Raw genomic sequence first — 144,179 nt, forward strand, 5'->3', positions numbered from 1 at the left:
TCACCGTAACCTAGCTCTCGATGCTGCGCATAGGAGGAACGAGAACGACAAGAGAAGGGCATATGGGGAGAGAATTCAAAATGTTGATCAAGGCAGCTTCACTCCTCTAGTGTTCACAACCTCTGGTGGGATGGGCCCAAGTGCAAGATGTTTCTACGCCAGACTCGCGGAGCTGATCTCCGAACAGAAGCAGCAGCCCAGAAGTTATGTCACAGCCTGGATGAGATGTCGACTGTCCTTCTCTCTCCTTCGGTCGGCTTTGCTCTGCCTCAGGGGAACGAGAGCTTCTGCCCCTAATGCTGCAGATATCGACTATGAGGCTACAGTCATGCCTAGGGCTTATGTATTAGGATATTTAATATTAAGGTAAATAAATGGTGGCGAAGGTGTGGCTATTGGGGGAGGCTGGAGGCCACGTTTAAAAAAAAAAAAAAAAAAAGTAGTAGTAGTAGTAGTAGTAGTAGTAGTAGTAGTAGTATTAGTGTGTGGGTGTGTGTGTGTGTGTGTGTGTGTGTGTGTGTGTGTGTGTGTGTGTGTGTGTGTGTGTGTGTGTGTGTGTGTGTTTTCTGTGTATCGTACTTCATTGTCATTCCTACTCCCTAGACCCTGACCGGGATTTCGCTCTTTTCTACAGGGATGATGACGCTGGAGCAGGAGCGAGACCAACCCAAAGGGGCCACCGGCGGTGAGGCAGCCTTCCCCGCCCACCCAACCTTGCACGCCACCCTCCACCCTGGCCCTGACCACCCTCGTCTCGCCCACCCGCACCTCTCCCCGAAGGTTATGAAGTCCAGTACTCACTTTGCACGACGTTCTAGGACTCCCGTGAGGCAACTGCAGATAGATGCAGACAACATCCTAGGACCCCACACTGCCACTGTCGATGCTCCTATTCTCTTGGGGGTTCGCCAAAGGCCAGGTAAATCTCCAAGGGCGTCTCCAATACAAGGTCACAGGTCACCCCTGGGGAAGAGGTCGACGCACGGACACGGACATAAACACGGGTTTGTTTCTGGGATGAAAAGTCCTTCAGAAAGCACCAGCAGACGGGGAAGTGAGACGGGTGTGGCTCAGAAACAGAAGAAGCTGGCATGTGAGGTTGTGGTGCCCCCGCTGCCACCTCCCCCAGATCCCAGGAGCCAGTGCCGCGTCCACCCGCAACCGAGTAGTGTGGACAGTGCCGAGAGTGTTAACCTGATGGATCTCTCAAGTGATAATGAACAGAGTTTTGGCAGTGTAGACTTAGTGAGAACGTCCCCGATGGAGGGGCAGAGTATGGAAGTAGACTACAGCGGTGCCGCGCCCCCGTCTCGGGTGGTGGTCACCCCCCTCGCCTCCCCCGTGTGGGCAGCAAACACAGTAAGCTCAACATATCATACAACATCACCTACCGCCGTCGTCTCCCCGTCAAAGGCGACCACCGTCACTGACGGCCCCTCGCCTAGGAGAACCTCGCCCACTGTTTTGTCTCCTGTAGTAGTGAGTATGTCCATCGTTGGGGGTATTAACCCAGTGGACACCCTACCTCTGCTGGAACCTTTAGACATGTCTTGTGATGGAGCTATGAACACAGGGGACACCGTGCCGCTACTGGGTTCTTCTGTCGACGAGGACACTAGTACCCTTACTCCAAAATCGAAGGATTTTAGAAATATAGTATCCTTAGGACCATTGCACCTCGCCAGTAAGCCCGCTCTCACGTCGGAGCCTACAAGAGTCTGCGCCTTCGTCAGTCCCGCTGCGTCTGTCACGGGGTTACAAATGAACGAGAAATCTGCCTTGGGTAGCACAATCGTTCCCCTGAGCGGGAAATCACTTCCTTTACTGGGGTTATCCCCTGCATCTCTCGGCTCCCCGGGGACTGGTACGGGGGAGGTTGTCTCAGAAAGACCCAACGCGTCCTCTCCTACCCAGAAGCCCAACATTACCTCTCCGGCGCCACTCTCCACGCCCGATCTAAGAGTGGACATGTTCGAGGCGGACTATCCTGGAGAGGGGTGGTTGGCAGGCGGCACACATAATAACATGGAGGTGGGGTCGCCGCCTGTCCTGCCTACAGGATTCCCGGCCATCACCCCAGAGGACCTCACCCCTGCAGAGCTACATGAGTTCGACATGAAGTACGGGTCGCCCCATCACGCCCGCTCGCGGTCCATCAAGTCCCTGGCACGTCCAACTCTCCTCGCCCTTCCTCTAGAACGTCCTCGCCTTACTTCACTCCCTGTCAACGGTGGCGAGGACGAAGACGAGGACGATTACTACCGCCTCAGACACTTCTCCATCACGGGTCGTCGCATCGTCAACCGTGGCGACTCCTTCAAGTCACGACGGACCCGCTCCAACACCAGCGTGGCCTCCGACGCGTCCAGGTGAGTCTCCCACTGCCTGCTGAAGATGTTGGCGCTGCCAGGTCAAATCTGACCCCCTCCTCTCCCATTCTTCACCCTCACACTCCACACCCTCACAGACAACAACCTTAACCTTCACATCCTCACACTCCACAATTCACACTCGCACAGCATACTCCCTCACACTTCACACTCCTAATCTTCTCCTTTGGCACTCCCACATTTTTATAGTTGTTTTCATTTATTTATTTATTTACTTTTTTCGTTATTGTGTGCATACCTGTTGTCTACTAACTGTGAGTTGGTTTTTCCTGCATCCATGACTCGTGTTAGCAAATCTTTATATGTAGTCTATTGTCTGTGTATCTTTTGATGTTTTCACTACAGCAGGTTTTACATTTTCATGGTTGCCTTGTTTGACTATCACTTGCTGTGTTCTATTTTTGTATTCTTCGCCCGAGAGTCTTGAGTGAACAGGAATATCAATGGTTTGACTTCATGATACTGAATTCATCCATATTGACTTGAATATTATTGTCTACTACATTTGGTAGTACATTATTGTCTGTTATTGAATTCCACGCACTTTATTCTCTGTCAATGTTGTTCTCTCTGTTTGATGTAGATGGTGTTACTCTCTCTCTCTCTCTCTCTCTCTCTTTCTCTCTTTCTCTCTTTCGTTCTTTGGACGGTGTTAAATTGTCGCAATTGATTTGCCCAGTTCTGGATTTAATCCTTTAAGCCTGCCAAAGAATTTGACTTCCTATGTTGCATGTACTACTAGGAGAGAAAAACAAAATTATGTATTTTGATTATGCAAAGGCGGCGTGCATGTTTGTTTCTTTACACACACACGAAAATATATATATATATATATATATATATATATATATATATATATCTCTCATGTAGATCCACAATGAAAACGTGGATAAGATAAATCTTGATAAAATCACACGGGAAAAGGGAAACAACGAGCACCTTAACTCGTCTTTATTCAAGACATCTTCAGAAGCCTATGAAGATGTGTGAATATATATATATATATATATATATATATATATATATATATATATATATATATATATATATATATATATATATATATATATATATCTTGATAAAATCACACAGGGAAAAGGGAAACAGTGGAGCACCTTATCTTTCTAGTGGGGGAACTAAATGCAATTTTTCAAGAGAATCATGCAAATGGTGATACAAGCACCAAATATGGCATGGTTATTCTCTAATGGTTACTAGTCAATTCTGCCTGATTGGCCATTTGAAAAGCCAAGATGGCGGCCATTTTTCAAGATGGCCGCCATATTGACTTTCAAAAGTTGATTTTTCTTATAGAAATTGATGTAGTTGGTCAATCTGAGTGATCTTGGTGTCGATATGTATGTTTTCAAGCATGCTCAGCTAATTTTTTATAGTTTTAAGTCCATTATAACATTTTTATCCACATAAAATAACAATTTTAGTAAAAAAAATAACAAAAAAGAACTTACAAAAAAAAAAGTACTCACTATTAGCACTGGTTCCTGTGACTTTTCCTGACAGTACATCTTTGTGCATTTACTGCTGTTCACATATTCAGCTGCAAAGTGCTGTGCAGGAAAGTCCAGAGCGAAAGCATTTGCATCTCTGGTTGCAGTCTTTCTTACACGAACATTTGGTCAGCTCCTGACAGCATGTCGCAATCGGGGGAAGAGTCGTCCAACGTATCTGCCATGCCTCTCCCTTCTGCATCCATCCCCAGTTGACAGGACTGCTGGTTTCTGGATTGGAGATTGTTGCCTGGCCCCAGATGATACCAGCCTGGTAGGCAGCCCGCTTTGCATGTTCCTTGAGGGCTGCCTGGGTTGGTGGAATGGAGTCATGGAGTCATGCATAGAGTCATGCAGCATGTCGATGAGCTGCCTCTTTCTTGTCTTAGCTAACACAAACATGCCGACGTAGATAGCAAAAGGTGTCTCATGGTCCTTGGAGTGTCTGTGGAATTGTGTTTCTATCTTGTAGTTGGCAAAGCAGTTGTACTGTAAGAGCTGTGACATAACAAGGTCAGACTTCGATGCGCCATGCTGGAGATGGGATTTGATATCTGCACCATGTTCGATCATGCATACAAATTGAAGCAGTGATGGTGGAACAGCCTGTTCAATGCATCCTTCATGAAATGTACTGCTGAAGTGTGACTTGTGCTGAAGCATGTCACGTCGTATCATCCCAGCAGCCTTGGCCAGATGGATCGCGTTGCCGTATATGCTTGCTTGTGCCAGGATTTGAACCAAAATCCTTCTCAAAGGCCAGTAGGATAGATATCTCTTCCTTGGTGATGAGCTTGCAGCTGGGGGATGTGAAAAAGCAGCTGGTCCTTCAGTCGAGTAGCATGAACATCGGGCGATCCAACACCCAGCTCTGTCTTAGAGTGTGACAAGGTCAGCAAGTCTGAAAATGGGTGGTTCAGTACCTTCACTAGAAGCTTTCATCTGAGTGATGTAAGTGACCAGTTCAGAGAAAGTAGTTGGGTATGCGTCCTTGTTCGGATGAAGCTCTTGTGCTTCTTCTTGTTCATGAGCATTTCGGTGTGTTCTTTCTCGGTTGTGCAGGTCTGCCAGGCAGCGAGGGTGATACTTCAGTTCATGTGCCACAACACCTCCTGCACTTAGTTTGGAAAGGAGTTTTCCATCGCTAAGTGTCTTCGCACAATCATTGCATGTCTTATGTCATCTCCCGAAGCTTCTTCCTCACATAGACAGCATTCTGTTGCTTTGGGGTCTCTGACCATTCGTGGTATCTTGCTACTGCTGCTCTCCTCTGTAGCAACTGCAGAGGTTCGATGTTTCTGAGTTCTATTTAACTTTGTGCTGTTGAACAGAAGTCTGCAACTCTCATGATACTGTGCCTTGTTTCTCCTCAAGGTCTCCTCTATCCCATTATCTTCAACAAGTCTTGCAGGGTCGAGCTTGATTGTCAGTACATCGATTGAATGAAATAGAGGAATATTCCTTGCCAAGCTCTTGTAACCGTCATCTCCTTTTTTGGCAGGATTTGCATGTGGAGACTTAAGATCTTCCTTCCTATCCTGTTGACAAAGACTACACTTTGTCCAGTCAGTGAGGAATGATCTGTTGGTAGATTTTGTTTCCATAACTATTTTTGATCTTCAGGGCCGAGGGTTTATCCTTTTACCACCCTGATGCGCACTTTCTTGTATGGGATACAACTAGGTTCAAGCCTTTTGCCCTACACCTAGTCCGATCGTTCATCCAGTGCCATTAGTCCCGTGTGATCTGTACACCATCCAGATAACTAAAACCTCGTTATCCTTGGCTCGGCTCTCCCGCGCTGGCACATCCTGTCAATTCAGGTGCGGCTGCTTAACTGATTTGGGGTTGGTTAAGCAGCATTTGGGACACTAAGCTGTTGCAGTATGACATGCTTTTTCTTAGCTGACACTGAACCCCATGCTGGGTTGCACAGCAGTGATGTCACCAGTGTGCCCTGGTAGTGCCCGACAATCACTCCCTCACATGCAGAGACTCTCTGCTTGCTACCCTCACCTAGCTGGAAAAAACATAAAACCAGAACATAAACCAGTCATAAATAAGACAAATATATATCTGAGAGTATCAGAAATAGAAAAAATCATCTGAGCATGCTTGAAAACATACATATCAACACTAAGATCATTTAGATTGACCAACTACATCAATTTAAAAAAAAAAATCTTTCGAAGGTCAATTTGGCAGCCATCCTGAAAAATGGCCGCCATCTTGGATTTGCAAATGGTCAATCAGGCAAACTTGACAAGTAGTCCATAGGGTATGATCATGCCAAATTTCATGCTTCTATCACCATTTGCACGATTTTTCCATTATCCGCTCTACTATTCATCTTTATTCAAGACATCTTCCCTGTGTGATTTTATAAAATATATATATATATATATATATATATATATATATATATATATATATATATATATATATATATATATATATATATATATATATATATATATATATATATATCATATAGATCCACAATGAAAACGTGGATAAGATAAATCTTGATAAAATCACACGGAAAAGGGGAAACAACGGAGCACCTTAGCTTTCGTCTTTATTCAAGACATCTTCAGAGGCAACTGGATTACATGGACAGAGAGAGGCATAAATATACAGGGTGACCTTATAAAACATGAGGTCAGGTCATAATGATGTCATCCACTAATCCCCACACCAACACACACGTAGAGGAGCTTAAGAGAAGGGGGTGACGTGACTAGTCAGGTCAGGTCAAAAATAAGGGACCCATTAAATAACTATCATACATCTAGATCAAAGGTTTTCAATGCATTTTTAACCTTGGGCCACTGACAAATAAATTTATATAACATATTATCAGTTTTGAACTGACCATCACTAAGGTGTATTGATTTTAATTCCTTAATCAAACTAGCTTCAACCAGAAGTCTTTCTGTGACACAAGATGATTTAAATACTTCTAAGCTTTTTTCCCAAGCAATGGGATGATTATTATTCCTAACATGAACGAGCAAGGCACTGCTTTCAGATGCTCTGATATTGTACTTATGTTGTTTGATTCTGAGCTGCCGTGTTTTTCCTGTTTGTCCTACATAATTACAATTACATTTGCTACATATATCTCGACTTTAGCAAAGCCTTCGACAGAGTCCCCCACGAAAGACTAATTAGAAAGGTAGAAGCTCATGGCATCAAAGGTGACATCCTTAAATGGATTAGGGCGTGGTTACAGGACAGGAAACAGCGAGTGAGCATTAACGGCACTAAGTCCCATTGGAGCAACGTCACAAGTGGAGTTCCCCAAGGCTCAGTACTTGGACCATTATTATTTATTATATACATAAACGACATAGATATCGGCATTGACAGCAACATAAGTAAATTTGCTGATGACACTAAAATAGGACGTGTTATCAAATCTGACGAGGACTCGGCAAAACTACAGGAAGATCTAAAAAAAAATTTCGAATGGTCTGAAAAATTGCAGATGAAATTCAACTTCGACAAATGTAAAGTACTCAGTATCGGAGATGTAAACAGGGAAACCAGATACCAGATGAACAACGATGCCATAGAGAAATCCGACTGCGAGAGAGATTTAGGAGTAATGATAAGTAGGGACCTTAAGCCAAGTAAACAATGTGTTTTTGCTCGTAACAAGGCTAATAAAGTACTTGGGTTCATACAAAGGAGTGTTAGTTACAAGACTAGCGAGGTCATCCTAAAACTGTATCTTGCTCTTGTGAGACCACACCTAGATTACGCAGTTCAGTTCTGGTCACCGTATTACAGAATGGATATAGAATCCTTGGAAAGAATTCAGAGGAGAATGACAAGACTAATCCCGGGCATTAGGAACCTTGAGTATAGAGACAGGTTAAAGCATCTTAATTTGCACTCCCTTGAGAGACGTAGAGCGAGGGGCGACCTGATAGAGGTGTATAAGTGGAAGGCAGGGCTAAACAAAGGGGACATTACAAAGGTACTCAAACTATCCAACCAGGAGCGAACTCGTAACAATGGTTTTAAATTAGACAAATTTAGATTTAGGCGTGAAATAGGTAAACACTGGTTTGGAAGCAGAGTAGTGGATGAATGGAACAAGTTACCAAATATCATCATTAACTCGAATACGCTGAATTGCTTCAAACATAGGTTGGATGCTCATATGAGCAATAGGGGTTGGGTGTAAACGGGACTGCCCAGTATGGGCCAATAGGCCCGCTGCAGTTTCCTCCATTCTTATGTTCTTATGTTCTTATGTACATGGAATACAATAAACACTTCCATTTACATTCAAACTTGGGCTATTTCTTATTAACATATTGGTAATGGTTGAGTCATACTTGAAAACAACATTAATATTTAGTAGCTTGAGGGACCGAACTAACGGGACAAATTCATTACGATAGGCAGAGTCAAAATATTCTTAAGTGTAGGAATTTGCCTGGTTTGAGAGGAATGAAAGGATTTTTTAGCCCTTTTAAAACAACGATCAACAAACACAGAAGGGTACCCGAGTTTTTGTGCAATGGAACGAATGTGTTTCAATTCATCGTCAATAAATTCAGAGTCACAAATACGCAGACATCTTAAGAACATAGCAGAAAAAAACTGACATTTTGGTAGACTCAAGGTGATTCGATAAAAAGTGTATGAAACTGTCTACCTGTGTGGGCTTTCTGTATACCTTAAATTTGTAGTTTTGGCCATTTCTCATGATAAGCATATCAAGGAATGGAGGGATCCATTTATTTCTCTTTCAATTTTGAATGTGATACTTGGGACAATATCATTAACCCATTAATGCCCAAATATTTTTTCTTTAATTTATTACCAAAAATCTTTTTTTTATACAACTTTATTTGATACTAAATATATAAAAAAAAATTATTACAATATTCTAAGAAAAAAATACATTTTTAGTTTGGTCCTTTTTTTAGGACCATGGGCACATGGGGGCTACTTTTGTTCAAAAAACAGGTTTTTTAAAGTAGAATACTTGATTTCAAAAAGGAAAATACAAATAAAAAAAGCACTCTTTTATTTATTTATTAATCCAAATGAAATGCATATTACTTGAAAAAAAGAATAAAAAGTATTTTTTTTTCTGAACAATCTAAATACAGATTACTTCGAACGCCATTTGTTGAAACATTCACCCATATGAAGACCAACATCACATTTTACACATTGTTTTGAAACTTTTTTTTGCAAAAGGCACATTTTCTTTGTTTCCCTCCCTCTGTTCTATCAAGAATATGTCCAGTAGTAGAAAATCTAATTTCTGGTATTACTTTTCAAGAAAATACCTTTGGCCGTCCAGAATTTTTGGGATCAGAATCTGAGGATAACTGCAAATAAGCTTTTGTAACTGACCTCTTGAAATCTAGTAATGTCAAAGTATTTCCATTTGCAAAACAATATACAATCCAGGAATTAACCATTACAGTATCAAGGAAATTTGTGAATAGACTAAAGTACCACTTCTTAGATCTAACAGAGATGCGATACCTTTGGATAAGCCAGTCTAAGTGGTCCACTCCTCCCATATATTTGTTATATTGGGATATGAGAAATGGCTGAGGAACAAATATTTCCTTTCCATGGCTGGTTGACCATCTTTTAGCATTTCCAACAGGGGTGGCAGACTGATGATTGCTTGCAATTGTGAAAACGCTGTTGTCATGCCATTTCAAAAAAAAAGTTCTTCCTTTTCTTCAAATTTGTAGTCATAGGATCCACGATTTTCCTTTTTACAGGGATTTGTCATCCTTCAGGGGACATCTGGATGTTCTGTTTGAACGTACTGTACCCGTGATTCTGATTCCTAAGGATTTCATTTGTACAAATACTGTAGGTTATAACTTGAGAAAAAGTTATCAACATAAATTTCATGATCATTGGGGTTCTCTATGTGATTGGTCATTGATAAAACCGCTCTTGAACCTAGACTGTCAGCGTTCTTGGTATTGGAAGTAGGATTTTTTTGCTTTCCTTGATATAAATCCATTCCAAAACAATAGGCACTAGTGGCACAACATGGCACCCACTGCTTGAAACCAAATCTTATTGGCTTACCTCTTATAAATTGTTTTAAAGAGCTTCTTCCATAGTATCTTACTATCTGTCCATCTACTGTCTATACATAGAAAATGTTTTCAGCATAAAAAAGTTTGCCTTGCAAACCGTTTTCTCTTTTATGCAACATCCATAGAAAATGGAAAAATGGAGTCCTAGTGACCATGGTCCTTATTTTAGGACCAAACTTTTAGAGCATGCTATATTTGAGCAAAATTACTTTCAAAGATTTTCTTGACTTTATAGGACAGTTAGAACATTCATTTATACTATATACAAATATGGGTTGGATATAAGTACTACTTACCAAAAAAGTTTTTGATTGAATAATAGATGAAACTGAGTGTATCGTTTCCCTCAAGATTTTCACACTGTACTGAAAACTGAGACATCAGTGTTGCCAATATACATCAGACAATAGGTGTAATATTTGAAAGACACTCCAGTCTTGATGACTAACTAAAGATATCTCAGAAAAATACAGGTGTTGCAGAAATATGATGAATTATCCTTCTGGTCCTAAAAAAAGGACCATGGGCGCTAATGGGTTAAGCTTGTCTAAAAATTCCAATGGGTCACCGTTTCTAGGCCAAAGACAAAGAACATAATCTACATATCTATACCATGGAGGAATAAAGTCCACTATATTAGGTAGTAATCTAGACTCAAAAAACTCCATATAAATACAGGCTAGAGGAGCAGAAAGACAATTACCCATGCTCATGCCAAATATTTGCTTGTAGAACTTCCCATTTGCTCTAAACACATTGTCAGTTACGCATAACTCTATCAATTTGATGAAAGTATCATGTTCAATAGTTAAATCTAACAGTTGTAATTTATCTTTAAGAAATGAAAGTAGGTCTTTCACATGTACTCTAGTGAACAGTGAATTTACATCAAAACTTATTCATTCGCAAGGTTCATTGTGTTTCTTGACTTTATCAATTAAATCACTGTTATTGTGTTTATGTGAATTAGATATTTGGCCTGTAAGAGGGGATAGCATCTTTACCAGCCACTTGGATAATTTGTAAGTAACAGAACCCATAGAACTCACGATAGGACGTAATGGATTGTTAAGCTTGTGTGTTTTGATCAATCCATACATATAAGGTTTGAGAGAGCTGTTTGATGAGATCGGGGTTCTTTTTCAATAACATCTTCATTTTGGAATTAGATAACTTATTAATATTTTCCAGGGGATCTTTCGTAAGCTCACAATACGTGCTTTCATCACTTAGTAATGAATTCATCTTATCATTGTAGTCACTTTTATCCAAAATTACAATAGCATTAGACTTATCAATCTTGGTAATGTGGATATTCTTATTTCTTTTCAAGTTTATCAAGGCTGTTTCAAATCTTTTTGGAATGTTTGAAACAAATTTCTCATGTAAAACATTATGTATACAACCTTTAGCTATGGAAATATCTTCATTTGTAACATCTGACGACTTATTCTTTTCCAGGTTGATTATACCTTTAGCAATAGTAAGCGGATTAACGCACCGTTGAGTGATAGAAAACTTCCTACCAAAACCAAGAACAAGTTTCTCATTTGTCTGTAGATCATAAGATGATAAGTTTATGAACAAATTTGGATCACTAAATATGGTCCAGTAACTCTCGTCAAACAGAGCATTTAATTTGGCATTTAACCTTCTTTTTTGGGCTTTGTCAGTTTCACTAAGAAGTTGATATACAAAATCTCGAATGGTGTGCCACTTATCAACAAAAACACTGTTTTGCATAAGTATTTTACACTGAGCACTGTGTTTGAAGGCTAATTTCACACTATCACTTGAACTCTTGATAAGGGAATCCAGCAACACTTTATCCAACTCAGAGAATGCTTCATTGTCCAGATTTCTTAGTCTACTTGGAAGACAGGACTTGGGAACAAGTTTATCATCTCTGCAATCTTTCAAAAACTTCAACTTGTTTTTGAGACTATGAGCCTTCAGCAAACTCTTCTTGTAGTTACGGTAGATGGGGCGAAGATGAGGATGTTGTTCGTTCATGTTAGGAATAATAATCATCCCATTGCTTGGGAAAAAAGCTTAGAAGTATTTAAATCATCGTGTGTCACAGAAAGACTTCTGGTTGAAGCTAGTTTGATTAAGGAATTAAAATCAATAAACCTCAGTGATGGTCAGTTCAAAACTGAAAATATGTTATATAAATTTATTTGTCAGTGGCCCAAGGTTAAAAATGCATTGAAAACCTATGATCTAGATGTATGATAGTTATTTAGTGGGTCCCTTATTTTTGACCTGACCTGACTAGTCACGTCACCCCCTTCTCTTAAGCTCCTCTACGTGTGTGTTGGTGTGGGGATTAGTGGATGACATCATTATGACCTGACCTCATGTTTTATAAGGTCACCCTGTATATTTATACCTCTCTCTGACCATGTAATCCAGTTGCCTCTGAAGATGTCTGAAAAATGGCAGATGAAATTCAACGTGGACAAATGTAAAGTACTCAGTATAGGAGATGTAAACAGGGAAACCAGATACCAGATGAACAACGATGACATAGAGAAATTCGACTGCAACAGAGATTTAGGAGTAATGATAAGTATGAACCTTAAGCCAAGTAAACAATGTGTTTTTGCTCATAACAAGGCTAATAAAGTACTTGGGTTCATACAAAGGAGTGTTAGTTACAAGACTAGCGAGGTCATCCTAAAACTGTATCTTGCGCTTGTGAGACCACACCTGGATTACGCAGTTCAGTTCTGGTCACCGTATTACAGGATGGATATAGAATCATTGGAAAGACTTCAGAGGAGAATGACAAGACTAATCCCGGGCATTAGGAACCTTGAGTATAGAGACAGGTTAAAGCATCTTAATTTGTACTCCCTCGAGAGACGTAGAGCGAGGGGCGACCTGATCGAGGTGTATAAGTGGAAGTCAGGGCTAAACAAAGGGAACATTACAAAGGTACTCAAACTATCCAACCAGGAGCGAACTCGCAACAATGGTTTAAAATTAGACAAATTTAGATTTAGGCGTGAAATAGGTAAACACTGGTTTGGAAACAGAGTCGTGGATGAATGGAACAAGTTACCAAATATCATCATTAACTCGAATACACTGAATAGCTTCAAACATGGGTTAGATGCTTATATGAGCAATAGGGGTTAAGTGTAAACGGGACTGCCCAGTATGGGCCAATAGGCCCGCTGCAGTTTCCTCCATTCTTATGTTCTTATAACAAAGAAGTATGTCTGTGTGCGTGTTTGTTTGTGCGTCCGCACGAGAATCTCGGAAATACTTTACCGATCTGTAGTGATGATGGATGGTGTTATATGTATTGATGATGGATGGTGTTATATGTAGTGATGATGGATGGTGTTATATGTATTGATGATGGATGGTGTTATATGTAGTGATGATGGATGGTGTTATATGTAGTGATGATGGATGGTGTTATATGTAGTGATGATGGATGGTGTTATATGTAGTGATGATGGGTGGTGTTATATAGAGTGATGATGGGTGGTGTTATATGTAGTGATGATGGGTGGTGTTATATGTAGTGATGATGGATGGTGTTATATGTAGTGATGATGGGTGGTGTTATATGTAGTAATGCTGGAGGGCTCCAAAGAATTAAGGAATTCTGCAGGGTACTGGACTGCTTGGTCCTGGTCGATTACTGTATCAACAGATTTGAATGAGGTCTCACTGCCTGAAAGCTGTCTGAGTAGAGTCATGTGGATTTCAGCCACTGTTTCATTCTTTGGTGCCAGATTTGCGCGTTCACGCAGCCGCTTGTGATCCTTGTAGTAGTGGATAATGTTTTGGTAGACCATATTAGTGAGCTCAGTTGAGGAGTTTACAACATTTCCCCATCCCTGAGGAATGATTATTTGTCTTTCTAAATCAACAGGGAAAGTTCCATTCCCAATCTGTATTAGTAGTAGGTTTGCAAACCGTCCATCATCCTTGTCTCCTTGTAGATGTACTATCATGTTTGGGGATAGGGTGAGTGTCTGAACACTTCTCCAAAGGTATGATGCCTTGAGGCACGCATTCAGTTCATCAGCTGGAGTGCTTCGAGGAATGACAGGTAGGGCCTGGCGAAAGTCTCCAGGAATGACCATTGTAATGCCACCCATGAGATGGTCATTTTCTCGTATGTCTCACAAGGTCCTGTCCAATGCTTTAAACGCTAACTTGTGAGACATAGTGCATTCATCCCAGACTATGAGGCTGCATTTTTCTAAGAGTTTGCCTTTCCCGATCCTTTTTTGATGTTGCACATTGGATTCTCATTGTGAGCGAGGTAGAGAGGCAGTTTAAAAGTTGAGTGTGCAGTACGTCCTCCTTCTAGTAGTGTTGCAGCAATGCCTGAAGATGCCACAGCAAGAGCAATTTTCCCCTGATGACGTACTTTGGAATGTTTTTCCTGTCCCGCCAGGTGCTCCGCTTGTATCGCTTGCAAGATCTGTTCATAAGCATTCACTTGATCAGGCACCAGGTGAAGCTCATTTTCTTCAAGAAAATTCACCAGAACATCAACTGAGTAGTCTGACTCTCTGAGCAACTCCCTGTTTGCAACTACTGTTCAGTCCCCAAAACTTCTTCTTCCATCGTTAGTTCATTAACGGTGTATGTAAGTTCCACTACAACGGTACAACAAAGTATATTTGTTTAGAATTAAACTGTTATTATTTTATTGTCTAATCATCACTACATATAACACCACCCATCATCACTACATATAACATCATCCATCATCACTACACAGAACACCACCCAGCATCACTACATATAACATCATCCATCATCACTACATATAACACCATCTATCATCACTACATATAACACCATCCATCATCACTACATATAACACCACACATAATCACTACATATAACAACATCCATTATCACTACATATAACACCATCCATCCATCACTACTGATCGTTAAAGAAGTTTCCGCGATTCTCGTGCGGACACACACACAAACAAACAAACACACAGACATACTTCTTTGTTATATATATATATATATATATATATATATATATATATATATATATATATATATATATATATATATATATATATATATATATATATATATATATATATATATATATATATATATATATATATATATATATATATATATATTTCATTAGCCCACCTACGTGATACGGGTAGTCCCCATTAGAGGTTCACGGCGCCATAAGCTCGTTGAACAGGCTTTGTGTGAAATATAACAGAGTCTAGGACTGCTTTTAGTATCCTGGTGGTCCAGCGGTTAGCGTTCCCCGGTCACAGTCATGGGCTTGTGGGCCGTGGGTTCGAATCCTGGCGGGTTGAGGTGTTGATTGTATATATATATATATATATATATATATATATATGCTGATAACCACAAGGAAAAAGAAAAACACGAAGTTCCCAAGGGCTTTCGTGCAGTTACATCTTCAGGGGTGAGTACATACTAAGTAGAAGTTCAGAACAAGTTATATATATATATATATATATATATATATATATATATATATATATATATATATATATACAGAGGGGGGTGCGGTCAAGTATAGGTAATGACCCTACTAATCTTTACAAAAGAAAGGCAGCGGTCGATAGTCAGGTCAGAGGGAGAAACTGACCCAACCTGGTTACAAATCTTCTTAATTACAAAATTTTCCAATTTGTACATACCATTACTCAAATTCATGTTAACAGATTCGGTATGTTTAATGAGACTAGATTCTATAATGTTCCTATTGTCAATTGAATTACAAGGTAATATTGAGGAGGCATTATCCCAGTCAATGCAATGTTTATTATCCCTCGGATGAACAAACAGAGCATTGGATACCTGGCCTGTCCTAACACTATATTTGTGTTGTTTAAGTCTAGTTACAAGACCTTTACCTGCCTGACCTAAGTAAAACATATCACATTCCTTGCAGGGGACTTTATAAATGCAGCCATTTGTATTGTTAGGGGAGTTCTTGATTAACATTTGTTTAACAGTGTTTGAGTTTTTAAATGCCACATTGACGTTCCAGGTTTTAATTTAAAGGAACTTGAGAGAAATTTTTGTGAAATGGTAATACTAAGAGATTCTTTTGGTCATGGGTGGGCTTGGGATCAGTTCTATAAAATGATTTCTTAGTAATGTTCAGGCATTTGTCTAAGAAAGATCTAGGGTATTTAGGGTTTGAGCCAATATTATAGATATATTTATATTCCTCATCAATGAATTCCGGGCTGCAAATTCTCAAAGCACGTAAAAACATTGTTGAAAATACTGACTGTTTCACTCTATTATGGTGGGCAGAATAATAATGAATGTATGAACACACATTACTGTAGTAGGTTTTCTATAGATACTGAACTTAAAGGTGTTACCTATTCTGTGGATCAGACAGTCTAGGAAAGAACATAAGAACATAAAAACATAAGAATGGAGGAAACTGCAGCGGGCCTATTGGCCCATACTGGGCAGTCCCGTTAACACCCAACCCCTATTGCTCATATGAGCATCCACCCTATGTTTGAAGCAGTTCAGCGTATTCGAGTTAATGATGATATTTGGTAACTTGTTCCATTCATCCACTACTCTGTTTCCAAACCAGTGTTTACCTATATCACGCCTAAATCTAAATTTGTCTAATTTAAAACCATTGTTACGAGTTCGCTCCTGGTTGGATAGTTTGAGTACCTTTGTAATGTCCCCTTTGTTTAGCCCTGCCTTCCACTTATACACCTCGATCAGGTCGCCCCTCGCTCTACGTCTCTCAAGGGAGTGCAAATTAAGATGCTTTAACCTTGTCTCTATACTCAAGGTTCCTAATGCCCGGGATTAGTCTTGTCATTCTCCTCTGAATTCTTTCCAAGGATTCTATATCCATTCTGTAATACGGTGACCAGAACTGAACTGCGTAATCCAGGTGTGGTCTCACAAGAGCAAGATACAGTTTTAGGATGACCTCGCTAGTCTTGTAACTAACACTCCTTTGTATGAACCCAAGTACTTTATTAGCCTTGTTATGAGCAAAAACACGTTGTTTACTTAAGTATTAAGGTTCCATCATTACTCCTAAATCTCTTCTCGCAGTCGGATTTCTATACATCGTTGTTCATCTGGTATCTGGTTTCCTGTTTACATCTCCTATACTGAGTACTTACATTTGTCGACGTTGAATTTCATCTGCCATTTTTTCAGACCATTCGAAAAATTTGTTTAGATCTTCCTGTAGTTTTGCCGAGTCCTCGCCAGATTTGATAACACGTCCTATTTTAGTGTCATCAGCAAATTTACTTATGTTGCTGTCAATGCTTTGAAATTCAGCTGTTTATGTATATAATAAATAATAATGGTCCAAGTATTGAGCCTTGGGGAACCCGCCTCAGACGCTGTCTAATGGACTTAGTGCTTTAATGCTCATCAGCTGTTTCCTGTCCTGTAACCACGCCTAATCCATTTAAGGGATGTCACCTTGATGCCATGAGCTTCTACCTTTCCGAATTTATTTCGGGGACTTGTCGAAGGCTTACAAAGTCGAGATATACCACATCATAATTGTGCCCTCGTCCACCGATTCGAAAACTGATGAAAAGAATGTTAATAGATTAGTTAGGTAAGAACGTCCGCTTGTGAAGCCATGCTGGGAATCATTGATCAATCGGTGCTTCTCCAGGTGATTTCGAATAGAGTTTGAAATGATTGCTTCCAGTAATTTGCCTACTATTGATGTTAGACTGATTGGGCGCTAGTTAGAGGATAGTGATCTATCCCCCTTCTTGAAAATCGGTATTACATTCGCTATCCTCTAGGATTCTGGTACTACACCTGTTTTTAATGACATGTTAAACAACTTTGCTAAGGGCATACTAAGCTCTTCCTTACATTCCTTTAATACTCTGGCAAATATCTCATCCGGACCAGGTGACTTATTAGGCTTTAGTTTGTCTATTTGCTTACTAACATCGTTACTAGTCACTACTATCTTGCTTAATTTGTTTTCTTCACTATCTCTGAATAGAGTCCGTGCCTCGGGTATCATGTTTAAATTTTCGGTGGTGAAAACTGTTGAAAAATATTTATTCAAATTATTGCTCATTTCTCCGTCGTTATCAGTGAGCTTGCCGAAGTCTGACCGTATTGGTCCAATCTTTTCTCGTGTTTTAGTTTGATACATTTGGTAGAATCCTTTGGGGTTTGTCTTCGCCTCCCTTGCTATCCTTACCTCATTATTCCTCTTTGCTTTCCTTATCTCGGTTTTAACCCTACTCGCCAATACCCTATAATAGTCCGGGAGGTGAATTTCGCCACGATTTATCCTTCTACCTATAGCCTTCCTTTGGCCAATGATGTTCTTTAAATTATTATTTATCCATTAAGGGTCATTGTTGTCTGATCTGAGTTTTTTATATGGTATGTTCTGCCTTTGTGCATTAAGTAACTCACTATTTAAATTGTCGTGGAACTCGGCAATCTCAGATCTCGTTATCAGGTCGGTGTCATCTGTCAGGTTCACAGCCAAGCGCGACACCCCCTCTCTCAGCTGCCTCTTTAAACTGTCAAAGTTTGCCCTTCTGAAATCTGGTACTTTAGTGGAATTTTCCTTACGTCTGCCCTGAAAATCTAACTGGAATCGAATTTCTGTGTGATCGCTGTTTGCAAGTTCGTTCCCTACCTCGACATTGCTAATTAGATTTTCTCTGCTCGACAGAACTAAGTCCAGTATATTATTACCCCGTGTGGGTTCGGTTATATGTTAGACTTAGGAAACAGTCCTGGATCGTCTCAAGAAAATCCTCTGATTCTGAGTTACCCGTAAGGTCAGTCCAATCTATTTAGCCAAGGTTAAAGTCGCCTACTATACAGACTTTGTTGTGTATGGAAGCCCTGCGCATTTCAACCCAGATAAGTCGCTCATTGACGCTATCAAGATTGGGGGGTCTATATATTACTCCTGTGATTAATTTTTCCCGACCGTCGCTTAATTCTATCCAAATTGTTTCTGTATTCCTCTCAGTACTTATTTCCTTATTTATTTCACACTTCAGATTATCCTTAACATAGATTGCTACTGCGCCTCCTTTCCTGGTCTGCCTATCGGTATGGAACAGTTTGTAACCCGCAATTTGGTATTCGACTGGTAACTCACGTGTGTCTAGGTTGATCCATGTTTCAGTGAATGCAATTATATCGATTTTTTCGGTACATACCAAGGCCCTAATATCATCCATTTTGTTTCTCATACTTCTACTGTTCGTGTAGTATACATTTAAGTTAGTCGTGTTCTGAGTCCTCCCCTTACCGCGTTTAGTTTTAAACTCCCTGTCTAATTTAGTTTTGTCATCATTCCTAACACTATTTCCCTGTAGTCTTTCACTTTGTTTACCCGCTCCCACTGCAGTCTCCTCCACCCCCGTGCCCATATGTTCCCTTAGCAGTTTAAAGACTTCGATATCTTTTGAACTGCCCATACTGTTTGTATAATATACATTTAAACCTACTCTTCCCTGGTCCTGTTTTACCCCTTGTCCTGAGCAACTAATTTTACTTCCCAGGCATGACTGTAAATTGCCTTTCCTAGCCTGCCTGATCCACAGAATAGGTAACACCTTTAAGTTCAGTATTTATAGAAAACCTACTAATGTGTGTTCATACATTCATTATTATTCTGCCCACCATAATAGAGTCAAACAGTCAGTATTAATCTTGATAAAATCACACAGGAAAAGGGGCACACTGGACCACCATAGCTTTCGTCTTTATTTAAAACATCTTCAGAGGCTACTGAAGATGTCTTGAATAAAGACGAAAGCTAAGGTGCTCCATTGTTTCCCTTTTCCCTGTGTGATTTTATCAAGATTTATCTTATCCACGTTTCCATTGTGGATTTACATGAAATATATATATATATATATATATATATATATATATATATATATATATATATATATATATATATATATATATATATATATATATATATATATATATATATATATATATATATATATATGTAACCGGTCGGAATTTGCTGGACTTTAATTTCTCACTTGACTTGGGGTTTATTAAAATTTAATAGATGGTAAAGGCAGTGGAAGCGCCCCTTTGAGAAAAATCCCGAACCAGCACAAGAACACTTAAATCTACTACACAAAATGAACTGTCCGTGACCCGTGGAAGGATAGCGTCTGTGACTGGGATGAATGAGACACACTGTAAAATTTAGACACTTATATTCCCTCCAACACTACAAACACAATCAAATAATGGTACACCAATATGCGCACCTCTTAACTTAAACTTAAACACTACTCTGGGGAATAAAAGTTATACATGACATAGAAATTATTAGAAACACAGGCAACAATAAATTTGAAGTATTAAGAAATGTTGCTTGCACACATGAACAGGCCTTAAGGCTTCCACAAAATAATATCAGTCACTTAGGAAATGGTACTAAAAAATAAGAAATTAAATACTCCACAATGAATAGGCCTTAAGGGTTTTCAACAAAATAATATCAGTCACTGAGGAATGGTAATAAAAAATAAGAAATTAAATACTCTACAATGAATAGGCCTTAAGGGCTTTCAGCAAAATAATATCAGTCACTGAGGAAATGGTAATAGAATTTAAGAAATTAAATACTCTACAATGAATAGGCCTTAAGGGCACTCAACAAAATTATAGCACCCCAACAGATGTACACTTCCTAACCTAACCTAACCACTACTCTGGGGAACAAGGTTATACCTGAGATCAGAATTATGAAGAACAATAGAGGCATTAAAAGAATCAAATCACAGTATCACTCTGGTTCCACTTAATGGCACAAACATTCAAAAAAACACTACTATCAAAATTATTTAAGAAATATTAAACTACACACGTCAAGATAATATCAGTCTGAGGAATGGTGTTAACTACACCCGTAATAAGGAAGATAAAATGTTCCTCTAGGTATCTCCTAGAGTCCTAGACTCACGGTCTCAGTGTGTGACCATTAATATACTCAGATAGCCTCAGTGTACTCCCAGTGCGTCCATGGGCAGGAAGCGAGTGAGCCAATCAGACCTTGTGCAGTTGAGAGAAACTTTAGCTTCCCGTTAGCAAGAGGGTTTCACTAGCTGACCGAGGACACGTGGTGTTGTGCACCGGAGTGGTAAGAACTGATCACCCACTGCCGATGCTGGTCCCGTGTCGTTTTAGTTGTCGGGAGCACTCGTTCACTCAAGAGATCCTTTGCTACCCCGCTAAACAGTGACAGGCCTACACTGATCGGTCCAATGGCGACAATCGCCACCCTCAATCATCAACGGCAGTCAATCTCTCGCAGTCAACTCCGGTCAACTCCAATCAAGTGGGTTCTGACGGAAACCCTGAAATGAACTCACTGTTAGCTCTAGTTTACTTTATCACTGCCCTATCTAACCCTGTCTGAGATCGAATGAGACTTACTTGTTATACTGCAATAGCGCAGCACAGGTGACTAGGCCACGTGACTATTTCTGATGGACGCGCGGAACGTCTTGTCTGTGTGAATGCTCTCCGGGACTGGGCCTAGCCAGCGTCGCGTCTCCCCAAGGCGCTAGCTTGGGCCTACGTGATATATTTTCCGCCTAACTAATAACTCCTTGGGACACCCGTAACATTATTCAGACTGCTAAACGATCTATAATAATTTCAAATTCAATAATAGTCCCTTAACTTCATGAATCGCATCATTATTAATTCGGTAAATTACATTTAATATCATATAGGCCTAGTTCCGCAGTCTCTCGCTACGAGCAGGCAGCGCTCCCTCCCCTCAGATGACCTTGAACGCTCAGTATCACTCATGGCGGGGCATTTGAAATTACTCTGATAAGATAAATTTTGATAAAATCACACCGGTTATTTAGTTATACATGAATTATATAAAATCTAGTCTTTGGTGTTGCAATCAATACATTTCATCGAAATGACTGAGGTTTCGAGAATCTGAATTAAATCTACAGATACTTTACTGCAAATATGAAAAGTATCATGGTTGAGATCATCTGCTGGGATATTACTGATACTGTCACGGCACTACATAGATTTGCTTACATGAATGTCTGTATCCTCGTATTGTGAGATAGATTTACTGTATAGAAAGGTCTCCCACCAATCACATTTCAGGATGCAATCTTTCTGCAAAATTCTAAAATGAATATGCTAGGCGTCGCCATTTCCTCTAAAATGTCATGGAAGCCACATATCCACAACATCGTTAAAGCTGCCTCCCGAAAGCTGGGATGCTGTACAGATGCCGTAGCTACTGCGCTCCTGAGCAGTTGCTTCAAGTTTATAAGGGATTCATTCGTTCTAATTTGAAGTACTGTTCATATCTGGGGTGGCTCTTCTTCTGTCCACTGTTAGATAGGGTGGAATCAAAGGCATTTCGCTTTATTAACTCTCCTCCTTTAGTTGATAATCTCTCTTCCCTTGCTCTTCGCTGCAATGTTGCTTCACTCTCTTTTTCTCTTACAGGTACTTTAACGAGCAATGTTCGGTGGATTTGGCATCCTGTGTACCGCTGGCAAGTCCGTGCGCTCGTAACACTCGTCTTGCCTGCAGTGCCCACCGTTTCTCTGTGGATGTCGGTCACACTAGAATAACCCGTTATCGTACATCCTTCTTTCCTCACACAGCCAAACTGTGGAATGCTCTGCCTTCTTCTGTGTTACCCATACTCTTATAATCTGTCTCACTTCAAATAGCTGGTTTTCCGGCATCTTCGTGGATTAGATGAATATAGTCTTTTTCTCTTCTATTTTTAATTTCTTTGTACTCTTATTTTTTCGCCCCCCAGACCCCGCAGTGGATTGATGACCTGAGGCCGGGTGGGCTATTTTCCCCGTAAAAAAAATGATAGATGGGAGGCATATAGAAAGTGATAGAGATATATGAAAATAGAATGAAACACATACATACATACATACATACATACATACATACATACATACATACATGCATACATACAATAAAAATAATGGTTACACCTCGTGTAACGAGGATGGTAGCCCCTAGGGCCATCTAGGCGTGAATTTGTTTAAGGTATAGAAGCTGTCGCCAAAACGACAACCACACCCTGAGTTAACGAGCTGCATGCCCCAGTGTCAAGGAATAGTCCGAGAAGACTGGACAACTCGCCAACTGCACTGGCTAACCATTACCCCGTAATACGATCCGCAAATCGATTAACATCCAGGTTCCCAATTACTGCTGGGTAGACATACATACCTGTACATAATAATAATAATAATAATAATAATAATAATAATAATAATAATAATAATAATAATAATAATAATAATAATAATGGAAGCCTCTCGAAATCGAGGATGGCCAGCCCAAAGGCCTCCTGGGCGTGAATTTGTTTTAAGGTGTAGAAGCTGTCGCCAACACAACAACCACATCCTAAGTTAACGAGCTGCATGACCCAGTGTCAAGGAATAGTCCGAGAAGACTGGACAGCTCGCCAACTGCACTGGCTAACCATTACCCAGGAGTACGATCCGCAAATTGATTAACTTCCAGGTCCCCAATTACTGCAGGGTAGAGAGAGGCAAATAGCCTAAAGAAACTTGCCCATAGTTTCACCCTGCCCGAGGATCAAACTCGGGTCCGCTGGCCATTACACAACAGGTCGCCGTAACATACATACATACATACATACATACATACATAAAACTGAGAGGCGAAAGCATTCTTAATCTTTATAAAAATGAAAAAGACGATGAAACTTCAGAAAAGAAAGATGGAAGAAAACTTCTGAAATAACATTAAGGAAGAAAACATCTCCCGCTACACTCCAGGCTTAAAAAAACCTCCACCATTTTTTTTTAAGAAATCCAGAACAAACTTTGGCTTACCTTTTACCAGCCAAGAAACCACTATTAATTCTTTATGCCACAACTGTTATATACTTTGTGGATAAAGTATTAAGAAAAATTTTATTTTTTAGAACCTACTTGTGCGTTAATGGAACAAAGCATCTTTCCTTATATGCGCACTCCTCGTTAACGTAAAAAAATAAAAGATATATCCTTAAAGAAATACAGGATTATCTAGCAGTTTAAAGTGCATACATAAATGTTTCTATGGCCACTCAGTAAAAAGTCAAACTTACTTCTTGTGTCTATAAGTAATAATGTTACTCTTTAGCGCGTCATGGGAGAAAGAAAATAAGAGCGATTTTTTTCTCACCTCGGGTTAGACTTTAGAGCGACGAGGTAGTTCACCACAATACCAGTTGCTCGCAGGTAATATGTACACGGCAAACACCTACACAGGATCACCTTCTTGGGTAAGTTTGCCTCCCCTCGTGAATACTTCAAAGGGAACGCTGCGCAGTGTCGCGTGACTTGTAAGCGTGGGGGAAAATTTCTCTTCACTTGATAATTAATTAATCACACGTCTCACAAATTCATGTTACTCCTTCTATCTCTCTCTTTTTGGCTTTACTTTTCTGTTTTGGATTTTGCTTTATATATATTTCTTACAATTTTTTAATTTCTTCATTTGTTACTTCCTCTATTCCTATTTTTTCATCTTTTTCTTGTTTTGTCTCTAATTGCTTTGCTTCCCCTTTCTCCCAGTTCCTTTTATATTGTTTCTTTCATCTTCCCATTTGTCTTATAAGTGTATCCCATCTCTGGTCAAGATGTCCCTCATCTTCCTTCTCACTTTATTTCCGTCTCTATTATCGTTTCTCCCGTTTTCTTCGGCAATATCTCTTCCAAAGGATCTTCCTTCTCTTTCTCTCTTATTACAATTATAATTTTTACATCTCCCTTCCCTCTTTCCTTCCATATTTGCCAGTACTCCCTCGAAAATCTCCTTTTCTTCTTTCCTTTATTCTCTTTCTCAACGATTATTTTATATTCCTAACCATATCGTCTAAATTATTGGGCTCTTTTACTTTTTTTATTTATCTCTATCTATCGCTGTATTCCTTTTCACAATTCTTCCTTTACTCCTCTCTTTCTTTCTTTCTTCTTATCCTGATTTTTGCCTTATTTTCCTTTCTCCTCCTAACCTCTCTTTTATCTCCTTATATTTCCCTCATCCTTATGTCACTTCTTACCCTCCCTTCCCTTCTCCCCTGTCCCAGATTTCACCTCTCTCTGCTTCCTTCTGCTCTCTATCTCTCTCGCCTTTCTTCCTTCCTTCTCTTCTTTTTCCTTATCTCACTCTCTCTCTCTCTCACTCCCTCCCCCCTTTTACTTCCTTCTTCTCTCTTACGTCCATAACTTTTTACACCCCATTTCTTCCCTACCTCCCTAACTCCATTTCTGCATACCATCCATCTCTCCCTCTATCCGTCAACCTCTTCTTCACCTCCCTTCACATCCCCCTCTTCCTGTTTACCGCATTTATCTCTTTACAGCTCCCTCCTGTCCCTCCCTACCTTCCCATTACCCCCTCCTCTCTCCAAACTTCTGTTCTTCCCTCACTCTGTCCCTCCTTCCATCTTCTTCCCTCACCATCACTTGTTCTTTATCTACTTCCCTCCCATCTCTTTCTCTCCCTTCCTACATCTCACCTTCTTCCCTTTAACCATCTCTCTCACTTCACTCATCCTCTCCTTTTCACGTTCCCTTCACTTCTCCCTCTTTCCCTCCCCCTTCTTTCCTCCCCTCTCTCTCTCTCTCTTCCTCCCTTCCTGGGGATGGGGAGGTGGTGTAGCTCAACGTTAAAAGCGAGGGGCCAACAAGATTGGACAGCTCATTTTTTTTTTAATCTTCGACGCAGTGCGGAGGCAGCAGCCTGTCTGTTCCGAGGGTGTGTGTGTGTGTGTGTTTGTGTTAGTGTGGGTGTGTGGGTGTGTGTGTGTTTGTGTTAGTGTGGGGGTGTGTGTGTGTACTCACACACACACACACACACACACGCGCGTAACTAAAACTCATTCGACACAAACACCAGGAAAAAGTTGACCTGGAATTTCCACATCTCGTAAACATTAAATTGATTCATCATCGCATCCCAAAGACGAACTTTAAGACATCATGGTCAAAACCTTTTAGGAACGTAGACCGCCGCGTCCTGTGTGTTTGTCTATCTGAAGCATTGTATTGCTCATCGTGTTTCAGGGAAGGACTTTCTTGTCTTTCTTTGCACACAAGTTTGGCTTTTCCCAGTATCTCTCTCTCTCTCTCTGGACGGAGTGGAATGAACAGAAAACACCTTATATTACCACCCTCATTTTCTGTGGGGAAGAAGCATTAAATAATTTCCCCAGGTCGACGAAATCCACTTTTGGTCACAGGGAGACGGAATGGGAAGAGGGGAATCGTGGGGGGTGGGAGGGGGGGTTGGGAATATGACTTAATTAGGCTAGTTTATTGTGCACCCCACACTCATCCTGTGAGCGGTAGCGCAAAAGGATTACAGAGTAGAGTTTACAAAGGGTCATAACAATTAACCTCCGTGGTCAGGATATTATGGTACTGAATGTTACACAGTATTTCAATTACTTTATTTGTTTAGTTCTATACATAAATGTTACTCATTCACAACTGCGTGAGTACGGGCGTGTGAGGCAGTATGTCTGGCCGCACACTTTGTTATTCACATTTGCGTAAGAAGTATTCAAGCACACTGTGTATTTGGTTCTGTACATGAGAACTGAAATAGTTACTTAGTGCAAAAAAGTGGATACAATCTTAATATGTCGGCTATCTTGCCATTAGAGATAAAGTGTTCTGCCATTTCACACACAGTGTGCTTGGACCTGTTCCTAAAAGGTTCTATCTTCACACAGTCGAGGACGTAGTGTTCAAGTGTGTGGCTATATGTCTGGCCACACACTTTACATTTAGTCTTGTTTACATCTGCTTCAGAAGCATACTGCCAGAGGTACTTATATCCTAACCTTAATCTAGCGGTTACAACATCTTGTAATCTAGTGATCTTGTTACTTTCTCCATATACATGTTTTACTTGATACATCTCATCCTGGTAAACTATGGATCGACTAGTGCCTGTTTGCACTTGTCTACTTACGTCAAATTCATCAATAAATTTTTTTCCTAATTACAGTTTTAAGGGATCTTTTTGACAGACCCAAATTGTATTCAACGGTGTCTTTGTTAGACGCGAGTTTGGCGAGGGCATCAACTCTCTCATATTTTATGAGACCTATGTGAGGGGATCCACAACAGTTTGACCTTGACACCCGGTCAACATGGATAAACTCAAACAGCAAGCATTTTTTAGTAGAATTTCATATTCCAGGATATAACCTATTTAAATTTGACAGAGTAGGAAGGAGGGGTGGCGGTGTAGCAGTGTATATCAGGGTGTCATTAAAAAGCTGCAATAAATCAAACATTAAAACAAATAGCGACAATGAAAGTATTTGGGTAGAGATTGGTGAGGGCAGTGAATCCGTAGTCATTGGTGTTATATATAGACCACCTAATTTGAGTAGGAACGATGGTAAATTGCTATGGGAGGAAATAAAGAAGGCATCTGATAGAAACAATGTGTGTATTCTAGGCGATTTCAACTTTTCAGGCATAGATTGGAAAAATCAACTTAGCGATAATGAATCTGAAGATATTCTAGAAGTAGTACAAGATAGTTTTTTATATCAATTCATAAACTCGCCCACTAGAGGAAATAATATCCTCGATTTAGTTCTCAGTAATAATGAAAATCTAGTAAAAGATGTTGGGATTGGAGACGAACTAGGAAACAGTGATCATAAAGCCATATATTTTAACATAATATGGGATGGCAGGAAGAAGGAAAATTCGGCCTTGATCCCGGATTTTAGGAAGGCTAATTACGGTAGCTTAAGGAGAGACCTAAGGGATGACCCTATGGTCAAAAGATTAATCCCCCCCACACCTCCAGAAACTGTCAACTTAGGACGGGATAACCCCGAATTTAATTTAGCAGCTACTTATGAACAATTTATTGCGACAATCAATAATGCCCAAAATAAACACATCCCTAAAAGAAAATTCAGATCGATACGGAACCAACCAAAATGGATGAATAATAGACTCTTAGATCTTCTAGGGAAAAAGAAAGGAGTATATAGAAAAGTTAAGAAAGGCGAAAATCACTTACTTGGTTACTATCAGAACCTAACAAGACAGGTAAAAACAGAAATTAGGAAAGCAAAGAGAAATTATGAAATCAAGGAAGCAAACGAATCGAAAAATAACCCCAAAGCTTTTTATCAACTGTATAAATCAAAGGTTAGAGATACAATAGGTCCCCTTAAAACTACGACAGGAGAAATGACTGATGATGAGTTAGAAATGTGTAGTACGTTAAATAGTCATTTTCGCTCCGTATTCACAAATGAAAACCTAGCACAGTTTCCAGAAGTTCATAAGGTATATAACGACAGTATAGAAAATATGTTGATGAATATCAATATTACTAGTAACGATGTGCTTAAAGTAATTAACAAACTGAAGCCTCATAAATCGCCTGGTCCAGACGAGGTATATGCTAGAATATTAAAAGAATGTAGAGATGAGTTGAGTAATCCATTAGCAGTTTTATTTAATAAGTCATTAGAATCGGGCCTAGTGCCAGAAGCTTGGAAACTTGCAAATGTAGTTCCGATTTTCAAAAAAGGTGATAAATCAATAGCATCAAATTACCGTCCCATTAGTCTCACGTCAATCATAGGCAAGTTGCTAGAGTCAATTATTGCTACAAAAATCAGAAGCCACCTTGAAACATTCAACTTAATTCATTCTTCTCAGCACGGGTTCACCCAGGGACGTTCTTGTCTCCTACAAATTTGCTTAGCTTTTTCTCAGAAGTATATGAAGCGGTAGATAATGATAAGTCATATGATATAATTTATTTAGATTTCAGTAAAGCATTCGATAGAGTCCCTCATGAGATATTGATAAGGAAGGTAGAAGCACATGGAATAGGTGGATCAGTATTAAAATGGATTAGGTCATGGTTAACTGGTAGGAAAAAAAGAGTCAGCATAAATGGATTAAAGTCAGACTGGGGTGCGGTCAAAAGCGGAGTTCCCCAGGGATCTGTATTAGGCCCTCTGCTGTTTGTTATATTCATTAATGATCTTGATTTAGGCATAACTAGTAGGATTAGTAAATTTGCAGATGATACCAAAATGGGGAGAGTGATAAATTCAGACAGTGACTTTGAACACCTTCAAAGAGATCTAGATACCTTACATGAGTGGTCAGTAGACTGGCAAATGATTTTAATACTGATAAATGCAAGGTACTACAGATAGGGAAGACGAATACAAACGTTAAGTATAAACTAGGTAACACGGAAATAGAAAACTCAGTTTGTGAAAAAAGATCTAGGTGTATTGTTTAGCAACGACTTGAAACCTAGAAAACAATGTATTAGCGTTCGCAACAAGGCAAACAGGATTCTTGGGGTTCATATCTAGGTCTGTGAGTAACAGAACTGCTGACGTTATCTTGAAACTTTACCTAGCATTAGTGAGGCCACACATGGATTATGCGGTTCAGTTCTGGTGGCCTTATTATAGAATGGACATAGATTCTTTGGAGAGAGTACAAAGAAGAATGCAATGAAAGAGAGGCGTAGAGTTAGGGGAGATATGATAGAGGTGTACAAGTGGGTAAGTGGGATTAACAAGGGTAAAATGGAAGATGTTCTGAAGCTCAGTAATAACGAAATAACTGGAACAAATGGCTAGGGAGCTTCAAGACGAAGTTGGATAGGCACATGGAAGTGCTGGGATGGGTGTGAAAGGGATCTGCCCTGTATGGGCCAGTCGGCCTCCTGCAGTATCCCACTTTCTTATGTTCTTATGTTCTTATATGTGTAGCTGTAGTTTGGATCCATTTTAGACTCACCAGTCCCATGGTTCATACATTCTATCAATTTTAAGGAAACATTGTTATCAGGATCACCACGCAGAAGCCTCAGGGCTATCATGAGGTTGACTTCAATTATTCTATCTTTGACACTGGATATACCTAGTTCTTTCCTCATATTAAGTACTTTAGTGCTCATGGGACAACCTAGGATAATTCTGAGGGCTTTATTTTGCATTTTCTCGAGCTTGTCAACGCCTTTCATATCACGAAGGACCAGGGCTGGTGCGTAGTAATCTATCAGAGATCTTATTTAGCCTAGGTACATTGTTTTAACAATTCTAATATTAGCACCATAATGTGGGCTGTATCCCGCTACACTTCTAAGAGGTTTCAGTCAGTCAGTACATTGGCGGGTTAGCTGTTGTATGGCAGGTAAGGTACAAAGGACGGAGACACCAAGATATTTAAAAGAAGAAACATAGCCAATAATGTTGTTACCTATCTTAAACTTGGCGGGGCCGCGTTTGCGGTTACAGCATTCTTGTTGAACACCTTAGTTTTCTCAGTGGAGATAATAAGACCGAGGTTCTCACAGGCTGCGTATACATGGTTCAGGGTGGTTCGCATTTCACGATGAGTTTTAGTATGTATAAGAATATCATCAGCATAGCTGATTGTGATATTGCTGGGGTTGTCTGATATTAAATTTAATAATGCATTCATAAGAACATTGAACAAAGTGGGGCTAAGTACTCCACCTTGAGGGGTACCAAGTTGCATATCTTTAACTTCACTTTCGTAACCCTGAAACAGTGCAGCCGCCCTTCTGTTGGTTAGGTAGCCACTTATCCAGTGTAACAGCCTACCTCCTATATCCATTTTGGCTAGTTCGTACAATATCAGTTGTCTATTGGCAATATCAAATGCAGCTTTTAGGTCAAGAAATGTGGTGTGTCAGTGCCTTTCATCACCATGCACAGTTAGGAATGTGGTGATGCAATTATGTACGCTTTTACCATGGGTGAAGCCATTTATGTTAGGAGACATGTGTTCTCTGATTCTATATAAGAGTCTGCCAAGAACCATCCTCTCAAAGGTTTTACACAGGCAACTGATTAGTGGTATGGGACGAAAAACATGAGGCTGTCCTGGTTTCGGTATTGGTACAACAATACTGCTGGTCCATGATGTGGGTAGTTGGCCCTCGGCAGATGCCTTAGTAGTCTAACGATTTTGTAGGCGAGTCCGTCAAGCTCCCACTCAGTATATGGAACATCACACTCATCGTGCTGTTTGCCCAGCATAAAGTTAATAAGATTACTTCTCTCTACAGACTTTCTCATCAAGGAGTCCACTTTGTTATTAGCTCATTCGACTTTTGCAGAGGGTTTGGATGGGAGACGTGTCCACTGTTTTTACCTCTGATTGTGTTTGTCTTCCCAGGCTTTGCTGAGGGATGTGTGTTGGTTCAGGTTGTTGACATATGTCTCCTATGCATTTTGTCTGAGTACGTTTACACGTTCCTTGACAGCAGCAAAGGAGGTTTGATACCATTGTAACAGTTGAGGTGTTCTAATTTGTTTGCAACCCTTACCCACCCTCCTGACTCTAGCCCTGAGTTTTTTTTCAGCTTAGGGTCATCATAGCACTGCTGTTACCTGTTCCCATTATGCTGACCACGTTTTCTCCATTTTTTGGTGGAGGCATTGTTGGTGAAGTATGTATAAGTCCTATCTATCAGATCATCATGTAAACTTTGGTAGTTGTCAGGCTTGTAGTCCTTGTACCAGTCATGGATGAAGTCTATGAACTGACTTTCAAGTTCTTGCTTGATTGTGATTCTATGTCTGTTGAGTTTACCACCAGTGGGGGTGTCATTGGATATATATATATATATATATATATATATATATATATATATATATATATATATATATATATATATATATATATATATATATATATATATATATATATATACAGTGGCGGCTCGTGAAAAATAAAATGGAGGGACTGCAAGCCTCACACAACAGTAGGATACACAAATTTGACCTACCTCAGGTATGAGTTGTAGTTGATGTCCACGAATTCCCAGGGCCGAGTCCCCACCAAACAATAAGCATGGAAAGCAGAATAAAGTATTTGCCTCGTCACAACCACAGAGCCATTCACATTTCTGATAAACACTGATGTTAAACTGGCGTGTATATTCTTTGTTCCTGCTTGTACTGTTCTGTTGAATGGATAAAACTGGTGTAGGTCTTCCTCTTGCTTTGATTTCAGTCTTTTCATTTAATGTCAGATGGGAAAAGTTGATGTTTTGCAAATACTTCACTCGATTTTCCATCGTCAAAGGGTAATTAAAGAAAGCACGATTTAACCACACCGTCCACACGCAATGTAAACACGTTGTACGAGACTGAGCTGCTTCAAGTGCAGCTCATTGTCTCCAGAAGTGGTGCGGCGGCGGCGCCAATTAATAACAGACATGAATCGTACAGCATTGACAGCAACTATGAAAGTAACTTAAATTTTGGTCTGATTTTAATGAAAATTCACTTAGCAACGTATTGAAAATAATTAAATAACATATAAAATGATATATTTGTTGGTAGTGTATTATTCAGCTGTCTCTCTAAAGGAATCATACGCCTGGCAGTGAGTGTCTGGGGGGACTGCAGCTCTGCAGCCCTATGCACGAGCCGCCACTGTATATACAGTATATATATATATATATATATATATATATATATATATATATATATATATATATATATATATATATATATATATATATATATATATATATATATATATATATATATATATATATATATATATATATATATATATATATATATATATATATATATATATACTAGCTTGGATTGGGCCGAGGTCAGACATAAGATCAGTGATAACATGAGAGTTATAAGTTGTGTATGAGAGATTAAAACCAATACACGTGTCTAGAGCCCCGCCATAGACGTGTGTTGGTTCATTATTACCTATAATTTGAACATCTTCATATGCGCTGAGAAGTGAGATAAGTCTCCTACCATTGGTGTTGGTGGTGGGGTCACCTAATTTCTTGTGTCTAGTATTCAGGTCACCCATAAGGACAGTGAGCTCAGTGTATAAAAAGTCTGGGAGATCTGTGTACTGAAGCATAAGCGCTTAGCACGTTGAGTGTGGGTGTTACCCAGGTGGATAGTGATCCCATGGTACTGAAGGTTGGTAGTCTTTTTGGATACAAGAGATACATGCGGGAGTGACTTGTTAACATACATAAAATATGTGTGAGTAGAACTAGGATCATAATACACATAATTGGGCAGACTGGGTGGGGGCTTACCATTAGGTGTGAGACACTCCTGCAGACACACAATATCGATGTCTTCAGTCACAACTTTGTGGTGTAGGTCAGGGTATCGTTTTCTAAGGGATGAAATGTTCCAACTCATCACCTTCACCGCTCTGTAACTTTGTCTGGTATTAACACTGGCCATTATGAAATATATTTGGAAAGAAGCAAAATGCACTATATGATACTGTTTTATTCCACGCTGCCTGTCCCTTTGGCAGGCAGTAGGCCATTTAACCTTTTTGAAACATTTCTGGAGCATGTACTGCTCAACAATTGTTGTAATTCAGTGGTAGACAACAACACACTTTGGTTACACTGGACATCACCACCATTTTCTGTTTGTGTTTGTTCATCTTCACTGACCATGTCCACAGAGGCATCAGTAGAACTGTTACCAGTATCACTATTTTCCTCTGCGTGGACACTAGTTCCTGGTGGAACTTGGGTTTCCACATATGGTACTGACATCTGAATGTCTTCAGTTTGACTGTAATCTTTCCATAGCTGCTGCACTGTGTTGGTGGTGTTCTTTTTCCGTAGTGCATAACAGAGGCTCTTTAACATATCAGTTTGAGTTGCAAATTAAGCTTTGAGTTCTTTAATTTAATTTTTCAAATCATTGATCTCTTCACTTTGCGCGTGTTCACGGGGTGTGTTGGCAGCTACCTGCTGTGTCGGTACGTCTGTGCTGCCCCATGCTGATCTTTTGTTGACTGCTGGTGATGATCCTGGAGCTTTGGTGGGGAGGATGGGCCAGGGGTTGGCCGTAGGGAGTACCCGAGCAGCAGTAGTGCTTCTTGAGACCTGCCTGGGTGGCGGGTCTGAGCGCTGAAGGGGTATAGGAGCTCTAGGAAAGCCAGGGTGTCGTACAGGAACTCCAACTGTTTTGCAGTTAATACACTTCTGTTGAATGACACCCCCTTGAGTAACTGTATCTCTGCAAGCCTGTGTTGCATGTTGTCTTGAGCAGAGACCACACCACGGCTTAGTAGAGGGGCATAATCGGGCCACAAGGCCCCAGTGTTGACAATTGTAACACCTCCGAGTAGGGGGGCTGATAGAGTCCGATAGGCACCACTGACTCGAATGGTCTTGGATGGGTTCCCCGAGCCAACCCAGTCTGCAATGACTGCGTTCTTGCCCCTGAGTCGCTTCGTCCTTCTGATGTCGGGATGAGCTTCTAGTAGTGTAGGGGTCTGGTACTGGTCGAGTCCTATGATTAAGATGGTTATCTTGCTCGATGGTTGGGATGATTGTTCCATGGTTATTCCCCCTATGCTATTGGTGAGGAGATCCTGTATGACTGCTGGGTCGCTTTTAATAAGAACACGATCTTGTGTACTGACTCTGAACTGAAACTCACCGTCTGGGTGTTTATCTTCCGCATCGCCCAGCCATCGATACTTGACTTCAGGTGGTGTACCTACAGGGAAGTTTAATCTTACCCTCATGGGGAGTTGAGGTTGTAGTTGATGGTCTCTGAGTTTTTCTGCCTTTACGGCCTTCCCCTTGTTCCTGGACTGAACTAGCCATCCTCTCCATTGGTGTCAAGGTCAACACCATAGTCACCTGGCTCACTCAGTGCATCAGGAGAGTTAAAGCGAGTAGCTAGGTCTCCAGTCAACTCAGACATGGTGGAGTTACAGGACTCGACCTATATGCTTACGTCAGAGGGCCGAGGACTGCTTGGCACTCCTAGGAAGTCAGCGGTGTTTGGGAGGCGTAACCCTCTTACAGGACAAGGGAAACTGGCATCTACAGCGTATCAGCGGTGTGAGGGAAGGCCGTGAAGGACCTCCCGGGAGCGGAGGGAGTGTGGTGTCAGAGGGACCAAGGTAACAGGAGTATTCTCAGTTTATTAACACTTTTATTACACTACACTTGTTCTTACTCAGTGGTATCTTTGTTTTTCTGGTTAGATACAGTATCAAAGTCAATTTCAGTTTCAAAAGAACTATCCAGCCTGGCACCATATGAGGATGGGGTTTGTTTACATAAACCCTCTCCACATGGCCGAGTGTCACCACAAGGAGAGTAGGCCTGCCTCCGGGCACCTTCACACACACACCATAGTGCTCAACCCACACGTTAGTTCACTTGTTATACAGGCAACAGATTTGCAGTTGTTGACCTATCAGTTAAGGTAATCCTCCAAGTCATAGTGTTAGGAAGAACACCTAATATTCAGTAACACCCTGTGAGAATCCTGCTCCTCTAATCTCAGTGTGTACCACCGTAATCTTAAAAAGATCACAGGTGGTCAAAGCACATAGCCCTGCCCACACACACGTTGAGGTGAAACTATGTTGGGAAGAGAAGGAGGGGACTGGGGATGGAAGGAGGAGACAGGGCGAGAAAGGGGCGATTTATACATCAACCAATCAGCGTCATCTTCTTATATTTGGACTGGCTAATATACTTTCAGCATTCTCGTAGGTTTGATTGGTATTATTCGGCTTTGAGAAAAAATGTTTGAATCTCTAGTTCATGATAACTTGTAAAAGACTGTGGGGGATGTCCACATCTTACTAACCTAACTTAACCTAACTTAACCTGGGCTAACCTAACCTTTCCCAAACTAACCTAACCTAACCTAACCTAACATAGCCAAATCAATCCAAAGTTATCGTAATTTAATCTACCCTTGCCTAACCTAACTTAATTTAACCAAATCTAGACTAACCTAAGCTAATCCACCCTAACCTAATCTAACAAAATAATGGTTGCCCCTCATGTAACGAGGATGGTAGGCCCAAGGGCCACATAGGCGTGAATTTGTTTAAGGTGTAGAAGCTGTCGCCAACACAACAACCACACCCTAAGTTAACGAGCTGCATGACCTAGTGTCAAGGAATAGTCCGAGAAGACCGGACAACTCGCCAACTGCACTGGCTAACCATTACCCAGGAATACGATCCGCAAATCGATTAACATCCAGGTTCTCAATTACTGCTGGGTAGACAGAGGCAAATGACATAAAGAAACTTGCCCACAATTTTACCCGGGTCCGCTCGCTTGCGAGGCGAGCATGCTGACCATTACACCACAGGTCGCCAATTTAACATAACCTAAGCAAACCCAACCAAATTTAACTTAATCTAACCTAACTTAACACGATCCAGCCTAACGTAACCTATACTAAGCTAAACTAACTGAGACTAATTTCCCGGGTCCTTTCTCTACTGACTAACAGACTGGTGGGATAATTCTTTTAAATCCCAAACCAATTCACCACAAGGGCTCCTTCGGCTTATATCTGTCACTAAATATTTTTGTCACCTTTGTTAATGAACTTATCATCATTATCATCTTCAATCGTGTTTTCTTTATCATCTTAACCATCATCATCATCATCACCATTCTCTTTATTTGCCATCAGTGACCTTTTTTATGTCTTTCCACCTTTTTGTTTTCTCTCTTTTGTTTGACTTATCATCATTATCGTCATAAATTGTCAGCATTTTAATCCTCTTCTTCTTGTCTTCGTTATTTATAATTTCCATATTCTTCTTCACCCTATTCATATATTTTTCCTTTTTGGGAAATTACCTCTTCTTCTACAGACAAACACGCACAAACTGACAGGCGCATAATGCAAAATACAGTAGCTAATAGATAAACACACTGACAAACAAAGGTGACAAGAACAAATAACGAGAAGACAAAGAAGAATGAAGAGATTATCCATTTAGAAACATAAAGTATAAACAACGCTAATTCCACAAACAATATATTTCACTGAAACTAAGTAGACGGATTCAGGTTACGAGCTGAATGGAGGTAACCCTTTGGTGTGTTTCACCTGATATAAATATGAATAAAAGAGACGTACGGGTCCTAAAACTCCGCTATAAAAATAAAATATCTGAAAGTTGGTAGAAGGAAAATGGCCATTGAAAAAATGCTTTAAAAACCTTTATGTAAAAGTTGGATTCAAAATAATACCGCACTCTCTCTCGTTACTATGAAGCCTTTTCCCACGGCTAGAATGTAAAATACATTTTATAATTGTTGTCTGAAATTTTATTTTAAATTTATTGGTCCCAAAACGCAAATGTTATATATATATATATATATATATATATATATATATATATATATATATATATATATATATATATATATATATATATATATATATATATATATATATATATATATATATATATATATATATACATATATATATACATATATATATGAATGGAGGAAACTTCAGCGGGCCTATTGGCCCATACTGTTTGAAGCTATCGAACGTATTCGAGTTAATGGTGATGTTTGGTAACTTGTTCCATTCATCCACTACTCTATTTCCAAACCAATGTTTACCTATTTCGCGCTTAAATCTAAATTTGTCTAATTTAAAACCACTGTTACGAGTTCCTTCCTGGTTGGATAGTTTGAGTACGTTTGTAATGTCCCGTTTGTTTAGCCCTGACTTCCATTTATACACCTCTATCATATCGCCCCTCACTCTATGTCTCTCGAGGGAGTGCAAAATTAGATTCTTTAACCTGTCTCTGTACTCAAGGTTCCAAATGCCCGGGATTAGTCTTGTCATTCTCCTCTGAATTATTTCCAGGCATTCTATATCCATTCTGTAATACGGTGACCAGAATTGAACTGCGTAATCCAAGTGAGGTCTCACAAGCGCAAGATATAGTTTTAGGATGACCTCGTTAGTCTTGTAACTAACACTCTTTTGTATGAACCCGTGTACTTTATTAGGCTTGTTTAGAGCAAATACACATAGTTTACTTGGCTTAAGATTCCTACTTATGATTACTCCCAAATCTTTCTCACATTCGGATTTCTCTATAACATCGTTGTTCTCTGATATCTGCTTTTTCTGTTTACATCTCCTAGACAAAGTGCTTTACATTTGTCCTCATTGAATTTCATCAGCCATTTTCTGATAATTCGAAAAATGTACATAATATATAATAATAGTCCAGGTACTGAGCCTTGGGGTACTCCACCAGTGACGTTACTCCAATCGGATTTAGTGCCGTTAATGCTCACTAACTGTTTCCTGTCCTGTAACCACGCACTAATCCATTTTAGAATATCTTTTCCAATGCCATGAGCCTCCACTTTCCTTAATAGTCTTTCGTGGGGACTCTGTCGAAGGCTTTGTTAAAGTCAAGATATACCACATCATAGTTATGCCCCTCGTCCACTGATTCGAAAACAGCTGAAAAGAATGTTAATAAATTAGTTAGACATGAACGCCCGCTTGTGAAGCTATGTTGAGAATCGTTGATCAATTTGTGCTTCTCCAGGTGATTCCGAATAGAGTTTGAAATGATTGCTTCCAGTAATTTGCCTGCAGTTGATGTGAAGCTGATTGGACGGTAGTTAGAGGATAGTGATCTATCTCCCTTCTTGAAAATCGGTATTACATTCGCTATCCTCCAGGATTCTGGTACTACACCTGTTCTTAAGGACATGTTAAACAAATTTGCTAAGAGCATACTAAGCTCTTCCTCACATTCCTTTAATACTTTGGTAAATATCTCATCGGGACCTGGTGACTTAATAGGCCTTAGCTTGTCTATTGCTTACTAACATCGTTACTAGTCACTACTATCTCGCTTAATCTATTTTCTTCACAGAATGGATATAGAATCCTTGGAAAGAATTCAGAGGAGAATGACAAGACTAATCCCGGGCATTAGGAACCTTGAGTATAGAGACAGGTTAAAGCATCTTAATTTGCACTCCCTCGAGAGACGTAGAGCGAGGGGCGACCTGATAGAGGTGTATAAGTGGAAGACAGGGCTAAACAAAGGGGACATTACAAAGGTACTCAAATTATCCAACCAGGAGCGAACTCGTAACAATGGTTTTAAATTAGACAAATTTAGATTTAGGCGTGAAATAGGTAAACACTGGTTTGGAAACAGAGTAGTGGATGAATGGAACAAGTTACCAAATATCATCATTAACTCGAATACGCTGAATTGCTTCAAACACAGGTTGGATGCTCATATGAGCAATAGGGGTTGGGTGTAAACGGGACTGCCCAGTATGGGCCAATAGGCCCGCTGCAGTTTCCTCCATTCTTATGTTCTTATGTTCTTATATAGTCGGTGCCTCGGGTATCCTGTTAAAATTTTCGGAGGTGAAAACTTTTGAAAAATATTTAATCAGATTATTGCTCATTTCTCCATCGTTATCAGTTAGCTCTCCGGTATCTGACTGTATCGGTCCAATCTCTTCTCGTGTTTTAGTTTGATGTATATACGAATGATGAATAACAGTACCAACGTATGGATACGCAGCAACATTTATTTGGTAACGTTTCCACAAGTCTTGTTATCACCGCACCTTAAACATAAAATTAAATATAATAGCATCGAAAAAAAATCAGTATTACAAAAGAATGAGATAAATAGATCACTAAGTACATTGACAGAGCAAAAAATTTAACCAAAAAAACCTTGAGTTTTAATTATGAACATTTGCTTCAATCTAACCATACATCAAAGACAGGTCAGACAGGAAAAACACTGCAGCTCAGAATCAAACAACATAAGTATAATATCAGAACTGCATGTGAAAGCAGTGCCTTGTTCGTTCATGTTAGGAATAATAATCACCCCATTGCTTGGGAAAAAAGCTTAGAAGTATTCAAATCATCTTGTGTCACAGAAAGACTTCTGGTTGAAGCTAGTTTGATTAAGGAATTAAAATCAATAAACCTTAGTGATGGTCAGTTCAAAACTGATAATATGTTACATAAATTTATTTGTCAGTGGCCCAAGGTTAAAAATGCTTTGAAAACCTTTGATCTAGATGTATGATAGTTATTTTGTGGGTCCCTTTTTCTGACCTGACCTGGCTAGTCACGTCACCACCCTTCTCTTAAGCTCCTCTACGTGTGTGTTGGTGTGGGGATATGTGGATGTCATCATTATGACCTGACCTCATGTTCTTAGGTCACCCTGTATATTTAAGCCTCTCTCTGTCCATGTAATCCAGTTGCCTCTGAAGATGTCTTGAATAAAGACGAAAGCTAAGGTACTCCGTTGTTTTCCATTTTCCCGTGTGATTTTATCAAGATTTATCTTATCCACGTTTTCATTGTGGATTTACATGAAATATATATATATATATATATATATATATATATATATATATATATATATATATATATATATATATATATATATATATATATATATATATATATATATATATATATAGTAGAGGTTTACACACATTTGATGATATTATAATGAAAATGTTTCATGGTGACCTTTGTAAGAAAATTAAAGACCTCACCTGAATGATGTGACCTGACGGGTCAAGTGATTAGATGAAGAAGGTTGTCGTGACCATACCTAGCTACCTGCCCACAACCCCCTGTTTTTGGACCCTGGGTGGGTCAGTTGACCCCAGGGTGTGACAGAGACGATATGCAGCTCTTTCTGTGGGCAGGTAGCTAGGTATGGTCACGACAACTATAAATTATATTTCTACTTTCTGTTAACTGAATTAATGATGATTCAAAATCATTTCTGTTTTAAGATTATTACATTTAATGACTCAACAAGCTTTTGGCCAATTAATGGGATGGCAGTTTTCACTCATGAGGACAATTGAAGCATTAGATATTAGACCCGTTCACACAGAATATTTATGTTGACATACCGTTGATTTCAAGTCTTTTCCTGTCTGTCCAATTTAAAAAAAAGTTACATTCTTTACAGGGAATTGTGTAAATGACACTGTTATCATTGCAGAGACTATTCATAATCAACAGTTTTTTCAGTGTTTCCGTAGGGAAGAGCTGCTTTCACATCCAACAATTTTAACAAAGATACAATATTTCTGGGAAGTATTTTATCATATAGTACATGTTCATTGTTATCCTAGTAAATCTTTCTTGCTTTTATGTTACATTTGTTTAGAACACGAGAACGATAACATGGTTTCTTACCTTTTGCATCAATTCCTTCATATTCATCTTCGATAAATTCAGGGCCCTAAGATACATAGAGGAAAATATTAACTATTTGTTATGGAAACTGTGATCTCAGTAAAAATGCGCATAAGAGAAATTAATAGTTGACTTTCTGAAAATAATATATTTGAAATGATAGTCCGTTCTGTGAATCATTACATCCAAAATGGTGTTTCCCATCTTCAATCATTGAAGTAAATTTGATAGATGGCACCTGCTCATTCAGTTTACCTAAAAATTTATTTACTTCTACATTACTAGGTCAAATACATAAAATATCATCAACATACCTATACCAGGGTATCACAGTACGATACTTGTTATGCTAGACATAAATTTCTTCCCCAAAAAGTAAATATACAATCTTGAATGCAAAGTCTTACAAGTTACTTTAGTAAACAGAGAACAAACATCAAAACTTGCAAGTTTTGTCGTAGGTTGAAAAGATACTTTGCTGAATTTGTTCACTAAGTCACATGAATTAATAATATGATATCATGAAATGTTTCCGAGAAGTGGAGAAAGTATTTTTCACAAGTTATATTAATTGGGGTGTTCTGGGTAATAAGTTCTATATACAGGAGAGAACACAAACACCTGTATAGTTTTGTAGGTTCGGTTTACTGGATAGGTATGTACACAGAGGGGGTAGCGCACTCCTCAGCTAGGCTCCTGGTCAACTGCTATCGACGACGTGGCAAGTGATACATTAGCAGCTTCCATACGTCGCCAGGCTGATAATTAAGCATGTGGGATATGGTAATAACATTGCCACGCTGCTAGCAAACTGAATAAATGGAGCACATACATAATAAACATACATAATACATAATCCAGCATATAATATACATACACCTCCCTCCCCCTATACGCTCATAGCAAAGTCTTGGGCAGACCTTTCTCTTCTGGATCCGTTTCTGGGCGTCGAGGACTTCATCACTGGGAAGGGTATGGGACTCAACACTGGTGGCGGGGCCAGCAGAGAGCGGTATTACCCGGGGCGGAAAAGCGGCGGTTCTCACCACACACGACCACTGGGTAACCGCACCTGGTAGTCCGTGACCTGCCGGGACCCCGCCAGCTACGCCTACTTTGTCCCAACGTAGGGGAGGTCAGGTCCTGAACACGGACTTAGGTGCCGACGCCTCCAGCCTGGGAGAGGAACGGGCGTGGTCGTTTGTAGCCCAGGCGACGACGTCCTGAACACGTTCGGCGGCTCGGCGATCACAATCCTCTGTCAGCCTGCCACTCCTTGGGAAAAGTTGAGGGTGAGCAGGGGACGCTTACAAGAACGAAGGGGCGTCCATACAAAACCTGGGCAGGGAACGTCCGGTGTAGTTAGGTGTGTTGCGGGTTCAAAGACCCCGGTCGAAGGCCTCGCAGTCCAATGATGTTAGAAGGGGCCACCTTAAGGATGAGGTGCTTCAAAGATTTGACAGCAGCCTCAACGTAGCCGTTGGACTGCAGGTAATGGGGCGATGACAACACATGCCGGACTCCCATCGGTCAAGGAGCAGCAAAGTCCCGGCAGCCAGACTGGGCCCTCCGTCGGTTCGTAGGCGTACAGGAACGCCCACGTCACGGAAGTAGTGGCGGAACTTGCTGATGGGTGGCGGCAGAACGTCGTGTCATTACCTTGCCAGTGACAACGGTAACCAGAGAGATGGTCGACGATAACAAAAGGAAGGCTTTCCTGACACACAGAAAAAAGTCGGCCGACACAGACTCAAAGGGGCAGGTGGGGTTGTCGTCACTCATGAGGAGTTCCTGCTGCTGGCTGGGTTTGTAGTACTTGGCAGGGCTCACACGCACGGACAACATTGGAGATGTCGGAGTTGATGCCGGGCCAGAACACGATCTGTCGTGCACGTCGTTTGGTATCAGCTCCTGATGACTATATCGTGAAGGCGAGGCCAAGGCGTGGGGACGTGATGCAGCAGGGACAACTACACGTGCTCCGTACAGAACAAGGTCTCCATCGCAGTAAGTTCATCGCGGAGTTTCAATCACGGGGAGCAGGGTGTTGTGAAGATCGTAGCGGTTGCTAGGAAATCATTCCTCACACCGACAAGTCGGACGTGGAGGAAGGGACATCTCGGGCACGCTGTTCGAAAGGTCCTCATTGCCTTGTCGTCATCTGGTGACGGGTCCGAACGAAGGATTGGACGGCATGGAAGTGACCCACAGTCCTAACGGAAAAATGAGGTCGGCGTCGAGCATGGTCTGGGTAGGGCGGCTGACAGGAGGCGGGATAAGGCATCAGGATGCAGAGCTCCTTACCAGCACGCCATTGCTGTGAAGATATGCGCCGGAAACTACTCTTTCAGACGCTGGAGGCGAGGTTCTCAACGGCGTCTGGCGATGTAGTGGTTGAGGATGTCGGGACAAGCGGGCGATGGTCGGTCACTAGGTGAAAGTGTTGCAGGCCTATGAGGTAAACCACTGCACTTGGACATCGCCCAAACCACAGCCAATAGCTCCAACTCAATAGTGGCGTAAGCCAGCGTCTCCAGTGTCCAGAGAGGCTTGAGCCACACTGAATGGCTTGAACTGCCCTCCACCGCGATCCTGCGGTAGAGTGACGCCCGCCATACAAGCGTGAGGCATCTGTCTGCAGAACTGTCGGCAAGGCTGGGTCAAACGTGGCGAGACGGAGTGGACGAGACGGGGCCTGTTTCACTTGCTGGAAGGCCTTGTCGCTGGTCGGGGGTCCCTGGGAATGTCACTCTTGGGGGCTCATCAGGGGGCGAAGTGGTTGAGCAGCTGCGGAATGTCGACGAAACTCTGCTAACTGGTTGACGAGGACGATGAGAAGGACCTCAAGTCAGTAAGGTTAGCAGGGGTGGGGAAAAATCCGTGATAAGCGGACCTTTTCCGGGTCAGCTGCGATACCATTCCCTGGGGGTGTACTGCCCACAAAAGTCAACTGAAGAGCTAGCCCAGAACAAACTTGTCGGCATTTGGGGTGTGCCGTGCTTCCGGCACCTGTTGAGTGCCTCGTGAATCGGCGGAAATTGATCCATATAATCCTCGTCGTACACACGAGGTATGTCGTCGACCACTTTCCACAGTTGCCAGACCTTGTAGAGCCATGTCACCTCGAAGACAGAAAGCGTCTCCTGTAGCGGCGAATCCATGGGGCCGGCTAATATGTAACGTCCATCGGGGTGATAGAAGTTGTGAGTGGTCAGTCTTCTTGACAGCTCTATCTGCCAGTATCCTGGGGCGTCCATCGTCGTGAAGAAAGCGCCGGGTTTACTGCATTATATGCAAGGGCGTGGGAAGGGGTGCGCGGGACGAGACACCTGGCTGTTGAGCTTGGAGAGGTCGAGGTGGTGATCGAACACCACCTTTGGGATTTTGCGACGACAACCATGAGGGTGACACACCATGGAGACAGGTCATCGCCGGTTGGTGCAATAATTTCTTAGGCGACCATAGGTCCAGCGCTCGTTTTATTACGCCTCGCGGAAGACCAGAACAGTCGAGGTGTAAATGGCCAGAGGCCGGCGTCGTCCGCAGGTGGATCCTCGTAGGGGGACCTGCCATCTTCTTGAGCTTGGATTGGGCGGACTTGGTCACCAGAGCGTCGCTGAATTCCTTCAGGAAGTACTTCCGAACATCCGGGGAAGTGTGTCACTGGCCAGAGGTAGGGGTAGGGCGGCAGCAGGGTAGTTGCTGCTCCCTTCATGCACCCTGTTGGCGTAATTTACCTCGAGAATCGGTGTTGGGGAGTCCTGGGAGATGATGGCCAACTCTTGACAATGTCTGTAGGACAGCAAGGGAGTCGGGACACCATTATGCACGTCAATCCAGGCCTGACACGACCTGTGGCCAAAGGTGACATGTGCATAGAGTGAACCCAGGGCTGGGGCCATCTGTGAACCATCTGCCATGACGCAGAGGTCCTCGGGAGGCGGTCCTAGATCGCTTGGAGAGAGCCCCAAGCATCGCAAATGCTGGGGACCGATGACTGTAGCATCAGCGCCGGTGTCGGGCAACATCTGAAGACGGGATGACACACCGCCGTAGGTCACGATGACGCTGATGTACTGGGGGACTTTGGTCCTGGGATGTGAGGAGTACACCCTCCTAAAATGGGTCGGGCTTTGTCCAGGGTCGTCGTGCCTCTGATTTGGCGACTGTGGGCGGCCCTCACTGGTAGAAGGGCGCCGAAGCTTCCGCCGACGCTGTCCCTTGGGTTTGTTGGAAGGGCAACACTTGTCATAGTGGCCCAGACGACCGCACACATTGCACTGTACGTACTTAGCTGGGCACCGCACTGTGAGCGACCAGTGGCCCTTACGGTCACAACTGTTGCAGGTAGACTGAGCAGCTGGACACACCTGTGTTCCGTGCTGCTTACCACAGTTGTTACAAAAGGAGCCGGGCGTGGACGTGGTGGGCGAAGGCGTAGGAGCAGACTTCTTGTCCTTCTTGTACCGGGACACAGCGCGTACAGCTGTAGGGGGAGCTCGGATGGCAGAGGTGGCACACCTGGCAGCCTCATATGAGCGACATATCGTCAACATATCCCGAAGAGAAGAGGAAGAGTCGAGGGAGGTGAGGCGTTGGACAAGTTCCTCGTCCTTAACACCCATCAAGATCTCCTGCTTCAACTGGGTCTCCTCGCACTGCTGGTGGTGGCCTAGACATATATCTACCTCTTCCGAGGCTCTCTTAAGTCGTACATAAAAGGCGTCAAAAGACTCACCCTCCATCTGTCTGCAGCTAAACAATTCCCTCCTGCGCAGAGCTTCATTCTGCTGTCCTTTGATGTGCCGTTGTAGAACGTCCAGTACCTCCTCTACGGACAGCGAAGAGGTTGGGGGTACCTGCAACGTATGTTCTAAGACACGCTGAACTTCCAAGGACAGGCACATACGCAGCTGGATGAGTTGTTTAGGCTGTGACAAACTCTGGAGATCCACCATTGTAGTATAATCAGTCCACCGCCGCCGCCATTCGCGAAAAGTCTGGAAATTTACATCAGGCTCCAAGATGGGCGGCGTTTGAGCTGCTGCTTTAGGTGGGGCTGGGGGGCGTGAAGGAAGCATGGATGAGGTATCTGAACCATTCAGTACCGAGGTAGTGTTAGAGCCAGGGGCTTGGTTAACAGTGAGGCGAGATATCAAGGCTTCAAACCGTGCACTGTCTTCCATTCTCCGTTGGTGGTCTCGTTCTGCCTCTGCTTGCCTTCTGTGCTCATCCGCCAAACGTCTGTGAGCTTCATCCTCGCGTCTCTCATCTCTCATAAACTTCATTAAGGCAATTATCTCTGGAGATAACGCTGAATGTTGAGGTGAAGGGCTGCGCGATGTTGTGGGAGCTGGGCCGGCCTGGTCATCCATCTCTGGGGTACTATCATCCGCTTGACTCATCCAGGCGCTGGGTCCACGGCTACGTAAGGCATGAGACATAACTACTTTATCTGTGTACTGTGTCTTAAATCAGTGTTGACCGGTCAGCCCGTCGTATCAACAAGATTTCAGACAAAAAAAAAATTAATTAAATACACAGATAAGTAGGTTATATATATAAAATATATATAATGAAGCCGCGCGGTCAGCAAGTGTTAGTGCATGTATGTGTGTGTGTGTGTGTGTGTCGGGCGGGCAAAGCGTCTCGCCCCAGCTGTGAGGGGGGGGTGGAGGCGGCGCTGTGAGGGGGGGTTGGGGAAGTGCGGCGACTCGCAGTCGGTCCAGTTACCCTCAGGACGCGGTTAGAGAAGGGTGCACTGAACTCTACTCCCAACAAATGCCCAGAACATGCCGTATACCTTGGGAATCCGTTCGAACAAGGTCACACATGAATGGCACGAAACACACAATGCACTAAACACTTCACAGAAAATCACTGTCACTGACACTGCTCAAAGCTAAATTCTTCGAGGAGGGATGACGTGGGGGTTGACAAGGCGGGAGTCCATAAGCCGGCTTTCACAAACTTGCACTAATCACTCGTAATTATCCAGTAAGATTACGCACTGCGCCATGTTAGGTGTTCTGGGTAATAGTTCTATATACAGGAGAGAACACAAACACCTGTATAGTTTTGTAGGTTCGGTTTACTGGATAAGAGTATGTACACAGAGGGGGGGGGTAGCACTCCTCAGCTAGGCTCCTGGTCAACTGCTATAGACGACGTATGGCAAGTGATACATTAGCAGCTTCCATACGTCGCCAGGCACATTAATTAAGCATGTGGGATATGGTAATCTGATAACTAATCCGGTTTTGTCTTTAATACCCGACCGAGAGTACCATCAAGTTGGTTCCTTCTTTGCGTCATGCATCATATTCATGATTTATATATATATATATATATATATATATATATATATATATATATATATATATATATATATATATATATATATATATATATATATATATATATATATATATATTAAATGAAAAGTTAGAATGGTAAAATGTTTTGTGTTCAATATTCTTAAAGTGCAGTGACTTGATGTTAGAAAATGGATCAAAGTCTCTATGCAAATGTTGTATAAAAAGTCTCACATGCAAATTTCAGGAAGAATGTTACAAAAACCAATAAAAACAGTCGGAAAAACGGCCAAAAATATATAGCAGGCGAAAGTAAAATAATCAGATTTTGTCGTGATCTTCGCACTCTCTCTCTCTTTCTCTCATAAAAATGCCAGGTTCCTGAGGCTTGGCCAAAAGTCTGTGGTAATTGGATATGGCGTCGTGACCTCTACAGTGTTCAAGGATTCTGCAGGATGCGTAGGAGTTATAGTGAGGAGATCCTTAAGTTTTCTAGACGTTTTGGGGAACGTCTGAGGTTCTTCGGGTATCGAGAGGTAACTGGGGTCTCGAGAGGTTCTTGGGTTTTCCATAAGGCTTTAGGGTCTTCTAAAGATCTTTGGAACCACCAGAGGTCCTTAAGGTGTCTAGAGGCCCTTCTGGCTTTCATTCGTCGTCGGTATCCCTTAAACTATTCTGGTTTCCCCCGGTCTTTAGAGTTTCAAAGCGTCTAGGGGTTCTCCAGAGATTCCAAGGCTCTTCAGAGGTCCTTGGAGTCTCCAGAAGTCGGGGGTATAAAGAGATAAGTGTAAAGTATAAACTGTACAATAAGAAGTACAAAGAATAAAACGCAACAAAAAATATACGTTATATATAAAGGATATGTTATGTGCTTAAACTGGAATATAATTTATATAATATATTGAAGTGTAAAATAAGGTCTAAAATATTCAACGTAAAATTAAAGTATAAAATACAACATACAAAGGAGAAACAGAGGAGACAGAGTACATGCAGTATAGAGACTGTAATAATGGAAAACGTTCATTGCTTGCAATATTTATTATCATGTCTACATCGTTTAATGTCTGTAGCACGTATTTTCTATAGCAATTATACTCTGTAGCGTTCAATTTCTATAGTGATTAACACCTGGAATGTTCACTGTCTACAATAGTCATAACCTACGGTCTCCATTACGTTCACTTTTTGCTGCATTTACTCTCTGCACTGACCACATATCCATGCCCCCCATCCCATCCATCCCTCACAAACAGTCCCATGACTCATCCCACCAAGGGTACAGAATACGCTATTCAGGTCTTTGGCGAATTCCTGTCTTTATCTTCTATACCACTGCTCATGCATATTCAATCCTTTAATAATATCATTTGCAAGTCCAATGGAAGCAATTATCGGTGGTGTTTCCCGAAGCCAGAGTCAAAATAACGCAAAAATGGGAAAATGGTATTTGCCTCATTCTCAGCTCAGCCCGAAATAGGAAGTTCCATGAGGTAGGTGTCCTAGTAAGGCGTCCCTAACCTCTTTAAAACTGATATATAAACTGTCTTAAATGTGTTATCAGCATTAAATATCATATTAAGCTTTATTGTCATACAAAACTTCAATTCCCTGGCAACCTAAAAGGTAATTATCCCCTTCAATCTATTATTATTCAGAAATCTCATACTAATCTAACGAGTAAACATTTTAACTGATTATATATGTAATGATGACGTTTAAAATAGTAAGATGTCCACCTTAAATAGGTTAACTCAAGTAATACCAGTTTATTACCTTTTAAAGTTTAATACTATAAAATTTTGCGTCACTCTTACCTTGATACTTAATTAATACCCTACTTAAGGCTGGTATTACCCACAGTCGATCCTCCGTGAGAGAGTAACGCAGATCAGTACCACAGGTTGAGAAGAATGTCTTATGGGAGTTTAATATTCCTTTTGATTATATGAAAAGGAGTTTTGATTCTGGCTAATCAGGGTCATGTAGTTTTGTAGCACTGTTTTGGCTACGTGGCTGATTGATAATAATGAATAGTGCCACTTGTTACATCCAGTGATTGGTAACACTGCACAGCACCACTTGTTACACCCAGTGATTGGTAACAGTGAATGGTGCCACTTGTTACTTCTAGTGATTAGCAACATTGCATGGTGCCATATCAGGGGGTCGTTAATGTGGTTCATATCAGGGGTTCATATCCGGGGTCATATATGGGGTTCATACCCGGGGACATATCTGGGGTTCAAATCCTGGGTTCACATCTGTGGTAATAAATAGCTTTCATATCCAGGGTTCATATTTGGGGTTCATATCCAAGCATCATATCTGGGGTTCATATCCGGGGTTCATGCCTGTGGTTCATGTCTTTGGTTCATTTCTGGGGTCATATCCGGGGTTCATATCCGAGGGTCATATCCGGGGTTCATATTCGGGGTTCATATTCGGGGTTCATATCCGGGGTTCATGTCTTTGGTTCATGTCTTTGGTTCATTTCTGGGGTCATATCCGAGGGTCATATCCGGGGTTCATATCCGAGGGTCATATCCGGGGTTCATATCCGAGGTCATATCCGGGGTTCATATTCGGGGTTCATATCCGGGGTTCATGTCTGTGGTTCATGTCTTTGGTTCATTTCTGGGGTCATATCCGAGGGTCATATCCGGGGTTCATATCCGAGGGTCATATCCGGGGTTCATATCCGAGGGTCATATTCGGGGTTCATATTCGGGGTTCATATCTGAGGTTCATACCTGGGGTTCATATTTGGGGTTCATATCCGAGGGTCATATTCGGGGGTTATATCTGGGGGTTATATCTGGGGGGTCACACACACACACACACACACACACACACACACACAAGCTTCAAAAAACAGTTGTACTCCAGCTTTGAACACATATTATGACTCCTTGATGTGACCCAGTAGAACAGCCAGATCCCAAATCGCACAGTATGATCAAAGTAGCACTTACAGTCTCGTCCAAGATTCTTCGAACGCTTCTGGAGACAGCTGGCAACTCAAGGCCGTTGGTTTACGATAGTACATTGTATAATATAATACGAAACAACAAAGACCAACCATTAAATTAAGCAACGGGGAAATTAGTACCCAATCACCGATCACTTTTGCATTTATTCATAATTTTTACTACATACTAAGTAAACAAACGGCCTTGAGTTGCCAGCTGTCTCCAGAAGCGTTCGAAGAATCTTGAGCGAGATTACGTTTCCGAGCATTTTGCCAAGAAGTACTGGTGTTTGTTTTGTATTTATTATCAAGGCAGGTGGCTACTTTCTCTTTTACCTGACTGCCTGAAGCATTTTTGCATGTTTAACAAAATATGGAGACCTGATAGCATGCAGTTCCGTGCTTGTGTTTTTACTAATTAACTTTTTTTTAGTTTGTTGCATGGTGTATTTTTAGTATAAATGTGGAGCTGTTTATTCATACTTTCTTCATACAGTATGGCGTGTGTTCGTTTCTGTGTAGACATTTTATTAAAACATGTATCTATTGTTCTTTAGATTTTAGAAACGATGTTTTTTTAATGATTGATGAGATATTAATGTATTTATTTCATCAACTTGTCATGAGATTCTGCTTAATGTGTTTCAATCATTGTTTTTATTCTTGTTAATTGTCCTTTAGCAATGTGTTATGTGTTTGTTTATGTTTTAATGTATGTCACTGGCATGTAGCATCCTTCCATACATCTGATTCTTGCTTGATAAACTAACCAACCTTTTAAAAAATTTAGATTTATGTGGATAAATTATTTAATGGAATTCTATCATTTATTTTAAATGCTTCAAACACTGTCTATGTAGTTTTAAAACAGCAAAAACTGGCTCGCATCATTTCTGTTAGAATTGCCTAAATGCTTTACAAAAAACAAAAAACAATTAATGGGAGAAGCTTGTCAGAATTAATAGCTTAAATTCTTCGGAAGAGAAGCGAAAAATATGCAAGTTTTGTAAATTCAGTTTCGATGATACAGACACAATGGAAAGATATAAAAGAGTTTTCTCTTTTTTTTACATTTCAGCGTAATGTATTACTTTACGTTTTATTTTTTGGGTGTAGATGGATAGGCGTAAAAGGGTTTTTTATTACATTAAGTAGAGAAAAGAATTTCTTTGAAATGTTGTAAAAGAAGTGAAAAACAAATTTAACCATTCATGATAATTTATGATATTCCTCAAGTTCTCAAAAGCCTCGGAACCTACAGTTGTCCTTATTCGAAAAATATTCAAGACTGGCCTATTAGACAATATAACATATTATTTAGAAAGTGATAGTAATAAGGTAACTGTAAACTATTGATATTAACTCAGATTTTTTATTTTCATACAAGTTTTTTTCGTGGTTAGCTTACTTCTAAAACTATTTACAACAAAGCACGAGCCTAAAAAATCACACAATAACACTAATTAGTAATTTAGATGCCAAACTACTTTCACACAGTTAAAGGTACGCTACTTACTAAAGATGGAACTAAATGTGTGGAGGTAAGAGGTGTAGGCAGCTGGGCACCAGTAATATGATCTGGCCACCAGGGCGACGTTCACGCTCAAAGGCTCAATTCCAGTCCTATTGAAGGCATTTTTGAAAGCAATTTTAAGGAGATTGGAAGCTATATTGAGTGGGATCGTACGTACTGTATTGCCGAAATTCATATTTAAAATTCAAAAATATTTTATTTCGGTATTTTGTTGTACTTTACTCTTATGCGAATCACTCTGATACTTATATAAAATTTGCGTTGGTCTGTGTTAATCAGTTTTTTACTTATAATATTTGTGATCTTACTTGATATGAATATTATTATTATCTATTATTTGCATATGAAATTTCTTTATATACAACTTTCATAAGATTTACGTTTTGTAAGGCTTCAAACTGTAAAGCTTCTGAGGAACATAAAAGAATAAGAATACCATAATGTTAATAATAATAATATCAATAATCATTAACATTATGAAGAGAAATAATATCATCATTATTCTTACTACATGAGCATAATTGTCATTAAAATCGTAATTATTTTTATCAAAATTAGGTTATTAATGTTTATATATATATATATATATATATATATATATATATATATATATATATATATATATATATATATATATATATATATATATATATATATATATATATATATATATATACTTAACTTTGACAATTATCATCTGACAAGAACTCATTATAATACTAATTTTAAGTCAATTCACAAAATACATATTATCTGCAGGAATGACTTGGCCAGTTTTTGCTCCGCTGTGAGCCTATAGACAACTCACTAGCTTGTGGGAGATGTTCTATACTATAACTGAAACTCCCTACAGTATAACTTTTATTCGTTGTTTTGCTAACTGTGTATTTCTCTTCTCACACACGCCTCCCACTGCTGGATTCTTGCTAAGTCTATGTTAAATCTTTTCGGGTAAACTCCTTGTTAACGGGGCTCTTCTCTTAGCTCTTAAATAAAGAGAATGGTCGTTATCTGTTAACTTAAACTCCTATTTTGTAAATTAATATAAATTGTATTTCTCTTATCTCGATATATCAGTTAGAGGTTACAAATACTTACATCCATCCACGGTCAAGATATATATTGTGCTTTTTGTCTGTTATGTGAGTACGACAGCCACTGCTTGTATCATAGACCTTGACCACTACAAGAATATAGGGGCACCATGTTTAGATGATTTCAGGTGTGCAAATTTGCTTGTGCTTGTACCTGTAATTTTTCCTGTACCTGTACCTATTCCCATACATAATTGCCCCTGTACAAGAACCCGTATTTGTGTTGTACTTGTACATTTATATGTAACAATAATTACTCTTGACTATACACCTGAACTAGTATATGTATTCGTACTCTGACGTGTACGTGTTCCTATACAGTACTTGTATTTGTTATTGCACTTTTATGTGTACTCCCACTTTTACCAATATTTGTACTCGTAAGTACAAATATTTGTACCTGTATTCTTACATGTACAGTACAAGTACCTTATATCACTTTTACCTTTAAATGTACCTGTACTTACACCTTCACCTTAGACTGTACATGAACCTGGATAGAATGTTCAATTAAGCCATCAACTTATTGAATCTTGAAAACAATTTCATTGGAATTGGTGATACAATACATCTCATTATATATTGATGTCACCTTGAGATATACCGATATCATACGTAAAAAGTTAATTCTAAATAAAGGGACACCTGCTGTACCCAAAAAAGTGTCCTCATCATCCCGGGGTCCGATGGTTTTTAGTTAAGCACCGCACCTCCCGCTGTCTCGATAAGGTTGGCAAGCATGACTGCAAAACGCATTTCTGTAAAATCCTGTTAATTCTTCTGTATGTGCAGTAGCATCAAATCTCGAATTACAACGGCAAATATAATCCAGTAAACATGCTTGAAAACAATATAGTCTGCATAATATATTTGGTTAACGTACAAGGAGGCCTTTATCATTCAACTATGGGGATGAGTTGCCATATTGTAACATGCTTAGATAACTAGAAGCGGGAATAAAACTATGACTACACGCATACTTTATTTTAAAGGTTGCTCCCCAGACATCCTGCACGAAACATAAATAGTATTCTTCCACCCACAAGTTGTAGACCTAAGACATGCTTCGAGACATGTCACACCTGAAACCGTTTGGAACTCTACCTCTGAGACGTGGCAAAGCTCGCCCTTCTGGGGTAATAAGTAAGGCCGAATATTGCTTTACTTCATTGATTTAACTATTATATGCCTTCTGCCTACCAACATTTAAATCGTGTCTGAATTCTCTGTTAACCATGTATACACAAGGATCTCGTCTATACTTTACTCTACTGTAGGTCCTCATGAATTTGTTCCTTACGTAAGTCCCTATTCATGCCTATCCTACGATAACGATAAGATTACATTACAAGGCTGAGATACGCTAATAATAAATATGCTAAGGTTTGAAGCTTTCCAACAACAGAAGCTTCGATCCCAATGTTCTCATATGGACTACATACTGTATATTTAATGTTAAAGTGCTTTACGTTCTCATTTAGTATACACATATAACCAACATAGTATATAAACTGTATTACGAACATTACAGAAATTGTACCCGGTAAATCATGCATTATCATATAAGGAAAGTAGGGCTATTAATATTAGCCAGGACTTGGTTCGTTGTTTCATATTGTTTGACTGCGAAAAGGTGCGGACACTTTTTTTGGTAGGTGTACACTGTATAAATTCCACGTTCAATTTGTTCTGGATTTCCCAGTATCGATACAGATTCAGGTCTGATGACTATAGTGTATGTGTGGGTGTGTGTTATTCATATCAAACATGGTGCCACTATTTTAATTTTCCCAGTTTTATTACGCTTTTGTTTCTTTTATCAACATATATATATATATATATATATATATATATATATATATATATATATATATATATATATATATATATATATATATATATATATATATATATATATATAGTCAGAGGAGTAATTCACATGAAAGGTTATCGAAATACGACTCTAGGATGCCTGGTAAATATAAAGATAATATTCACTGAAAGTAATCATGTTTATTGTCCCAAAATATACATAAAAAGTCAAGTTTCAGAAGGAAGTTTACGATAATAACATGATGAAAACTACCTAAGTTTTACTCCCTAATGAAACTATTTGAAGACCTATTGAGATCATTTGGACAACTGTATATCTAATTTAGTCCTTGATAAATTATTTATAAAGATGTATTGAATATTTGTATTTTCAGTTTACCCAAAAAACAATTTTCTAGAAAAAAATCAGAGTCAAGAAAACTAGTTCCTAAAATTATTCAAATAAAGTTACGAAGAAGTTTAAGGTACATACCGTTAAATTATTTGTCTCGAAAATTATTTTATTGAGGTCACTGAAATGAATTCTCCCTTGAGCTAGAGAGAGCCTTTTGGACAAGCAGTTTACCTGGTGCTCATGAGCTTCCCTCCAGCACCCCTAGAAGGCTACTGGAGGCACATAGGCCGTGTGTGTCTTGTTGTAACTTACTATTTTGTGTTCCGCTGGTGGGTGGAGCCAGGGTGGTGACGTCATTGGAGGGCGGGGCCAACTTTATCACGTCACTGGAGGGAGCGTGTCGCTCATTGGCTCCCGGCTTGCCCCCTGCCATCACACTGTCCTGTGACGACGTATCATGCATGTACGTAAACAAATTTTTCTTGCTCCTGTATGAGTGACTGTGTACTTTTCCAAGCTGTCGTGTGAACCTTAAGTTTTGAGTGTGAAAGTAAGTGGGGTGGTCAGTTAGTCATTTATCTTTATTTATGTCTCAGGAATACACCCCCTGATTTATGAAACGTATTTACGGGACACCCTGTGTATATACCGGTACTTTAAATTCATATTAACTGTGAAGTGTGTACGTTTCTGTCAGGTTGTTTAGGAATCAAACTGGTGCATTGATAGACCCAATTATGTAAATAGTAACAATATAATATAACTGATCATAATTATTAAACTAACTAGCGTAACCATATTTACCATATCTTAACCGAATTTAATTTACCTAAAGTTTGGTTATGTTAATAGGACGGAAGAGGTCAAAGATCTAAAATTACTGAAGTACAGTATATAATAATTTTTATAATAGAAGTCAAACTTATTTAAAGAGTCAAATCTGTTGGAAGACTCAGCCGAACGATCTGCCTTAAAATCACATGACATACACCAAATTATTTTGCTAATGTGAATAATAATAATAATAAAAATAATAATAATAATAATAATAATAATAATAATAATAATAATAATAATAATAATAATAATAATAATAATAATAATAATAATAATAATATTAAACGGTTTATTGGAAAAGTTTTGCTGCCCGAAGGCTGAAAATATACATTGGACATAAATGACTTATTACATACATTGGTGGTTTAACAAAAGCCTTCATTAGAGAAAGGTAAAGGAACATACAGTGAACATACAGATTGTTGTTTACAGCGGAGGTCACACAGGTGTGTGTGTGTGTGTGTGTGTATCTGTTATAGGTGTGTGGTAGAGAGTGTAGATAGACGTTAGAGGTTGAGACATACAGAAGAATCTCCACCACTTCACTGCTGGACTACGATACAACCTTACGTAAGTGTAATCATCATCCTACAGACTTTAATTTTGTACTCTGTGTTGCGATTACAGCACCATGGACTGCTTGAACTGTTGACGATACCCACCTGCTGTTTTCTTTACACTAATAACTATCTTTGTGCAGTATTCCTCTTTTGTGTATTTGACTCACCTCTACGTACTGTACTCACATACATGTACTCTCTATATTTTCTAAGTAGTCTACTGTCTTCACATTCTGTATACTGTACTCAATCTCTATGCATTGTACTTACTTCTACGCCTTACTCTCTGTAATTTATACTTATTGCTTCGCTGCTGTGCAGTGTATTCATGGATATTGGCATTATACGGTAACTAATGGCTGAGCTGTCTTGTCATAATTATACACAATGCATTTTTAAACCATCTCCATCACTCACACACCCGTTTTGGGGATACACCTATTCTCTTGACTGAAGTAATCTACGTTTACGTAAACTTGTTGACTGTTTGTGTTTTTATCTATGTAAATTGTGTTTTTAGTTTTAAAAAAGTGGCACTGGAATCAAAGTCTTGCATATTTCACCATTTTTTACACGATATCAATAAAGGTTTTCAACATAATCATTAAGAAAAGTAGGAATAGGGTGTGTTTTCCTGGAGCTGGAATACGGCATGTAGCTGAGAGGATAGATAGAGTTTTGTCAGGGGAGGGTACCAAGCCAGTAGTGTGTCTTAGTGTAGGAGGTAACGACATAGGAAAGGTTGTTGATGGTTACAAGTGTTTCCCAAAGAATGCAGTGATGGCTAGGGAAACACTGAGTAACACTGAGTCCGTTTATTATGGATGAGAGAAATACAAGTGGTGACTCGCGAGTGCCATGCACGGCTCACACAGTCAGACTGAGGCTGCCTTGCCATATGGCAGCCTCGGGGCAATGTTGCCACGTGATTATATATATAAATGCTACTCGGCACAGTAGCTTATGTACAGGGTTGCTACTCGGCACAGTATCTTATATACAGGGTTGCTACTCGGCACAGTAGCTTAGGTACATAACCTACATCTCCCTCCCCCCTCACTCTCATAGTCTTTGTCTTGAGCGGAATTCTTAGTCCTAAGTCGCTCCGAGCGTCGAGGTGCACTGTGGGGCGGATTCTCGTGAGGTGTAGGTGACTCGTCCTCGGTCAGGGGGCCAGCAGCAGGGGGTGGGACTGGCCGGAGGAAGCGGCGGTTCCTCCACCAGACACGGCCGCTCGGCATCCTGACCTTGTAGTCCCGCGACCGGCCGACGCCCATCACTATGCCCACCTTGTCCCAACGTGTCGTCGTCGGGTCCTGGACGCGGACAAGGGCACCAATCTCCAGTGGCTGAAGAGGGCGGGCACGGTCGTCATACCGAGCCTTGGCGTCCTGGGCACGTGAAGCGGCGCGGCGGTCGCAGCTCTCGGCTCTGGTCTGCCAGTCCTTCGCAAAGGCCTTGGCGTGTGTAGGAACGCAAGAATGGAGAGGGTGACCATACAGGATCTGGGCAGGGGAGCGTCCTGTGTGGGTGGGAATGGACGCGAGTTCTGGGCAGCTCCGTGTGGCAGCGCCAGGCGCTTCGCTCGTCGACTCACGCACCCTGCTGGCGGTGTAACGAGCAGCTGGGATCTGCTCGGGAAAGTCTCTGGGCACCCCGCATAACTCCTTGAGGTGCTCCCACGACAACAAGGGTGTCGCGATAGTAGGCTGCACGTCGATCCAACCGTGACACGACCTGTCGCCGTAAGTGATCTCCGCTTGAAAGGAGCCCACAGCGTCCGGCATCTGGGAACCATCCGCATTGTAGTACAGCAGCTGTGGCGGTGGTCCCAGGTCACATTTGGTGAGGCCCAGTTTCTGGAGGTGCTTCAACCCAATCACCGTAGTATCGGCGCCGGTGTCCGGTATCACCTCGATGTGACCCGACACATCACCGTGTGTGACGGCGACGCGGATGGTAGGGGAAGGGGTAGCCCTGGGGCGTGTGGTCGAGTCCACCCTCCTGATGTGACTCCGCTGCTGCTTGGGGCTGCGTGGGTCATCTGGAGGGGGCTGCGTGCGAACAACCCCGAGGGAAGTGCGCTGCTTTCCTCCTCGTCTCAGACTTTTGGGCTTCGGTTGGCGGCAGCACTTGTCGTAGTGTCCATAGCGACCGCAGGCCTGACACTTGCGGCCTCGTGCAGGGCACCTGTCTGTGTTAGACCAGTGGCCCTTACGATCACATCCACGACACAGTGCGTCGGCGGCCGGGCATGTCTTGGGGCTGTGCTGCTTTCCACAGCTGCCACAGGAAGCACTAGGCGGAGGCGTGGAAGAACGTGTGGCAGCCTTCGCGTTGTTGGCCGCCTTCTTACCCTTCTTGTACTGAGAGATTGCTCTCACAGCAGGTGGGGCCCGAAAGGCAGAGGTGGCGGACTTGGTGGCCTCATACGACCGACATTCAGTCACTACCACCTGGAGTGTGGAGGAAGCGTCCAGGGGGATGAGTCGCTGCATCAACTCTTCGTGCCTGACACCTGTCAAGATCCCGTGCTTGATCCAGGCTTCCTCACATTCCCGGCTGTGCGCCTTGCAGACGTCGATCTCCTCTGACAAACTCTTCAAGCGTACAAAAAAGTCGTCAAGGATTCGTTCTCCGCCTGCTTGCAGCTGGTGAAGGCACGGCGACGCAAAGCCTCGTTGTTCCGACCCTTAACATGCTCCTGTAAAAGGTCGAGCACATCCGTCACTGAAGAGGTAGAATCGGGAGGCACTTGCAACGTGTGCTCCAAAACTCTCTGGGTCTCCAGCGACAAACACATCCGCAGTTGGATGAGCTGTTTGTTTGGAGGCATGCTGTCCAGGTCCACCATCGTGGAGTAATCTGTCCAACGCCGCCTCCACTCACGAAAAAGCTGAAACGTGACGTCTGGTGAGAGGGCGGGTGGGGGTTGAACAGATGCCTTGGGAGCTGTTTGTTTGGAGGCAAGCGTACCTGGAGGACGCTGGTGTGGTGGAGGAGGGAGTGTACTGGCGCCTTGAAGCGCGCTACCTGCGAGTGAGGGAGGGTGGGTTAGCACCAGGGTCGCCAATAGTGCCTCAAAACGCAACTTTTCCTCCTCTCTTCGTGTCTCCTCCCTCTGAAGTTCCATCTCTCTGCGTCTCTCGTCCCGGTCGTCCATCCACCTCAGAATTGTGGCAATGTCCGTCACAGGAGGTGGAGGATGAGAGTTTGCGCCCGGTGGAGGGGAAGGTGGTGGGTAGTCGTGTCTCCCATCTTGACGTTGTCCCTTCTTACCTCCCATCTTTGTGTGTGCGTGGACTGCACTGTTTAGTATATAAAGTGGCGCCTCAACAGCTCGAACCACATATATATGACAAACAGCGCAGAAATACGCATATGGTCCACTGTTCTGTCCGTGAGTGAGTGAGTGCGTGCGTGCGTGCGTGTGTGTGTGTCTGAGAGATCGCTTCGTGGTGGCCCTAATGCCGGTGGCTGGAGACACGGCGGGAGTGAGACCGTCAGTATCACCTGGGATGTCACACGAGAAGGGTGTACGCCTGCGTGCTCTGTGGGTACCACAAAAAACAGGCCAATGCTCAACTCTCAGCTCTAGACACACAGTAATACACTAACACTGCCACCGTCACTAAAACGCACTGTGACGGCCCAACACTGCACATCGCGGCGAAACACAGCGCAACACAACACACTATGAGTCGACGCATCACCGGCAGACGTAACTGTCTCGGCACCGTTCACACACTTTGTAAGTCCACAGATCCTCATCACTGCACCATGATGGTTACAAGTGTTCCCCAAAGAATGCAGTGATGGGTAGGGAATCACTGAGTAACACTGAGTCCGTTTATTATGGATGAGAGAAATACAAGTGGTGACTTGCGAGTGCCATGCACGGCTCACACAGTCAAACTGAGGCTGCCTTGCCATATGGCAGCCTCGGGGCAATATTGCCACATAACACGTGCAGTGTTGCCACGTGATTATATATATAAATGCTACTCGGCACAGTAGCTTATGTACAGGGTTACTACTCGGCACAGTAGCTTATATACAGGGTTGCTCCTCGGCAGAGTAGCTTAGGTACATAACCTACAGTTGTGAGTGAGGAACTTTTCAAGAAGTATACGGAGGCACTAGGGAAGGTTAGAGATAGGGGAGGGATCCCGATAGTATGTGGTGTCTTGCCTAGAAGGTGAATTGGTGGTGAATGGCTGTCCAGGGCAATTGCTATAAATTGCCCACTGAAAAAACATTGTGCAAGCAATAGTTGGGCGGTTATTGATAACTGGCAACGATTCTATGGCAACGACTCCCTGTACAGTCGTGATGGAGTACACCTGTCTCGCGCGGAGGTAAAGACGTTGTCTGCATCCCTGGACCGTGAAATTGTCATTCCAAAGGGGGGTTTCGCCAGTTGAGAGAAATCAGTGTAAGTGGGAGTCAAAGAACAAGCAGGTCCTGGAGATTAAAATTGGTTACTCGGGATAATGGATAAAACAGGACCAGGGAGGGGTAGATTTAAATGTATACTATACAAACAGTAGGAGCGTTAGAAATAAAATAGACTCGCTGAGAGCGGTAGTATGTGCCGAGAACGTAGACGTCATAGCAATCACCGAAACTTGGATGAATCTGGGGAGCAAGAACTTTTTATAATAGTACCACATAGAAAGGTACAACCTTTTTCACAAAGACAGGGAAGGTAGGAAGGGGGGAGGGGTCGTACTCATCGTCAGGGATACATTAAAATGTTGTATTAATAATTCAACTAAGGGTGAAATAGGAAGCGAATCTGTATGGGTAGAAATTGCGGAAGGAAGAGACAAACTAATTATGGGAGTGAGTTACAGGCCCCCCAAGTCTTGGGAAAGAAGCAGCTCAACCCATATGGCAGGAAATCAGTAGGGAAGCAAAATACAACAACCTGTGCATTATGGGGAATTTCAACTTCAGATATATTTACTGGGACAACATTGTAGGTGACTATGAATCTGAAGACTTCCTAGATGCAGTGCAGGACACTTTTTTAAAACAACAAATTACAGAACCAACTACACGTGACGATATATTAGACCTAATATTAACAAATAAAGACATTATAATCAGAGATATCACAGTAGGGGAAGAACTAGGGAACAGTGATCACAGAGAAATCAGGTTCACCCTAAATTGGGAAACGAAAAACAAAGACAATATGGTCAGAGTCCAAGACTTTCGATCGGCAGATTATGAGGGGTTAAGAAAGTACCTTGGTGAGGTCGCTTGGGAACAGTCAGGTCAGTCTCGGTAGGAACGGGCGACACAACAATTGATCATGACTATAATATATTCACTAGTATACTACGTAAAGCACAAGAACAAATTATACCAGACAGAAAAATAAGGTCAAATTAGAAGAAGCCAAGGTGGATGACCAAAAAACTTAAACATGGCATAGGATTAAAGAAAGGAATTTATAAGAAATTAAAGAGAGGGGAGGAGCATCACAGAAATAGGTATAATGAACCATCTAGGAATGTTAAGAAAAATGTAAGGAAGGCAAAGAGAGACTACGAAATCAGGATAGCAAGAGAATCCAAGGCGAATCCCAAGGGATTTTTCCAGGTATATAGGACAAAGGTCAAGGGCAAAGTGGGACAGTTAAAGTCAGAGAGAGGGGAAATGATTGATGATAGTGAGAAAATAAGCAAAGCATTAAACAGCTACTTCTTATCAGTTTTTACAGAAGAAATTGATGAGGAAATGCCAGAGGTGGAAGTGATATTTAGGGGAAATGAAGAAGAGAAATTAAAGAATATCACTATCAGAAAAGAGGATGTTCTTAAGAAGTTAAATAAATTAAAGAAGACACAATCCCCAGGGCCGGATGAAATTTTACCTCGAATTTTGAAAGAGTATATGGAACAGATTAGCAGAGCCCTCGTAAATATATATACAAAATCATGCCAGACATGTGGAAACAGGCAAATGTAGTACCCATATTCAAAAAGGGAGACAGAGCATCAGCGTCAAATTACCGGCCGATTAGTTTAACGTCAGTAGTAGGGAAATTTCTTGAATCACTTATAGCAAATAGCATCCGATCGCATTTAGAGAAAAACAAATTAATCTACGACTCTCAACATGGGCTTACAAAGGGAAAATCTTGTCTAACAAATCTGCTGACGTTTTTAAGGAAAGTCTTCGAGGTAGTAGATAATGACAAAAATTACGATGTTATTTACTTAGACTTTAGCAAAGTGTTTGACAGAGGCTTCTGAGAAAAGTTAAGGCTCATGGTATTGAGGGGAAAGAACACAGAGGGTCAGCGTAGATGATGTTAAATCTCAGTGGGGCTGTGTAACCAGTGGGGTTTCCCAGGGGTCAGTACTGGGCCCACTCTTGTTCATAATCTATATAAACGATCTAGATACTGGGATCAGCAGTGACATAAGCAAGTTTGCGAATGACGCCAAAATAGGGCGGCAGATTAATTCATGGCAGGTTGCAAATGCAATGCAGGAGGATTTAAATAAACTGCAGGGGTGGTCAGAATAATGGCAAATGAAATTCAACACCAGCAAGTGCAGCGTACTGAATATTGGAAGAACACATATTGTCAATGTACACAGCCTTAACAACATCAGCCTAGATATGTCGACTTGTGAAAGAGACTTATGGGTACTTGTAAGCCCGGACCTACGGCCTAGAAAACAGTGCGTTAATGTTCGAAATAAGGCAAACAGAGTATTAGGTTTTATATCTAGAAGTGTAAGTAATAAGAGTGCAGAGGTCTTATTGCAACTATATCTTGGGCTAGTCAGGCCGCACCTCGAATATGCTGTTCAGTTTTGGTTGCCCTTATTTTCGAATGGATATCAATTCACTGGAGTCGGTGCAGCGATGAATAACGAAAATTATTCCGGGACATAGAAACCTTCCATATCAAGATAGATTAAAGAAACTAAACTTGCATTCCCTAGAAAGACGAAGAGTTCGTTGAGATGTGATAGAAGTATTTAAGTGGGTGAAACGAATCAATAAAGGAGATATAGATAAAGTTCTTATAATATCCGAGCAGGATAGAACTAGTAGCAACGGATTTAATTTGGATAAGTTTAGGTTTAGGAGAGAGATAGGAAGACGAGTGGCAAAAGCTTAGCAACTTAGCAGCTTAGCAACTTTGTAGTAAGTGCTGGAATGCTGGAAAGTTTTAAAAGGAGGCTAGATAAATTCATGGATGACAGAGAGTGGTAATAACTCGCGACAGAAGCTGCCATGCACAGGCCAACTGGCCGATTGCAGACTCCTTATTTTCTTATGTTCTTATGTTCTTATGTAACTGCTGGAGCTTGCACTGGAGTGGTGGCGGTGTTGATGTGCATGACTATGGTTTTAGTGTGATTGATGGTGACCTTGTTCTCCGTAGTCAATGCCTGTAGCCTGTCCACGGTGCCTTGTAGCGATGAGTAGTCCGGTGAGGTGTTGTCCACTGTAACCCTCACACTGCAGTCATTCACGTACTTCCACCTGTGAGGAGTGTCCGATAGAGCGTCGTTAATCAGGATTAGGAAGCACAGTGGTCCCATCTTGGTCCCCTGGAGAACACCACAGGTGAGGTGTTGGAATGTGGTAGACAGAACCCTGGTACCTCACTGCCTGACGACGCTCACTCAGGAAATCAGTGAACCATGAGACCAGGTTGGTGGGCGGCTTTAGTGCAATGGCCTTGTTGATAACAGTGCAGTGATCACAAGGTCAAAAGCCTTCCTGAACTCAACAAGGGCAACGGCCAGTGATGTCTTTCGTTTCTACAGGTTTTTGTGCAGAAAATCCAGGAAACTAACTAGGCAGTTTGATGTGGATCAATTGACTGATAAATACTAGTAAATCCCCATTCAAAAACAAAGTTTTCACAGAGTAGACTGGGTATCGGGTGATGGCAACTGGCCTTTCTCACTAGGGGAGTGTGGGGTGGGGACCTTGGTGATAGGGGTGACAAATGCGGTTTTCTGTATGTTATATATCTAAGCTTCTGTGCCAAGTAGCATCTATGTATGTAATTACGTGGAAACAATGCACGTGTTATGTGGCAACATCGCCCCGAGGCTGCCATATGGCAATGCAGCCTCAGTCTGACTCCGTGGGTCGTGCATGGCACTTCATACGCACACTGCTAACTACTTGTATCTCTCCTATCCGTTAATAAATGGACTTCAGTGTTACCCGGTGTTTCCCTACCCATCACTGCCTTCTTCAGGGAACACTTGGAACCTTCATTTTCCATTCATTAGTGCATTTGCTTTCTCTGACGGATGCATTAATAATGGAACAGAGGGGGGTGACAAGTTCGACTGCAAACTCCTTGTAGAGCGTTTGGATTTAAATTTCTGGAGTTTGTTGGCAATTTCAATGGTTGAACAGTGGGAGGGGGAGAGGGAGAAGGTAAGTAGGACGGGAGGAAAGTGAGGTCAAGGCTGGATAGGATATGACATATGGTAATATGAGATATAAAAAGAAATGTGGAAGACTGATGGTTGAGACCTTAGAGTACCACTGACCGTTGCCAACCTCCTTGAGGCCGTGCACTTTCCTGGGATAATAAGACTTCTTGGCTGACTTGGTGTCCCTGATGACTTACTTACATAGACTTCTGTACAGGCGGTTGTTGGTGTAGTATGCCTTGTTGCGCTGCTCAATTAGTCCTTTGATACGGGGTGTAATCCCTGGGACATCATCGGGGTGGATCCTCAGTGTCTTGGCTGGAAAGAAGTGGTGGTAGGTTTTGGTGATAGTGTCCAGGTAATTATCCCACTTGTTCTGCTCATCGTCTACCATGATCACTTCAATCTAAGGATACCGGGTCACCCATTGTCCGAAAAGCCGCATGGCAGAGTCAGGGGTAGGTCGGTAAGTCCTGGTGACAACTGGCGGTCGTGAGATGGTTGGTGTAGGGGACCAGGGTGAAGGTGGAGGTGTTGGGTGATAATGCTGATGTCTAACTCATTAAAGTCACCGAATATCACTAGCTTTTCACATGTAAATCTGGATCTCAGGGAGTCAGCAGTGTCTGTTATATGAGTAACCAGTACATTGGCGGGAGGTGATCGGGGGGGTGTGATAAGCCACACAAACAATGAGGAAGGCAAGCTGGCTGGGGTGGGAGGTGGGAGTGACCTTAACCCATAAAGCTTCTACATCCTCAGGTACATTAACACCTAGGTGTGATGGTTTAAGGTTACTGTAATAGTACGGCACTACACCACCTCTCCCATCCTTTTTAAGGTGGTGAAATAACTCATTGTTTTCTATGGCACAGCTCTCAGGAACAATTTGCCACGCCACGGTAATCGCCACAATACCTGCACCAACTGACTTCACTGTAACACTGACCTCCTCCACCTTGTTGCATAAAGATGTAACATTGGACAGCAATAGGGATGGTAGGCTGTACTATTAGTCGCGGCATTTCATAGCGAGCACGCTGTCTTTCTGGCACTGGCTGGACTTTCTTATGCTTGCTCTGCATGATGATAGGGATTCGTCTGGGAATACGGCGACCCCGTCTGCAGCCGCGGTTGTGAAGGATTCTCAACGCCTTTAGTAGAGTGATGGTGTGGGGTGGAGGATAGCCAGCACCAGACTTCAGCCGGAACAGGTCGATGCGACGGTATCGTGACACTGGAACGCACAAATTCACAAGTCTAGTACTCACAGTCACTGACACCTTGAAAACACGCACTGTCTTTCCGTAAAAGTACTGAATTGCCTTAAATTAGCTATAGGTCGACGTGATGACCTTGGCTGCCTCGGAGCGCCAGGGGACACGTTCTCACTCAGTAAGGTCGCCACACTGTGTGTGTGTGTATGTGTGTGTGGCAACCTGTGGTCTGATGGTTAGCATGCTCGCCTCGCAAGCGAACGGACCCGGGCCCGTTTCCCGGGCAGGGTGAAACTATGGGTAAGTTTCTTTATGCCATTTCCCTCTGTCTACCCAACAGTAATTGGGAATCTGGATGTTAATTGATTTGAGGATCGTTTTCCTGGGTAAAGGTTAACCAGTGCAGTTGGCCAGTTGGCCGTTGTTCTTGTACTATTCTTTGACACTGAGTCATGCAACTCGTTAGCTTTGGGTGCGGTTGTTGTGTTGGTGACAGCATCTACACCTTCAACAAATTCACGCCTAGGTGGCCCTTGGGCCGTCCATCCTCGTTGCACCATTATTGATTGTGTGTGTGTGTGAGTGTGTGTGTGTTTGTTTGTGTGTGTCACAAGTCATGGTCAACCGCACCTAGTTCGTTCTCCCTAATACAACAAGTCAAAGCAATAAATAATTATGCAACCTATTATGGTCGCAGCATGGAATGTCAGGACCCTTCTGGATACTGGCACAAATGAGCGTCCTGAAAAAAGAACCGCCCTTCTGCCAAAAGATCTGTCTTGGTATAACATCGACATAGCAGTCATTGGTGAGTTCCGGCTCTCAGACGAAGGTAGACTCACTGAACGGGGGTCCGGCAATACCTTCTCATGACGTCCTGAGTCCTTTATCAGCGCATACACCCAACACTGAGGATGACACCAAGGAGGCTTTTTAAGCCGACCTCGACAGAGTGCTAACCTCTATCCACAGAGAAGATAGGGTTTGTGTTCCTAGGCGACTTTAATACCAGAGTTGGCGTAGCTGCTGACATAGGGAACCATTGGGAACCATAGGAGGAAACGGAGTGAGCAAGTGTAATCCCAACGACTTGCTCCTCCTCAGCAAGTGTGCTGAACACAACTTCACTACCACCAACACCTTTTTTAGGCAGGCAGACAAGTTCAATGGTTCTTGGCAACACCCACAATTCAAACATTGGCATCTCATTGACTACATCAATGTCAGAGAAATAGATCGCCGAGATGTCCTCATCACTAGAGCCATGCGAGGCTCAGACCACTGTGACGTAGATCATCGGCTCGTCACAGCAAAACCCTCCTTTCACGTCGCCTCAAAAGGGCGTAAGCAACAAGCCTCCAGAAGCAATTTCAACACCAAAGTGACTGGAGGATTAAGCGATGGAAACTGCCTTCAGAGAGCTGCTCGACGATGGGCTGCTAAGCAACCCAACAACAAACAAACTGAATCCGAATTCCGAATGAGGTACCCTCAAAGCTGTCATCACAAAAACCTGCAGAGAGAACCTTGGCCAGATTGAAAGAAAACACCAGGATTGGTTTGATGAAAATAGCCAGGAAATCAACCTACTCTTCTCTGATAAATATGCTGCCTTCACTTACTGGCAGAAAAACCCTCAGTCTCGGCCCAAAGCTGATACTTTCCGCCAAAAGAGAGCAATGGACGAATGGTGGACTTAAAAAGCTTGTGAAAGGCAACAAATTATGGATCAACACCTGATGCCTGAATTTTTCAATTCCACTAAAGCAATCTATGACCCAACTATGCATGGCTCGGCCCCCTTCCGCTCGGCTGGGCCCCCCTCCGCTCATCCGATGGTAACTCCCAAATTAAAGACGGAGAAATCATCCATCAGCACTCGTGATAAAGTAGCTACTGCTATCAAATAGATGAAAAATAACAAAGCCCCAGGGCCTGATGGAATCCCAACAGAGAATAGGAGGAAAACCACCCAGATCATAAGAACATGTGAGGTCAGACTGTGTAGTCCTGGCTCCACACTATACCCCGGCAAAATAGTTTTATGTAGATGGAATTTAACTTATTGTGAAGATTGCATGACTAATTCAGACAAAAAAAAATGGGTAGACACTTCATTTCAAGGGTTTTAATTCAGCAGCCGCCATTTTCCAAAATGGCCGATGTTTTTGCTGTATATGCGTCATTGTGGTGACGAAATATATTTTGGGAGTCACGAAACTTAAATATAACCTTATCTTTTTTATTTAACCACCAGTGTAGGTATTACAGAAATGGTAAATATATGTATTACAAAATACAAACATTATCAACTAAATTTGGACTCTCATATCGTAATCACACATGACGTTAATGAAACTGACACTAATACAAGTCCTGTATTTCTTAGGCCAGAATATAATAAACAGCATACAGCGTAATTATGGTCAAAATATTAGTTTTAGTACCTAATTTCATTACAAGCGAAGTTTGCTTCCTTAAAAAGAAATCATTATAAACTGTAAACAGTATTTTCTTCAAGGTAGATTTTCAAGCAATATTTCCATATTTTCTTTTGCACTTGTACAATATTGAACACAACACCAGCAACGAAATTGGACACTGACAATAAAATCACACAGAACATGAATTAAACTAACTAATACTGCAATCATATTCTTTAGTTCAGTACGTAATAAACAATATGTGTGGTATGCTCAAAATATTAGATTTTTACTGGTATATTTTTCCGTGAAGAATGACTTTTGCTTAATGTGTTAACACGGTACTTTGTTTAAGGTAGCATTTCAAGCAACATTTCCACATTTTCTTAAGCATTTGCAAAATATAGAACATAACACTCCTGAACGTCGTCATTTGCATCTCATGGTTTGACAAATGTCACATCCACATATTCACACAATATATGTTTGCAACATTTAGATGGTAGTAATAGTCAATCTATTTCCTTCCATCCGTAGTCCAAGGGTTTAAGTTTGATATTGTTATTTAAGAGAGTAAGAACATTTCTGATGACAAAGAATGAAGTCGAATATGTCCTACGATTGAGCTGGACACTGGTGAGAGCTCACCAAGAGATTTATTTTGCATCCTGTAGTGAAAAAATCGCAGCTTATTGAAAGTGTAACTTTTGCATTTAATGACCAAACTCTAACAAGATACTTTTCAGCATCATCGATATCTTGCTGCTGAAGGGTTCCTGTCTCTACAAAATCAGTAAGGAAGTTTGCAGGTTCTACTTTCAATGCTGCATGTTTAGTCCCAATTTTGCTTAAAGCATAATCATCTGACAGTGTGTGAACCTTCACCAAGACATTGTAGAGGGCTGGCCCAATGATTTTTTAGTAGAATGTGCAGTGGAATTAATCGACATTTGTTTCCAGTACCATATTGAATCCACAGCTCTTTTAAGCATTTAGCTTTGAAGATAGATGTATATCATAGCATTAGAATTACAACATTTGTATCATTTGATAAAATAACAGCCCTTTTAGTACCCTGCTCAAAGGCTCAGTTAACATGGGGTACTAGCCTCTGGTCAGATTCCTCAATTGTGCTTGTGAGCTGTTTAATTACTCTTTACTCATTATTTGAGTGTAGCTCTGCAGGACTTACATTCTCATTAACAACCATTCTACTTTCTATCACTTGAATATTTAATTGAACAGATTGTAAAGATGCAAATTTGTGGGCAAGTAGCTGTAAGTTGACTTTATTTGAAGATGATATCCAGAATGTGTCCATCTGGAACCGGAGTAGGTATGTTGAAATCAATGCGTGTTAATTCGACACTTCCAGTGTAGGAAGCTCTGTGAACCCATTCATATTCTTTAACAGAAAATACCATGCAGCTATCAAAGACTACATGCAACTCATGCATATTACAAACCCCTCGGCCATTATGTAGATCATTTGAAATTACTTTGCCAAAAGTCCCTTGAGATTTCTTATGCTGCATTCGAATTGTTACATGAGATCAATTAATACTGTTGTTTACAACTGTGAAACTGACTCAAATACTCATTTTTCCGCAGTGAGTTTTGTCTCAAGTTCAGCAATAAGTGAATGCTTAGCTGATTTTATTGCAGCATTGCCGTTGAACAATCGATTTACGGGCAGAAAAATCATTAACATCCATGACTTTTTGTGCATAGTCAATATGCTTTGGGGTTGTGACTTTAGTAGCTGTCACTGTTTTAGCTTTACATAGTGTAGGTAATCAAAGCATGGTAATTTCATTTTTAAATCTTTCAGAGAGCTTTTCTTCTTCAACTTGAATCTCCCCTCATGATTTTTTTTTTTTTGTGTGTGTGTGCACCTGCTCCATGCTCATGGACATTTAAGTGGCTGACTTTTACAGGTTCGTTTACAGACTGCGTTGTAATAACATTGTGCCGAGGGACATGTTCAATAACTAGGTAAGGATTTCCCTCCCCTCTGTGAACTGGGGATGTTTTGTAACATTAGAACTGAGCTGAGTTTCTTTCCTTTGAGTCCTGCCAGTTCGTGTTGAGATGTCTTCCGGTGATCCATCATTTTCGCATTAGTGATATCTCGAAACACAGTGTTGATAGTAAGAACTTCATGATAAGCAAATTCCCATTCAGCCACATGCTCACTCTTTCTTGTTTGACCAATGATATCTTTTGAACTTTTTTGAGACCTTTGTATTGACTGTTCCAGCATCATGTCAGGGCCAACAGCACTGAATTCCTCTTCTCGGTTTCGTACAACAAACTGGCCTTGGATGAATTTCTGATAAAGGAAAGGATTTTCAACTTGGAATACCTTTATTCTCTCAATATATCACGAATCGCACCTCAAGTAGTTAACACAGTCAAATCCTCGGAATATGCTTATCAGTGACTCAATAGTTTACACATGAAGTTCCCAATTTCCTTCGCGGTCAAATGATATGAAATATTTTTTTTAGAAGACGTACAGTACTAGCAGTAAAAATAATGAATAAATGTAAAAGTGATCGGTGACAGGTTACTTAGTTCCCCGTAGCCTAATTTAATGGTTGGTCTTTGTTGTTTCGTATTATATTATACTACGTACTATCGTAAACAAACAGCCTTGAGTTGCCAGCTGTCTCCAGCAGTGTTCGAAGAATCTTGAACGAAATTGTACATGGCCTTCATTGACATTTCAACTCAGCCAACAGGTAAGCCCTTTGGCGAACCCTCAGTCATTTTGGCTGCCCACCAAATTTCATCTCTATTGTGAGGCAACTCCACGATGGCTTGAACAGCAGTGTCCTGCTTAATGGCATCCAGTTCTAGTTCTTCCCCATCCAAACAGGTATAAAACAAGGATGTGTACTGACACCAACTCTCTTTTCCATTTTCTCGGCTACCTTCCTTACTGATGCCAGTGCCAATATAGCCGGTTGGGTGGACATCCATTACCGCATGAAGGGACTTTTCAACATCAGACGACTCCAGGCAGGAACAATGGTGTCGGCCGCTTCCATCACTGAACTTCAGTATGCAGACGACTTCACCTTCGTTGCTCACACTGAACGCGACTTACAGGTGATCCTGAACACCTACGCAGATACGTATGTACACTTCGGCCTGAGGTGAATGTACGTAAGACTCAAATTCTCTTACAGCCTGCCCTAGGTTCACCCACACCTTCACCATCCATACAGCTTAACGGTACTTCCCTCTCCAATGTTAAGCACTTCCAGTACTTTTGCTAACCACCTGTCCATCACGGCGGACATTGATGAAATTCAACATCGGATCAAATGTGCCTTCCAAGCCTTTGACAGACTCCATACCCGTCTCTTCTTTTCTAAGGAGCTGAAAGTATCTACAAATTTGCAAGTATATCGATCAGTGGTCCTCCCTACCTAGTTGTATGGCAGCGAGACATGGGTCACATACTGGGGGCACCTGAAGGCAATTAAGAACTATCACCAATGAAGTCCATGTTCAATCCTCTGAGTTCTCTGATGACAAAAGAACAAATGCCACATGGACGTCAGTAGACTGCCAAAGCAGCTATTCTACTGTCTCAAGACAGACCTGAAAAAGTGCCCTATTGACCCCATCACCTGGGAGACGATCACTCCACACCGTAACGCTTGGAGGAGCACCAGACGAGAAAGTCTTAATAATTTTGAGTTAGCCCGATTGCATACCTAGGCAGACAAGCGCCATCGCCAGAAAGACGCTGCTGCCGCCCCTCCCACACTAGATGTAGCCCTCCACACGTGCAACATTTAAGGACGACTCTCTCGATCCCATATCGGCCTCTCAAGTCACTTCAGAGTTCACCAACGAAGGTGACATCCTTATTAACTTATATCATTATATCATAGCTTGATAATCGTCATGCTCGATTCCGAGTGACATCAAACTAGTAGTAGAAGTAGTAGTTATGTTACAGTCGACTGTCCTTCTCTCTCCTTAGGTCGGCTTTGCTCAGCCTCAGGGGAACGAGAGCATCGGCCCCAAAGCCGACAACAGTTGCAGATTTTGACTATGAGGCAACAGTCACTGAATGCCGCATACATCTGCGACACAACTAACTCAACACAGCTAGGATAGCTACTTAGGTATTAGGATATTTAATTTTAAGGTAATAAAATGGCGGCGAAGGTGTGGCTATTATAACTAATATTACATCAGTGCGACCATAGAAATAGTGTTTATTTCTGCCAAGGATATATAAACAAGTGTTAGGTGTGACAATTCTTGCTCCCAGTGCATCACTCTGATGTGTGGATTGTCGCCCACAGGGGGGTGGCCTACACACCCACGCGCGCACGTATGCCCCTACTACCCGGACACAGCAGTACAGCCTGTCACCTCTCTGCCCTTTACTCATAAGAACTAGCTTCTTCTTCTGTATGGGATAAAAGCAGATGTTGTAGGCGGTCGTAACTGTCGCCCAAAGTGCGGAACGCTATGCCGGGTAACAGACACTGCTGCGTCTGTGCTAGCCAGTATCAAAATTGCACTCGTTGTGAATCTGCGAGAAACAACCGAACATGTGTGGTTTGCAGAAAGGGAAACAATTGTCGGAACCCACAAGGCAAAAAGCCGACACAGGAGGCCACAGTGGATATCGCCGGGACCCAACCGCCTGATGATATCCTAAATGATAGCAGTGAGTCTACTCAACCTGAAAATGTAGAACTAATAAACGCTGTTCCAATAGTAGCAGATGTCCACGAGGTTAATGAGAGACAGCCACTACAGTGGAATGGCATGTCGATTGAAAATGCTGACATATGGGTTAGAGAAACTTACTCAGAAATGGACAGGTGGTCGCCAGCTAACCTGTCTGAACCACCCAAATGCGCTGCCACCAAAGAAATGATTCGGGAGATGATTCGCCTCATAACTGCTTCCTTGCCCCTTTAGCTCTTCAAATACTGGCAATAATACCACATCTATTCTTTCAGAGAACACACACAAAGACTAAGCACAAAGAAAATGCGGCAGCAATGAAGAGAAGATTGACAACGTGGCAGAATGGGGCCCTTGATCTTCTATGTGAAGCAAGAACACTGCAGGAGAGACTAAAATTTATAGGAGACGGAAAGCAAAACACCGATATCGTTGCGAGAAAGTTTGGAAACAAAATGCGTGTGGGAAAAGTGTCTTTGGCGGTAAGATCTCTCACAGAGGAATCCTTCTGTGGGGTTCTGCCAATAAACAGAGAGACATTAAAACAACTGAAAGAAAAACATCCCCCTGCAAGTGAAGACGAAGGCATCAGGTTCCAGGGTGACATATCCCACCAAATGCTGTCCTGTTCGAGAAAATAACAAGAGGGATGGTGAGGAAAAAGGCACTGAAGGCTCAGGAAGATGCCGGCCCTTCAGGTCTGGATGCAAACGGTTGGAGAGTCATCCTCAGCACTAACAAGTTTTGCAGCGTAGCAAGTGATCTCTGCACTGCCATTAGCGTCCTTGCAAGAAAGCTGGCATCCTCTTGCTGCCAACACCTCCATGCTCTGATGGCATGCCGCCTCATTCCCCTGGATAATAATCCAGGATCTAGGCCTACAGAGTGATATAGGGGTGGGGGAAGTGCTGAGGCGGATCATCGGAAAATGCATAATTGAGGTGGTAAAGGATGATGTCAGGGCAGCAGCAGGGAACCTCCAAGTTTGTGCTGGCCACCAGGCTGGAGGGGAAGCTGCCATTCACGCCATGAGAACAATATTTGAGCAGCGCGATTGTGAGGCCGTTCTCCTGGTGGACGCTTCAAACGCATTCAACATACTTAACCGCAAGGCCGCACTGCACAACATCAAGATCAAGTGTCTAAGCTTTGCAATGTATGTTGAAAACTCCAATAGTAATCCATCAGACCTTTATACAGTAAACAATAAGGCTCTAAGAGGTGATACCATCATACAGTCAACCGAGGGAACAACGCAGGGGAACCCTGTTGCAATGGCAATGAACGCAATAGGCCTATCCGTGCTCCAACACACAATACAATTTGAAACAACTGAGGTCAAGCAAGTGGCATACGTTGATGACTTTACAGGAGCAAGAAAAGTGGAGGACATCAAAAAGTGGTGGGACCTCGTAACATCACGAGGCCCACAAATAGGGTACCACCCAAACGCCAGCAAGTCCTTCCTCATTGTGAAGCCAGAACATTATGAACGGGCAATGGAGGTGTTAGGTGGAAGTGAGGTCAAAATAACAAAGGATGGCCAAAGACACCTAGGAGCAGTAATCTGCCCGACGGACTTCAAGACCGAGTACTTAACGGGAATGGTGAATGAGTGGGTCAGGGAAATCCAAGCGCCGTCTGAGATTGCTAACACAGAGCCAGATTCGGCTTTCGCGGCATTCACCCATGGAGTCAAGCATTGCTGGAACTACCTGATGCGCACTATCCCTCATATCGGACCCCTCCTCCACCCTCTGGAAGAAGCTATCCACGTCAATTTCATTCCCAAATTAGTGAAACAACCTCACTTAACCCCAGCAGAAAGATCACTCCTTGCACTACCACCGAGACTAGGAGGAATGGGATTGACAAATCCAGAGGAGATTGCTGCCACCGAACATCAAAACTCAGTTAAGCTCACGGTAGCTTTCACGGATCACATAATAGCTCAGAACGCAACAGGGGAGGTGGATACCAGTGAGGTAAACAAGATTCGAAGGTCCATTACGACAGAACGACAGCATGGCCAAAATGATAAGTTGCTGCAACTGTTGCTGTAAGTACCAGAGAATTTGAAGAAAAAAATTGCTATAGCGCAGGAGGTGGGCGCCTCGAAGTGGTTAACTACGTTACCATTAAGGGCAAATGGTTTCAGTCTCAATAAACAAGAATTTACAGATGCCAATGGTCTAAGGTACGGTAGGCCAGTAGAAGGTTTGCCCTCCCAAAGCGTGTGTGGCTCTTCCTATGACGTCGATCACGCCATGGTGTGCAAGAAAGGGGGCTTCATATGCATGAGGCATGACGAAGTAAGGGATCTCACAGCAAAATTGTTGAAGGAAATCTGCCGTGATGTCAGGGTAGAACCGACCCTCCTTCCATTGGACGGTGAGAATTCCCAACATAGGACTTCAAACACATCCAACGAAGCCCGTGTTGATGTCAGTGCTCGAGGATTCTGGATGCAGGGACAGCGAGCTTTCTTCGACATCAGGAATTTTTATCCCATGGGCGCATGTTACCGTAACTTAGCTTTCGATGCTGCACAGAGGAGGAACAAGAACGACAAGATAAGGGCATACGGGGAGAGAATTCAGAAATTTGATCAAGGCAGCTTCACTCCTTTAGTGTCCACAACTTCTGGTGGGATGGGACCAAGTGCAAGATGCTTCTACGCCATCTCGCGGAGGTGCTAGCCGAACTGAAGCAGCAGCCAAGAAGTTATGTTACAGCCTGGATGAGATGTCGACTGTCCTTCTCTCTCCTTAGGTCGGCTTTGCTGTGCCTCAGGGGAACGAAAGCATCGGCCCCAAAGCCGACAACAGTTGCAGATATTGACTATGAGGCAACAGTCACTGAATGCCGCATAGATCTGCGGCTCAACTAACTCAACACAGCTAGGATAGCTTCTTATGTATTAGGATATTTAATTTTAAGGTAATAAAATGGCGGCGAAGGTGTGGCTATAGGTGGAGGATGGAGGCCATATAAAGGAAAAAAAAGTAGTAGTAGTAGTAGTGTGTGTGTGTGTGTGTGTGTGTGTGTAAAGAAGGCATTTACCCTGTGTAACATGCCAACAGTTCCTCCGTCACGTGAACTCAGAAGTGAAGTGACTTGAAAGTAATGTTTGTTTGCTTTTCATGTCGAAAGAAATGGAGTTGTATAAATGATACAAGATTTGGCTAGAGAAATGCAACAAGGTCTCCTAGATTCGTGTACTACCTGTATAGAGGTGTTACTTCAATAGACAGACACTTATAGTCGGGACATAAAAAAATTATCTAGAGAAACACAAGTACTCCGAAAAAGTGTAAGAACTCTAGATAGTGTTAGTAGTTTAGAAAAGCGTAAGTACTTTAGAAAACGGTAAGCACTTTAGAAAACCGTAAGGACTTTTGAAAAGTATAAGTACCTTAGAACAGCGGAAGTACTTTAAAAAAGCGTATGTACTTTAGAAAACCGTAAGTTATTTTGAAAATCGTAATTACTTTAGAAAAGTGTAAGTAGTTTAGAAAAGCTGAAGTGCTTTAGAAAAGCGTATGTGCTTTAGAAAAGCGTAGGTGCTTTAGAAAACCGTAAGTACTTTATAATGCCGTACTTTAGAAAACCGTAAGTACTTTAGAAAAGTGCAAGTACTTTAGAACAGCAGAAGTACTTTAGAAAAGCGTAAGTACTTTAGAAAGCATAAGTAAGAACTAAAGAAAAGTGAACAAAATATAGAGAAATGTAACTACTGAGTAAAAGTATAGAAATTTTAAACAAAGTACAAACGTGTAAATGGAGAAGAGGAAGAATACGCGGGTATAGAAGGAGGAAGAAGAGCACAGAGAAGAAAAAGATGGAGATATAGGAAAGGGAATTACAGGTAGGAGGAGAAGGAGGAGGACGGGAAGGGTAAATGGAAGAGGAGGAGGAACAAAGGAAGACGGGGATGCAGGAGATGGAGGGAAAGAAGAAATTTAGGATGTAGGAGAAAGAGGATAGGAGGGATAGAAGAAGATGGTGATATAGGAGAAGAGGAAGAAGAGGGGGGGGGGTGAGGGTATTAGATGAGGGAGAAGTTGTTCTTACTTAAAATTAATTGAATATGTTAACAGGTTAATTACGTACTCCCCCTGTTTGTTTATCCCAGTCAACACCTGTGCGAGGCTAATGGATGTGTAAATGAGAGACACGACGCATAACGTGCAGGTATGGAGAGTCAATTAATAATGTATCTGACGTTAAGGAAACTGTCTATCTATCTATCTATCTATCTATCTATCTATCTATCTATTTGTCTGTCTGTCTGTCTGTCTGGTCTGTCTGTCTGTCTGTCTACCAAACACAAACATAGCACCCTCTTTCCTCCCCCCCCCCACACACACACTCAAACATAACAACCTCCTCCTCCCCAAACACACACTCAAACACAACCTCCTTCCTCACACACACACACACTCAAGCACAACAACCTCCTCCTTCCTCACACACACACACACTCAAACATAACAACCTCCTCCTCCCTCACACACACACTCAAACACAACAACCTCCCCCCCACACACAAACAGCAACCTCTTCCTCCCTCACACACACACACACACACACACATAAACACAACAACCTCCTCTTCCCCTCGCCCCCACACACAAACACAGCAACCTCTTCCTCCCTCACACACACAAACACAACAACCTCCTCTTCCCCTCCCCACACACACAAACACAGCAACCTCTTCCTCCCTCACACACACACACACAAACCCCCTCTTCCCTCCCCCACACACACAAACACAGCAACCTCTTCCTCCCACACAAACACACAAACACAACAACCTCCTCTTCCCTCCCCCACACACACACAAACACAGCAACCTCTTCCTCCCTCACACACACACATACAACACAACAACCTCCTCTTCCCCCCACACACAAACACAGCATCCTCCTCCTCGGTACACACATATAAGCTGTTACCCATCAACCCTCAACTAACATACATCAGTGTAATCATAACAAACTTCAGAAGGTATTCCATCTCTATACTAAATAATCCTTCAACATTTGGATATAGACTGAATAAAACAAATACCCAACATAACAACTGTGGCAAAGAGAGTTTGTTATCAGCTTTAGTGGCCATAGTTTAGTGTAGAAAACAGTCTTGAATCTGGAAATTTCAGTGGGAATGAAAAGTGAATTAGACTTTTAATAGAAATGAGCTGTTGAGATGAAAATGAAGGCGCTTGTAAATTCCTTGATGGAATATGCGAGTGTATGTATATATATATATATATATATATATATATATATATATATATATATATATATATATATATATATATATATATATATATATATATATATATATATATATATATATATTGTATTTACACATCACTGATTACACCTTAACCACGATCTCGCTCAAGCGAGAAGCCATTAACATCATTAAAGTTTAGTGAGAGTCCAGTGAGAGTGTGAAACTTCAGTGAGTGTCCAGTGAGAGTGTGAAACTTCAGTGAGTGTCCAGCGAGAGTGTGAAACTTCAGTGAGTGTCCAGTGAGAGTGTGAAACTTCAGTGAGTGTCCAGTGAGAGTGTGAAACTTCAGTGAGTGTCCAGTGAGAGTATGAAACTTCAGTGAGAGTCCAGTGAGAGTGTGAAACTTCAGTGAGGGTCCAATTAGAGTGTGAAACTTCAGTGAGAGTCCAGTGAGAGTATGAAACTTCAGTGAGAGTCTAGCGAGAGCGTAAAACTTCAGTCCAGAGAGAGAGAGAGAGAGAGAGACTGCACAGTATACCTGGGTTCCGGGGCCGTGTAAACGTTAAAGAAGATCAGACATGTGAAGCTGTAGTCTTGCATCATACAGAGGGTGAGCCACGTCCCTCCCTCAACCCTCGGAAAATAACTCCTAAAATATTTCACGGTAAATGGGGAGGTGAGAACGAATCTGAATGGCTGCTTACACACCGGAGTAAAGGCACGACAATAAAGGACAAAATAGTGTCAGTATTGCATAGACAGATAGATAGATAGATAGATAGATAGATAGATAGACAGTTTGTGTAAAATGTTCAAAAAAGTAAAGTTGAGGAGACAGAGAATCTAGACACTGTTAGGTACCTCTCAATCTCTCTCTCTCTCTCTCTCTCTCTCTCTCTAACGAACAACTACTGTGATTTGTCTCTCTTTTACCATTTAAAATCAATAAAACCAGTCCGTGTGTGACCCGACTCTGTTACGGTGACTTCATCAAATCCAGCCACTTGACCCAGCCCAGATAGAGCTAAGAGAGGAATTAAATGCAGTAAATTAATCACTGAGCTTCTTGGTGGTAATAGTAGTTATCCCTGAGTCCTGACGAGAATCACAAGGACCTCCATAATGTTCGATTCTTAGGTGGGGGATTAAGGTGGGGGAAATGAGAGGGGTAGTGGATAGGAAAAAGAGCGAAAGGGGATAAAAGAGAGAAAGGAAAATAAGAGGGTGAGAGGGAGGGAAATGGGAAGAGGAGGAAGTGGGAGGAAAGGAGAGGACGGCAAGGGAGGCACAGAGGATAAAGAGAGAGAAGGGAAGAGGGAAAAGGGGAAGAAAAAGGAGGAAAGGGAAAGTGGGATGGAGAGGAGGAGGAAGGGAGAGGAGGAGAGAGAGGAGAAGGAAGTGAGCAAGGAATGGGGGAGGGAAGGGAGGAAGGGAGAGGGGATGTGGTCACAGTGAACACAGATTTCACACCAACCACGAGGTCCTGAACTCCTGGTGGGTGTTCCCAGCTGACACAGGGTGTTAGAGACCATTTTTGTTTCTGGCTTGGTGTTGTTGGGAGTCCTTTCTATCCACCTGGTTTAGATGGGGCATGGGGGTCTTGATTTCGCCTCTGGTGTTGGTGATAAAGGGGCCTTCGGTTCTGAGAACTGGCTGGTCGTGTCCAACACCTGCTTTCATTCATTTCGAGTAAGAATTATTAATTTTGCATAACACTTGCGGGTTAATCGTCAATCTTTGCACTGAATTATTGTGGGAGGATGTTCATATATCCTGGTCGGAGGGAGTGGATGGAAGGGCGGGGAAGAAGGTCGACGGGCTGACCCGGGCGGCCGTAGCAGCAACGCCAAATACGTCATCACTCCATGAGGATTGGCTTCCAAATTCAGTGTGTCGACAACTTAGAAGCCGTGAACTGTGTGTCTTAAACCTGTATATATATATATATATATATATATATATATATATATATATATATATATATATATATATATATATATATATATATATATATATATATATATATATATATGCCTGTATGACTGAAGGTAATTGGTAATTCACATCAGTCGTTAGTGAGTTACTGAAGGATTCATTTGCCTGACGGGTTTATTAAGGTTACTATTGTCATTTTTGTAGGTAAAGGGGGGGGGTAAGAGTGTTAATTTATGTAGATTGGTTAATTAACTGTAACAATCCTATTCAACCCAGTGTAAATTACGTCTAATTGGACAGCAATTTCACTGTTAAATATTAATAAAATGTTATATAAAAAGCCTAGGTTAACGAAGTGCTTCGGGTAGATTAAGTTACTATTGATTTGGTTAGGTTAGGTTAGGTTAAGTTAGGTTAGGTTATGCTAGGTTAGGTTAGGTTAAGTTACGCTAGGTTAGGTTAGGGTAGGTTAACTTAGTCTAGGTGAGGTTAGGTTACCCATTTTGATAATTCTTAGGCAACTAGTCTTCATAAGCGCCCACCCCCTATGTTTAACGTTTTTAGTTGAAGTTAGTTAACGACCCCGGGTTAACAAGTCATGGACTAGCGAGCTGGCTAGTGAGTCCAAGGTATTAAGCTATGATCAACCAAACAGGATTAACGAGCCTCGGTTAATAATTAATCCTTGTTCAACGAGGTTGATTTAACGTCCCCAGGTTAACTATATATGAAGTCGAAAAGCTGCGAATTTAATGTAACAATGATTAACGACATGGACCTTCGGTGACCGTGACAAGAGGCGGACCACTGCTGATAATAGAGAAAGAAAGAAAGATAAAGAGAGAGAAAAATTTGACAGAAACACAAGGGAGAAAAAGAATGAGAGACAGACAGGCACACAGGAAAAGAGATAAAAATAGAGGAAGACAGAGAAAACGGAGAGAGAGAGAGAGAGAGCGAGAGAGAGAGAGAGAGAGAGAGAGAGAGAGAGAGAGAGAGACTAAATAAATTCATAAATATAGTGGGAGAAAAAGGGACAAACATAGAAACCAGCTATCTACCAAGATGGACATACGGTCGGAAGTTTATAATGCTTAAATGTGGATGATAGTCTTATTGGCCCCTGAGGGTTAGCACTGTCATGGCTCAGTTCCTCTAACGACGTGGGTTATTTGCATATATATTCATTTTATAATAATTTACATATTTTTTTTACCAAGCATGAATTTCCTGTTTTTTTTTTTTATGATTCCAGATTTCCGAAAAATCTTTATAAAAACTATTGCGCTTTTAATTTATTTATTTTTATTAATTTACTCTATTTAATTTATTGATCCACATCTATATATAACTTGTATTTTCGTCAGTCATGTTGTGTATTGTGTGTATTATTTCTTCTGTAAAAAGGCTGTTTTAATTGATTTTTTCTTCATATATTGAATATATTTTGCCTTATCAAATTAAAGCTTAAGTAATTATATAATAATAATAATAATAATAATAATAATAATAATAATAATAATATATATATATATATATATATAATTATTGATATTATTAATTCCAACAACAGTAATTTATAAAACAGATTATAACTGATATATATGTATTATACGTACCATCATTTAGTTGAACAAAACATTGCAGGAAACAACAGCATTATGCATGACTCGCTGGTGTTAATGCTCATTCAATTACACATTATTTCCGCATTAAAATAAAACTCTCCCTAAATAATTTGTTCTCTGACCATATACAAAATAGGAACATTTATTGTGCTAGCAAAGTGAGTTTTACAGAATGTTGACAATTTACGAGAGAGAGAGAGAGAGAGAGAGAGAGAGAGAGAGAGAGAGAGAGAGAGAGAGAGAGAGATCTGACAATAAAGACATCAACAGTAACAGGAGATAAGAGATAAAGACAAACACAGAAACAATTCATTATACAAGAATCCTACTCTTATTTCATCGTAAAGACGCACAATGTCGCTCTCTTCCTAAACAATGAAAACAAATTACAAAAGGACAAAACAAAAAAGTATCCAAACAGTGGGTCATTAGGATCCAGGGTGTTTATTCTCCAAAGCTCTTATGATGTATGTTTCTTGCATGTGATGATGTAGGCATGACTCTAGAACTAGAGGTTCGATTTAAACATAAAACAAAAGAAAAATATAAATCCCAAAAATACGAGTAACATTATTATTAAACTCTACCTCAGCCACACATGTTTAATTGGCAATAGGAGAAAAAATAGATGACAATTAATTTTTCTTTGTTACATTAATTTTGTCACCTATCTAGTACTAAAGTTAACCTAGCCTTTGTTATGTGAGCCAGTTTGATATAACAGAATTATCTCAGACGGATACAAATATTTTTACATATATATTTGTTACATTTCCTCAATGATAGGTCTAGGGTACACAATATCCTTTAATATTACAGACACCAAGAACGCAAACAAAAACATTGATATTTCGACTGGTAAGTCTTACGATAAGTTTAAAGGCTGGATATCTCCCCCCCCTCGGACACTTAACCATTGGACGACTACCTCCCTCGGACACACCCATTGGACGATTCCCTCCCTCGGATACTTTCCCATTGGACGACTACCTCCCTTGGGCACCTACCCATTGGACGACTTCCTCCATTGGTCACCTACCCATTGGACGAATCTCTCCCTTGGGCACCTACCCAGTGGACGTCTTCCTCATTTGACCACCTACCCATTTGACGACTCCCTCTTTTGGGTACCTAGCCATTGGACAATTTACCACTGGACGTCTACCGGTGATGTCATTCTCAGCTGTATGAGTCCTGAGTAGGAATTAATGTGAGACGTCGTAATTAAGAATGGAAGTAGGGATTATTTTTGTATAATCTGTGCTTGAGGGTGGGTGTTGTGTGTGTGTGTGTGTGTGTGTGTAATAATAATAATAATAATAATAATAATAATAATAATAATAATAATAATAATAATAATAATAATAATAATAATAATAATAATAATAATAATAATAATAATAATAATAATAATAATCATAATCATAATAAAAATAATAATAATAATAATAATAATAATAATAATAATAAATGTTTTATTAATAGCGTTGCAGCCGGTGGCTGAAAATATACAAACTTACATGTGATTTAGACATAATAATATACATTCAATACATTTACAGGGCTGTAAAGTACATAAATCAGGAACTGTTTATTATTTTAACAATAGATGGGATGGTGCTGTTCTTATGTCTATCAGTGAGGGCTCTTATGGACTGAATTTTGTTGTAGTGGCCGACTGCGCGAGGTGGGTGGGGGATTGCCGGTGGCAGTAGGTGGCGATGACGAGGATGGTGCAGTAGTCCACTGCCAAATCCTGCGAGTGCGTGGTGGTGGAGGTCACTAAGGGATGGCATTTCCAGGGTGGAGAGAGCGTTGTTGTAGCCAGAGTAGTCTGCGCCGAGCATGATTCTGCAGGCCGTCTTCTGTACCGTCTCTAGCTGACGTTGTTGGGTTGAGTTGAGAAAAGACGACCAGGCTGGTGACACTTACATTAATTTTGGGAGAATAAATGCGTTGTAGATAGTCCTCAGCTCTGGCGTGGGTGTCCCAAATGACCTGAGTCGTTGTAGCATGTAGAGTCGGAACGAGGCTGCCTTGATTGTGTTGTTTACATGGGCCTTCCAGTCCAGTTTGTGGTCTATAGTTACCCCCAGGAGTTTGTCAGACTGCACTAACTGGAGAGGATGTGTGTGTGTGTGTGTGTGTGTGTGTGTGTGTGTGTTTGCGTGTGTGTGTTGCAACGCTGTTCGGTTTCTCAATTCCATCCTGTCTATTTTGGTGGGATTCTGTTTCCCCTAATCCATTTCAAAGAGGAAAAGACGATTGCGATAAGAACAAACGACGTAATTGATAAACATGGCAACTCATGTTACGTGCGAATAGTAATGTAATTGCAATATAAAATACATACATATATGTATTAACACACATGTATGTAAACAATGTAACCAGTATAAAAGATTCATCGCGATAATACACACCTGTAACATTTATTTACCTCAAGTATATTATTATGTCGTTAAGCCAAAGATATAACTAAAAATTCCCCCCCCAAAAAACAATAATATATATATATATATATATATATATATATATATATATATATATATATTTATATATATATATATATATATATATATATATATATATATATATATATATATATATATTTATTTAATCAACAACCTCACCAGACAGGACTCGAACCCTCGACATACTGCTCTTGTGGCATGGTCGGTAACGTTCCCTGGTCCCACGCAGTAGGTAGTTGATTATGTGTTCAAAATCCGCGTGCTATATGGACTAAAAATGAAATATATATATATATATATATATATATATATATATATATATGTAATCAACACCTCACTCCGCCAGGATTCGAACTCACGATCTTATGATTGTGACTGGGGAATGTTACCTCTGGGCCACCAGGACACTAAAAGCTGTCCTAGACTCTGTTATATTTCACACAAAGCCTGTTCAACGAGCTTATGGCGGGGTGAGGTGTTGATTGTATGTAGAAGTTCGCGTGCTTTATTGGGCTAATGAAATATATATGGATCCTCGTGTTTCGAAACCGGATTTGGGAAAACGTTACTCTGATCACCTAAGGGGCCCGGGTAGTCCCCATTAGAGGTTCACGGCGCCATAAGCTCGTTGAACAGAGGACACACGAACGGACAGACACACGAACAAAACACACACAAACGAACGGACAAACGAACAGAGAAAGCCCGAAAGGATGGATACACGAACAGAAGACGCACAAGCGGAAGGAAAATGACCGAACTAAAAACACAATGCCCGGGCCATAATGAACTGCCATTCGTTTAAAAAAATATATTGCCATGCCCAGATTAAGATTGATTGACAACATAGCGGAAAGGACTTACACGAGTGATATATCCAACACAAAGAGTACAGCTTGTGTTGGCTCTTGGCTTATGTCACCCTGTGCCTTAGTAGGGGAACGGCGTCTCCGAGCTAAAATTACTATTATTAAAAAAACTCTTCAATGGTTTACTAAGTCCATCATCAGAGCGAAAGTCCTTTAATTTATCCCTACAGCACCAAAATCCAAAACAAAATTCTCATGATCCAGGATGCACCTTTTTCCCTAACTATGACAAAGTGTCAACAATATTTGGAGTCAGGAGGAGTGACGGGTGTGTGTGACCCGTATCAGCTTGTGCATTTCACCAAATATATACTTTTGATATTTAAATTTGCCACACGAAAGATGAATAACGCCAGACGGTGTCATATTTGTAATGCAAGTTTTGTGCTGCTCTGTGAGGTTCTGACAATATTCACCCGATATCTACTTTTTTATTCATTGCCAAGCTGTTTGATGATGGTGTATAAAGTAAAAAATTTGCCTTTTACTATATACATATATGTGTGTGTGTGTGTATGTGTGTGTGTGTGTGTGTGTGTGTGTGTGTGTGTGTGTGTGTGTGTGTTGTGTGTGTGTGTGTGTGTTTTGTGTGTGTGTGTGTGTGTGTGTGTGTGTGTGTAGTGTGTGTGTGTGTGTGTGTGTGTGTGTGTGTGTGTGTGTATGTGTGTGTGTGTGTGTGTGTGTGTGTGTGTGTGTGTGTGTGTGTGTGTATGTGTGTATGTGTGTGTTATATACTGACTATTAATGTTTTCTTTGAAATTTCATGTGAATAATTAACAATTGTTCATAGACAATAAAAAACACTATAATGATTTTCTTAATCCTTATTAATGGACCATAGTACATTAATAATCACCATAACTCTGGGCACACACATTATATAGGATTATCTGTACATGCCTGCAGTATAAGATACATGGCTTATCAATGTGTAATGTGTGTCAAGAACTAAACTTAATAATTTGTAATAATTTTATATTAGTCATTAGTCGCAGCTCAACCAACCAAACCCCCGACTAGTGAGGTATTGTTTGTATGTATATATATATATATATATATATATATATATATATATATATATATATATATATATATATATATATATATATATATATATATATATATATATATATATATATACAGTATATATATATAACACCTTTTGTAGCAAAAACTGTAAAATAAAACTCATCACAGTGTAGGAATTCAATTATGTCCAGAAAATTATTTAAATACTAAACAGTGCGTGGCATCAGTAGCTCCCCCCAAAATAATGCTACAGAAAAAAAATTCCAAACATGAAATAATTACTCACTATGCTCAAGACCTACTGTAGTAAAACTAAAGAAAACTTAATTCACTAACACAAAAAATTTAATGATGTTTCATTAATCATAAAGGAGGGGCAATATTTGATGAGACCACCGTACGAGCCCAGGGCAGACCCAGATATATGATGCAATTATCCTGAGAACAACACGAAGAAGTCTTTGGACTGTCTAATCCTTTTATCCATCTAGTTTTTCTTATATTACTTGTTTTATCCAGTCTTTATTGCATGTGTGTTTGTGTGTGTGTGTTGGGAACACAGGGTGGTGAATTGCGTCTAGAGTGGCAGCACTATGTTAGTGTTAAGGTGCAAGCACTGCTTGCTCCCTCTCGCTTTCAGCTGCTGCCACTGGCTAGCCCTCGTGACGAACAGGGAAGCAACTTGCATAAGTATTCCTCATACAGTACACAGCCTCTTCACCATCAAGACTCCTACTGTGCTTCCTCATGGCAACACATGGTAACTGGATGCCTCATGAGCCTAGGTTAGACCAGCAGGGGATCTCCGAGTAGCAGTGGGTCCCAGAGGGACCATAGGCCCACCGGCATGCGGACACGTTCTGGCGCCTACCAGCCATTGCGACACTACCTTGCGGATTAACCTTGGTAGGTATAAGGCTACGGGAGTAAAAACCGAACGAAAAATCTGGGTTGAAGCCCCGCATCAGGCAGACATGCTTACAGAGCTCCAACAAGACCCCAACGGCGGTATAGGCAGAAGAGGTGACCACCATGGGAAACCAACGACTACACCGGTGGGCGAAGGCAATGCCTGATGGACAGGCTACTTAGGCGAAATCCAACAAACTGGACAATCGGCAGTCCATTGCAACTCTCCCTCTCCCCAGTCGTTGCAACATTGGATCAGGAAAAGGGAGAGCCAAGATGTGTGGCTGCAGCCTGCGCTCCTGCCTCACCATATAAATAAACTCACGCGCAGCCAGTTCATCAGACCTCTCATCACCATCAAAACCCCTTTACCCCAAAAGTCCTATGGTGACTGACGAGTGGCGACGGAGACAGGCAGCGATGACAGACGGGAGTATCTAGTCACAACTCTAAAAAACCAACCTGACTGGACAACTACATCCAGTAAGGTCATCCGTATACGGTCGAAAACACAGTCAAAATCACAGATCCAAACAAAAACAAACCATACAATCTCTTATGGTCGCTGCAAGGAATGTGAGGACCCTTCTGGATACTAGCACAAATGGGTGTCCTGAAAGAAGAACTGCTTTTGTGGCAAAAGAGCTGGCTAAGTATAACATCGACATAGTAGCCATCAGTGAGTCCCGGCTCCCAGCTGAGCGCCAGCTCACAGAACGGGGTCTGGCTATACCTTCCTCTGAAAGGGTAAGCCTGCTGCAGAGAGAAACCCCATTTATGAAGTTGGCCTTGCCATATGCCACCGCATGCTACACAGGCGAACTGAAATACCTATTGGGATCAACGAGCGCCTTATGACGCTTCGAGTCCCACTGAATCACTCATGTCATGCCTTTTTCATTAGTGCATACGCCCGAACACTAGATGCAGAGGATGACATCAAGGAGGCCTTTTACGCGGACCTTGACAGAGAGCTAACCTCTATCCCCAGAGAAGACAGGGTTGTGCTCCTTGGCGACATCAATGCCAGAGTTGGCAGAGATGCTAGCATTTGGCAGGGAACCATAGGGAGAAATAGACTAGGAACGTGTAATGGCAGCGGCCTACATCCTCTCAGCAACTGTGCTGCGCACAGCCTCACTATCACCAATTCCTTTTTTCGGCAGGCCGACACATTCAAGCGTTCGTGGCACCACCCACGATCCAAACACTGGCATCTCATTGACTACATCATTGTCAGAGAAAGAGATCGCCGAGATGTCCTCATCACCCACGCGTGGCTCAGACCACTGTGACACTGATCATCGACTTGTTAGAACCAAGCTCTCACTTCACGTCGCCCCAAAGCAGCAAAGGCAGCAAGCATACAAAAGAGGTTTTAATACTAAGCGTCTGGAGGAGGACCCAGCAGTAGCACATGCTTTCAGAGAGCAGCTCGAACATGGGCTTATAAACAATCCAACAGCAAACAACGCGAATCCCAGTACCGAATGGAATACTTTCAACACTGTTTTGACTAAAACCTGCAAAAGAATACACCAGGACTGGTTTGATGAAAATGACACGGCAATCATAGTATTCATCGATGATGAATGTGCATCTTTTACTGACTGGCAGAAAAACCCTCAGTCTCGGACCAAAGTTGATACCATCTGCAAGAAGAAAGCGGCAGCTCAGCGAGAACTTCGCATTCTAAAGAATAACTGGCTTAAAAATAAAGCATTTGAAATACTAAAACATGCAGATCAGCACAAGATGCGCGATTTTTTCAATTCCATTAAAACTTTTTATGAGCAAACCACTCGTGGCGCAGCCCTCCCTCCGCTCATCTGATGGTAACTTCATAATTAAAGACAATGAAGGCCTCCTTGAGCCCTGGAAAGAGCACTACCATTCATTGCTCAAACGAAACACCGATGTGGATGTGCTGACTACCCAGCAGGTCCCTCAGCATCCAGAGCTGACCCACCTCAGCTATCCTCCATCCCTGGATGAGGTAGTTACTGCCATCAAACCGATGAAAAATAACAAAACCTCAGGGCTTGATGGAATCCCAGCCGAGGTGGATAAGGCAGGGGGACCTCTGCTTATCAGCCGTCTCCACTCTCTACTAGAGAATATATGGGAAAAGGAGGAAATCCCCCAAACTCTTAATGATGGACCCATTGTTAATAGTTATAAGAACAAGTGAGACCGGTCAGACTGTGGCAATTACCGCGGGATCTCGCTGCTCTCCGTAGCTGGCAAGATTATCGCCCGAGTCCTCCTAAATAGACTCCTCCCTGAGGCGAAAAACTTCCTCCCAGAATCTAAATGTGGTTTTAGACCATCATGTGGCACCACTTACATGATCTTTACTGACCGCCAGATACAGGAAAATTCCAGAGTACAGCGTCGTGACCTGTACTTGCCTTTCATCGACCTAACCAAGGCCTTCGACTCGGTCAACAGGGAAGCGCTCTGTTGGACCCTCAGTCCTGCACAACGGCACCCAGTCTGAGTTCTTTCCCATCCAAACAGGGGTTAAAGAAGGATGTGTGCTGGCACCAGCTCTCTTTTTCATTTTCTTGGTTGCCTTCCTTACTCGTGCCAGTGCCAATTTAGCCGACTGGGTGGACATCGAGTACCGGGTGAAGGGGAGTCTTTTCAACATAAGACGAGTCAAGGCAAAAACAAAGGTGTCGGCAGCTTCCCTTACTGAACTTCAATATGCGCACGACCTCACCCTTGTTGCTCACACTGAACACGACCTATAGGAGATCCTAAACATCTACGCAGATGCGCATGCGCACTTTGGCCTTGAGGTGAATGTACGTAAGACTTAGATTCTCTTTCAACCTGTCCCCTGGCTCAGCCACACCTCCACCATCCATCCAGCTTAACGGTACTATCCTCTCTATTGTACCCACTCTCGGTATCTCGGCTCCCACCTGTCCACCACCGCAGACATCGATGAAGAGATTCAGCACCGGATCAGATGTGCGTCTCAAGCCTTTGGTGGACTCCGAAACCGTGTCTTCAGCTGTAGGGAGCTGAAATTATCTACAAATGTGCATGTATATGGAGAAGTGGTCCTCCCCACCCTGCTATATGGCAGTGAGACATGGGTCACATACAGGAAGCACCTCAAGGCACTTGGAAACTTTCACCAACGTAGTCTACGTTCCATCTTCCGAGTTTGCTGGGAAGACAAGAGAACAAATGCCAGTATTATTGCTGATACCAACTGTAAGAGCATCGGGGCTACCAATATCCGTGAACAACTACGCTGGACTGGCCATGTTACCCGCAAGGACGACAGTAGACTGCCAAAGCAGCTGCTTTACAATCACCTAACGAATATTAAACGTAACGCCGGCGAGGAATTGAAAAGGTATGAGGATAGTCTTAAGACAAACCTGAGAAAGTGCCAAATCGACCCCTTCACCTGGGAGTCGATCACTTCACACCGTAACGCTTGAGGGAGCACCACAGCCAAAATCAAGATGCAAGAACATTCTGGAGAAGAATTCTCACTATCGAGCGGCGTGCCTCAGGGCTCTTGTCTCTCACCAACCCTTTACACACTCTACACGGCTGACCTGCCACCCCCAATCGTCGGCAGCGAGTACGTCATGTTTGCCGACGATGTAACACAGATCGTCACCTGCCCAGGAAGGTCCACAGCAAGGATGGCGCGACTCACTGCTCGGGCAATAGAGGAGATCTCGGAGTATGAAAATAAATGGAAAATAAAAACAAACAAAACGAAATTTGAGGTCATACCCATAGCCAAATTCAAGCCGGCCCCATTGATGATCGACGACGAAGAGATTGAGTACTCTAAACAAGGCAGGTTGCTCGGCCTCATCATTTCTCGGACGGGCATCATTCCCCACGTGAAGGACAGACTAAATAAAGCCAAAGTCGCCGCAGCCAAATTAAAACGTTTTAAATTGATGCCTGAGAAGATACAAGTTCACCTGTACAAGGCGCTGGTGAGGCCTGTGTTGGAGTACCCATCTATACCACTCGTCACACTCGGGAAGACCAGACTACAACAACTACAGAGCTTCCAAAACAAGTGTTTGAGGTCAGCCAGTGGCCAAGCGCCACCCTACCAGGAGACAGTGGAAACCATCCACCTAAGAAATAAAACAGAAGCCCTCAACTTCAGGTTCTATCGCCTAGGGAAGAAGGTTTGGGACAAGCTCCTGGACGACCCTCACAGCCCAGACCACCTACGCGGGGAAGACATCAACGGAGGGAGACCCCACGCCTGGTGGCCCCGGAGTCTGCCCGCACTACAACAACCCAGCCCGCGACCCATCTATGTTCGTCACAGTGATCCACCTTAGATTAAAACTTAGGTGATATAAATTCACATTTAACAAGTCACAATCAAGTGAGTCCATAACGTAATACAGTATAAGATGTTAATAAACTTGTAATTGTAAAATCAATCTAGTCATTGACTACTAAAATAAACATTGTGCAACCTCATTCTAAATCCTAGGTTAGCTTAGTTAGCCAACAAACTCTGTAATATGTAAAACAAGGGGTGTCGTCCCCCTCTGTTTAACTCATTAAACTTCTTTTCCAACCTTTCCCCCACGACTATATGTTGTGACTTCTCTATCCCTCATGTCTGGCTGTGCCTTGAGCCCCAGCATGCCTTCCATCCTTTCCCCACCTTAACCTAAAAAAAACAAAAACAAAAACGAGGTGTCAATACTTTCGAGTTCGCCCGACTGCAATCCGAGGCAGACAAGCGCCAACGCCGGAAAGACGCTGCCACCACCCCTTCCGCACTAGATGCAACCGTCCACATGTGCAACGAATGTGGACCACCTTGTTGGTCCTGTATCGGCCTCTTTAGTAACCTCAAAATTCACCAACCTAGGTGACATCCCTAATAACTCATATTATCATAGCTGGATGAACTTCATACTCGATTGTTAGTGACACCAAAGTAGTAGTAGAAGTAGTGTGTGTGTGTGTGTATGTATGCATCCTTTTTCATTCATTCCCTCTCTCCCACTCCTCCACTACCTTTACCACAATCTCTTTCCCCTCCCCACAACCTCTCTATTTCCCTTTCCACATTCCTCAGTTCTCCTTCTTCAACCCAGCTTAACTTCCATCCCCTCTTCATTATACTTATTCCCACACGTCTTCCTCAACCCTAATCACCACATTGCTCCCTACCCAATGTCACAATCTCCTAATCCCCCCCTAATCCTCTCCCCACCTCCACAGTTTAACCCAATAATCCATCTCCCCAACCCCTAAATTTCCCCACAATCCCCAACCCAAGCTCAACCAAAATACCCTTTCCTAATCCCACACAGCCCCATTAGTATTAGTTGTGAGCTCCTATTAACGAAACAGAACCTCCATCATAAAGCAATTTGCAATAAAACTCTGTTTAATGATCATCATCGCTGGAGGACGAACCAAAACTGCTAATATCCGTGGTGGCCTTGACAGTGCCTGGCATGTATACTATACCTCCTCTCCTGTCAAGCACTCCTACTACTCATTTCTGTTAGGTATCCTAGAATAAATGTCCTGTCAAGTCGCTGCGATATAGTGTGTCATATGTTACTTGGGGCCAATTATGTCACGTATTCTGGATTATTTCGTGTCATTCCTGATACTCGGTGATACTGATTCGCTAATTGGCAGTTAACACAATATCATAAGTTCTTAGTATGTCTGGTCTGCATTACGTCACAGCTGTATCAAATGTCAGAAAAAGATGGTCCTTTAGATATAATGACTGTCGGTTCATTTCTGCATTGTTGTGTCACTGTTGAGTTATATGACACCTGGTACACTATTGACTGTTGTGACACCTCGCTCAATGTTGAGTCATATGACATCTGTTTACAGTTAAGTAATGTATCACACGTGGCGCACTGTTAAATTATATGCTACCTTCCACACTGTTGCCATGACACGTAGAACACTGTTGAGTCATATGACACATGATAACTGTATTCACATGTAATCAAGGTTTTTGTAGTAATCGTGCATTAGGTCGTTGTTCCCCTAAATATATCTTTAAAACGCCATTAAGATTTTTAAGTCCAAAGTCCTAGGTGTCGTGCTAATCTTACGTTAGTATTGCACCAAACAGGTCCAAGGATTAGTCAGTCCTCCACTCTCTAATGGATACCTGTAAATCTTCCGCTAGTGGTAAGAACATGTCTCTCTCTCTCTCTCTCTCTCCTCAAGTGTCACTCACCTTTATTTTCAGACTCCATATCTTCCATTTATCCTCCTGATTAACTTCTCACCCTCCTCACTTACTCATGTTTCCCCATCCTACTTCCCTGACACTCGATAAACACACCATTAACCTGCCTCTATCCTCCCCCCTCTAGTTATCTAACCTCGTTTCCAAGAAATACAATCCTCTTTGCTTCCTACATCACAGAACCCCACTAAATTCCCCCATCTCTTTTCTTCCCATCAGCACTGATGGATGCGCCTGGTCACATCCCTGCTCGCTGGCCACGTCGGCAGCATCGTCGGCGGCGTCGTCCCAGGCGTCGTCGGCCTCGGAAATGGTGACGCCGTACCGGGTGGTGATGCTGGGTGCACCGGGTGTGGGCAAAACGGCCCTGGTGCACCAGTTCATGACTTCAGAGCACATCAATGCTTACGATAACTCCCTCGGTGAGTCACTTTCCCATTCCTTTCTGCCTAGTCCCATTTGTATCATGTAAGGAAATATTTGTCTGCCTCCCAATAAATATTTCAGGACTATATTGTGCGAGCTCTAACTCAAGGCTATAATAGAACAAATCATCACACACGACATCTTCGTCGGTAAACTTTGATTTGTTCTTAGCCAATCATTGGTTCTAATTGTGTACAGAGTATTCCACAAGTGCTACTTTACAAAGTCTCTTCCTTCTAATGTCATCAATCCCAACAAGAAAAAAAAAAACTTTTCATATTCTTAATCTGGTGGCCTTTAGAATCGGACGCATCAACTCTTATGAAACCTTCAGTGAGTCGCACTGCTTCTCAACCTTCAGATTCCTCCAGGTCTTTCCCCTATAAAAAGAATATTGCGGTAGCTTAGCTCAGGTGTCTTATTTCATATGAATTATCTCTACGTGAGACTTCTACCACGCTGAGAATTGAGTTATTAATGAATGTCTCTGAAAATCGTCCCTCACGATTATTGGCAGAATCTAGGTGTCTCTCTCTCTCACTTTTCTCTCTTTCTCCTTTATATATATATATATATATATATATATATATATATATATATATATATATATATATATATATATATATATATATATATATATATATATATATATATATATATATATATATATATATATATATATATATATATATATATATATATATATATATCAGAAAGTACGGAAATGAGTAAATGTGATTCTTCTGTTTTCTGTTACGAGAATTGTTTATCTTTCAATATCTCTAGCATATTTATTGTTTATCTAAGGGTTTATATTATTTTTGACGTGGTAATTCATTATTATATCATGAAAGTCTATTTTACTGTAACAGTCATACATTAATATACAGTATTTACCCAATTCTTTGAATAAACATAGCAGTAGTAGTAGTAGTAGTAGTAGTGTCCAAAGAGGTGATATCATCATAAAGTCAACTGAGGGAACAACGCAGGGGACCTGTCGCCATGGTACTGTACGCACTAGGCCTATCCGTGCTACAACGCACAATAAACTATGAACTAATTAATTTCAAGCAAGTAGCATGCGTTGATGTGGTTACACGATCAGGAAAAGTGGAGGACATCAAAAAGTGTTGGGACCTAGTAGCATCATGCGGTCCACAAATAGGGTACTACCCAAATGTCAGCAAGTGCCTCCTCATTGTGAAGCCAGAACACCATCAACAGGCAATACAGGTGTTCAATGGAAGTGAGGTCAACAACAAAGTAGCTGTAGCGCAGGAGGTGGGCGCCTTAAACTGGCTAACAACGTTGCCGATAAGAGCAAAGGGCTTCAGCTTTAACAAACAAGAATTTACAGACGTCATTACTCTAAGGTATGGTTAGCCAGTAGATGGTATGCCCACCCAATGCGTCTGTGGCTCATCCTACGACATCAATCACGTGCAAGAGGTGTGGTTTCGTATGTATGAGGCATGACGAAGTAAGGATCTCACAACGAATATGCTGAAGGAATTTTGCTACGACGTCACGGTAAAACAGACCCTCCTTCCACTGGACGGTGAGAATCTTCATCACAGGACTTCCAACACATCCAATGAAGCCCGTGTGGACGTCAATGCTTGATGATTCTGGATACGGGGACAAGGAGCATTCTTTGATATCAGGATAATCGATCCCATGGCCGCCTGTCACAGTAACCTGTCTTTCGAAGCTGCACACAGGAAGAACGAGAGTGATAAGGTAGCTTCACTCCTCTGGTGTTCGCAACATTTGGTGGCATGGGACCAATTGCAGGATGATTCTAAGCCAGACTAACCGAGGAGTTATCTGAACAGAAGCAGCAGCCCAGAAGCTACAGTGCAGCCTGGCTGAGATGTCGCCTCTGCTTCACATTATTCAGGTCTGTATTGCTTTGCCTCAGGGGAACAAGATCATCGGCCCCTAAACCAACAACAGTAGGAGACAAAGCTGCATATATATATATATATATATATATATATATATATATATATATATATATATATATATATATATATATATATATATATATATATATATATATATATATATATATATATATATATATATATATTCGTATAGTTAAGTAATAAAATGTGTGGAGAAGATATGGGTATAAAGGGAGGTTAAAGGCCACTAACAAAGAAAAAGTATTAGCCTCGGTACCTTTGGTTTCAGAGGACCGTCAGAGAGAACGCGCATGCGTGCGTAGTGTCAACAAAGGCTGTAAGAGACTGCTCCTTAAAATTCGTATTTCTGACGAATTCAGCGAGTCTACCAATCCCAGCCTGTGCAGACAACTATAGTAAGACCCAGTTATCAGCACAGAGGCATATATTTTTTTTTTACTTTTGGACTGTCATTTTTGGGTGATAAAACATCTGGTCCTACCACCCGATCCCTCTGAGCAAAGTTTTTCAAGTTTGCGCATGCGCAATGTGAGAGTGTGACGTAGCAGTGTCGTCATTACCACTCCACCTGACTGCAGTGTTGCCAACGTGCCCTATGCCCGCCGTTAAACTCTCCCGTTCGTTGGAAACGGTGGCAGTAGGTGACAGTGATGCTGACGATTTTCTTCTTGAAGATAAGTCAAAGAAGAAGCAGAAATCTCAGAAGTCAGGGTCTCCAGCAGGGGCCACGGCTCCCCCTTGCACCCCTTCTGGGGCTGTAGAGGGTGGTGGACTCCTCCTGTCATCGGGGTCCCCAAGTGAGCTTACATGTGGCTCAATGACCGACCCTCTGCCGACGATGGACATAGGGGATTCCCTTTGTCTCCCTGCCCCGTCGCGCCTTCGTCGTCTCGCCTTTCCTCGGGACTTGCCTCTGAGCACACGGACGACCTGGTTCTTCCGTCACTGCTCTCCACTTCAGGACTCAACACTTCGCCTCCGCCGAGGTCCCACAGCCGTGATAGTCACCACACAAATGGACGAGACGGTACGCCTGCTCACTCAGGTGGGCTTTCCTGCTCCCCAGGGGGAGGTGATGCTGAAGTTCACCATCATCACCCCAGAAACTCGTCGTACCAAGGTAATGGTTCGCCACGTACCCTGGGAGATCCCTATCGACGATCTTCGCCCTCTTCTCCCACAACTACTGGACATGGAACGCCGCATCAACCCGGTCTCCAAACGTCCATCCAACGAACTCATCGGCTGGTGGGTGGGCCCCCTCCCTTCGAAGGTGAATGTAGGACCAATTCACAACTGTCCTCTCGACCGATTTATCGGAACCCCGAAAATCTGTGGTCGTTGCCAATCGTGGAAACACCGCACCTGGGAGTGCACGAGGATGGTCGCCTGCGGTTTCTGCGCAGGTGGAATGCAAATCGAAAATTCAGAACAAAATCCCAGTTATTCCATGGTGTGTCAATTGCCATGGCAGTCACCACGCCTGGAATGCCAATTGCCCACAGCGTCCTGGCACTCGCCCGGGGAAAACTTACCTTGTACCACCGCCCTCGTCTCTGACGAAGCCCCTGTCAACCAAACCTCACTCCCATCCACCACCGCCTCTTCCATCCACCAAGGATTTCCCATTGATCTCCTCTCCTCTACCACCCCCTCCTATCACCCCTACCACCCATCCTTTCTCCCCTCCCTCCCTCTCCCTACCGTTCTTGGAACAAGGTCGTTGCCGGCCCTGCCACACAGTCACCACCATCTCCTGCCCACCCGGACCCCCGCTGTCTCTCACCAGCACCACCACCTCTTACTCAACTGAACCCTCACCGTCCCTCTCCGTCGCTACCACCACCACATGCCCAGTCGGGCCCTCGGCAATCCTCGCCGCCACCTCCAGCTCCTGTACAGGTACACCAAGTTGGTTCTATGGAAACAATTACTCTCCGTCTGGATCGCCACTCCAAGCAAATCAACCTTCTCTCTGCCCAACTCGACTTGTTTGTGAAAACAATTGCGACATTGCACAGGCAACAACAACTCATTCTGGACACCCTGACCCAACAGGGGCGCACTTTGCAAGCCCTGATGACCCGCCTCCTTCCATCTCCCGAGATGGAGGATCCATCCCTCGCTATCCCACTCCTCCCTCTCCATTTTTCTCAACAGAATTTGGTACCTCCTCTGGAGCCCTGTCTAGCCCCTCCGACTCATCTCACACCGGAGGCCGTTCCCTCCTCTTCTTACAATGGAACATCCAGGGACTTAGACCTCGCGGGACAGACTTCGCCCAGTTTGTGCTCTCCCATCAAGTAGATGTTGCTCTACTTCAGGAAACCATCACAGACGATGTTACTCCACTCCGCCTCTCTGGCTATACTGTTTACACCCTGCCTCGGTACCGCGGGCAGGCTCGTGGCCTCCTCACCCTTGTGCGTAACACCATTCCATCTGTTCGTCTCCCTTCACCTGACTCACATGGACCCCAGTCTGAATTACTTTCTGTCTCCCTTACTCTTGGTGACCGGACCCTTCGTGTAGTCAATGTTCATTTCAAGAGTGATTCTCTGGACCCCCAGGTTCTTCACGACCTCCATGATGGGATTCCCACTATTGTTCTTGGCGACTTTAATGCCCGCCATCCCACTCTTACTCCGGATCATCCCACGCCATGTACCCTTAACGGATCACATCTCTCACAGTTTCTTAATGGGGATGATGATGTTCGCTTTCTTTGTCCTGACGATCCTACTCGCCTCCCCCATAGTTTCCTTGATGTTGGCTTACTATTGAACGGTCATACCTCCTTTCATCCTACCGTCTGCACCGAGCCTGCTCTGTATAGTGACCATCTTGCCGTTACTACCCATCTCAGGCTCTCCTTCTCTGCCCCGACATCAGCTCCTTATCGATCCCCTCGCCTTCGTCTCACACAAGATGCTGTTCCTTCCTTTACCCAATACCTTTCTACCTGGGCGGATTCCTATGTTGTCCCCCAATCCCTTGACTCTTACAGCGCTGATTTTGTTGATGCCGTGTATGACTGTCATCGCGCTACCCCTCCACGCCCTCCCCGTCACCCCAGAAGTGCCACCAACTACTGGTATCGTATCCCTGCCATGAGACATCTCCGGCAGGTAACCCGTGATCTCCACTCTGCCATACGGAGGTCTCGGTCTCCGGAGGACTGGAAAAACTTCAAAAATTGGTGCTCCTTTGCAACTCAGGAGCGCCGTCGGATACGTGAGGCGGACTGGCTATCCTTCACGGGGTCTCTATCGTTCCAGTCGTCACCCTCTTATGTATGGAATCGGATTAATGCTATACGCGGTACTCGACGGAGGCCTCTTCCCCACCCTGACCCCGCCTCCCTTGCCTGCTCTTTAATGGAGGACTGGGCACGAGCTTCCTCCCCTGAGGCACTTCCAGATCCAATGCAGGAGGCAGTGCAGGCTCGCATTGATGCGTCTGAGCCTGTTGTTCGTGCTGCTCTTACCTCCCCTGCCCCCACTGATCATCCCATCACACAGTTCGAGCTTGACAGTGCTCGTCGCTCTAGAAAAGACACCTCTCCTGGGGATGATCAGATAACCTACTCCGTCCTCAACGCCTGTACTAATATTCCTAACGGCCCCTTGCTTGCTCTCTACAATATGTCTTATGAACATGTGGTTCTCCTGTCCAACTGGAAAAATGCCACTGTTATCCCCATCCCTAAGCCGGGAGATCCTGGGAAATATCGACCCATTAGTCTTACCTCCTGTGTTTGCAAGATGATGGAGAGGATACTCCATCGTCGCCTTCTTCACACCATAGGCGGCTTCCACAACTCCCTCAATGGTTTCATTCAACATCGCAGCACAGCACACTCCATTGCTTCCTTTTATTGCAATCAGACTGCCCGCATCTCCGTCTTCTTTGATATCAAGGGAGCCTTTGATACGGCTCAGCCTGCCCTCATTTTAGCTAAACTTGCGCGGTTAGGGGTTAAAGGTGGAGTCCTGAGTCCCACCTTGTTTAACACTCTCATGCACTCCATTGCATCTCTCCCGTGGCCGACAGAAGTTGTCCACTCAGGATATGCCGACGATGTCCTCCTCCAAGCCCCTGACTACCTCAGCATGCAGGAAGCCCTTGAGCTGGTCTCCAGAGTGTGATTCACTTGGTTTCCTTCTTTCAACTGCGAAAACAAAAGCCATGTGGCACGGTCGTGTTGTACCTCCACCCCTTCTCTTATCAGGAACGCCCTTGGACTGGGTTAATGAGACAAAATACCTGGGTGTGTATGTAACTCGCACACGTTGTCAGATCCCTGAAGTCCGCTATCTTCGAGACATATGCTTTCGGCGTCTCGCTCCCCTCTCTACCATGTGCAGGGGTTCCCTTGGTGCCACCATCCCTGTACTTCTCACCATGTACAAGTCCTTTGTCCGTTCCTGTGTCGACTACGCCGCCCCTGCCCTCGTCAACATTAGTCGGACTGCTGTCAACCGTCTCGAAGTTATCCAGAGGAAAGCTGCTCGTATCATCATTGGGGCTCCTCAGTGGACACGCTCTACTTCTCTATATACCGAACTTGGTCTTTCCCCCTTACAGGATCGTGTCCAGGAGTTTTACCTAAAAACTGCCGTTTCCATTCTACGGGATCCTCGGGGCAACTATGTCCAAACCAACTTGACTCCTGCTGTCCGAGACCGACCTCCATCTAGAAGACAGTGGCGAGGGTCACTCATCCGAGCCCTTCAGGAACACGACCTCCTGCCTGATATTGTTGTCAACCCTGCTGTTGGTTCGTCTCCTTCTCCCTGGCTGGATTTTCAACCTGAAGTGATTGCCCTCGGTGGACCGCTCCCGAAATCCCAGGTGAACCCTGTTATTCTCTGCAAATACCACCTCTCCAGGATCGCCCACTGGTCCCCAGGTAGGGTCGTCCTCTACACTGATGGTTCTGTTGACCCCGCTACAGGTAGGGCCGGGGCTGGTGTCTACATCTCCCGTCCTGATGCCCCTGAGCCTATCAAACTGTCTCTCAGAGTTTCTGACGGGGCATCCTCCACTCAGGCTGAACTAATAGCCCTCCTTGCTGCCCTTCTCACTGAGGAAGAAGCAGATGGTTTCTGCCCCTTGCTTGTCTGCTGCGATTCCAGGTCTGCTCTCGACGGGATCGCATTTGGATCAGGGGAAAATAAGGACCTCATCCTCCGAATACGAGGGTTAACATCCACACTTCAGGATGCAGGCCGTCCTGTGACATTCCTATGGATACCCAGTCATGTCGGTATCTTGGGGAATGAGGCAGCAGATGGCCTTGCCAAGACTGGCTGCAACAAGGCCACACCTGACTACGTTGTTCCTCGAACACTCTTACAGATTAGGACCCAAATTCGCCGCAAACAGAGAGAAGCTCGGGAAGCAGCCATCCCCCTGGACTCCCCGCCCACCTGGTACGATGTCCTCCGTAAACTTCCTGACCTCTCGTACGTCTACGGGAAAGGGTCGCGGAAAGGGGACGTGATTGCTGCCCGTATCATCATTGGGTATGACTTTGCTTGGGAGATTGGTATCCCCGCATCCCCTGAGCAACGCTCTTGTGCATTATGCAGAAGACCCGACAGCAGCACCCTTATCCACTACCTCCTAAGATGTCCCCACACACAACGCTTCCGTGACGCCTGCTGGACCACCACTCAACGACCCCCTGACGGAGACACGATGATCCTCCCCATACTGGCCAGATATTTTGTAAATAATATTGATTATGTGTTAAAGGAATATCCTTCCTTCCTTAGGCTTTAGTAAGCTCCTTTATAATATTTATACTGTATATACTTGTCACACTTGCCAGATGCTTCTGGTGTCATTGTACAGGGTTACCTAGTGACAGCACTATGATCCCGCTTCCTCTATCAAGGAATAAACAATTGAAATTGAAAATTAAATTGAGGACCGTCAAATAAAATGTTGATATTCAGACGACAGTTCGGAAAATGTACCCAGACATAAGGTCGTAAGAGATTGAACGGAAAATTTTATATCTGTATTTCTTATTTGATTAAACAGGAATAATCTATCGAATTTCACCTTTAAGTTGAAATTAATATAGACACCACTGTATATTATTTTCCATTAAAATAAATAAATCTGGTAAAGAAGCTTTAAATAGAAATGTAATATGTGTTTACGTATTGCAACAAATATTGAAAAACGTACAGTCTATTTGACAAACTTAATCAGTTTCAGATTTCTACGCACAGGATCATAATCTGAAGTCACCTACTGTATAAGGAATTCTATGGATTTGCACACCCAAATTTCAATATCAAATCTTAGTAACCCACATTACATAACAATACTTTATGAAGTTAATTTATATTTTAAGAACTATTTTTCTAGTTTCTCTGTGTTACATTAAGGTAAAAGTGTGTGTTCAAAATTTATACTCCTACGAGGTCTTGAAACAAAGCATGAAATGTTATACTAAAACCTCGTGTTTGGTTGCGTTAGATTAGGATATGTTAATGTTGATCAGGTTCAGTTAGGGCAGGATAGGGGTCAGTCAGGTTATGTTACAGGATAGTTATATTAAGTTATGCCATGCTAAGGATTGGTTATGCAATTTTAGAGGCTTTTTAGGTTAAGTTACATCATGCTAAGATTTAGCAATATGGAGCTAAGTCGTTATAGGTGTTGATTAGTTCAGTTCAGGTAACGTTACAGATTGGCTAGGTTAGATCAGGTTAGGTTAGGTTAGGTTAGGTTAGGTTAGGTTAGGTTAGGTTAGGTTAGGTTAGGTTAGTACGTAATAAAATAATCATTGGCTTATGTCAAATAATGGGTGTGGTAGGTTGGGTCTAGCAAGGTTAAGTTAGATTAAATTTGCGGAAACAGTGAGTCTCTTAGTATGCTTTGAGGACACAGGTCTTTGTGTAGCTTTGTTACCTATAGTGGCATTGACACTCGCCAGTGTGTTTTTGGGAAAAGGAGAATAAGTGACGTTCAGTAATTACGAAGTACCTTAGAATCAAAAGGCCGCAAGCGCTATTTTTAAAAAGTGAGAAACAAGCCATTAAATTTTTTGTTTGTTACTCCACAACCACAGACCAAAGGATATCAGTACTATTTTCCGATCATGTGAGAGTAACACAGGGGAAGCAAATCCAAGCTCCACATGACAGAACTCAATTTAGAAAATACATTGGTACCAATAGCTCCATTTCCCCCGCGGTAACGCTTGCCGACTTGTGCTCCTGATCCCTTTACTCTATGCCGCATAGAGTAAAGGGATCAGAGTAACAGCTTCGAGTAATAAGTTTAAAATAAGTGGCGTAGAGGAAAAGATTTTCACGGAAATTTATGACCAATATATTGACTTAATTTATTCAGATATTGATAAACATAATATTATTTTCCTTTAGGTAATAAATCATCTAACCATCCCACCACCTTACCACATTACCACCCTACCATCCCACCACCCTACCACACAACCACTTTATCACACTACCACCCTAACACCCCACCACCTTACCACATTTCCACCCTACCATCCCACCACCTTACCACACAACCACTTTCCACACAACCACTTTATCACACGACCACCCTAACCATCCCACCACCTTACCACATTACCACCCTACCATCCCACCACCCTACCACACAACCACTTTATCACACTACCACCCTAACACCCCACCACCTTACCACATTTCCACCCTACCATCCCACCACCTTACCACACAACCACTTTATCACACTACCACCCTACCATCCCACCACCATACCACACACTACCAATCTCTATCATCCTGCACCAATCTTTTACCTTTCATTACTAAATCCACTTTATCGCCACCACTAATCTCTAACACCCCACCACCTTACCACACTACCACCCTATCATCCCACCACCTTACCACACAACCACTTTATCACACTACCACCCTACCATCCCACCACCTTACCACACTACCATACTACCACACAACTACCCAACCACCCCACCATACTACCACCCTACCACCTTACCACACTTGCATCCTACCACATTACCGCCCTACCACACTACCGCCCTACCACACTACCGCCCTACCACACTACTACCCTGCCACACTACAACCCTACCACCCAACCACACTACCACACTTCCATCCTACTACCCCACACACACCACCACCCCACCACCCCACCACACACTACCACACCTCCATCCCAACACACCACCAACCCCACACCACCAATCCCACACCACCACACACCCCACCACACTACCACACCTAGGCACACAACCACACCTCCAACCCACTGCACTACTACTAGCCACACCAAAACCCCACCACCCAACCACACCACCACACCTCCATCCTACCACACCACTACCCCACACACTCACCACCCCACCATCCCACCACACTACCACACCTCCATCCCCACCACACCACAAACCCGCCACACAACCCCACCACCCCACACACCACACCTCCATCCCACCACACCACTACCCCTGGCCACACCACCACCCCACCACATCCCACCACACACCCCACACACTCCATCCCAACACACCACTACCCCACACCACAACCCCACCACCCAACCACACCACCATACCTCCATCCCATCACACACCACTACCCTGCCACACCACCACCTTACAACCCCACTGCACTACCACACCTCCATCCCCACCACACCACTACTCCCCACACTGGCTCCACCACACCCACCCCACCACCCCCACCACAATAATACCCCACCACCCTACCACCATCAACCACCGCTTCTACTTTTTACCACTAATTTCTATCACTGTCAACCAATCACTCCTACCTCTTCAACAATTCCTCACTACCATATTTCTTATTTATGCCTCTGCCCCCCCCAAAGCCTCTATGATTAACTAATTAGGGCAGGTGACTGTAACTCTGTGGTTATGTTTTGCCGAAAATAAGTTAAACTGAGGTACCGATGTGGTGAAAGAGAGAGAGGATATTGTAGACCAATACACCGATAGACAGGCAGAGAGAGAGAGAGAGAGAGAGAGAGAGAGAGAGGCGGGATGAAGGAAAGGGTAAACGGAGAAAAAAGATAAACAGGGTATGAAATAGAGAGATAACAGGGAAGAGAGAGAGAGACAGAATATAATAAGCAAAGAAAATAAGCACTCCTAGAAACCTAGCAAGAATGACAACGAAAGAAATAATACAAAAAAATTAAAAGAAAGAATGAATGAATGCCAAGTCAGAGGAAATTAGAAATTGATGGCCAAAACACCGTAATTTCGCGGTGCCTTTTATCCAGATTTTCTCACTATTTGGCAACTTTTTTATGGGGTTGAGTTTCCAGTGGTATATTATTACTAATATTGACGCACGTGAGAGTCTATAAGGAGATCATTCAGGTTCCCAAAGCCTCTTCCAGACTCAACTCCTTTTCCCATTCTCTCTTTCTCTCTCTCTGTGTGGCTCAATTCCAGCCCTGTCAGATCCATCTTCTGCTCTCAGATCATATCCTCCTGGGTTATAAGGCTATACTATAATTTACTGTTTTCTATGGGTATTTTGAGTACTTAAGATCTATTTATAAGGATTTGCTACAATGTACAGCATTTGTTTGGTATATATAGTAATTTAAAGCTTTTTACGGGTATATACAGATTTTATTTTTATTTATTACAGGTATTCACAACAATTTATTGATAGTTAAATCTTATGTATTGTTAATACATTTATTACAGCTTAAGTATTATACATCCATCCACAATATTTATACAATGTTTTAATGATGTGTAGTGGTATTCAAAAGCCATTACACAAGGATATGATACTATTTTCTGCTATATACAGTTACCATACAATATACGGTCATACAGTGTACCAATATTCGGAACCCGTAGCATTTCAGGGTTAACTTCTGTTTATATTGTGTCACAGCACTTGTCTTTGTGTATTTGATGTGTAGGCGAATTGGACATGTTTTCTATGAGTTAGGTTGTTGAGTAGGTTCTCTGTGGTAGAGTAATTGGGGGGAGGAAGGAAGGAATAAGCGGAATTTCAATGGATTCTGTATGTATCAGCTAACACCTGTACCATCAAGAACACCAACACCTGTACCATCACAGGCACCAACACCTGTAACATCACAGGCACCAACACCTGTACCATCACAGGCACCAACACCTGTACTTGTACCATCACGAGCACCAACGCCTGTACCATCACGAGCACCAACACCTGTACTTGTACCATCACAAACACCAACACCTGTACCTGTATCATCACGAAAACCAACTCCTTTACCTGTACCACCAAGAAATCCAACACCTGTATCTATACCATCAAATGCACCAACAATTGTACCAACAAACATCTATACCACCACGAACACCGTCAAATGTACCATCACGAACATCAACACCTGTAACTTCACAAACACCAACACCTGTACCTGTACTATCACGAACACCAACACCTGTACCATCACGAACACCAACACCTGTACCATCACGAGCACCAACACTTGTACCTGCACCAACACGAACACCAACACCTGTACCATCACGAGCACCAACAACCGTACCATCACGAGCACCAACACATGTACCTGTACCATCACGAGCACCAACACCTGTACCATCACAAGCACCAACACCTGTACCATCACGAGCACCAACACCTTTACCATCACGAGCACCAACACTGTACCTGAACCATCACGAGCACCCAACGCCTGTACCATCACGAGCACCAACACTTGTACCTGTACCATCGAACACCGCCAACACCAGCACCAAAAATTCATCACGAGCACCAACACCTGTACCTGCACCATCACTAGGCACCAACACCTGTACCATCACGAGCACCAACACCCGTACCTGTACCATCACAAGCACCAACACCTGTACCTGCATCATCACGAGCACCAACACCTGCACCTGTACCACTCACGAGCACCAACACCTGTATCATCACGACCACCAACACCTGTACCATCACGAGCACCAACACCTGTACCATCACGAGTACCAACACATGTACCTGTACCATCACGAGCACCAACACCTGTACCATCACGAGCACCAAAACATGTACCTGTACCATCACGAGCACCAACACCTGTACCATCACGAGCACCAACACCTGTACCTGTACCATCACGAGAACCAACACCTGTACCATCACGAGCACCAACACCTGTTCCAACACGAGCACCAATACCTGTACCATCACGAGCACCAACACCTGTACCATCACGAGCACCTCTTTCTGGGCGACAGTATCGATCGGACTAATCCCGGAAGTTAACTAAATAGGGAGGTACCCGGGAACCTTTATATGTCCGGTGAGGGGGAAGATAGTGCTAGGATGGTGAGGGAGAGAGTGGAAGGGAAAAAGTTTGGGCAAAGAGGAAAAAGAATGAAGAGGAAGTGGAGGAGAAGGAAGGGTTGAAAGGAAGGTAGAAAATTAGACGAGCGAGAAATTGAGAATCATTATAATTATTGTTGTTCCTTTTTAGGGAGAGAGAGAGAGAGAGAGAGAGAGAGAGAGAGAGAGAGAGAATCATTGTAAAATTTGTTGTTCTTCACAGAGAGCAAGACAGAGAGAGAATCATTGTAAGCTTTGTTGTTCTTCACAGAGAGCAAGACAGAGAGAGAATCATTGTAAACTTTGTTGTTCTTCACAGACAGCAAGAGAGAGAGAGAGAGAGAGAGAGAGATTACGAAAAATGAAAGCAACAGAAAAAAAGACTACAAATTGATAGTCAGACTGACAGACAAACACGAGAACTAAACGGAGAATTAAATTTTGTATCGTTGAGGTCGGGGTGGGTAGTTAGGGACTTCTGGCTCCTGCTATTTTCGTATATATTTTACCTATAATTTGGAAAAATGTGTTTTGTGTGTGTGTGTGTGTGTGTGTGTGTGTTTAGTCTACTATCAATTAACAATGCAGAAATCATATAATTTCTTCAGTAAGTAAATGTTTACTTTTTTTCACTGTCGATGGACGTCATCCGAGTTGAAAATTTTAATCACTCGAAGCATTGCGTCGTTCTCATTTATTAAGTTTTTTTTATTCCAACCACGATCACCCACGAATAACTGAATAAACGGAATTAATGGCCATAATATCTGTGGATTTCGTCATCCACTATATTTCAAACTCAATGCCATTTAGGTCAAATACTGCAATTCAATTAAATATTACACCATCTACAGTATTCATTAACGCTAGTGCCTTTGAACTGCAACGCAATATTTTTATTTGACGCTTCATCACCTATGAATCAAAATGAATCCTTTTGCCTCTAATTAACAACTTTTCCGATAATATAATGCCATTACCAAACCTCAAAAAACATTGCCTTAAAATTATGCTAAATGATATACGGAAAATTTAGCAAACAAAATAGCATATTAGCTGAACCGAAATTTTCGTCTATTGATGTTATTATATGCCATTAAAACTATAAACTGGTAATCTATCCTTGTCCATAAGGCTGAAGTTCCCTATTGATTGTAATGTGGTATTTGATCGTCCGGCACACACACACACACACACACTGGACCAGGTAATATCCGGTCGGGCAGTACTAGGCAATCCTATACGCTTTAGGTACACTGGGCGAGGAGATATTATATACACGTAGGACATCTTTTATTCATGCATCGAATTCGCAACATACACACAGGACTGGCATATTGCAAAAGAGAGGATGATGAATTGTTGAGTAAACGGAAGATTGTTGAAAGAATTGTTATGTTTGGTTAGATATACTGTAGTAATTGTGATAAAAGACGGAGATGGATAGCTTCGGATAGATAGATAGAATCGTAGGTATATAGATAGATACAGTGTTTATGTATTAAGATATAAGAGGGCTCAACAAATTTATAGGTGAATAGATAGAGATGGAAGGATAGAGATCGCTAGATTTATTAAGATAAAATGGTACGGGGGCAGATAGACAGATAGGGAGATAACAGGAGAGACTGGTTTAGAGGGAGAAAAGAGAGAGAAAGATGTTGAGAGACAGATATAATAAGAACGAGTGAGGGAGATGAAATAGAAGAAACTTAAAGGAACAAGACAGAGAGAGATACACAATAAACGTGAGTGAGAGACAGAGATAGATAGGAAGAGATAGAAAGGTGGAAAAAATAGAGGCAGATAAGGATAAGGGATAAAAAATCAGCTCCTTCACCATTATCACTCTCACACCACAAATGGAGACTTGTTACAAACGTAAGCCAAATTACATTAGGTTAACAAATGATTTGCTATATTAAAATCTACGTAAGCTCATCATTAGAATAGAACCACAATAATTACTGAAGTAACACAACACTGGCTCACAAACATTAACTTTCCCATTTACAGTGCTACAGTTACGGTACCACAGTTACAGTGCCACACAGAATACCACAGTTAGAGTACCAGTTATAGTATCATAGTTCCATAGGTCCTCAGGAGTTCATTACCGGAGACACGGTAACTAGTCTAATGGCTGTTATGCAGACACTAGCTAATTAGAATAAATCAATTAAGTAAATGCATTTTACATATCATATTACTACAAAATGGTCCAAATAAATTGATTAATATATAACATATACAATACACCTGGATTTATATGAGCTTCAATGAAATTACTAATACCTGATTCACTGGAACTCTCCGTAATCCCAAATAATATCTACTAAGGATTCATGAGAACATTTACAGTGCCACAGTTACAGTACCGGAGTTATAATGCCATTGTCACAGTGCCACAGTTAGAGTGCCACAGATATAGTGCTACAGTTATAGTGCCACAGTTACAGTATCACCGTTATAGTGCAACAATTATAGTGCCACAGTTAGAGTGCCACAGACATAGTGCTGCAGTTATAGTGTCACTATTACGGTACCAGTTATATTGCCACAGTTACAGTACCGGAGTTATAGGGCCACAGATATAGTGCTACAGTTATAATGCTATAGTTACAGTATCACAGTTAGAGTGCCACGGTTATAGTGCAACAGTTACAGTTCCACCGTTACAGTATCAAAGTTAGAGTGCTACAGGTAGAGTGCCACAGTTATAGTGCCACAGGTAGTGTTGTCCCAGTTATAGTGCCACAGTTATAGTTTCACAATTATATTGCCACAGTTATAGTGTCACAGTTAGAGGACCACAGTTATAGTGCTGCAGTTATATTTTCACAAATATAGTGCCACAGTTAGAGTACCATAGTTATAGTGCCATAGTTAGAATACCACAGTTATAATGTCACAGTTATAGTGCAACAGTTAGAATGTCACAGTAAGAGGACCACAGATATAATGGCACGGTTAGGGTGCCACAGTTATAGTGCCAAAGCTATAGTACTACAGTTATAGTGGCACGTTATAGTGCCACGGGTAGAGTGCCACAGTTATAGCGCAACAGTTATAGTGCTACAGTTATAGTGCTAGAGGGAGAGTGTTAGTTACAGTGCCACAGTTGCAGTACTACAGCTATAATGCCACAGTTAGAGAGTTACAGTTTTAGGACCAAAGTTATAGTGCCGTAGTTTGGGTGCAACAGTTATAGTGCCAAAGCTATAGTGCCAAATTACGACTGCCAGAGTTATAGTACCACAGTCAGAGTACCACAGTTTTAGCGATACAGAGTATCACAGCTAGAGTGCCACAGGAAATGTGCCACTGTTGTAGTGCCACAGTTACAGCATCACAGTTAGAGTGCCACAGTTATAGTGTCACAGTTATAGCGCCACAGTTATAGTGTCACAGTTATAGTGCCATAGTTAGAGTGTCACAGTTAAAGGACAACAGTTATAGTGCCGCAGTTACAGGACCACAGTTATAGTGCCGCAGTTAAGGTTTCCACAGTTACAGTACCAAAGTTATAGTACTAGTTATAGTGGCACAATTATAGTACAACAGCTATAGTGCCACAGTTGTAGTACTACAGTTATAGTGCCACAGTTATAGTGCCACAGTTATAGTGCCACAGTTATAGGCGCCACAGTTTTAGCGCCACTCTTATAGTGCCACAGTTATAATGTCACAGGGAGAGCGCTACAGTTATAGTACCACAGTTATAGCGCCACTCTTATAGTGCCACAGTCATAATGCCACAGGTACAGTGTGCCATAAGTAGAGTGCCACAGTTAAAGTGATACATTTATAATGCCACAGTTATAGTGCCACAGTTATCGTGCCACAGTTATAGTGTCACAGTTATTGTGCCACAGTTACTGTAAAATGCCACAGTTACACTGTCACAGTTACAGTGCCACAGCTATAGTGCTACAGTTACAGTGCCACAGTTATAGAGCCACAGATAGCGTACAACAGTTATAGCGCCACAGTTACAGTACAACAGTTACGGTATCACAGTTACAGTGCCACAGTTAGAGTGCCACAGTTACAGTCCCACAGTTATAGTGCCACAGTTACAGTACAACAGATACAATAACACAGTTACAGTATCACAATTATAGTATCATTGAGTCCCACAGTTACAGTGTCATAGCTACAATAAAACAGTTACAGTGCCACAGGTAGAGAGCCAAAGATACAGTATCATTGATACAGTACAAGAGTTATAGTGCCGCAAGAAGAATGCCAGAGTTACCGTGCTACAGTTACAGTATCACAGATGCAGTGCCATAGTTGCAGTACAACAGTTACAGTGCCATAGTTACAGTACAAGGTAGAGAGCCAAAGATACAGTAGTCAGTTAAGAGTTACAGTACAAGAGTTATAGTGCCGCAAGAAGAATGCCAGAGTTACAGTGCTACAGTTACAGTATCACAGATGCAGTGCCATAGTTGCAGTACAACAGTTATAGTGCCATAGTTACAGTACAAAAGTTATAGTGCCGCAGGTACAGTGTCAGAGTTACAGTGCTACAGTTACATTATCGCAGTTATAGTGCCATAGTTACAGTACAACGGTTACAGTGCCACAGTTATAGTATCTCAGTTATAGTATCACAGTTACAGAGCCATAGTTACAGTACCACAGTTACAGTGCCATATGTAGAGTGGCACAGTTACAGTGTTACAGCCTTCACACCCTCTTCTAGGACTCACCAGAGGATGTATAATCAGCCCATAGGTCCATTATATCAGAGGAGACTGAAATAACAGCTTCTGTTAACAGAGAGATTAAATGTTAAACACAGACCCTTACCTTATTTCTGGCTAACAATCTCCTGACAGCTGACGGGTGTTTATTTTAATACCACTGTTTCCAATAAAACTGGTTTAATTATAACACAGCTTTAAACAATACAACAAAATATATTTAACAACAAAATAAAATGAACATGTGCTCTCCAATTCACTCAAAATACCTGTAATGTTATCTCCACCAAATACAATGCTCTTCTTTCGACTATAATGAACATATTACACATTAGTTAACACCATAACTATCCATGATTACCCAGATAATAATAGATAAATATGCACCATACAAACTTGACCCTCCTATTCCCTTCAACCTAGCTAGAGAGAGAGCGTCGCCAAAAATTTTTTTTCCAATATTTTCTTGTTTCATAAACATATAATTTCTAATTCTTTTTATACTTCACACCTGCTTCTTGCAGTCTGTCATAACTGTACAAAAAATAAAAATACATTCCACAAAGTTTACATAATGAAACATATACTAGTATACATACACAATAGAAACTAATCACAATAGGTAACTGAAACAAATACAGAGGGAAAGGGGAGATGGCCGTAACATCCCCTCCCAAAAGAGGAACGAGTTAGCCGCAGGATGACTCATGACTAACTGGAATACGGGACAGTGCAACAGCCACGACATTCAACTTTCATTTAACATGTTTAATAATCAAATCATATTCATTTAACAATAGATTCCACCTTGTCAAACGTTGGTTTACATTTTTAACCTTGTGCAAAAATACCAGGGGATTGTGATACGTAAAAACTTGGATCGGTATGCCTGACCCCCTCAAATAAACATCAAAATGGTTCAAACTTAAAATCAATGCCAATGTTTCTTTCTCAATTGTGCTATAGTTTTTCTGATACAAAAGAAACTTCTTTGAAAAATAATAAATAGGATACTCAGCATCATCTTTCTCTTGCATTAAAACTCCACCAAGTCCATAATCACTAGCATCTACATACAATTTAAATGGTTTGTCATAATTTGGAGTAGAAAGTATGGGTGCACTTATAAGTATCTGTTTCAATTTTTTAAGAGCTTCGTCACAATACTTTCCACCTTAGCATTAATTACTTTGACACTTCCTTGACCAACATAACCTAGATATTCTACAGTTGCTTGAGCAAATTCACTCTTCACAAGGTTTACAGTTAAGTTTGCTTGATTCAATTTGTTAAGTAATTCTCTGATTATATACAAATATTCTTCCCAAGTTTTTGAATACAGTACAATATCACCTATATACACAGAACAACCTTTAACATCATACAATACTTGTTTAACTAATCTTTGGAAAGTACTACCGCTGTTTTTCATACCAAAAGGTGACACTATATACCGATATAAACCATCCATAGTCACAAATGCAGAAATTTCTTTCGTTCTTTCAGTCAGTGGTACTTCCCAATATCCTTTCAACAAATCCATCTTAGTTACAAATTTAGCATCTCCTATCTGCTCAATACAATCATCCACTTTTGGAATAGGATATGAGTCAGCTTTGGTTACATTGTTTACTTTTCTGTAATCAGTACAAAATCTATATGAAATACCATCAGGTTTAGTCACCAATACACACGGTGAACTCCAAGGACTGTTACTTCTTTCAATCATATCATTATCAAGCATATACAGTGCTGTACTTCTTTTCTCATTATATCTCTCATCTTAGGATTCACTCTATATGGGTGTTGCTTAATGGGTGTTGTATTTTCAACCTCAACATCATGCTGTAATACCTCAGTTCTCCTAGGAACATCAGAAAACAAAGGCCTAAACTCATGTACCATTTGTATGATTTAATTTCTCTTCTCAGTTCATAAGCGATCAAGTTTCTTTTCTAAATTATTCAACATACCTGAATTATTTAACAGTTTATTTTCACATCACCCCAACTTAATATCTTCACTTTCATCTATCATCTTTTCAGCATAAGGCCTGACACATAAACAATTCACCTTGTTATTCACATCATTTTCTGTAGAGTTTCTATCATAATATGGTTTTATCATGTTTACATGACTTGCATCTTACTGCAGTATTTACAATATAGTTAAATTCTCCCACTCTTTTTTCAATCACTCAGGGACCACAAAATTTGGTTTTCAATGGATTTCCTGTTTGTGGCAACAATACCAACACTTGGTCACCAGGTTTGAACTCTCTACTCCTTGACTTCTTGTCATACCACCTTTTCATATCTTCCTGATTCTCTTTAAAAATTTTCTGCAGTAATCTCTCCAGCCCAAAACAATCAGTTTTTGAAATCTAATACATACTTCAATAACCCATGAGAATCAATTTTCCCAATCCACTTCTCCTTCAGCATATTTAATGGGCCTGTCACTTCATGTCCACATACCAAATCAAATGGGCTAAAACCTGTAGACTCCTGTACAGCATCTCTAATGGCAAACAACGCTAAAGGCACGCCTTCATCCCAATCTACAGACAATTCCTCACAATACATTCTTAAAGTATTTTTTTTAAGTCTGGTGGAACCTTTCCACAACTCCTTGGGTTTGCGGGTGATAAGCACTTGACAAAGTTTGCATTATATGTAATCCCTTTAATATACTTTTAAACATTCCTGAAGAGAAATTACAGTACTTCCCTGGTCTGACTGAATAATTTCAGACAGGCCTACCTAGGAGAAATATCTCACTAACACTCTTACAATATTTTTAGAATGTATGATACATAATGGTACAGCTTCTGGAAATCTGGTAGACACACACATTATTGTCAACAGATAATTATTTCCCTTCTGTGATTTAGGCAAAGGACCTACACAATCATTTACAATTCTGCTAAAAGGCTTACAAAATGCAGGAATTGGCTTCAGTGGTGTCGGCTGTATAATCTGGTTAGGCTGACTTTCTGACATATCTCACAAGTTTTACAGTACTCAGATACATTTTCTTTATATTAAACCAATAAAAATGAGTTAGTAGCCTGTCAGTTGTCTTCCTGACTTCCAAATGTCCAGACAAACAAGAATCATGGGATAAAGCAATAACATGTTCCTTATATTCCTTTGGAATAACAATCTGCTTCCTAGCCTCCCAATGATCCGCTGCTGGAACATCAACAGGCCTCCACTTTCTCAATAACACACCACTTTGTACACAAAATCCAATTGATACATCACTCTCACCCCCATTTCTCTTAGCTTCACTCCAACATTCCCTTAAACTCTCGTCACTGTTCTGTAACCTTACTAATTCCTCCTTGTCCACAACAAAATCTGGTAGTACATAAATTTTTGCTTCCTCAGTACACTCCTTAATATTTTCCAACTCTCCTTTATTATCTGTGGTCATAACATCCTCTTTACTAAATATATCACCTATTCCCAAATCATCATCAAACTCTTCTCTTCTCTTTGACATATTGCCCCGGCCACAACACAAGCTGGGTACACAGTTTCAATACACTGTATTTCAACATCAGGTTTACACTTCTTCGAATCATCCAACACATCTTCATTTTTCACAACATGGTCCACCTCTATAGTAGCCTCTTCATCAAATGGATTTTCACACATAATAGGCTCTGGGACCACCTTGTCGCCAGCAAAATCATTACCCAATAACATCTGTACTCCAGGTACGGGAAGTTCAACACTTACCCCAACTTTTACAATGCCACTCACAAATCCACTCTCAAGATTTACATTATGTAATGGGACAGTCATCCCTGAACCTAATCCTCTTAAATTCACTTCTTCACCAGAGTAAGACTCATCTGTCCACTCTAATACATTTTTCAAAATCACACTCTGATTTGCTCCAGTATCTCTCAATATTATTATTTTTTTCTCAGGACTACCTTTAATCCCAACCTTTCCTTCATTAATAAATGGCTCAAAAATCACAGATTTTGGCTTACTCACACTGTACTCGTTACCTCTTACATTACAAATATTCCGCGGCCTTCCCGCAATAGTTAATGCCGCAGACTTTGGGCCACTCTGACACTGATATTTAGCATGGCCAATTTCTCCAGAAACAAAACATTTTATTGGTGGTCTCTCCTGTCTACTAACATAAGGGTTATAATTGGACTGAGGTCTTGGATGTTTATATTGTGTTTGTCCTTGTGATCTATTCCCAACAGTATTTTGTGACACCTGGGGTGGACCTCCTTTAGAATAATTTGGACTAGGCTGCTTAACATTTAAATAGTTATGATACTGTCATAATTCTGGCTTCTATTATGCCTTACTCCACCTTGTTTATGTGATACCTCTTCCATATACATTTTGTGTACCACTGCTAACTGGTCAGCCAACCTAGCCGCATCCATCAAATTCTTCACTCTATTCTTACTTATTTCAAACTTAATTTCAGGGTGCACAAAACTTTTAAAATGCTCCAGCAGGACTAACTGTCTTGTGTCATCCACAGTCTTTACTTCCTCAGACTTACACCATCTATCAAATCTCATCCCACTTTCTCTAGCCACTTCAAGATGAGTTTGTCCACTCACTTTCTTAATGTCCCTAAACCTTCTCCTGTACATTTCTGGATCAATTTCCACCGTCTTCAACAGTGCTTCTTTAACGCCTCATAATCCACAGACTCTGACATACTCAGACACGCATACGCCTTTCTGGCCTTACCCTTAAATTTACTCTTCACCAATATTGCCCAGTCACTTTTGTCCCATTCTTTAATAGTTGCAACTTTTTCAAACTGAGTAAATAAGTCCTCAGCATCTTCTTCCAAAAACTCAGGTGAATGACATACTCTATTATCTTTATCTCCATTTCCTCTCCTTATACCTGCCCTCTCCTCTACTTCTAATTTCCCAGTTCTACATCTTTATCTGCCTGTATCTTCTCCTTTTCTCTTTCTACCTCTAAATGCATTTTCTAAAATTCGAATTCCTAATTTTAACTTCTCCATTGCCACTTGTTCACTTAACTGTTTATAACCACCACTAAAATTACCAACGCCTTCAACTTCCTCCAATATTGACAAAGACACCACTTCATCAATTAACTTTCTCTGCATATCACTTTTGATATATGACCTCAGAGAAATTTCATACCTAGATGCCACCTCAATTAGTTCCTCCTTATTACACTGGTACAAAAAGTGAACATCATTGGTTCCTGAAATTTATCAATATTTCCTGCCATGTTTCTAATTTTTCACAGTAATCACCTAACCGCACAATTTTTATACAAGTATTAACACTTACTTGTTTACACTTCGGTACAGTTTGGTTACACTGGGACAATCAGTATACTTGACTCAATCCCTCTCGGACACAGGCCCCCATGTTACAACCTTCACACCCTCTTCTAGGACTCACCAGAGGATGTATAATCAGCCCATAGGCCCATTATATCAGAGGAGACTCTGAAATAACAGCTTCTGTTAACAGAGAGATTAAATGTTAAACACAGACCCTTACCTTATTTTTGGCTAACAATCTCCTGACAGCTGACGGGTGTTTATTTTAAAACCACTGTTCCCATTATAACTGGTTTAATCAAAACACATCTTTAAACGAAACAACAAAATATATTTAACAACAAAATATAATGAATATTTGTTCTCCATCCATGCACATACAAAAAGGCAACATATCAATTCACTCAAAATAATGTTATCTCCACCAAATACAATGCTCTCTCACTACTGTAATATTCTTTAGACTATAATGAACATATTACACTTTAGTTAACACCATTATTATCCATGATTGCCCAGATAATAATAGATAAATGTGCACCACACAAACTTGACCCTCCTATCCTCCTCAACCTAGCTACAGAGAGAGCGTCGCCAAAACAAAAATGTTCCAATACTTTCTTGTTTCATCACCATATAATTTCTAATTCTTCTTATACTTCACACCTGCTTCTTACAGTCTTTCATAATTGTACCAAGAATAAAAATACATTCTACAAAATTTACATAATGAAATAAATACTAGTATACAGTACATACTTATATAAAAATAATCAAGACATTTTTAAGTCTTTACCATAAGCTTGTGATTTCGATTCTAAAGAAAAACGGGACACAATAAAACTAAATACAATGGGTAACTGAAACAAATACAGAGGGAAAGGGGAGATGACCGTAACAAGTGTCACAGTTACAGTATCACAGTTACAGTACAACAGTTGCAGTATCACAGTTACAGTGCAACAGTTACAGTGCCATATGTAAAGTACCACAGTTATAGTGCCACAGTTTTCTTGCCACAGATATTGTACCACAGTTACAGTGCCTCAGAGTACCGAAGTTGCAGAGCTACAGTTACTGTGCTACAGTTAGAGGATCACTGTTAGAGTGCTACAGTCCACAGTGCCATTGTCTACTTCTTTATTAATTCCGTTTATCTCTTAGTTAGGTAATCCACCAGTGTGCCAATTTTGTTTGCTCCATACCTGAATATTTAGCATGATTCTGTCTATCCATGTTTTCCTTTCTGTCTGTTCACTTGTCTATCCGTCAGTCACTATAACTATCTAATTAATATTCTTTCTTTCCATACATTTATTCTTTATCAACTAATTCATCTATTTTCAGTCTATGTTAATGAAATAATTAGTATAATTAACTTACGCAAACCAAGTTAATTATTCCATCGACAAAATAATGTTAGATGTTAATTATATTACACTGATAGAAGGTTAATGAGAATGAGTCATTTTAACATTATATTTGGATCAATTAATTAAGAAAAGTGAGTTAGGTTATAATAGGTTGAATAGAGCACTAACATCCATAAATTAGTTTTCTATTAGGTTAGGTTAGGTTAGGTTAGGTCCTTTTCCTTTTGTAAAATAGACAAAATAACGAAAGAGATCAAATAAGATTGGTGTTATCGATTTCTTAATATCGAGAAATATTAGGCTGTAGGCAAAGTATACAGTTTAGGTGATTTCAATATTTCTAATGTTATGAAAACATTAGTTCAAGAATTTTGCAAGTACCAACGCTCTGCATATTAATAAAAAGGTTGTAGATGAGTTACGAGGTTCCGTCATGTTGTGATGGTAGGCGGAGGAAATGAGTGAATCCTGTCAAAAGACTTGAGTATAGATGATCCTTCTTATAAGGAAGGGGAGAATTACAGTTCCTTATGAGGTATATTGGATCCTAGGGGCCGTCGCTGGAATTCCCTGCTCAGTGCGAATTACTTTTATTTAGAGGTAGAGGAAAAATAAAATATAAATAAAATATATATATATATATATATATATATATATATATATATATATATATATATATATATATATATATATATATATATAGTTATATATAGATAGATAAGTAGATTGGTAGATTAACAGATATAAGAATAGATGGTTTACCTAATTAATTAGTGAGAGATTTGTCGTCTTTTGTCTCTGATTCACTTAATTAGTTCGCCATTTTGTGTCTCCTCTTTTGAAGTAGTTTCCAATCAGCAACTTAAACTTAAAGTTAACATTAAGTACTGGGCAATTTCCCAGAAGTTTTGTCCATTAGCTGGAGAGAAAGAGTGAGGGAATCATTTGGCAACCAATTGGTGTTTGACTTATTAGATCACTCTGAATAAAATGTCTGCTTACCTGTAGTGCACTAATAATAATAATAATAATAATAATAATAATATTATTATTATTATTATTGTTATTATTATTGTTATTATTATTATTATTATCATTATTATTATTATTATTATCATCATTATCATTATTGTTATTATTATTAATGATAAGAAAAATAATGCTGTAAATTATAATAGTATGAAAAAAATAATAATAATACAAATTCATTTAACCGAATAAATTGGTGATCAATCATCGAAAAACTTCTAATATATATTTTTTTCTGTCACTCGTGTATTTACAGTTTTATGGATTTATTAACACGACTTTTAATATACCAACCAAAAATGGACCAACGAAGAATAAATTAACTGAATGACAATTAGAGAAGAAAGGAAGAGATGAACTGCATTATAACCTACGTTAAATTTTTTTATGCTCTTTTATTGTACATTTATACAGTAAAAATAAAAGAGAATATACAGGTCGTACACAGCGCCACTAACGTCGGCACCACTCCAGTACACCACAAACTTATTCTCTACCTTAAGTCATTCTTCCAATCACAACTGCTTTTCTCTCCTCTTAAATTTGGATGGTACTTAATATGTGATTCAAAAGTTATCCTTGCGTCTCTGAAGCTTGCATCATTACCTCAGGAGAGAAAGATCCACTCATCACAAGCCTTGGCTCCCTGACTAACCTATCGGTGTCTGGATGTGCACTTTAGGAAACGAGGAAGCATTTGAGAAAAAAACGAATGACATCTAAATCCATTTATTGGAGACTTTAATTAGTGGGTAGTATGGGTAAGGTAGATCTTACTGTAACAATACTAGTAACAAGGGCACACCCACACCCACACACACACACATATATATATATATATATATATATATATATATATATATATATATATATATATATATATATATATATATATATATAATTATGGGTGAATAATAATGAATGTATGAACACACATTAGTAGGTTTCTATAAATGAACTTAAAGGTGGTATACCTATTCTGTGTAAGTATTTATAGAAAACATAGACAGTCAATATTTTTAACATGTTTTACGACAATTTTGTTACTGAGATAATATATATATATACATATATATATATATATATATATATATATATATATATATATATATATATATATATATATATATATATATATATATATATATATATATATATATATATATATATATATATATATATATATATATATATATATATATATATATATATATATATATATATATATATATACATATTTATTTATATATATGAACGACATTTTCTCTCATGACTCCTTTAACAAGATGTTAAGAACTCTGCATTAGTCTTGGTGAGACGTAAGTCCCTGACTAAGTCGTCTATTTCATGTTGATGAAGGAAATGTAGATATTTGCTTAAGCCTGCTTCATTACAGTCACCATCGTCTCTTTCTTCAGAAGATGATAATTCCACATTTGAAGTCGGTTCTATAGAAGGTGGACTAGGAATTGGTAGATATTCACTGTGTAACAAGGGCGTAATAGAAGATAGTATGCTCGGATACACAATATTTCTTCTATCTTTTCCCTACTTGTACTTAAATAAATCCACCAAACAAAAGTATCAGTCATCATGGTTAGTTGGCTCTCTCCATAGTAGAGGAATGGCAAACGGCATTCACTTCCGAGTACCACGTAACCATCATTCTGATATTGATCGGCAGCTTCCACAGCTGAAGTGAGGTGATCATGATTCGTCTTGGTCACCCATAGTCATGATAAAATTAGCATGATAACCAGTGCAGAACTTAGTGCCAGGTACAATCTTATGATTGACCTGACTATGACCGATGTAATATTCACAAACATAGAAGAACAATTCTGGGGATAGGTGACACGCCTTACTGGTAGCTGTGACGCAATTGTTCCACTGATAGTTCAAGCAACACTGATCGATGAGTGAAATTGTACGCCTCCCAAAGTCCAAGTATTTCCCCACGCAGCATTGCTTGATATATCCTGAAGTTTTCGTTAGAATATTAATATATAATGTTTCTGCAATTTCTAGTAAATTGTCTTTAGTAATGAGGGCATGGTGATTACGGACCTGGCAATGGTTTTGTCATACACGCGTTGGGTTTTGAGAAATTAGTGACATTGTGTTATTTTTCTAATTTTCACTATTTTTAGGCATTTTTACAAATATTTATATCTAGTAATTTTGGTTATAACAAATACTTATATATATTTGTTAAAATTTATCAAAATCCACGATATTTTATACAAAAAACTAAATGTTTTGCACAATATTATCAATCCTGAAATAAACACCCCACGGGTGTTGTTATCCAGGTGTCTTTTTGATGTGTTTGTGTGTGTGTGTGTGTGTAATAAAAAAAAAAATAATAATAATTAACGGTTTATTGAAAAAGTTCTGCAGCCCGAAGGCTGAAAATATACATTGGACATAAATGAATTATTACATACATTGGTGGTTTAACAAAAACCTTCATTAGAGAAAGGTAAAGAAACATACAGTGAACATACAGATTAATGTAGGTGTTGAACAGCAAACACGTAGTGCAGTAACTCTCTCCCAGATAGTGTTAGGAGGGACCTCACGTGGTGTAGTAGTTCTCTCAGATGGTGTTATGAGGGACCTGACGTGGTGTAGTAATTCCCTCACAGATGGTGTTTGAGGGACCACGTGGTGTATTAATTCCCTCACAGATGGTGTTATGAGGGGCCTCACGTGGTGTAGTAATTCCCTCATCGATGGTGTGTGTGTGTGTGTGTGTGTGTGTGTTATAAAATATTGATATATTTTAACACTATTATAGAAATCCTAAGCTGTACAAATATACAATATCTGCATCATCTTCTAGATGCAGGATGTGTCCTAGTGGTCTAGAGGTGACGTTCCTCTTTTACTCCAAAGTGCGCTGGCTTTCCAAGGGCAATGTTGTGAATCAAGTGTTTGAACTTCGGGGAGAGCTTAAGTTGTTCCTGGAAATGCAAGGGAAAGATGATCTATTAAGTCACTTCAATGAGGTGTTGTGGGAGCCACGTCTTGCATATTTAGCAGATATATTTGAGCAGCTAAGCAGGCTGAATCTCAAGCTGCAGGGCAAGGACAGAAATGTGTTTCACCTCATGGATTGTCTTCATGCATTTCTTGCCAAGCTCCAGAATTGGCAAAGGAAAGTCAGTGCAGGAAATGTTGCCATGTTTGAGAATCTTTCATCTGTTCTTGATGAGAATGAAGATCATTTGCTTGACCCATCACTCAAAACTGAAATCACTCAGCACCTGAAATCCTTGGAAAGTGAGCTCAAAAAGTATTTCCCAGAATTCGAGGAGGATGATGGGAAATTGGTGAGGAATCCTTTCTCTGGCATTCTTGATATTGCTACCATTCTCAATGATGTTCAGGACGAATTTCTTGATCTCAAGAATGATTCTGCTGCCAAAGATCTCTATGAAAAAAGATATCTGACTGTATTCTGGTGCTCAATGTATCAGTCATATCCAAAAGTTAGCGAGATTGCACTTCGAGTCCTCTTGCCTTTTTCAACTACCTATTTATGCGAATTTGGATTCTCCACCCTTCTACATATAAAGAGTAAAAGCCGGAACCGACTGGATGTGGACCCGGACATGAGATGTGCATTGTCAGTGACACAACCTCGGATCAGTCACCTGACTGAAAGGAAATAATGTCAGCCTTCCCATTGAGCTGTGACAAAATATGCAGAGGTCATATGATCTTTTCCCAACCAAATTCAAGTTTGCTGTGAGGCTTGTCTAGTAGTCACTCTAGTCTAGTGACGTCATTTATGTAAATCTTGTAAGTCTATCAAAATATTACATAATGATGATTGTCAAATTGAAATAAAATAAGGGTATTCTCTTCATCTGCATTTTATTTTTCAACATTATTTGTGGGGAGTGGGGGAGGGGGGTGGGAGAAAAATGAAGGAGGCTACGAGGATGTTGAAAATTCCTCAAGGGGGGAATGGAGTGAAAAAGGTTGAGAACCACTGGGCTAGCCCATGTGCCTGTGATTACTAAATTGCTTTTACAATGATACTGGCAACAAAATTATAAAAGTATGAATAATAATAAGGAGAGGAAGGAGGGGATTGTTAATAATATTTATAATAAATTTTAATCATAAGAATAGGAATACCATAAAATTAATGCTTACATTAGAAGTTCAAGTGGCTAACTGAAAGATAGTGTGCTAGGGGTTGAGAAAATCAGAAAATATGGCAGGAATTTCTTCTAATACAGTGGGATGCTCACACCCATGATAATATACGAGTCCTCCCTTATTACCTTTTTCTTCGACTAAGGCCAATGGCATTACAAAATTTGCTCCACCTCCTGCACATGGGTTGACTTGGTATAACACTGGTCTACAAACAAATATTTTTTTTTCTGGCATGAAACCTTTTAACTGTTTTTTACTAACTTTAAGGTGCTGAATCCAAATCTGATCTCAGATTTGCTCCATCACGTAACGTGCCAGAATTTACTGAGCTACCAGAGATTGAGGATATAGACCGGAATTCACCTGTTTCTACTGATGAAGATTGAGACTGATGAAGATGAAGAGACTGATCTTTCCAAGCCATCTGGTGAAGATTGTGAAAAGCCAACGTTGTTTACTCAGTCAGAATTGAATGATCTGGTCAGAGATCTAAATTTGCCAAAACAGTCTGCTGAATTGTTAGCTTCCAGGCTTCAAGAGAAACGACTCTTAAAACCTGGCACGAGTGTCTCCTTTTATCGCAACAGAGAAGAGCAACTGCGGAAGAATTTTCATTCATATGACCAGCTTGTTTTTGTAATGATGTAGAAGGACTTCTTTCTGCATGGGACTACCAGCATATGATAGTAAGGATTGGAGACTTTTATTGACAGTTCTAAAGGAGCTTGTAATGTGTTCTTCTTCATACAGGAAACAAGTATGGTTCAATTCCAATCGGACATTCTGTACAAATTAAAAGAGTATGAAAACATTAAGACTGTTCTAGAGGTTGCAATACCATGATGATGAATGGTTAATTTTTGTGGACTTGAAAATGGTAAACTTTCTATTGGGCCAGCAAGGAGGGTACACAAAATACCCCTGTTTTCTGTGCTACTGGGACAGCAGGGCTACAGCAGACCATTGGGTGAAAAAGAATTGGCCACCAAGACATAGTTTGACGCCTGGTGACAAGAATATCATTAACGATCCTCTGGTTGACAGGAAAACATTGTCCTTCCTCCTCTGCATAAAACTTGGTATCATGAAGCAATTCGTCAAGGCTCTTGATCATAGTGGAGAGTGTTTCAGATATATATGCTCAACCTTTCCAAGTCTTAGCGAGGAGAAGAAAAAGGCAGGGATTTTTGATGGACCTCAAATAAGAACACTACTCAGAGATCCACACTTCCTTGCAACAATGACTGAGGCACAGACAAGAACTTGGAATGCTTTCTCTAATGTGGTGCGGAACTCTTAGAAGGGAACAAAGCGGACAACTATCAAGAAATTGTGGAAGAGCTGCTCTTGAGTTTACAAGCACTTGGATGCAGAATGAGTATCAAGGTTCACTACTTACACAGTCACTTAGACGAATTTCCAGAAAATCTGGGAGAAGTGAGCGAGGAGCAAAGGGAGCGCTTTCATCAAGACATTAAAGTAATGGAAGAACGTCACCAAGGTCGATGGGACTCGAACATGATGGCGGACTACTGCTGGAGTTTGATGAGAGACATTCCAGAAGCTGTACATAAGAGATCGGCCAAAAAGAAGAAGTTTATGTAACTGTAACTTGATCTTAATACTTGCACTATTTCTACCGTACATTAATTGTTTTCACCCTTCAATGTTACATTTAAATATTATATGTGCATTAACTTTCCAATTTGATATTAAAATTTTTGGTTATAGAAAACATAAATTATAATGCTGAAAAATTTATGTATACATGTTTAAACCGTCAATTTTGATCCAAAAGTTTACGTTTCCCAGCAAAAGTGCAATATGGTATATCTCAAAAACCTGATGTGATAGACAAAAACCAAAATCATATTTGGATTCTGCACCCCAAATTTACTTAAAATCCGTTTAAAAACCATGTGCCAGAAAAATTGTGTTGACCGGTGTAATTAGACTTTGGCTACTACGACCACATATTTGGCACAGGCAACCCCAGATGGAGGTTCACGTTGCATAAGAATAAGACAAATGAACAGGCTTTATATGAGATACAACAAAGCCTAGGATTGTTTTGTTTTTTGTCCTTGTGGCGTGGTGGTAGTGATCCCTGTTCACATGTAGAGGTCCAGGGTTCGATTACCGACTAGTGAGGCATTGTTTGTGTATGGAATATATATATATATATATATATATATATATATATATATATATATATATATATATATATATATATATAATATATATATATATATATATATATATATAAATGAATGATAAGATAAATCTTATAAAATCAGGAAAAGAAACAACCGTCTTTATTCAAGACTCTTGAAAAAAAATATATATATATAAAAAATATATATATATATATATATATATATATATATTTCATGTAAATCCACAATGAGAACGTGGATAAGATAAATCTTGATAAATCACACGGAAAAGGAAACAACGGGCACCTTAGCTTTCGTCTTTATTCAAGACATCTTCAGAGGCAACAGTTGCCTCTGAAGATGTCTTAACAAGAATCTCCCTTTTATATTTATCAATATATATATATATATATATATATATATATATATATATATATATATATATATATATATATATATATATATATATATATATATATATATATATATATAATTTATGAGATTTTGTCTACCTTTTCCATTCCAGTGATAGAGATAGAGAATAAATGAATAGATGCAAATTTTGACAAACATAAAATACAGAGAGAATTATGTATCAGTTGAAAAGATTATTTGTGTAATCGTTTCAGTACTCGACCTCAACACAGTGCAAGAAGGCCGGTGCAGACACATCAGTGCTGAGTAAAACAGACAAACTAAATCTGAGTTGTGAGAGTGAGAGGGTGTGCCGCTCTCAAGTGATTGCTTACTCGATGGGCGGAGCCATGGGTGTCTCTATTACTGAGCAATTAGGGTTTTGTTTTCAGTTTCAGGGACTTGGTTTCATAGATTGCAATATTAGATAGATAGATAGATAGATAGATAGATAGATAGATAGATAGATAGATAGATAGATAGATAGATAGATAGATAGATAGATAGATAGATGGATGGATGGATGGATGGATGGATGGATGGATGGATGGATGGATGGATGGATGGATGGATGGATGGATGGATGGATGGATGGATGGATAGATAGATAGATAGATAGATAGATAGATAGAGTTCTTGACAGGTGAATTAATTGTCTTAATGCTGTTATGAGATTTGGTTCATGCTCGGGAGTGATGTTCAGAGACAAACTATGATCTTACAAGTAAACATCATTTAATACAGTGTTCTGTAAGGATAAAAAAATACCTAAATGATCAAAATAGACGTAAAATAACAAAATGTTACAAGAATTCAAACCAGTAATAGTGAAAGAGAACCACCCTCAGGGTCACTCCCGAGAACTGTCTTTGACAACTAAACTATAAACGAGTCGAGCAGGAAGCCAACATGCACCTCACACACCAAAACCAGGCAACACCAGGGTCCAACGTGTGTGCCAGTGGACAGGAGGGCGAGATCAAAGTTGAATACTCCTTCATTCGAAACTCATGTGTGTGTGTGTGTGTGTGTGTGTGTGTGTGTGTGTGTGTATCGAATTGCACATCACACTTCCTCACGTCATCTAGAATACTCAATACCGACTGGTTGGTGGTGAATCTGTGACGTGTGGAGCTACTGTACAAGGATCTGTTGCTTGGTGAACTGGGTAGTGGGAATATTCATGAATGAATAGGGGGAACATCACCTGCCAGTCTGGTCTAGTGCAGGAAGTAGGAGGTATGCCGGAACTATCAAATAATAAACACCATCTCTTGTACATCTTTTCCTTTAGTCTCTCTCTCTCTCTCTCTCTCTCCTCATTCCTTGCATTTTACCTCTCCTCCTCCCTCCCATCATGGTAAGTAGAAACCCATAAATCTCAGCTATCCCATTCAGCCATCGCCCGTTAGATAACACACACCACACACACACACACACACACACACACACACACACACACACACACACACACACACGTTAAATATCACCTGTCCCGGAAATTGGGTAGAGGTCAGAGGTCAAACGATATGACCCTAAAGACGTACTTAGCGCTATGAGAAAAATGTCATTATCGACCTCGTGACTTTTAAAACTTTTAATGACATCGAGATGGTTAGGTCAGATTACATGGTGTCATTAGGTGCGACAGTGGAATGGAGGTGTTGCTTAAACTAGAGAAGTTTGGGTGAGAGTTGGAGGAAGTTGAGATGGACATTTGCTTGAGAATAGGGAAATTGTTCGCGTATGGAGGATATATATATAGTAAGGCAGGTTTGTAGTTATTGATTTCCTATACCTTAATATTCAACAGCATCCGATAGTAAAATTATTTATTACTGAGTGTACAAGAGCCAGTGTTCAAGTTCCGTTGAACAAAAACCATTGTACAAGAGCCACTATACAAGAACCATTGTTCCTGAGCCATTGTACATGAGCAGTGTTCAAGAACCAGTATGTAAGAGCCATTGTACCAAAGTCAATGCTCAAGAACCAGTATGCAAGAGCCATTGTACATGAGCCATTGTACAAGAGGCAGTACACATGAGCCACTGCACAAGAGCCATTGCACAATGGCCATTATACAAGAGCCATTGTACATGAGACACTTTACAAGAGCCATTGTACAAGGACCATTGTTCAAGAACCATTGTACAAGAGTCATTGTACAAGAGGCAGAACACAAGAGTCAATGTACAAGAGCCAGTGTACAAAAGCCATTACTCAAGAGCCATTGTACAGAGACCATTATACAGGAGCCATTATATAAGAGCCATTGTACAAAAGGCAGTACACAAGAGCCATTATACAAAGACCATTATTATGGAGCCGTTATAAAAGAACCATTGTACAAGACGCAGTACACAAGAGTCATTGTACAAGAGCCAGTGTACAAAATTTATTGCACAAGAGCCATTGCACAAAAGGCAGTATATAAGAGCCATTGAATCAAAGCCATTGTACAAGAGCCATTTTACAAGAGCCATAACACTAGAGCCGTTGTACAAGAACCAGTATACAAAAGCCATTGTACAAGAACCATTTTACAAGAGCCATTGTACAAGTCATTGTACAAGAGACATTCTCCAATGACTATTGTACAATACCTCTTCTACATTGATCATTGTAAAAGAGCCAATGTACAATTGCCATTGTACAAGAGCATTGTACAATAGCCAGTGTACAAGAGCCATTGTACAAGAGGCAGTACATAAGAACCATTGTATAAGAGCCATTGTACAATTGTACAGGAGCCATTGAATAAGAGGCAGTACATAAGAACTATTGTATAAGAACCATTGTACAATAACCATTGTACAGGAGCCAGTGTACAAGATCCAGTGTACAAAAACCATTGTATAAGAGCAGTATACCACAGCCATTGTATAACACTCACTATACAAGACAATTGTACAAGTGCCACTATACAAAAGCCATTGTACACGAGGCAGAACACAAAAGCCATTGTACAAGTGCCATTGTACAGGAGCCATTGTGCAAGATCCAGTGTACAAAAGCCATTGTATAAGAGCCATTGAACAAGAGGCAGTACACAAGACCCATTGTATAAGAGCCATTGTACAAGAGCCATTGTACACAAGAGCCATTGTACAAGAGGCATTATACCAGAGCCAATGTACAAGAACCCACTATGCAAGAGCAATTGTACAAGAGCAACTATACAAGAGCCTTTGTACAAGAGCCATATTACAAGAGACAATGTACAAGAGCCACTGTACTAGATCGAGAGTACAAGAGCCATTGTACAAGAGCAATAAAATTGTATCAAAGTCAGTGTACAATAACCACTGAATTAGATCTAGTGTACAAGAGCCAATGTGCAAGATCATAAGAACTTAAGAACATAAGAATAGAGGAAACTACAGTGGGCCTATTGGCTCATACTAAGTAGGGACTGTTTACACCCAACCCTATCGCTCATATATCCACTGATCCACGACTCTATCGCCAAATCAGTGTTTATCTATTTCGCGCTAAAATGTAAATTTGTCTAATTTAAAAACATTGCTATGAGTTCGTCCTGGTTGGATAATTTAAGTATCTTTGTTACATCACCTTTGTTTAACCCTGACTTCCGTTTATACATCTAACTCATAGACCCTCATCCTACGTCACTCGAGGGAGTGCAAATTCAGATGCTTTAATCTATCTCTATATTCAAGGTTCCCAGTTTCCAGGGTTAGTATTTCTTCCTCCCCTGTATGCTTTCTAGGGATTCGATATCCATTCTGTTGTACGGTGACTAAAACTGAACCGCATAATCCAAGTGAGGTTTCGTAAGCGCAAGATATAGTTTTACGATAACAATGCTAGTACTTTGTTAGCCTTGTTTCGAGCAAATACACATTGTTGTCTTGGTTTAAGATTCTTACTTATCATTACCTCTAAATCTTTCTCACAGTCGGATTTCTCTATATCAACGTTGTTCATCTCGTACCTGGTTTCGCCGTTTACATCTCCTAAGCTAAGTACTTAACGTTTGTTCACATTAAATTCCATCTGCCATTTTTTAGACTATGCGAAAAATTTGTTTAGAACTTTCTGCTGTTTTGGCGGAGTCCTCGTCAGATTCAATTACACGCCCTATTTTAGTGTCGTCAACAAATTTACTGATGTTGCTGTCTCCGCCGATATCTATGTCGTTTAGGTTGATAATAAATAGTATTGGTCCAAGTACTGAGCCTTGCGGTACTCCACTAGTGACGTTACTCCGATCGGATTCTGTGCCATTAATGCTGACTCTCTGTTTCCTGTCCTGTAACCACGTCTTAATCCAGTTTAGAACATCCCTTCCAATTCCATGTGCCTGCACTTTACGTATTAGTCTTTCGTGGGAGAAAGTTGAAAAGAATGATGAAAGATTTGTCAGACATTAACCCCACTTGTGAAACCATCCTGGGAATCACTGATCAATTTGTGTTTCTTCAGGTGATTACGAATCGAGTTTGAAGTTATTGCTTTCAGTAATTTGCCTATAGTTGATGTTAGACTAAATGGACATTAGTCTGAGGATAGTGATCTATCTCCCTTCTTGAAAATTGGTATCACATTCGCTATCCTCCAGGATTATGGTGCTTCACCGGTTTTTAATGACATGTTAAACAAATTTGCTAAGGAAATACTAGGTTCTTCCTTACATTCCTTTAATAATCTAGTAAATATCTCGTTGCAACCTGGCGCATTATTAGGTTTTAGTTCATCTATCTGTTTACTAACATCGTTACTAGTCATTACTATCTTGCTTAATCTATTTTCTTCGCTATCTCTGTAGATAGTCGGCGCCTCGTGTATCATGTTTAAATTTTTGGTTGTGAAAACTGATAAAAAATATCTGTTCAGATCATTGCTCATTTCTCCGTCGTTTTAAATTAGTTCGCCGGTATCTGACTGTAATGGTCCAATCTTGTTTCGAGATTTATTTTGATTCATTTGGAAAAGAAGCACGGGGAAAGAGTGGAAGAGAAAGAGTGTTAGAGGGAAAAAGAAGACAAAGTTAAAACGATAAAGATTGAGGGAGAGACAGACAGACAGACAGAAAAAACAAGGGAACAGAAAAAGAAAACGAAAGAGGAAGCAAGTCAGAGAGGGAGGAAGCAGATATACAGATAAACAGATATGAATAAAGAAAAGAGAATACAGAAGTGGATACAAAAAGAAAGCAAACATTACAAAAGAGATATTAAATGAGGAAGACGGACCGGAAATAAAAAAATATGAAAATAACCAACAATACATAGAATTTCAATAGTAAAGAAAGTAAAGAATTAATTAAAATAAAACAGAAATACAAACGAAGGTGATATAATAAGGAGACAAAGGAAGGTGATAAAGACCCAGAGAGAATTTGACGGTAAATAATGGATAACAAGCACCAAAAAACACACATAGACGCGAAAATACCTTAACAAGAAAGAAGGAATTACATTCATAAAAGAAATAATAAAGACTTATCACCAAGAGAATAGGGGATTGAGGAAGGCAGCGATGAAGAATTTAGGAAGAATTAGTGAATAATAACACAGAGGAATGTATAAAATAGACAAAAAAGACGCCAAGGATAACATGTGAATGAGGAACAGTTGGCAGAATGATATATGAAAAAAAAAATAAAATTTTTTTCTTTCTATTTTGTACTTGGTCCGATAGATGACAAGGTGGGGGAGGTGGTAAGAGGAGGAGGAGGAAGAGTAGCAGGAGGAAGGTAGAAGGAGGAAGAATGGCGAGAGGAGGAGATAAACGGGGAACCGGGAGAGATGGTAGAAGGGGTAAGAGGGAGAGGAGAAGTGGGAAGATGGGCAGGATGAAGGGAAGTAGCAAGATGATGAGGGTAAGGAAGAGGTGGGATTGGAAGCGAATGAAAAAAATGAGAAGGAAGAGGAAAAGGATGGATGGATATATATATATATATATATATATATATATATATATATATATATATATATATATATATATATATATATATATATATATATAAATGTGTGTGTGTGTGTGTGTGTGTGTGTGTGTAACGATAAAGGTGTCAATACTTTCGAGTTAGCCCGACTGCAAACCGAAGCAGACAAGCGCCAACGCCGGAAAGATGCTGCCACCACCCCTCCCGCACTCGATGTACTCCTCCACATGTGCAACATCTGTGAACAACTCTGCTGGTCCTGTATCGGCCTCTTTAGTCACCTCAAAACACACCATCGACGGTGACATCCCAAATAACTCATATCCTTGTATCATAGCTGGATGATCGTCATACTCGATTCCGAATGACAGCAAAGTACTATTATTAGTAGTGTGTGTGTGTGTGTGTGTGTGTGTGTGTGTGTGTGTGTGTGTGTGTGTAATAATAATAATAATAATAAACGGTTTATTAATAGAGTTGCAGCCGGTGGCTGAAAATATACAAACTTACATGTGATTTAGACATAATAATATACGTTCAATACATTTACAGGGCTGTACAGTACATAAATCAGGAGTTTATTTATTTTAACAATAGATGGGATGGTGCTGTTCTTATATCTATCAGTGCGGGCTCTTATGGGCTGAATTTTGTTGTAGTGGCGGACTGCAGGCGGCAGTAAGTGGCGATGACGTGTGTGTGTGTGTGTGTGTGTGTGTGTGTGTGTGTGTGTGTGTGTGTGTGTGTGTGCGTGTGTGTGTGTGTGTGTGTTTGTGTTGGAATTGTACATTTAAATACAGAAAATAAGGAGATATTTTCGAGGTTTTCGTTAGTATAAAAAAACAGTTTAATCGACGGGATCTTGTCTGTTTGTGCGAACTGGTGTTTATCTTTCATTTCAAATTGAGGGGAATAAAATAAGGTTGAATGGTAGGTAGATACATGGATAGACACAAAATCTAAAAGGCTTCTAAGAGAAAGTAAATGGACTATTTTTCAAACACAATTATGTCATCCTTAAATGTGCAACTGCGGTCCCTCGTCTGCCAGGTCACGGAGCAGTGGTAGACGGTCGATGTACGTGACACAAGACACGATCAACAATATCGGTTTAAAGCCGGACGACCCAATAAACCCGGCCTGGCAACATTGTCCACACTAGATTAAACCAATAATTTACACGGTAATGGATCTAGTTGGTGACGCTTACACCGGTTACTATAAATAATATATAACATGCTCGTACATATTTATTTACACTAACTTTCATGCTCATGACTTGTAGATATACTGTACACAGCGACATAGGGCATCTCTGTGTGCATAATCTTCTGAGTATGAGAAATTGAACTATGTTTCTTCATTTGATGGACTTAATAAGTGAGGCGTACTGTATATCACATGGCCTCCTTGAGAGAAACCAAACCACTTTTATTTGCATATTATTTGCATATCTCAGCAGTTAGATAAAAGTGCGGGATCTCTCTCTGTTTCTCTCCATTTATATATATATATATATATATATATATATATATATATATATATATATATATATATATATATATATATATATATATATATATATATATATATATATATATATATATATATATATATATTTAATGTTTTTTTGTTCTCCCTCTCCGTCTCTGTTTATGAATCTATTTTCTGCTGTGTACTTACTAAACCTAAATTTCTCTGATGATGATGATAATGAAGTAAAGTGACAAATGACTCTGCGATGAGAGAGGAAAACAAAGAGAGAGGGAAAGAATAGAAACGGGAAGTAAAGTAGTAGGGAGTAAAAGCAGGGACTGGTGACCTAGATTATTACAATTATCATCTTCATCTAAATTACAGAGTTTATTATGAGATTGGCGGAAAAGCTGGTGTGGATTATCAAGGTGTTTGAATGGATGATGACGCTTGGACTAAAATGATACTTGGAGAATTAAAACCTATGAAGCATTATGAAGCATTATTGTGATTGGATTAATATTAATATTTTATGTTGTTTGTATTAAATTAAAATGATACTTAAGTAATCAAGGATTACCATGGCGTTCGGGTTAACACAATGTCTGAACTCAAATGATATTCTGAATTAAACAACAGTGGTATTTGGATTATAATTATTTGGATTATCTTGGTCTTCTTGTAACTATGTTCGGATTATCATGGTATTTGGCTTATCATGGTTTTTGGAGGCAACTGTTATCTATAGTTGTAGTGAAGAAACCAAACTTAACGAATTATTAGTGACGAGAGTAGCAAAGGAATATAAGGAATGTAATGAAAAACTTAATATGCCATTGGCGAACTTGTTTCATATGCTATTAATATCGGTCATCGTACTGTATCAGATTCTTGGAGGATCGCGAAAGTGATACCGATATTAAAAAGGGAGATTGATCACTACTTTCTAAATACAGGCCAATTAATTTATCATCATGTTGTGAGAAAATTAGTGGAAGCAACAGTTACTAATTCAATTCGAAATCACCTTGAGAAACAAAGGTTGATTAATGATTTACCGCATGGCTTTTTACCAGAGGGGGTTCGTGTCTGACATATCTATTATTAGACTTTTCAACTTTTTACGATTCAGTCTATGATGTACACGACTATGATGTGGTTCACCTCGACTTCTGTAAAGCTTATGACAGGGTCCTTCATCAAAGACTAATAGGTAAGGTTGAGGCACGCTGTAGCCTCTTGGAGAGGAAATTCTAAATTGGATTAGGTCATTGGTTGACGGACAGGAAACCGAAAGTCTGCATAAATGACTCAAAATCTGACTGGGATTACGTCACAGGTGGCGTACTATTTATTATATGCATTATCGCCATATACAGTACATATATAGACGTTGACAGGAACAAAAGTAACTTTGCTGCTGACAATATACAAATAGACAAATAGGGCGTATAAATAAATTTGACGAGGACTCCAAAAATTTTAAGGAAAATTTAAACATAGTTTTAGTATGGGCTGAACATTGGTAGATACAATTTGGTGTGGTAAAAAAATAAAGTTCTAAGGTTAGGGAATGGAAACAAAAGACCCAGATATCAGCTGAACAACTGCAGATATAGAGAAATCCGATTGTAAGAAAGATTCATGGGTAATAAAGCAAGAACCTAAAGCCAAACCAGCAATGCGTTATATTCGAAGCAAGGGTAGCAGACTACAAGGGTTCATATCCTGAAGCAAGGCCAGCGAGGATCTCCCAAAACGTTATATCACGAATGTGAGACCACACTTGGATTATGAAATATAGTTGTGGTCACCAAACTATAAGAATGAATATTAATTCCTTGTGAAAAAGCTAATCCCGGGCATTAGGGACTTTCGGTATAGTGACATATTAAGAAAACTTCATTTGCATTTACTTGCGAGACGCAGAGTGAGGGAGCGAACACATTGAAATTGATCTAAATTAGATAAATCTAGATTCAGGTGAGGAGTAGGTAAACAATGCCTTGGAAACAGACCTGTAGATGAGTTCAACACATTACCAAACACCAGCATTAACTCTAACTCGCTGGGAAGTTTCATATATAAGATGGTCAGACATATGTCTGATAAGGAATGGGTGTAACAACTAATATCACCAACACCACCTAAACTACAACAACTACCAACGCCACCTAAACTACAACAATTACTTCCACCATCTCAACTACCATCACCTAAACCACTACCACCACTTCAATATCAATAATGTCTTTTAATAATTCACATCATTGTTCATATTGTCTTATGTGTTCACAATCACTGCGTAATAATGTACCCAAGCGTATACTGACAAAGAAATTTTTTCATGAAGTGTTAACTCGTTCTGAAATATTGTGATAAAATTTTTGATACTACGAAAAAATAGTGAAAGATCAATGTGTTGATTGTTTTGTCAATTTGCAACATTGAGCCTCTGACACTGAGTGGTGCTTTACGTAATTTAGTGATAAATGTATTCTATTTTGTATTCTGTGAACCAACAAATATAAAATCTTTTGTGAAGTAAAATATTTTATCAAGTCCAGTACATTAACAAAATCACACTCTTAAATAGCGAGACAGATTTAGTACTTATTTTTTATTGTGAAGAAAGACGGTGCAATAAATAGTCATTGTTCGGTCATTATATGTGTAATGATGCACAAACAAATGTACGAGGAATTTAACGTTAATACCATAAGACGACTTATGGTGCAAAGACATTAGTGTAATTTAGGGTAAAAATGTTAATATCAACGACTCATGCATTTCTCCATATAATTAGGTGGACAATTTATGTTTCCATAACAAAATTACACTGAATGTATTTATTTGTTTGTTATCGTATATATCCACCCGTATATATTTTCTTCCATAACACACACACACACACACACACACACACACCACCCTTTATGTATAGAACTAAACAAATAATGTAAATGAAATACTGTGTAACATTCAGTGCCATAATATCCTGACAACGGGGGTTAATTATTATGACCCTTTGTAAACTCTACTCTGTAATCCTTTTGCGCTACCGCTCACAGGATGAGTGTGGGGTGCACAATAAAGTAGCCGCTGTAAGCGGCAAAATCAAAATCAATCACACACACACACACACATACACACACACACACACACACACACACACACACAAACAATACATACACACTACTACTACTAATTTGCTGTCACTCAAAATCCAGTATGACGATCATCCAGCTATATGAGACAATGATATGAGTTATTAGGAATGTCACTTTCGCTGGTGAGCTCTCAGGTGACTAGAAAGGCCGATACGGGACCGGCAGGGTCGTCCATAGATGTCGCATGTGTGGCACCTACATCTAGTGCGGGAGGAGCAGCGGCAGCGTCTTTCTGCCATTGGCGCTTGTCTGTCTCAGTATGCAGTCGGGCTAACTCGAAAGTATTGACACCTTCTCGCGTGGTGCTCCTTCAAGCGTTACCGTGTGGAGTAATCGTCTCCCAGGTCAATTTGGCACTTTTTCAGGTTTGTCTTAAAACTATCCTCATACCTTTTCAGTTGCCCGCTATCGCTACGTTTACTATTCGTTAGGTGACTGTAAAGTAGCTGATTTGGCAGTCTACTGTCGTCCATGCGGGTACCATGGCCAGTCCAACGTAGTTGCTCAAAGATAATGGAAGCCCCGATGCTCCTACAGATAGTGTCAGTGAGAATGCTGACATTTATTCTCTTGTTTTCCCTGCAATATAGCAGGGTGGGGAAAACCACAGCTCGATATACATGCAACTTTGGAGATAATTTCAGCTTCCTGCAGCTGAAGACGTGTGTACGAAGTCTGCCAAAGGCTTGAGATGCACATCTGATCCGATGTTGAATTTTTTCATCAATGTCCGCGGTGGTGGACGGGTGGGAGCCAAGATACTGATAGTGGGTAACATTAGAGAGGGTAGCACCGTTAAGCAGGATGGGTGGTGATGTGGCTGAACCAGGGGCAAACTGAAAAAGAATCTGAGTCTTACGTACATTCACCTCAAGGCCGAATTGTGCATACGCATATGTATAGACGTTCAGGATCTCCCGGAGGTCGCCTTCAGTGTGAGCGACAAGGATGAGGTCGTCTGTATACTGAAGTTCAGTAATGGAAGCTGCCGACACCTTTGTTCCTGCCTGGAGTCGTCTTATGTTGAAAAGATCCTTCATCCAGTATTCGATGTCCACGCCGCCGGCTATATTGGCACTGGCGCGAGTAAGGAGGGCAGCCATGATAATGGAAAAAGAGAGATGGTGCCACCACACATCCTGTTTTACTCTCGTTTTAATGGGGAAGAGCTCAGACTGGGGTGCCATTGTGCAGGACACAGCCGTTCATGCCATCTTGGAGTTGCCTCGCATTGGAGATGAATTTTGGTGGGCAGCCAAAACGGCTAAAGTGTCCGCCAGAGGGCTCCCTGTGGACCAAGTCGGAGGCCTTGGTTTGGTCGATGAATGCCTTTTTCAGGTCACAACGCTGTTGTCTGCACTTTTCCTGTATCTGTCGGGCAGCAAAGACACATGTCAGCAGTGCGACGTGATGTTGTTCAACAACATTGAGATTCTGGGAGGAAGTTTTCCGCCTCAGGAAGAAGTCTGTTTAGGAGGAATTGGCCGATAATCTTGCCAGCTATGGACAGCAGTGAGATCCTGCAGTAGTTGCCACAGTCTGACTGGTCGTCCATGTTCTTATAAATATTAAGCTTGGGGGATTTCCTCCTTCTCCCATATATTCTCCAGGAGAGAATGGAGATGGCAAGTAAGCAGAGGAGCGCCTGCTTTATACACCTCGGCTGGGATTCCATCAGATTCTGAGACTTTGTTATTTTTAATCTGTTTGATGACAGTAGCTACCTCATCCAGAGAAGGAGCACAGTTGAGATGGGTCAGCTCTGGATGCTGAGGGACCTGCTGGGTAGTCAGGACATCCACATTGCTGTTTCGGTCGAACAGCGAATGGTAGTGCTCTTTCCAGTGCAGAAAGAGGCCTTCTTCGTCTTTAATTTGGGAGTTACCATCGGAGGAGCGGAGTGGGGGGGAAGGGTTCGCCATGAGTGATTGGCCCATAAAATGTTTAACTGGAATTAAAAATTTCACGCATCTTGTGTTGATCTGCAAGTTTTTGTGCTTCACATGCTTTATTTTTAAACCAGTCGTTCTTTAAATTGCGAAGTTCAAACTGGGCCGCTGCTTTCTTCTTGTGGAAGGTATCAGCTTTGGTCCGAGACTGAGGGTTGTTCTGGCAGTCAGTTAAATCAGCATGTTTATCATCGACGAGTACATTGATTTCCTGGTCATTTTCATCAAAACTATTCTGGTGTCTTCTTTTTATCTGGCCGAGGATCTCCTTGCTGGTTTTTGTCGTGACAATGTCGAGAATATCCCATTCCACACTGGGATTGGGTTGTTTGTTGTTGGGTTGTTTATCACCCCATGTTCGACATACTCTCTGAAAGCATGTGCTTCCACTAGATCATCCAGATTCTTAGTGTTAAAACCCCTTCTGGAGGCTTGCTGCCTTCGCCGTTTTGGGATGACGTGAAGTGAGAGCTTTGCTCTAACGAGCCGATGATCAGTGTCGCAGTGGTCTGAACCACGCATGGTTCATGGTTCGGGTGATGAGGACATCTCAGCGATCTGTTTCTCTGACAATGATGTACTGTAGTCAATGGGATGCCAGTGTTTGGATTATGGGTGTTGCCACAAACCCTGGAACTTGTCGCCCTGCCTAAGCAAGGTATTAGTGATAGTGAGGTTGTGTCCAGCACACATGCTGAGGAGTAGGCCGTTGGGATTACACTTGCCTAATATATTTCTTCCTGTGATATCCTGCCAAATGTCAGGATCTTTGCCAACACTGGCAAAAGTCTTTGTAAAAGGACTCATTGAAGTCATCCTTTGCATCCAGTGTTGGGGCATGTGCATTGATGAAGAATGCATGGCGTGAGTGATTCAGTAGGATTCGGAGCGTCATGAGGCGCTCTTTGATCCGAACAGGAATTTCAGTTAGCCTATGTAGGAAGCATTGGCGGATGGCAAACCCAAATCCATAAATGCAGTTTCTCTTCGCAGCAGTCTTACCCTTCCAGAAGAAGGTATAGCCAGATCCCCGTTCTGTGAGTCGACCCTCGTCTGAGAGCCGGGACGCACTAATGGTTGCTATGTCGATGTTATACCTCGCCAACTCTTTTGCCACAAGGGCGGGTTTTCTTTTAGGACGCTCATTTGTGCCAGTTTCCAGAAGGGTCTTGACATTCCATGCAGCGGCCCTAAGAGGTTGCGTAGTTTTTGTTTTGTTTTGATCTGTGGTTATAATTGTGTTTTCGACCGCAAAAGGATGACTTATTGGATGTGGTTGCCAGTCAGGTTGGTTCATTAGGCAAGCTATGTTTAGGGCACGTTTTCTAGCCCCCCCATGTGGGTTGAGGAGAATGGCTCCTCGAAACGGCTGCTCAGTCGCACAGACAGGACCGGATTGCACTGCTGCCTGGATCTCAGTGCACAATTGACCTTCTTATCTATGCCGTCAATGTGCAGAGTTGCAACTAGAGACTCCAGGCAGTCATCTCTGCCTGTCTCCGTCATCACTCATCGTTCGCCTTAGGACTTTTTGGGGTATAGGGGCTTTTATGATGATGAGACGTATGGTGAGTTGGATGATGGCTGCGCGTGATTTGATTTATGTGGTGAGGCAGGAACGCAGGCTGCAACCACACTTCTTGGCTCTCCCATTTCCTGATCCAGTGGTGCAATTGTTACAATGAGTGGGGAGAGGGAGAGTTGCAATTGACTGACGATAGCCCAGTTTGCTGGGTTTCGCCTTAGTAGCCTGTCCATCGTGCATTGCCTCGTCAGCCAGAGTAGTCGTTTGGTTACCATGTTGGTCACCTCTTCCGCCTATACCACCGTTGGCTCCATCGTCGATTTTTTTGTTTGTGGTTTAATCCCGTAGCCTTGTACCTACCAAGGTTAATCAGTAAGGCAGTGGGGCAGTGGTTGGTAGGCCCCAGGACGTGTCCACATGCTAGTGGGCCTATATGTGCTATCCCTCTGTGGCCTGCTCCGAGTTTCCCTGCTGGTGTAGCCTGGGCCCACGAGGCACCCAGTTACCGTGAGTTGCAACTAGGAGGCACAGCAGAAGTGTACTGGCAGGGGAAGACTTATGCAATTTTCTTCCCTGTTCACCACGAGGGCTAGCCAGCGGCGGTAGCTGAAAGCGAGAGGAAGCAAGCAGTTCTTGCACCTTAACACTAACACAATGCCATCAAGCTACATGCATTACACCACCCTGTGCGCGCTCACACACACACACACACACAAAGTAATAATGAAAAATCCCCCTGAGATTATTTTATATTTACTCGTAAATGTATGTAATGATTTGTAGACACATACATTCAACTTTGGGAGTTTATATTACCTTAAATACATAAGTGATGATTGCATTAATCAGCTCAAGGAACTCTTTTCTGACTGAATGATGGGAGGTAAATTAATTATTCTACATCCCTCGTAAAGCGCATTAATCTTTTCTCTAGCAGCTGATAATGAACTCTTTGACCATTTTTTGTAGTAGAATTAAGATTTATTCTAAATTTTCAATATATTAAATTATGTCTATATAATTAACCTAAAATGTGTGAAGTGTTTCAATTAGTCTTTGAATATATGTTTAGTTATATATTCACTTATATATTTATTTAATTATCAGTAAATAAATTTATGTGTTTATTTATTTTGTTACTACTTAATACATTACTATTATAGTTTACAAACCTGTTGTGTCATCTTGCCAGCCTGCCACGCACATGCACAGTTTATACAACATTTAACAATTGTGTCATGATTATTAATTTTCTCAGTATTTGTCCTTTATTTTTTAACTGAATGAACAGTTGATCGGGATAACTTATTTAACTCAATCGTCGCTGATAATTATCAATCAAATTTAATTGCTCAATATATCACCTCCTGACCCAACGTTCAGCGGTTTGATTTCTGCGACTTACCACTGAGTGAGGCCCCGAAGAGCCAAAATCAAGATGCAAGAACATTTTGGAGAAGAATTCTCACTATCGAGCGGCGTGCCTCAGGGCTCTTGTCTCTCACCAACCCTTTACACACTCTACACGGCTGACCTGCCACCCCCAATCGTCGGCAGCGAGTACGTCATGTATGCCGACGATGTAACACAGATCGTCACCTGCCCAGGAAGGTCCACAGCAAGGATGGCGCGACTCACTGCTCGGGCAATAGAGGAGATCTCGGAGTATGAAAATAAATGGAAAATAAAAACAAACAAAACGAAATTTGAGGTCATACCCATAGCCAAATTCAAGCCGGCGCCATTGATGATCGACGACGAAGAGATTGAGTACTCTAAACAAGGCAGGTTGCTCGGCCTCATCATCTCTCGGACGGGCATCATTTCCCACGTGAAGGACAGACTAAATAAAGCCAAAGTCGCCGCAGCCAAATTAAAACGTTTTAAATTGATGCCTGAGAAGATACAAGTTCACCTGTACAAGGCGCTGGTGAGGCCTGTGTTGGAGTACCCATCTATACCACTCGTCACACTCGGGAAGACCAGACTACAACAACTACAGAGCTTCCAAAACAAGTGTTTGAGGTCAGCCAGTGGCCAAGCGCCACCCTACCAGGAGACAGTGGAAACCATCCACCTAAGAAATAAAACAGAGGCCCTCAACTTCAGGTTCCATCGCCTAGGGAAGAAGGTTTGGGACAAGCTCCTGGACGACCCTCGCAGCCCAGACCACCTACGCGGGGAAGACATCAACGGAGGGAGACCCCACGCCTGGTAGCCCGGAGTCTGCCCGCACTACAACAACCCAGCCCGCGACCCATCTATGTTCGTCACAGTGATCCACCTTAGATTAAAACTTAGGTGATATAAATTCACATTTAACAAGTCACAATCAAGTGAGTCCATAACGTAATACAGTATAAGATGTTAATAAACTTGTAATTGTAAAATCAATCTAGTCATTGTCTACTAAAATAACCATTGTGCAACCTCATCCTAAATCCTAGGTTAGCTTAGTTAGGCAACAAACTCTGTAATATGTAAAACAAGGGGTGTCGTCCCCCTCTGTTTAACTCATTAAACTTCTTTTCCAACCTTTCCCCCCACGACTATATGTTGTGACTTCTCCATCCCTCATGTCTGGCTGTGCCTTGAGCCCCAGCATGCCTTCCATCTCCACCAAAAAAAAAAAAAAAAAGGCGCTCCTACCCACTCGACCCAACCGCAAAACTGGTACGAACTTTTTCAGATGGATAAAGGAAAGTCTGTCTAGTGGAGTACCAGCCTCGCTATTCCCTAAGGTACCAAGTCTGTACACACACCTGGCCGAAACATCTATGGAATTCGCTTTCATTTGTTTATCTTTTCTCTCCTCATTCTTCTATTTTATATTTTACTTCCTCCTCTACTGCTAGATTTCCGTTTCCTCATCTTCTCAATTTCTTCTTTCTCGGTTTTCTTCTTTATAATATTCTACTACGTTTCCCATTTCTTTCTCTAACTCTACATTTTCTTCCTTCTTACTCCTTTTATTCCTATTATTCATATTCCTTCTTTTCGTCTTTCTTCATTTTTTTCTTATTTCGTTTTTATTCTACACTATTTTTCAATTTCTTCTTCATCTTCTTCTTCTTCTTCTTCTTCTTCTTGAATTCAGTAAAGATTTATGAGTTTGAGTAATTTTCTTAATAAGGTAAAAACATAGGATTGTTAACAAGTAGCTCAGGTCGGATCCTTAAAACCCTGTCAAAAGATCACTGAAACCGACAGTTAGAAAACCAGTCAGACCAGTCGTGTACTAAATCAACCAGTCAGCCAGTCGTGTACTACTGTAGATCAGCCAGCTACCCTGCCAGCCAACCATGTAATCAGGCAGTTACCCAGCCAGCCAGTCAGCTAACCAGCCAGCCAGCTAATCACCAAGTCAGCCAACAAGCCAGCCAGTCAGCCAGGTCTCGCCGGGGGGTGTATGTTTAGGTGTATGTGGTGTTGGAATAAACCTATACACCAAAAGATATGCCCTCTGGCTCGACCACTGTCTTCCCTTCACAACTCAAGCCTCCAACAATTCCCAACGCATCCGTCACTTC

At 41.2% G+C, this 144,179-nt stretch overlaps 1 protein-coding gene across 1 annotated transcript; it reads left to right on the forward strand.

The window, feature by feature from the left end:
- The first annotated feature begins 598 nt into the window (after positions 1-598).
- Positions 599-114,089, forward strand: LOC121871657. Its single transcript, XM_042374067.1, has 6 exons — positions 599-2,369; positions 55,549-55,668; positions 67,476-67,733; positions 93,945-94,147; positions 95,260-95,527; positions 114,083-114,089. The coding sequence occupies exons 1-6, from the start codon at positions 637-639 to the stop codon at positions 114,087-114,089; spliced, it is 2,589 nt and encodes an 862-aa protein (XP_042230001.1). The 5' UTR covers positions 599-636.
- The last annotated feature ends 30,090 nt before the right edge of the window (positions 114,090-144,179 follow it).

The sequence above is a fragment of the Homarus americanus genome, unplaced genomic scaffold (genome assembly GCF_018991925.1).
Source record: "Homarus americanus isolate GMGI-L3 unplaced genomic scaffold, GMGI_Hamer_2.0 scaffold39675, whole genome shotgun sequence".
NCBI classification, from domain to species: domain Eukaryota; kingdom Metazoa; phylum Arthropoda; class Malacostraca; order Decapoda; family Nephropidae; genus Homarus; species Homarus americanus.

What these genes read in the sequence shown, in the direction of transcription:
- LOC121871657 (XM_042374067.1), top strand. Translation starts at nt 637, where the DNA reads ATGATGACGCTGGAGCAGGAGCGAGACCAACCCAAAGGGGCCACCGGC. An exon ending in TGTGACGACGTATCATGCAT is followed by an intron (nt 55,669 to 67,475) that starts GTACGTAAACAA and finishes CATCAATGTCAG; the next exon opens with AGAAATAGATCGCCGAGATG. An exon ending in TGCTTACGATAACTCCCTCG is followed by an intron (nt 94,148 to 95,259) that starts GTGAGTCACTTT and finishes TTACACGATCAG; the next exon opens with GAAAAGTGGAGGACATCAAA.